Raw genomic sequence first — 125,845 nt, forward strand, 5'->3', positions numbered from 1 at the left:
TCTACCTCCCTCCAGGAGCACAGCCTGCCTCATTGTGGTCTGCATCACTGGCTGCAGGGGAATCTCTGCTCTGGTGCTTGGAGCACCAATTCTCCTCCTTCTGCACTGACCTGGTGTCTGCAGGGCTGTTTATCTCTTATTCTCAGTTGTCTGTCACAGTTGCTGTGCAGCAGCTTTTAGTCTCTCTCACAGAGATGCTACCAATGTCACCGATGGGCTCCACTTTGGACAGCAGTCTGCCTTGGAGCCAGCTGAAACTGGCTAAATCCAACACAGGGGCAACTCCTTCTTCTTACAGTAGCCACCCCCTCAGATCTTGCTACATTAACCCAGTAAACTCTCTGGTTAGGCATGTACCCCTCAACAGTTTCTTCTTGTGATGACTGTCTTGAACTTCTCAATAAAAAGAACTAAGGGAGCTGTTTAGGGACCAGCCCATTTGTCTTTATCACAATGTGGGTGGTAATAGGACTGCGTAATCAATGTTAAAAATCAGGGGCAACTCTTACCTTGAGGGAATAGGAGTCCATCCCCATTATAACCCTTGAAAAACTTTTCTGATTTTTATTTTGCACAATGCAAGAGGTGCCTATGCTGGTCACAAGTAAGGCATCACAACACAGGGGAACAGGAAGGGCACTGCAACCTCAGTAGGGTGGATCCCCACCAGATAACAAACATTAGACCTACCATGTGTGTGGGCACACCCAACAACAGCTTCCCCCACCATCCCACTGTCTGCTAACTCCACTAGTGCTCCACTAGTGTTGGCCTCAACAAATGTAGATAGTGAAACCTTTCCTGCCAGGATTGCTTCTGTTCAGGTGTCCCCTATAGTGTGCAGTGACAGTCTGCAACCAGGGTGCAGAAAAATGTACACAGCAAATATTTCCTGGCTAATAAAGGCAGGTATTAGACAGCCAGGACTAGTACTCTGCTAGGCTAAGCACTGTTTCTTGGACTAGACTGAACCCTGATGTTGATGAGCTGCTGTTTTCCTATCTCTGCTTTTCATCTCAGGATTTTATCTTTTTTTTTGTGTCATCAGTTTTACTCTTCAGTGCTTGAACTCCTAACTCTTGATATCAGTAACTTCATTTAATCTGGGGTTTCAGGTTTTGTATCTATACCTTTTTGTATGGCTTTAACTTGCATACTTTTCACAGTTCAGAAATCATTTTGCCAGCACAACTGAGTTAAGTTCATACAGCCATGCGGCACCAAAACCAGCCATCACAGACACATCAACACAGGCAGCTGAGTCTCTGGGCCATTGACTCCTCATGCCGGTAAGGACCTGAGGGGCTAACTACAGCCTCTTGATGCCAATACCAGATTTTTCTTGAAGGTCTAACTCTTAGTGGCAGCTCCACTGAGGTTCCAGAAAACTCTTCTCGTGCTTCACTACCTTTCCTGTTAAAAGATTTTACCTGCTGTCTTGTCTAACTATTCCATACTTCTGTTTAAACCCATTAATACTTGACTTCTTTGCTTGAAGAACATGTTTCTCCTGTTTGCTGAAGTGTTATGCATGCAGGCTGCCAAGGGAGCAGCATCTAATTCATCAAAGGCATTTCTTGACGTATTTCCATTAGCACATTTTTCTGTACACTTACCAAATAGAAATTTTTTAGAAGCTGGGCCAAAAGTTAAGAAGCATTCTACATTGACTGTAGTTTCTTAAGAAAGCTGCAGATGGCTTTTGCTCAGCTGGAGACTATCCCCTTTAGCCAGGAGCTCAGCTTCCCACCTGCATTATGGTCTGGAAACAACCTTGGCATGGGGAGCAGACTACAGGATGAAGGGCTCTTCTGACTTATGTGGCAGTACAATGACTGTCTCTGATTTACGTTTCAGTGGGCTTTATGACAGAAGAACTTATTCTGTGTCCAGGCAATGGGAGTTAGTTTGACCTGAATATATTTAACCTCTCCCTAAAGTAAGGGACATGTCACTGTGAGATGATGATCAATCTACCAGTCAATGTAGACCCTTGCTCCAGACTTCTTACCTGAGACAAAACTTCAGTGGTTTGTGAGCTTTTCGAGGGAGGGATCTGAGCTGACCCCGATGGGTTGACTAAAGTATTGTGAGATTTCATTTTTGTATGGTTTGAGTTTGCATTTTCTGTGTTGTGTAAAGTGCAGCCTCCAGACCATTTCAGAGGAAAAGCTGTACCAAAAACTGCAGAAAGTATGGGTGTGACATCAGTAAGATTTTTGCATATTGGCATATAATTGCTACATCTTTGTGTATTGTTGGAGTTACTGCATGCTGACAGCAGAGTTCCATGAATACTGGAAATAATAAATGATATTCATAACTCTGCCAGGGAAAAAGAAGAGTTAGAATGATCAGAATACAAAATCTGTTTCGGTTAAAGGGAGAATGAACAGTTGATTCCCAAAACGTCTTTAGGGGTTATTCTGCTAAGATATACAGGCTCATTTGTCCTCTGGAATTTGGCTGATTTGGTACTGAAATTGCCTGCTTAGACTGGCTGTTGCACAAGATGGGACCTTTGATCTGATGGGTCCAGGTTTAGTGCTGATGCTTAGAAGGCTGCATAGAAGTCTTGAACAGTGCTCCCTAAAAATGTCTTTCTGACACTCAGTGGCCCATATGGTCTCCTGAATACCTGCTTGTGTGGGTCACTGTACACTGTGTTATGTTCACTCCTTGCTCTCCCAGAGTTGTTCTTTATTTTCTGTGGAACTCCTCTGCCCCTCCAGCCTTCTTTCCCTCAGAGAATTAATTTACCTGCTGGTGCAGACAGCTGGTTTCTCAGCAGCCTTCTTTTGAAAGCTTCAGTGAAGCAGATTCCTTCATTAAAACCTGTTCCTGCTGCTCCAGGGGAGTTTAGAGCTGTTCTCCTGGAACTGCTGCCCAACTAGACCAGGCAAAGCTGTCACTGTTTTCAGACAAAATCTGTTTCAAAGCACCCTCTGCCGGCTACGTGTCCTTTCTTTGTTCTCCCCAGCCATATGAGAAAGCCAGTAACCAGCCAGCAGATTTATTGCTTTATAATGATGCTAAAGTGGAATAAGTTGTGATAAATGGAAAACCTGTGCTACTGGTAAAAGATAACTGATTAATTGGAACTATGAGATATCATCTCTGATAGGCACTTAAGTTTACAACAGTAATTTGCATGTTCTGCTCTACTCAGTGGGAGGTGTCTCAAAATGAAGCTTTATATCTTGCTCCTACAGATAGGAATTGCACAAGCCAGTTAGAAAGAGTTCCCAGTAATATTTGGTACAAGCTACAGCAGAGAAATCAGTGCAAAGGACCCAGCCACAGAGAGCAAGCCACTTTTCTGCTTTCTTATTTTCCAGATGGTAGGTCTAATTTCTATATTACCATTTAACCATAAATAACTGAAGTGTTTTATAAGAAAGTTTATTTCAGTTCACTTAAATGCTTCTTTACCTCAGGAAAAAAAATAGATTAAAATAGTGGCTATGCTTATGTGCTAGACAAATAATTTTGGGGTCGACATAAAGATTTACCTTATAATGAAATGCATTTAGAAGTGGCTTTGCTATCAGTTTTCTGGCAGATGTTTTTACTAATTATTCAAATACAGAGAACAGTGCAATGGATTTTTCAGGGTTTAGTATATTTATGTACTTTCTTGTTTCAAAATACTTTGTAAGAATAATGTGTATATTAATTCTGTCCTTTCCATACTTTAACATTGATATTCCTAAATTTTACACTTACAGCTGTAACTAGTGTAGGCGTTAACAACTGTGAGTGCTGCTTCTGGAATACGTTCAGCATTACTGTTTCTATTTTGATAGCCTATTTTCAGTCACAATGGGTTTTCAGGTTTGATAATGAAAACAACTTTTAGGAGGTGAATGAATGAATTCTAAGTCTGTTAAGCTTTTTAAAGTAGAAATTGCACTAACATTTCCAAGTTTTGCTAATATGCAAGGTATAGTACTTTTATAATGTTTGCTTACTTACATAAGCAGTACTATAAACAGTTTGTTGCCAAATACGATTTCGGAAAGAAAATTACAAGTACGTTACTAACACAGCTGCTTTGGGAAAAGCAAGGAGTTAAGCCGTATAGGGGGTACCCAGTTCTTTCTTCTTCCTTAGATATTGGATCGTTAGGGGCTAGGTTTTGACATAATCAGGTATTATTCCAAATCTATATATTTGGATCTATGGATTTTTCCGCATCATACTGAAATTTTCCCCACAGAGGAAAGCTCATAACATGCAGTTATTCTGAGCTATAGTAAGAAAGAGGTATATATGGAAAATGTCTCCTTATCTTTTTTCCCCTGGATAGTAGCAATCTAAATTTATGGCATAGTGAGGATCCAAAAATCTGTTATCCGTGTTCTACTTCAGATAAATGTATTAAAACATAAGTTCCAAATAAACTTGCAAAAGCATAAATAAAACTCATAACTATTTCCAGAAATTATGGCCTTTGTCTCTCAGGGTTTAAAGATACAGGAACTTCTTCCTTGTGACTGTGGGATGTGAGGTGTTTTAATGCCTTTGTCTTGTGATTCACAATACCCTGATTATCTGAGCTAAGTACGACGGATGAGCGGATGCGTGGATGTTTTAATTTTGCTTTGCATAAAGTAATGGCACAAGCAGTAAGGCTCTAGTGAACCAGTCCTTCTCTTGCTATTTGCTGTCTAGAACTCCAGCCTCTGCCACACTTTTTATGGAGGTAATTTGGCAGTTTGCTGCTGGCTTTGGAATTTGAAAACAGAATCATGTTGTTCTTTTGATTGCCTGAACTCTCATATTTTCAGGGAACATTCCTCTTTAATTAGACCCCATATATTGCACGTATTCATACACGCAATCCCCAAAGTTTACCCAAACTGCTGCCAGTACACGGCAACTTAAAAACGCTGGAGAGAGTCCAGCGCAGGGCAACTAAGATGATTAAGGGAGTGGAGCATCTCGCTTATGAGGAAAGACTGAGGGAGCTGGGTCTCTATAGTTTGGAGAAGAGGAGATTAAGGGGTGACCTTATTAGTGTATATAAATATATAAAGGGGGAGTGTCACGAGGATGGAGCCAGGCTCTTCTCAGTGGCAAACAATGGTAGGACAAGGGGCAATGGGTACATACTGGAACACAAGAGGTTCCACTCAAACTTGAGAAGGAACTTCTTCTCAGTGAGGGTGACGGAACACTGGAACAGGCTGCCCAGGGAGGTTGTGGAGTCTCCTTCTCTGGAGACATTCAAAACCCACCTGGACACATTCCTGTGTAACCTTATCTAGGTGTTCCTGCTCTGGCAGCGGGATTGGACTAGATGATCTTTTGAGGTCCCTTCCAATCTCTAGCATACTGTGATACTGGGATACTGTGATAAAATCAATCAAGCCGTCATCAAAGTTAGATGGGGAGAATTTGTCCTTTATGACAACTATTTTGCACTGATTTGGTGCAGGCTGGTAGCCCAGTATGTGTAAGGTCTCTTGAAGGCAGAAAGCTAAATAAAAAACCTGGCAAGTACTCAGACAGGCAAATAAAAATTTCTTACTCCTGGATCATTCTGGCCCTTCTTAGAAGAGTTGATGAGGGCAAGTATTGGCTGTCTCCATTCCTGGACAAAGCTGTATCTCAGAAATGGAGAAAGCACAGCTCCTTGCAACTTTTTGTTAAACACCTATAAATAAAATATCAAATGAGAAAGAACCTCATTTCAGACCACCTCCAAATCTAGTCTATGAAACTTGTTTTCCTTTAAAAATCAATCGTTTTACTTTTTGTCATCTTGTTGAAGCATCTGCTTGCTTAAACAAAATAGCACTAAAAATAGTAGGAGAGTTGGCATAACTGCTGGTATATACCTTGTTAGGGGCAAATAAGTTTGTGAAAGAGAACTAATCACTTGAAGACAAAAGGCTGCCAGCATAGCAGGAATATTCTGAATATTTTTATGTCTATTTAATTACTCTAATTAAATTTTATTTATTATTCAGCTTAGAGTTCTTCACTTATCTGATTCTTAGGGTTTGTTTGGAGACTTCACTGTGGAGCCTCAGTTGATTAGAAGTATCTCATCTCAGTTGTATGAAGTAGCCCTGCTGCAGTTAATGTTTTGCGTATTATGTTTGCTTATGTAAATACACATACATGTGTTTTGGACGCTCTAGGCAGTCAGCATCTAATAGCACATTGTGCTGGTAGCCAGTATAAATATCTTTTGAAAGGATTCACCTTCCCTTGCTGCATCCTATAGTTTGGTCTATACCCTGCTGCAGTCCCGGACATGTCAGTCAGTCCTTCTCTGGAAAAAATGAGCCTTTCCAAAAGTATTTGGATGCCAAATAGTTGAAAGTCAGCTTGCAAAACTGTCCATCTGGCTGATCAGCGGGACCTTTTAGGAAAAAAAGATCTCCTCTGTGTAAACCAATGCTGATTAGCAAAGTCACAAGAATATGGAGGTGGCAGATTATTTCGCATGATCAATAATGGCTCTTGTGAGCTGCAAGTGAAAAGGTAATTTCAGTGAAAAAACCAAATGGGGCATAGGCTAACCAAAGGTGAGTTGAACCAATAAGACTAGGTACAGCAATAGGTAGTGAAAAATAGTAAAGCAGAGGGGAAATTAGTGCAGAGAATGAAGTGGTGATAGTTTAGAGCAAATCTATATAATGAGGCTCAGTGAAACCATGCCAAGGAAAATCAGTTCCCAGAAAGATTAGAGCTAGATGGAAGTGTTTAGATTTCACCCAGAGAGACAGAAACAGAACAGGTAGGTATCTCATGAATAGTGGAAGCGAGGTGCTCAGTAGAGTGTGCCAGAGAAACTTTCATCACTTGCTTTCGATGAGCTGCTCAAGAGACCAGGACACCATGTATCTGCAAAATGTTGCTCACATCAGCTGAACAGCAAACTGGTTTCCAAATACGTGCAAGGCATTTGCACTTCTCTTTTCTTTCTCAGGAGAACATGGAGCCATGAACCCCCGTATAATTTTTCAACTGTGATTAAAATAGACTTTAGATGGTGAATTAAGTCAATAGAATTGCTGGCAAATACAGTTCTGTTTAGATCCTGAACTGGATCCAGGCCTCAAATAAGTGGGATATGTGAAACTTGGTTCTGTATTCTTACCTGCCAATCTAGTTGCTCCCTGGTAGTGTCAGAAAAAAGTTCTAGGAACAAGCCTTCCACTCTAAAGAATGAACAAAGACAAGTGATCTGCTGCCTTGATACTGTGAATTTTGTTGTGTGCTGTTTTGCTCTATATCTTTCTTTGCTGAGGGCTTATCCTGTCCCTGTCACCCCCTGAACCCTCTTCTGGACGAGCTCATTCATGTCGTCTAGAGCAAAACTCCCGGTATTTGTTTAGGTGAAAAGTACCTTCCAAAAATCTGTTAAACTGGCTTAAGATTTCCTTAAAATTAAAGAAGTCAATAGGCTGCAATCTCTTGTATGTGGTGCTTTTCCCAGGTCTAATGAAAGCAAGCAGCACCTCATGCACATTGTTTCTGCAGCCTCCTGACTGGTCATTCACTTCCTGTAAAAGGCATCAGCCTTGCTGTGACATTAATGCTGGAATGATGTTATATATACATAAATACCTACATTGAAATTCTCATGTTTTTCTCTTCCAACACTAAGTTGTTTAAGAATACGCTTCTGGATGCTATTAAACCTTCTAAAAGAAGAAACTTTCTGTATCAGTACAAACCCAATTACATTTCTGAAAGCTCAAAATTGAGTTTGTTCTGAATTTCAGACTTCACAAAAATGTAGGTCTTGATACGGCCTTTCAAACTTTGTTTAGCCTGGAAATTTTAGGCACTGCAATATAAATGCTTTGCAGCAAGTGTGATGACAGTACTTACCTTGCCTGTAGGTTTCTTGTGTATTTTTCACTCCTCCTCATGTTTGCTGTCTGCAAGATAAATTATAATGAATTTCTAACTTGATTTCTCTTGAAAATTTATCTTCCATCTGTAGTACCATGAGACAACTTTCTCCTCCGTGATATTAGAACGCACCACTCTGTGATCTGAGGTAAAGGACAGAATTCAAGCAAAGGGTTTATTTAATGGTAAGTGGAATACTTACAGCTCCATACTATAGCTGGATTGTATGTCTGCTGTCTCCTGAAATACACCTAGGTTGCATCAATTTAATGTCCATAGACAAATAACCAGTTTCTTTAATAAAGGAGTTTGCTGGTGAGTGCCTGAGCTACACTGCAAGGTGTGAATTACAGCAGGCTAATACCAGTTAGACACAAATGAAAGCATCACTGAGCCATGAGAACTTCCCTACTGCTGTTACATGATAGCCGTATATGTCCTGTTACCTGCCTTTCCACTCCATTTTTTGAGTTCCCCTTCAGGTTAGCATTGCTGATGGCACTCACCTGGTTTTGTTCTTACTGCTGAACGCTTACCTAGAGAAGCTGTCACTGAAGATACCTTCACTTTCATAGATAGCCAAAAAGGTGTTGTGCCCCAGGCGGTTGATTGGATGTAAGCTTAATTCAAAGCCAGGATATGTATTTTCAAAGCCAGGATCGAACACTTTCTAAATCATGCTATAATTTTTATGCACTTGACTGAGAAGAGAATGCCAATGTACAATTAGCTTCCTTAAAAAAAAGCAACTAAGCAAAAAGAGTCTCCTGCCAGAGGCCCACCATGGCAGAGTAATTCCTCTACCCTCATTAAACTAAGTCATAACAGTAGTTTGAATGCAACATCAGCCAATGCATTGGTGATAGAAAGAAGATCATTATCTCAAAGCTGCAAAACCCCTGCTACACACTCAGTCTGTATAGATTCATCACATGATACACTTTATCACTGCACAATACCATTATCTGTTAGTAGATGTACATCAGTGCCATGGCAATAGCATAACTGATGCAGTCAGAGCATATTCTGAGATATCAGTGTTTTTCTTTTTGGTTTAGAAATATGATGGTGTATGTACATTTGACCTTCCTGTCTACCTTCTTCTTGGTTTCCATGACATCTGAAACATGTAAGTCACATTTAAAAATACTTTCTGATGAGGTTTATTCTGAATAAATGTGTAGGCCATTCCCAAATTTTTGTTTGTGTTTTTTGTTTGTTTGTTTGTTTGTTTTGTTTTTTTGTGTGTTTTTGTTGGTTTTTTTTTTTTTTTTTTTTTTAGTTAACTAGTTCACCTCAAGCCACAAGTCACAACTTAAAAGTTGGCTTTGTGCATTTTCTCTTTATACTACAATCTGCCAAGTGCTGTCCATTTCTTTGACATTAAATCTGGGTTCTACTTCTGCTTTTTGGCATCTCTGCAAAGATGCCTTTTGGAAAAGATTTGAGAGCAGCTGGTGTTCCAGGTCCCAGCTTGGCAAAATCTCCAAAAGCATGCTTAAATTGCTCTGAACTTAAGTTACATATATGTGTAAGCACCCTGCTGAACCAGGGACGTAACGGTGTTAAAAAGCTTGTTAAAAATGCTTTTCAATGTCCTTGGTTTGGGGGTGTTAATCCACAAGTACAAGGTAACATTTCCCTGCACGTGGGGGATATTCAAACCAGCAAGCTCTTTCTGACTCATCTGTATAATGCTGACCGGTGCCGACTAGTGAGCGTTACATTGCGCTCACATAGTTCTGATTTTCAGCTGAGCTGCTTATTTGTCTGAAAAATATTGTAAGATATGATCTCTAAGTATTTCCCCAAATTCTCAAGTTTACAATATGAATTGCGTTTATTAAAAGGCCAAATTCTGCTGAAGAATTTGCCAAGATAATTTTCCCTGATGTGATTGATTTTGGGTGAGGTCTCTCATTTTTTGTGTGCTCCGTTTCCTCCTTTATTTTAACCTGAAGAAAGCTGTATTTCCAATGTGTTCCTCCTTTATTTGTGCAATGCTGCCTTCCTTGACACACCTGATACATCCCACTGTCTTTGAAAGGCTCATGGGTGGAATGCTGTTACAATGGGGGTACTCATACCTGATGTGGCTAATTTAGATGACTGAATTAATAAGCGAGATGACATGTAACGCCAGTGGGGATGGACCACTTCTTTAGGAAGAACCAGAGCAGAAGCCAAGTGCTCACAATGTAGAGAGACTCGCTACCTAATTTGTCTGCCTATATGTCTAAAACCAGGCAGTGGCAATACTCCCACAAAGCATTATTTTTGACAGATATTCTCAATTTTGATTAGGTATTTGGTTACCTACTTTCATTGCCACACTCCTCTCTCTTCTGTAGTCCCTTTGTCAATCTCCATCTTTGTCCAGTCTTCATCCTTGCTTATATATTTCCTTTTCTCTTCTCCAAAATGTAATATAACTTTCAGTTATTCAGGTACCCAGGGATTTCAATATCTGTGAAAATTGTTTGATTCAAGTTTCTCTGGATCAGTTACAGAATTCAAAAGTAGAAATGTACTCAGTTAAAAAAAAAAGTAAATAAAATGTCTTGCAACTAGTTCTTCTTTTTTCTTATATGTGAGCATGTGTGGTTTGTTTTCCTAAGCTTCTTATTTGTCTCTTATTCCCTTCTGGCATCTTTTCACCTTCCCATCAGATGCTTCCTTTCAGTCTGTTACATTAGTTTCAATGTTTTCATATTTTCGTGAACTTCAGAGAGAAACTCTTCTGGATTTTGTGTGGGGTTTTTGGGGGGCTTTTTTTTATGAGTTTATTTATGGGCTTCCTCTTCCTACTTTTTTTTCTTTCATAAAAACTAAAAAAGAAGTTTATTGATTTCCCTTTTCTTTTTTTGTATTAAAAAGGCAGGACAAGAGCTCTTCTCTGTTGTATAAATATTTATCACATTGAAGTAAGGAAAGCTAACTTAATAGTAAAGCATTAAAGACAGTATTTTTCCTTTGTGTTTGAATTCCTGGATTTCAAGTAAAGATTTGTGTACAAAGTGCATTTCAAGAAATAACTATTTTTCAGTTAAAACCTCACGATTTTCACTGTATGTTTGGTTTGAATCCAGGATTTTATTTGCTTGTTTGCTTGTTTGAGTCCTGAACATTAATTGCTAAACAAACAAATGCAAACAAATTACCCCATAACTCAAGATAAATAAATTTTTTCTTCAAATATCACCTAGTGGGAATGTTTGCTGTATATCACCTTTGAAAGCCCAAGGAAGGTAGAGTGACATGACTGGCCTGTTGATCCAAGAATGCCAAGCTCCTCTCTGCTCAGTGGGGCTAGGGTTAGTTCTTCTGAGATATTTATCTTTTGTTCATTTGCAGTTGATGCAATGGAAGGTGAGGCTTTAGTTATAAAATGCCCTCGATGGAGTTCATCTGTGAAAGTCACCTGGTATCACACGGATACAAATGAAATGATTCCTGCAGAAGGAGAGGGATCACGAATATTTTCCTTAGAACGATTTCTTTGGTTTCTGCCAACTTCTAGAGAGGATTCTGGAAACTACACTTGTGTTATACTTTTGTAAGTACAACTTTGAAGAGTGAAAGGCATAAGACTAGAAAGAAACATACTTTTTTTTTTAGCAATACATCGTTATTATTATGGAAATGATGCAATTTTTTCATGGTATACAGCAATTCATGCGGCTCTTCATCCTGTAATTGCTATTTTTATCACCGGTCATTAAAATCAATCTGTGACGGAACTACAGTAATCATCCATAGTTTATAAAACAAGATTTACATTTGTTAAAAACATTTAATATGTTCCTTATAAAAATACTGCCATTGACATAACTTTATTCCACTTTTAAAGTTCAAATAATCGCACAAGGTCATTCAACATGAGTGTGCAGGTGCATCCATACAAGCAAGGAATATGTTTCCCAAGTCGGATTCGTTATCCAAATGACACTGGAAGAGGAAAAATTGTTTGTCCTACAATTGACAGTTATAAAAGTGCTACTATCATCCAGTGGTATAAGGTAAATAAAACCCTGACAGTGCCAGTTGTAGATCAGGTTACTGTGAGAAGCTATTTGCATCCAAATACAGAAATATTTATTTTCCAGGACTGTAAACCTCTTCATGGGCAGAGATACTTCAAGGGAGAAAAATACATTTATATTAAGGACCCAAGAAAGGAGGATGATGGTTATTATACTTGTCGATTTAGCTACACTCATAAAGGAAATGTGTTCAATGTATCAGCAACGAGGATTTTCATAAGTGGCGGTAAGGCAGTCATTTTGTAGCTTGCTAAGATAAAAAAGACTGAGAAGCTTTTTTTTTGTACATTAAAATTTTTCTGTTGTTTTATCTTCCCAAAAAAACTTCAGATCAGCTTTTTTAGGTGAATTTTTTGAATGGAGTTCCAAGTGGAGAAAGATGGGGATTAATTCAGACCTGGTCATATTCAGCTTTTCTGCTAAAAGTCTCTGATGATTCTGGTTACATACTGTGGTTGGAAGACCTGGCTGGTAGCACTCATTTCTGAATAAAGCGTCTCCTCAGAGGGAACCCACAAAGCTCTGCTTTCTATTTGTTCAAAGGGAGAAGAATTTGTAGCTAGTTAGGATCATCTGGTGATCACTGCACCACTGTGTTGATAGCCTACAACTCAATACCTTCTGGTCCATCTTGATTATCTAGCATTTATTTGATCGTGAGGCTGAAAAAAGTTTTAGGTTTATCTTGAATGAGACAAAATGAGCAAGATATATGTAGAGACAGAAAATGAGTGGAGCTCAGTGATTAACTATGTCATTGTTATTTTGAATGCTGCCAGCATGGCTAAATGTGTAGCCTTTGAGGTGCCTCTAGAATGCAGCCTCCTCAGGGAGGCTTTGTATTTAGATGGTGGTCAGGGGAAGAGCATGCAGCAATCAGCAGTTCCAGATTGCATCAACTCGCAAAACTTTAAAATGTGCCTTCAGTTCTTCAATCAGATCAGTAGAAAAATAGTCAGAAACGTGTTTTTGGGAGGGTTGGGGATGGCCCTTGAGTTTGGATTGTTTGCTTTGTTTGCTTTTTTAGTAGATAATATTTATTTGTAGATTGACATTAGACCTTTTTTTCTGTGGGTAGGCACACAGCCTGTGAGCAGAATGCAGATTTGGAAAGTAGGGACCTTGATTCCAGTTCTTCCTGCTGTGTCCAGATCTCAGTAGAGGAGTTTGCTTTGATTATTCTGGGCTGGACAGAAGATAGATTTGAGCTGAGACCTAGTACAGTAGTTTAGGAGGTGTCATGCCTTTCCTTCCTCTCTAACCTGTAACATCCTGTTGGTCTACATGAGACTTCCCTGCCTAACACCCAATTTTTCTTTGGATGTACTTTCACCAAAATGTCTCTAACTTGTCATCAATATTGTTGTGTCTGGGTTATAATGAAAATTTCTGGGTTTTATTTGGCATAAAGTCATCCAAATTTATAAAAGCCTCTGTTACCTCCAGGCAGATTACTTCATTTTAAAGTTAATCTATCTTTCTTTTGAAGTAACTGCAGAAAGAAAGAATTGCAACATGAAATCTGAGCTGAGTTTGTCATGTCTCTTCCAGTTTTTGCTAAATTCAAATTACTCAGTAATACCTTCTTTGAGTTTTTATCAACCCTGAAAATTAGTATCTGATGAGTGGAGCTGTTATGTTTTGATAATACTGGTTTATGATGTAAATTCCTGTTGCTTCGTAGATCCACACTGACCCAGAGGATCTTCTGCCTCCGAATGCTGGCAGCTAGCTAGGAAGTTACTGGCTTTCTCCTGACTTCTTTTCTTACCAGATCCAGCTAATGAAAATTAGAAACAGTTAGGATGGGTGAAGATAATTGCTTTTCTGACAGCCTGGGAAGCAGAGGGTTAAATGAGTTCTTGCATATTTTTTGAGGGAAATAGGGTTATCAGTGTCATATAGGTGCCTTGAGATGGAAAAGCTTAATGAGGGAAAGGATAACAAGCAATATGTTTGGAGTGGAATACATAAGACAGTATAAAGGGCAAGAAAAGAAAAAACACTCATCAAGGAAAAAAATCTGAAAGAGCTGAATGCCTGTTTCAAGCAGATGGATGTAGTTTGGACCTGTCCGTAACAATTATTACTTGGAACAGAAAATAAATATGTTAAATAAAAAGCAGTATCCTTTTAGAAGGTAATGATAAGGGATGCCCAATGTAATGGAAAGCAGCTGAATGCAGCAGTGGTGCACAGACAGCAGGGAGAGTCTTGGGAACAAGATGTGCTCAGCTGTCAAGTTACAGAGATGGGGAAGACGGGAACATGGGCGAGCAGCTGTGGGCTATAGGGTCTCCAGTTCAGATACTGAATAAAAGTGCATTTTAACTGTTTCATATCATGGATATGAGTAATTTCTCAAGTGTTGGAAAGAAACTTTATCTCTTTTAAAAACTGAAATAAGCAACCGAGAAAACACAAACCCATAACTGCATTTTCTTTTTTTCCCACTCAGCAGCTAAAGCAGCGCTTGAGAAACTGAAACTTTTCCTTGCTCTTTATGTACAAAGACAAAAATGAAATAAATTGGGAGAAAATACTCAAACTATTAACACATACAGACTCCTTTGAAATATTTGGTCAGAGGAATAAAACCAGGTGATCCCAACAGACATGAAATGCTGTTGTAGTGTTAGTTTGCAATTCTGCTTTGGGATCTTAAAACGTTAACTATACAAGTTATTATAATTCTCTTACAAAATAAGTTTTCACAACTAATATGTGCTTTTTTTCCCTCCTTAATTTCTAAAGCAAAACACTTCCCTCTATCTCCTAGAATTTTATTTCCAAAGGACAAAGATGTAATAGAAGTGGAGCTTGGTAAGTACAAACTTTAAATTATTTTTAAATTAACATTTGGTGATTGCCTAAAAGCATGGGGATTTTCAAGAACAATTAATGGTGGAGATTTTCCATAACATTTACCAGATTTAATTCACCCCAGGCACAGTGATGTGAAGTCAGATACAACTGTTGGGTTATTTAGGCATTAAGCAGCAATTTAGGGGATTTAAATAAATCATTCTACCCTCACTGGGACAGACTAGGATTACTCACACTGTCAATTAGCACATCTCAGCTGAAGGAGTGACAGCTTCCACCTACTTCAAAGGTGTCCTGGTTTCTCCGGTTGGAGAGCCCATGATGCAGAGCTTGATCCTTGACACCCTTTTACTTAGGACTGTAGATGTTCTTAGTGATTCATATTCACCCTGCATAACTTGCAGCATCAGAACAAGGTGCTTATGGTAGGAATGAGAGCTGTCTGGGGTTTTTGTATAGTTGATAGAGAAAGGTGGACCACTCCAGAAAGTGACTGAGCTCATCTGAAACATGAACAGGTATCCCAGGATGCCTGTCTCCCAGGGCAGGTGAGGTGAACAAGGGGCACTGAGAGAAGGGATAGCGATTACTACTCCACTGTTTCTGTCTTACAGCAAGACTTCTCTGGTAACAGTACTGCAGGGGCCTGCGGCCCTGTCAGAGGTGCCATGTACCATGGCTCAGAGACTTGCCATGTTGAATTGTATTGCTGTTCTTTTTTCCTCTTTCCAGTTGCTTGTCTCTCAGAATTTGATGATCTGTGCTTCAAGGACCAGCTTTCTCTAATAAGATGCTCAGACTCTAGTGCTCTATGGGCTTTGCCCATCCCTCTGGGCCAATAAGTAATCTGGCTCTGTTTGCATGGAGGAAATTCTCTTTACATTGAAAAGCCATTTGCTGTACTGGTTCTATGTTCTCCTATTTCCAAAAATGAAGATGTTTCTCCATGTTGCCTAATACCAATTGAGGATGTAAGTCATAAGATTTTAAATGTTATCTAAGCCCTGCTTAGATGCAGATTTACATGGAAATAATTTAAAGTCTTTTAATTATACCTTCTTCCAGTGCAAGAGTGACTCTTACTTTGGAATAAATATTTCCCAATGACAGATCCTTAATAAGTAATTTCCTGTTTTAGCCTTGCTTGGACTGGTTTACTTTACTTTCATCCATCTTGACAAAAATTCAAGATAAGCCTGCACAGAAGACTTATGCAATATGATATATACTTAAATTTAGTTATGTTATTTCCATGTAAATTTGTGTGTAAACCAGCATTTACTATCCATATTCCTCAACAGTTTATCACATGGGTTAAATGTCACAACTCTAAGTTGTCTTCATTGTAACAAATATAAATAATTCCTTTTGTAATCCTTGGTGTTGTCTTAGATAATTTGTTAAAAACCTAATTTCACCATTTCTTTCTGAGTCTGTTTTATGCATCATTTTGTAAGCAGTCATTCAAAAAATCGTCAAAATTGTTAAGACAAAACTTACAGGTGATATGAAGATTTGTAGAAAAAGATGTTATGAGGAAGATTACACTTGTTTTTCAAGGAATTTATACATTTCTCTGTATCTTGCTCAGGTGCTGCTTTGTCTCTGAAATGTCGGGCCTGCCTGGGAATTAAGAAACAGCCACTGGCTGTTGTCACATGGGATGTGGCTAACACCCCTTTGAAAGACTTACATGTTTCAAGATTCCATGAAAAATCTAATTCGTAAGTACACGTAACACAGAATAATCTTTCTTCTATGATTCTATGCAAACTGTGCCTAACCATCAAAGCCAACACTACCAGTTCATTTTCTTTCTAGTAGTTTTGAAGGACATGAGCAAGTATATTACAAAGAGGCCACTTTGCATATTACTGAAATAAAAAAGGAGGATCTGCAGGCAAATTTCACATGTGTAGCGCTGAATGAAATGCACAACGTTAGAGCCACAGTGACATTGCGACTCAAAGCACAATATGAAGGTAGGATTCTTTTATTTTGTTTTCTTACACTTTGCACTCTGTTTTAAATACGTTAGTGAATTTATTTAATTATTTGTTCCAGTTAGTAAGAAAGTTTCTGTTAATAGGAAGAAAACCCCGCCTGCTTCCTCCCTGCATACTCAAGCCAGGGGCAAAATTCTCATGGTTTCATTAGGTCACAAAAGCCCTTGGAGTAAATTCTGCTGGTGGGGAGTGTTGGGGGGTCAGGGGCATTACTCAGGTGGTGTCAGCAAGACATTAAATATGCAGAGCATCACCGTATCAGCCCTGTGAGAAGAATATCCTGTTTCTAGTATATTTCTGTTCAGTGACAAATTCCCCTTGCCTTGAAGGCAGGCAAATGCACTTAGATATCAAGCACACTGGAGTCTGCTCTACAAAATACTTGGCCTCTAGAGGAGCCCCTGCAGATAGCTGGGTGGAGAACTCATATGTCTTTTGGTAATCAGTGTTATGATACATTGTGAGGAGCAGAGATTCATCTTTTGAGAATCAAACTGTTGTTTCTAGTGTGGAACTGTAGCAGAAAACAGAAAATAACTAAAAACAAGAGACAGCTGTCAGTTTGCCAGTTTGCTTGCCTTCCCTCCCATCCAACATCCACTGTGGTGCCTTATTTTTTGAGTGAATAGTAAGCTATGTGATAACTTCTGTGAGGTCTGGCTTTATCTTCACCCTCTGACCACCACTGCTCATTGCATGCCACACAGAGGTGTAGGTAACTTTGAAGGCTTTCTCTTGGTTTTGTTTTTAAATTCATGGTTCTAGTAATTCCTGCCAGAGAAGGACATTCTACAGCAGTAAATGGTGTGACTGGGATAGTCTTTATCTCCTATGGGATTTTGTTGCTTTTGTTTGGTTCTTGCTTTGTTTTGTTTCTTTTACTAGGGATAGCCAGAGCCCTAAGCACTGTTGACAGCAACACTGAACACCACATTCTTACGTCAGAAAATGCTATTGTGTGGGTGAAAGCACACTAAATTTCACTCAGTAGTTTTCTCTCTTAACCCTTTGGATATGCTGAACCACCAAGGATCTTGAAAAGAAACACGAAGGTCTTTCACAGTTATTAGTTTTCTATAAGAGAATGGTGGGAAGAATATAATCAAGTGTATTGTCATCACAGGGCGTGCACAGTTTCATGTCGTGCACTACTTTTGACTATTCATAACTTCCTAAAGGATTATGGCTTCAAAGCATAACCATATTTCCTTGCCTAAATCAGAAGGGATGTGAGGGTATTATCAAGCAGGATAGCACCAATTCCCCACAGAGGAATGTGGCAGGAAATGTTTTGGTTGGATATTACTGAGTGCAAATGTAGCATCACTAAGAAAGTTGGAAGCACATCAGCTCTGCACTGAGGTATCTCAGCGTGGGAGCATACTTGCAATGGTAGAGAAGGAAACTGACTAACAGTTCTTGCACACTATAATTCAGGCAATAAAAATCCTTTATTGACCTCATATTACAAACTAGGTGAAGAAATGAGCATATTTTCTGTATTCATCAAGTGATGGACAAGGGTAGAGCAGCTGACATCATCTACCTGGACTTGTGCAAAGCGTTAGACACTGTCCCACACAACATCCTTGTCTCTAAATTGGAGAGACATCAATTTGATGGATGGACCACTCAGTGGATAAAGAACTGGCTGGATGGCCACACACAAAGAGTTGTGGTCAATGGCTCAATGTCCAGCTGGAGACCAGTAACGAGTGGTGTCCCTGGGGGATTGGTGTTGGGACTGGTCTTGTTTAACGTCTTTGTCGCTGACATGGACAGTGGGATTGAGTGCGCCCTCAGCAGGTTTGCCGATGACACCAAGCTGTGTGGTTCGGTTGATACGCTGGAGGGAAGGAATGCCATCCAGAGGGACCTTGACACACTTGTGAGGTGGGCTGATGCCAACCTCATGAAGTTTAACCATGACAAGTGCAAGGTCCTACACCTGGGTCAGAGCAATCCCAGGCACAGCTACAGGTTGGGCAGAGCAGCCCTGCGGAAAAGGACTTGGGGGGTTGGTCAATAAGAAACTTAACATGACCTGGCAGTGTGTGCTCGCAGCCCAGAAAGCCAACCGTATCCTGGGCTGCATCAAAGGAGTGAGACCAGCAGGTCGAAAGAGCCTGCCCCTTTGCTCTTGTGAGACCTCATTTGGAGCACTGTGTACAGTCCTGGTGTCCTCAACATAAAAAGGACATGGAACTGTTGGAACAAGTCCAGAGGAGGGCCACCAGGATGATCAGGGGACTGGAGCACCTCCCGTATGAATATCGGCTGAGAAAGTTGGGGCTGTTCAGCCTGGAGAAGAGAAGGCTGCGTGGAGACCTCATAGCAGCCTTCCAGTATCTGAAGGGGGGCTATAGGGATGCTGGGGATGGACTCTTCATTAGGGACTGTAGTGACAGGACAAGGGGTAATGGGTTAAAACTTACACAGGGGAAGTTTAGTTTGGATATAAGGAGGAAATTCTTTACTGTCAGGGTGGTAAGGCATTGGAATGGGTTGCCCAGGGAAACTGTGAATGCTCCATCCCTGGCAGTGCCCAAGATCAGGTTGGACAGAGCCTTGGGTGACATGGTTTAGTGTGAGGTGTCCCTGCTCATGGCAGGGTGGTTGGAACTAGATTCCAAGGTCCTTTCCAACCCTAGGTGTTCTATGATTCTATAACTCGTTGAATCTGTTTTCTGCTATAGACAAGTCTTACTTTGTTTTTTATCCATAGGTCTTCAGTAAATGTCCATGAAAGCTCATGGGTGCGACCTTCCCTTCACTGCTGCCTGTTTTGTGTGGATATCTGTCCCCTTCTCGTTGCTGCTGTTAAGATGCCTGCTTCTGCTCCTCAGTGCTGTTGGTGTAAGCAATGCTGCATCCAGAAATGGTTGTGCTCTGCTTTAGTTTTCTTCACTGACTCCTTGCACAGCTAAGTAATATTTATGCTGAAACAGTGACAGCTTGCCTCTGATTATAATAAAAATGCTGTAGGGTTTGCTTGTGCCTCTCATCTTGTAAATGTGCAATAAAAGTGTGTACTCCCCGTCTGTTTTGTGTTCTGTTTGTTTGTTTTTTAATGGGAAAAATGTGTTGGTTAGTTTTCATTTTTATTTTTAAATGTGATTGTTCCTTAGTGTTTCCCACAGCACAAATTGTGTCTGCTAGCTACTAACCTGTTAATGTTCTCTTTACACAAGTTCCCGCTCTGTATTCTGATTCTATTTTCAGGCATTCAGTATGTGTTACGTTATCATTATTTGTATATGCCTAGCACAGACCTATGATCAGAAATAAGAGATTAATAGGTGTGAAACTTACTACTCAGATTGGTCCATTCTGGGGGCCCTGGGCATTTAATGAACTAGATAAACAGTATCTAGCAGCAAAGGTGACAGATTAAGAGAGGAAGCAGAGATGCTGTAAGTAATTGGATTAGAGCTGCTCTGCTTTAGTAACTATTCAGTCTTACAGCAATAGTCTCTGTCTTCAGAAGCCAAAAAGCTGCTGAATTATTTGGCTCATCACATGGAAATTTTCTGTGGGAACCAGGAATTAAATCTATTTTTCTGAGTCACAATCAAATACTTTAAGTCCTAGTTCACTGTTAACAATATAATTATAATTAACCCTAACAATTGCTTTAATAACAATTGTAATCCACATAAGAAGAAAAAATATGCCAGAGAGGACTGATGAGAAAAGGAGGAGTTTCTTTTGCAGTCAAGAGTGGTGAGAGCTGGTTGTTTTTTTCTCTGTGGGAAAAAAAAACTCCATTAATACTTCCAGGAATGGATGTTATCAGCAAAGCTGCTTGGCATTTTGCAGGGAAAAAAAACTGTATTTTCCAGTTGTGTCATGTCCACTTGTGCACATGTGTGTGTGAAGAAAAGTACTGTACTGTGAAGAAAGTGTCTGCCCCATGTACCTTTTTACTTTTTAAATAGTAAAAAAAAAAAAAAACCCTCTAAGAGAAGGTGATCAACTCTTTAGAAGTAAGTACCTCAGTTATCAGGTGTAATGCAATTCAGTCAGCTCCTTTTGGTGTGATTTGGTGGTATCCAGGATATGCACACTATGACTTTCAGACACAGAGAAATCAGAAAAATTCCTTCTTTAAGAGAAGAATTTAATGAGGATTTGGCTATGAATTTTGATGGTCTCTGCAGCTATGCCTTTTGCCTCCATTACGAGGTGCTAATGTCCTTGTGTCTCTCAGCTGCTGTTGCTTCATTCAGAGGTTGCTTCTTGCCCTTTGCTGTCTTCTGACTCCTTCACCAACACTTGTTTATAAAAGCCTTCTTCATGTCTCATAATACCTCTTTACAGAAAATATAGGCTGTCTCATTTCCTTCAAATCTTTCAGTCCTGTATCACCCTTTTTCATTCCAGAGGCAGTGATCGTCCCAGATTTCACATTTCCTCAGTGTCACAAGACATGCACTCTTCTATGCTCTGAGATCATCTGTATATCGTGTGGTATGTCTCTGGTCACTGTAAGGCTGGGTAATTTGAGACAACTTTTAATTCCCTTTTCTTCCACCTTTCATACCAAAGATGCAGGTAGTCTTGCTGAACACCTGGCAAGAGACAGTGATTCTGCCTGGCAGGCTGCTCCCAGTTGTCCCCCACAGCTGCTTGGTATCTCTCATGATGGAAGATGCCACCTCTTAAGGCCAAGAAGACTAATTGGCCACACTGTTCATGCTAGGTCAGCTCATCGATAACCATGGGTCATCAAAGCTCACAAAAGTAGACCTGCTGGCAGAAGGAGGGAAGCTGTTAGCTCCTGAGAGAGAGGCAATGACAAGTAATTGGAGAAACACTGGAAGAATCAACTCCTTCTAGCAGAGCTGGGTCAGAAGAGAAACATCCATTCAGCATCCCCTTTAAGCAGTCTGGGGAATACATGGGCTGTCTGAATATTTTCCTTCCCTTTTTTATTAATATATAAACTACCACTGGCATATAGCTCTTCACCTTGATTCAAGACTGGTTAAATAACTAGAGACAGCTTTTCATGTGTCTGACCCACAAGCCTCATCTTATTTCTCCCTGAACATTCCTCAGTTCTCATTCACAGGGAAGTGTAAAATGCCCAGAGGACCACCAGTCTTTCTGGTGTGGACATTGTTCTCTTGAGAATGCCAGAAATTTCAGTCATTCAGAGCAGAGATAATGGTCAACTCAGAACACCAGCTCTGTTGTTCCTCAAAGACATTTAATGCCAAACCTAACCTTTTGACTCATCTTTGGCAGATGGATGTGGACAGCAATTCCTGACCCAAATCTCTGCCCTTACTGTCTGTAAGTGCATCCACCTTAGAAACCAGAGAAGTTACAAAATACTGCTGTTCTTCCGAAGTTTGTCAGGAAATCCTTCAAATGTCACTTTCTGACCTGTTTTCTCTGGCCTGTCCAATATTGTTTCTTGTCAGCTGATAGTTCTGTATTCCCAGTGCTCTTGAATATAAATAAATGGCATCAGAAGACAGTCTGCTCATGAACTGTCTGCCACTAAATGACACAACAAAGTCAAAAGGAACAACAAGATCTGTTCAACCTTGTTCAGGGCCTCCAAAAGTGGCTTCTGACCCTTGCCCCCGTTGTGCTGAAGATAGCTGATTTATTCCAGAGAAATGAGAGTCTGAGTCAGCCTTACTTTTCTTCCAGGAAGACCCCTGTGGGGCTATTGTCCGGCGCTTTACAAGCTGTATAAGCACAGGAAATTTATCACTTCTTTTCCAGCCTTGGTCTATCATTGCAAAAACATGCAAACTGTTTTAGGTTCATAATTACAGAAGTTGTTATTGGAACCTGTTTCTTCTCAAGCAGTTTTATAGATACTTACTCAATACAAATACCCAATAGTATTTGTAATGTCATGCAAGCACACTGTCAGCAAATGAAGCAATAAGAAATAGGGTCAATCTCTGATGCTTGGGTCGGCCTCACCAGATAATGAAAGTGGTTTCCTCCTTTTGTATCTGTGTGTGCTTATCGGCCAGGAAAACAGATAGAATAATAAGATTTGAAGGGCTCCACAAGGACAATGTTCCTTCATGGGCATCGTGTGACACCATTAAAACTACAAAATGGCCTAGCTTCACTGTGAAAGAAACTGGTTGATTTCTTGCCCACTTCAATCTTATTGGAAGGGGGTTTCCCCACGTCTAGTTCTGGTCGTATACTTCATCACATGCCTGATGTTTCTTTTTTTTTTCCCTTTAAATGGAAAAGAAAGAAACAAGAAAAGTGTGAAAATAATGTAAAATTTATCTTGCATCCTACCAGAAGAAAGGGAAAATGTACTTGTAAACTCCTTATTTACATACCTTTTCAGTGGGATTTCTTAGGCACTAGTATTTTTAGGTTGTTTCTGCTTTGAATTTGTATGTGGTCAGCATTCAAAGGAATATTTTTTTCCTCAGCTAAGATAAATCTGAATTTGCAGATACCTCAAATCTCATTGTAACACTGAAGGGATACATTCTTCTAGTGATATCCCAAGCCAGGGCACTGCATCTAACAATTATGCTTGCTATAGCATAGTAAAATCAAAAGACAGGTGGGCCCTTTATGCATACGTGTGCACAATCTGGGTGTTTTCATATTCATTGCTGTGGTGTCCAATGCTCTGGGGCTATATTTTTAATTCAAATAATTCCACTGATCTTAATCACAGAAAAGTCCCCAAAGCAGCTATGATATTGCACTACAGGATGAGGAGTTGTCATGCTGAGCAGGAATAATTAGGTAAAGAAGGCTGACTGCAAATGAAAAGCTTTTAATGGATCGAGTTGTCAGACAAAAAAATGTACATGGAACTGCTCTGAGTCTACACATTATACCAAGTGGAGTAAATCTATGTATCTTTCATTTACTTAGGAGCAGATTTCTGATATGAGACAATTGCCATTAATCTTCCCTCCAGGGGAATAATGAATCTTTTATTGTGTAATTGCTGTATAAAGCCTTTGATATTTTAATTTCACACTTGGCCATCTGCAATTCATAGTTTTCAATACTGAATCTTGGGTGGATTCAATACATCCAGGACATAGGCCAGAAGTACCTTCTTCAGCTTTTTTTGGCTGTAAGAGCCTGTGGATTAAGCTTCTGTCTTTCTGGTTTAGAGGGAGTACAAAAGGACTACTTCTACCTCCCATTGACTCTTACTACAGCAGAACTAGATACCATCTGGAGGATACACATATCTAGATTGACTTTGACTCTGTGAATCACAGAACAAGGGGAAAAATGGGCTGTCACAGAGATGCAGCTGTCTGGGTAGTGATAGAAACACAGCTGTCCCCTAGAAGAGTGATAACTGCAATCTTGTCCTAGACCAGCTGTGTGCATACGATAGCACAGAGCTGATGATTGCCACCCTTACAGAATCATAGAATCACAGAACGGTTTGAGTCAGAAGGGACTCCTAAAGGTCATCTAGGTCCAACAGCCTCTGCAATGAACAACTATGCCAGGTTCTTCAAAGCCCCTTCCAACCCGACCTTAAATGTTTCCTGGGATGGTGCATCTAGAACCTCTCTGAGCAATCTGTTCTGGTGTTTCATCACCCTCACTGTAAAAATTTTCTTCTTTATATCTAGTGTGAATCTATCCTTGACAAGTATTAATCTCTGAGGTACAAGTGGTCTAATTCAAGAGCTCTTCCATGAGGGAAGCTGAAACTGAAGTGGGTGGCTCCTTTCTTTCCCAAATTTCGTTAGTTGTCATTGCTATTTTATGCTCCTTGACTCTCTTCAAAGGAGAAAGCAGGGGAGAACATCATCTGCCTCCAACATAGTTTATCTTTGTGACCAGGATATGTTCTGTTTTCCTGCTTGTTTTGTGTACTTTATTCTTATCTTGCAGGTTTCATTATTTGCATAAGTTTCTCATTACCCTGTTTGTGCGACTATGTCAGAAGCCTCCACTTGTCCTTTCGTGGACACTTAGAATCGTCATGTGTAGGCTTAGATGCCTTATAAGAAGCTTGAACATTGTTGCTGGTCGTGTTATTAAGTTTTACAGCGTTACAAAATACTTAACATAATTTTCAGCTGTGATATTTAACATAGGTAGATCTGGATTCAACACAAGAAAGAATTATATACTGCTTAATATTCTTCTAGTTTATGTGTCTCTGTGTTTGCTATGCCAGCTGGGGAAGGAAAAAGCTATGTTGTCTCTCTTGTAAGCTACATAAAGCTGCAACAGAAGTAAGGATACGAGAGGCTGAGGCTCCAACCCATGGGTTAAGTTGTCTACTAATCTTAACAAGATTCCTCTTCTTTGCAGTGGGCCTTTCTAGCATCCTCTTGATCATAGGATCTCTAGTTCTGCTGGTTGCAATAGCAGTCTCCGTGATACTTTATCAGTCCTTCCGAGTTGATATCGTCCTACTGTATCGGGAGATATTTCAGCCCTACTCAGTCAAGGATGGTAAGCAAGAATTGAGCAAGAAAGTTTAAAAAGAGGAAAAAGGCAAATCATATGGAAATGGATTTGATAGTTGCTTACTAACTCATATGGCACCTAAGCTTGATCCCTTGCTTCCTCAAGCCTTCTGTAATCATTTAGATAAGAGGGGACATATCTAATCCTGGTAGGGCTTTACATTCCCTGGTTTCCTGGATTCTGCAGTGATGTACATAAAAGACACAGTCCTAATTTTATATTTTTTGAACAAACACGAAACATGCCATGAAACATAGAATGGCAGTGAAAATCCAATTTACAGTGTTATTAACTTATTACGTGCTCTCTAAAGCAAAAGAACCAGCCTCCTGGTGAAAGTGTTTTAGGCATGTATTAGTGCAACACAGCTTTTATAAACCAAAGTAAAAGGTACCAATATTGTGGAAGACACTTTTGGGAGGAATACATCCCAAGTTCCCATCATAGGCATGAAACCCAGAGACCTGGGTCTGGGTTCAGCTATCTAACTGTAAGCAGCTAGTGCTGTTGGAACGTCCGTAGGACTTGAGAGACCCAAACCCCTCTACAATGGCAGCTGAAGGGCAGGCAGTGCCTAATGACACTATGGTAAAGTTTTTAGGTGACCAAATCCAGCTCCTCAACAATAAATCCAACAGAGCTAACCAGGTACTGGGACCATGTGTCAGTGGTCTAAACATGGGCATCTGGAGTCATTTGGGATGGCCAAAAAACTGGACACATAACTCAGATATGCTAGAAGTTGCAGACTTCTGAAGCAGGGTCTGGAGATCAGGCAGGGTACCAGAGGAAGTCTCAAATGGCACTAGATGTCTATGTTTAGGCAACTCAGCTGGACCTCTGGCATTTAAATGAGAGCAATCTGAATCACTCTAGAATTCAGTAACTACAATGGACTCTCCACTTATTGTAGCAGGAATTTTGACATCTAGCTTTCATGCAGACACTTAGATTTACATTTTTTAACTCTGAAGCTTATTCCTACATCCTGAAGATGTTTGGATGGTAGATATCCACAGCTGATTTCTTTAAAGAGGAAACACAGTTTGAGAAATCAATAAATGAGTGGAAGAAAGATTTGACTTTGCACTTGCTTCTGACTGTAAGACTACCTCCTGAGTAATGGAGCTGTTCACTCAGAAGTATGATATGTCATGGGAATGAAGAATAATTTCAAGGTGAAAGAATTTAAGTGGAGTGTCTTGTCCTGAAAGACAAAGGCTGTCAACAGCCTATTGTAACTCAGGAATAACACATGTTGAGTTTCATCTTTATTTCATGCTCATTCACATCAATCAATCAATCAATCAATCAATCAATCACATTTTTACTTTGTATACTCTGGGATAAAGCCTTAATACAAAGGTCAGTTTCTCCAAAGTTACAAACAAGCAGGACATAACAACTAATGAAGGAAAACACCAAATGTGCGCTGTCGCTAATTTCCAAACATGCACTTGATGATACACATCATTCAGATTAGCAGGAATTTCTACCTAGATCTATTTTGAATATTGAGATTTTTACTTTTCTTCCAGCTTTTGCAATAGACAGCTCTAATTCATGCTAACACAATAGGCTTTTTTATTGTTTTGCCTTACAGATGGGAAGATTTATGATGCATATGTTATCTTCCCCAGAAACCATACCAATGAAGCTAATTTTGTGGAATATTTTGTTTACCAAATCATGCCTGATATTCTAGAAAATAAATGTGGATATAAACTGTGCATTTATGGGAGAGATATATATCCTGGAGAAGGTAAGATTTCAAATCAAGTAACACACTGAATGAATGACTTGTCAAGCCTGAGTAAATTGTGGTTCTAGTCCCTTTTAGGGGTATAGAAGGTCCCTTTATGTTCCTGAGCTTGCTGCTCATCTCAGCAGCTGTCTGCCTGCTCTTTCAGGCAGGGTGACACAGTGGCACTCTGTGCTTGCCTGTGGTCTAGGAAAACCAAGCTACAGGGCAGGGGCACAGATTGTTTATCATCTTCTTCGGTCACACAGGAAATGTGACCTCCAGTGTAACTCTTAAGCACACACCTGCTCTTTGGGTAGTGTAATGGCATAACCATTATCTGGGCAAAGCCACAGCCAAACTGTGAGTAGGTCTACAAGACACGGAAGAGGAGAAAACCACAAACTAAGTTGAGGAATTAACCTTGCTGTTACCACTCAGGCTTTTTCAACCTGTACAAGGGTGTTAGAGTAACAGGAAGTTCAGCTTCTGTTCACCAACATGACCTACTTTCTGTTGTTTTGTTTGTATTTTTGCTTTTTAAGCTCTTCTTCTAATGAATAACCTGTACTAGATTGAAGTGAGACAGAAATTATTTGTCCTTAAAAAGTAACAAAAATGAAGTGCCTAAACACAAAAGAGCTTGTAAAAGAAATTTCAGGGTCTTATCATTTTCTTGTACATTGTTAGATACAGCCAGTGCAATTGAGAAGAGGATACAGAAGAGCAGACGTCTGATCATTCTTCTAACACGGCAGCTGATTAATTATAAAGAACATGCTTATGATCAACACCTTGCTTTATACAATGCCCTCATTCTAAATGATACAAAAGTGATCCTGCTGGAAATGGAGACAATTGGGACTTCCAAGAAACTTCAGGAGTCTCTTAGGTTTATTATTAAGCAGCAAGGTACAGTCAAATGGAAAGAGCCACACAGTGTGCACCCACAGTCATCCAATTCTAAGTTCTGGAAACAGGTGAGGTACCATATGCCACTGATATGCAAGTCCTCATACTCAGCTAATGCCAGGTGAACAACCTATGAAAATCCACGAGGGACCACATGCCTGCAGCTTTTTTCCTTTCAGTAGGTATGTGTTTTCACAGTCTGGAAGTCTGGCTGTATTTTTGAACAGTTTTCAGTCCTTCAATTGAGTAATGATAAGGTAAACTGAGGGAATAGGTCTGGGAAACTGAGGGAAGTTTGTTATAGGTATGGGAGGTCTGTAAATAAATCATTCTAGTCTGTGTGCAGCATTTTGCATGTCACAGGAAAGCAAATGTACTTATACTCTTTCTATATCTAGTTGTACATACAACTGAAAATTAGTAATACCTTGCAGATTTGCTTTGCCTTTCTAATGCAGGATCAAACATAAAGGCCTTCTGTATTATTTGACTAGAAAGTAAAATGTGCATTATGCAACTAGAAAATATGATGTTATGCTTTTGTTATTTTTTTCCACCACATTCCTTTTTAATTCAATAGTAATACTCATACCATGAAATTATATTTTTCCTTAGTATTGATACCTCAGTAACGCCTCTTAAAGGCTCTTTTGAGACTGATGTGAATACAGCATTTTAAAAAATGCAGTGTTAAGGGAAATACACTGATATATATTTACACACATTTTATATATTTTTATATTCATATATCAAAATTAATCTCACGCAAAGCGGAAATTTTAAATCTTTCAGGTGCAACAGTGCTGTTACTGTTGTTATTGTCTCCAGATAGAAATAACATCCACCTTTTTTTTTTCCTGCTGCTTTGACCTTATGCCTAGTTATACTTTCTTCTGATAGGGAATACCCTGAGATGTAAAGGTCAGAGTCAAACTTCCTTCCACTTCAGGGGAGTATGAACAAAATGTCCTCTAGTACAGATATCCTTGCAAACCTTAATCCTTCTAGCTTCTTCAAATCAGGATTTTTCTAACTGTTAGAGAATGCTTTGTTTTGAGCTTCAGTCTTGTTACAGAACGGACTTTAAAAGTAAAAATCAGATGCAGAACACGTAGTGTTACCAAGTCCAGGCTTACGGAACAGGCAAGTCCTTTCCTTTTATTGCAAGTTTTTATTGAACATGGATCTTTAGACTAAGAATAACTATTTGGAGTATGAGAAATGTGTATGCAATATACCTATAGATTTATTTTTCAACATTAAATTTAAAGATCTACTTCAAACTACACAGATTTTCATAAGTTTTATTTTCAAGTGTTCATGCACACATTGCTTACTTCACTACAACTATAAAACATGTAATGTTGCATTTTGTTATCAGAAACTGTACTTTACCAGCAGTGAACAGTATGGCCTTGACAGGAATAAAAGGGGAGAATCCAGAGAATGGCAAAGAACCTTTACAGAAACCAGGGGTGAATGTTTGACTGTAATAATAACAAAAAAATTGCTGCAGGAGTCACTTCTTTTTTTATTCTTTGGTGGTTAGTAAGAATACCTGAGAGCAGCATTAAAATCAATGTCTTTTACAGCTGTTAGCACATTTGTACTGTTAAAGAGAAAGCACAAACAGAACTGTGGAATACTTTTACAATATCATTACATCATCAGCACTGTTTATACCACACCTGGAGTCCTGTGTCTAGTAATAAAATTGTAGAGTCATAGAATCAGCTAGGTTGGAAAAGACCTTTAAGATCATCAAGTCCAGCCTCTACCCCAGGACTGCCAAGCCCACCGCTAAACCATGTCACTAAGGGCCTTGTCTACACATTTTTTGAACACTTCCAGGGATGGTGATTCCACCACTTCCCTGGGAAGACTGTTTCAATGACTGACTACCCTTTCAGGGAAGAAATTTTTCCTAATAGCTGGTCTAAACCTCTTCTGGCACAGCTTGAAGCTGTTACTTCCTGAAAATTCAGTTCTTCAATTCTTCAGTTCTGGGGCCCTTAGCAGAAGAGAGACACTCCAACAAAGGGCCATGAAGTTGGTGAAAACACTGGAGCATCTCTTCTATGAAGAAAAGGTCAGAGAACTGTGACTCTTCAGTCTGCAGAGGACTCTCATCTGAAGGGAGGGTGGAAAGCAGACATAGCCATGCTCTTCTCAGTGATGCCCAGTGGCAGGTCCAGAGACAGTGGGCACAAACTGAAAAACAGAAGGTGCCCTCTGGTCATCAGAGTACACAACTTCACAGTGAGGGTGACCCAGCACTGGCACAGGTTGCCTAGGTAAGCTATGGTGTCTGCATCCTTGGAGATATTCAAAAGTCGCCTGAACACAGTTCTAGACAACTGGCTGTAGGTGGCCCTGCTTGAGAGGGCTGTGATGGTGCATTCCTCCCACCCTTCCCAGCCTGCTTGGGCCTATTCTACAATTTCAATAACTCATGTCAGGCCTCGGCCGTTGCGTAAGATCTTGGCAATGAAGCATCCCTTAATCGTATCAGGAACACTTTCAAGGCTAAGGTGAGGGCAGCACAACCCATACCAGGAACGCCTGAGTGGGAGGTGAGAGTGTGGGTAATCATTCCCCTGATAGCCTTGGAACATTCCTTATCGGAATGCTCCAAGTGGATTTACTGGTAACTAGAGCCAACCATCTCACAATCCTATAAACAGCAGTGCTAAGTAAGACTCTTTGAGCACTTTTGGATGGCAGAAGGCATCCAGATCATCCTGGCACCAGGGTCTTGCTTCGAGTGGGACACTCCCAGGGTGCACAGACCCTCAAGTTCATGAAAAGGGGACTGTTGGCTGATGATGGGACCTGGACTGATATCCCCACTAGTTGAAGCTCAACCCCCACCTGTTGAGAAACACCAAAAAGGTATTAGATGTGAGTATTTCACTAACTCTCTAGGAAATTTTTTCTAGGTATACTTCTATATATATACGTATATGTATCCTTGTGTGTGTGTGTTACCTTTATACGTCTGCCTATACGTAATTATGTATGTGTATTGACTTGAGCACCCTCTAACAAATATGGCATACTTGTTATTATCTTAAATGTACAATATTGTTATTATTGCTATGTTTATAGGTGATAGGTTAATCTAATATTTAAGTGCTGCTATGACTAAGTGCTGCTAAGTCCTTTAGACATAAACTGTTGACTGAGTCCTAGCCTAAAATTGAAACCAGCTGCATGTGGGCTCCTCTCTGAGAAGGAGTTTAGGAAGCAAGGGTCATTCAGTCTGCATTTTGTGACTCAACTAAGAGTGCCCCTTACATTTTCCTCCTTTACCCCTTTACATTCTGGCCTCTGTATAAATCACAGTTGATTCTAATTTGACTTTCCTTTATATGTATTACCCATGCAGTAAGTAACAGAGTAAACCTGCCATCAAACTTCATTGTGCTTCTGCAAATTTACATTAAAGCTTGTTTTGGCTTATACCTTTGACAGTGATTCTTTCGGAGACCTAAACCACTCCCTCCCATGACAAGAGGAGTTGGACCAGAGGTGCCTTCCAACTTCAGGCATTCTGTGATGCTGTGATATTTGACTTAAAATAAATCTAAATTTTCAAAAACATGTTTTCAAAGAAAATTGGTGATTTTTACAGCAGGCAATCTGCCTTAGTGAAATAAACAGTACAGTCTGCCTTGTGCAAAAAATCTCTTCTTACACTATAGAAAGCTCACAGAAGAATAAAATTGGATGCTTAAAGCTTAAACTGCACAGAAAAAAGTACTTTTGTTGCTGAATTAGAACTTAGAGATTTAATGCCCTTTAATTCTATCCTGTGCTTCCCTAGGTTTAGTACCTTAGGAGAGATTTCCGCCCACTTGCTAATAGAACAGAGTCATCGTGCCATCTAGTGGTAGCACAGGTAGTCAGAGATTCTGACTAACTAGAAACTGGTCTGACAGCATTAGAGCTAAACACAGTGACATTTTCAGGGTGTGCATAATGTTGTAATCTCCCGAAACCTTTTCCGACTTTTAAAGCATGATTTTAAAGCGTGATTAAAGTGTGTTTCTTAACTTTATACACATGATAGAATTTGTTGTATAGCAATTTATTCTTTAAAACTGTTTCCAGTCTTTATAGATCTCCTGCAAAGATTATGAAGATATAAAAGACTGCTATTTCAAAGTACATGAAGGAAAAGAAGGTGATTGGATTTACAAAAGGAATATTAATGCATATGCAGCTATGATGTGGACAATGGGAGAACACTGGGTGCTGCACACCTTGAAAAGGCCTTTGACATAGTCTATGTTGGTGAGATATAAATAAGTGGACAAAGACAAATAGAGAAACAGTGGGACCGAAATCCATGTGAGAACAACACATTTTTATCAGCATACAAACTTCAACTCACAGCAAATTACTAGTGGCATCCTGCAGGGACTGCTATTGGTACCACTACTGTTTAGCATGGTTACTAATGACCTTAGTGATGGACAGACTGCACAATCAACAGATTTTCAGAGAGAAAACTAAACTGGATAGGGATAGTTGACACACTGGAGCACAGGACTGGTGTTTTGGACAACAGGCTTAAGAAATGGACTGATAGGAAATTCACAAGGTTCAACCCATGGCACATGCAAAGTGCTGCATCTGAGATGGAATAAAGACATTCAACAACAATTGAATTGGCTAGAGATCAACCCAACACAAAGTACCTTTGCAGAAAGAAACAATGTCCTGGCTTACACAAAAGTGAGTATGGTTCAGCAGTGTCCTTGTGAGAAAGGTGACCAACTTCACCTTGCACCTTACTAGTGATAGTGTAGTTAAGGAAAGTAATTATTCTCCTATATGCAGCATTTGCAAGATCACCTCTGGAGTGATCACTATGTTGAGTTTTGGGCTCCCTGGAACAAGTGAGGCCCTGGCATACCGGAGTGAGTCCAGGGAAAGACCATCAAGAGCACAGGACATAGAGGGAGAGGACAGGATGTCCTGTTTCTGTCTACAAGAATCTAATGGAAAGACAGAAGGAATGTATGGAGCCAAGCTCTTCTCAAAGGAGCAACAGAGAGATGGGACAAAAGAACAGCTGGCACAAATTAGAACATGGGAAATTTACATTACATATTAGGAGGAAAAAAAATTCACCATATGCATAGTCAAATGCTGAAACATGTGCCCAGAGAGGCTGTGGAATCTACATCCTTGGTGTTTCAGTCTCAGAAGTATATATCCTAAGCAGGGGCTGGACCTGATGACTTCCAACCTGAATAACCTGAATTATTCTACAGTGCTACAGTGTGGAGGAAAATCTGAAAATACACAACTTGCATATTTTAAAACTTCTGAAGAAACATACAAGTCTCTCACAGACAAGGTAACAGTCCGTAACCTACTTCTGGCCATCAGATTATCCTGAGAAACCTATGGCACGTAATTTAACCTCTGCTAAGAATTAATATAATTAGCATACAGAGATGACAGAAGTAGCTGAAAAAGGGCTACCACCAGCTAGAAACAAACTGGCTTAGGCTGTGGTTACAGGAGTTGCATATGTTGCTCTTTTTGACAGAAATAGTTTCACAGTTTAGGTTTTCAGTTAGCACTGCTGTGAAACGTATGTTGGATGGAAAGGAGGATGTGAAAAATTGTGAGAATTAACTGGTCTTCCCTAGTTGATAGGTCGGGTGGTCAGAGCTTCATACAAAAATCTGTTTTCCAATCTTAGTGCAAACTTTCACTTTCATCATGGCATTTTCACAATGAAAATTTCAGCAGTAGTTATTTTTGGTCGAGTTACTTTTCTATTACGAGGATAGGACTTCTCCATTAAAACTGTGTCAATCTGAGGACTAAAAGGTGTAAACTTTATCCTCCTTTCATATATATTCACGTATTACAGAGCTAGCTATGGCAATAGCTGAAAGGACCAGTTGAACAGAGCACTTTCTACAATGCAGATGAAATTTCAGAAAATTGAGAGTATTTCAAAGGGATATGAAAGCAGATGAATGAAGCAAGAACGGCTCATGGAAAATATTGTTGTAAAAGTGTGAGTAATAAAAAAAGAAGATGTTTCCAAACTGCCACTATCAAGACTTAGCCTGTCAAGGTAAAAAGCTGATGACATTTTACCATTTTATTTAGAAGTATACTGAATTGTTGCACAGTACATGTTGAATAAACCATTCACGTGACTAAGCAGCTGCAGGCACGCATCTACTCAGGTACAGTACTTAAATAGGAAATAACAGCTGTCAAAAATACCTGATGGAAGTATATCAACATCTGGCTGAAAAGCAGGGTCAGCTACAGGCATGAGCACTTATTTACAAGTGAATAAAAAAGGTGAATAAAAACCCCACCTCCTTTTGCAGTAATGGAGCTACAAAATATTTCATGTCCTGAAAGCTTGCATTAATCTTCCCCCAAAGGGAATACTAGCACAGAAAAAGTAGGACTGAAATTTCCTGCAGCTTGTATTTTGTAGTGTTTTGGAGGGTTGTTTATTTCTTTTATTATCGGTCTTGTTGTTGTTATTACTACTATTATTATTTTCTTTTGAGGTCTTTGCAGAATATCAGCCTTGCGGAATACGGTGTTTTTCTTTGCACATCCTCAAAACATCCAGTGAGGAGGGGTGAGGGGGATGGGGAAGCTGTAGCAGAGAGAAAAGGTGCTATATTTAGCTTAATATATAGGTTCCTAAACCTCCATCCTACCTCCCTCACACTTGTAAAAGAGCCCTGCTGTGGGCACTAAGCAGAAAAAGCGGAGGAAGAGGCTTTTCAACCAAAGATAAACGAAGACATCACCCACCCTACGCCTTTGCTTTCGCCGGAAGGCTGTGAGAGGGAGACACTGTCTCCTAAAGAAAGGAGCTGATCCTTCCTCCCGTTGCTTGCGGGGGGCACCCCTGTGAGCACACCACGACCGGCAGACACACCGGCACCCTCGGTAAGACCGGTATTACTTTAACCTGCCTTCTTCCGCTGGCCCCGCAGCCCGCCGCACGAAGGGTCGACGCAGCGCAGAGCGCCAGGGCAGGGGAGGAGAAGGCACAAAGCGGGTGGGGGAAGGCACGGGCTGCTGCTTCTTCCCTGTCTCGGAGGAGCCGGTCGCCTGCCTCTGGTCAGGGCATCTCTGTGGGTGTCTGTGCGTGTGTTTCCGTTCCTCTCCCTGCCCCGCAAGACCCACGCCTCTGCCCCCCTCTGTCAGAGCCCTCGGGAACAGCTGCTTGTCCCCAAGCCTGCCTGTCCTCAACCCTGCATGTCCCTAACCCTGCCTGTCTTCAACATTGTTCGTCCCCAACCCTGCTGGTCCCCAACCCTAGCTGTCCTCAAGCCTGCCTATTCCAAACCCTGCCTGTCCCCAACCTTACATGTCCCCAACCCTGCCTGTCCTCAACCCTGCATGTCCCCACCCTTGCTTGTCCTCAACCCTGCCTGTCCCCAGCCTTGCATGTCCCAAACCCTGCCTGTCCTCAACACTGCTTGGCTCTTAACCTTGCCCATCCTCAACCCTGTCAGTCCTCAACACCGCCTGTCATCAACCTTGCCTGTTTTGCAACCCTGTCCCTCTCTCAACATTGCCTGTCACTCAACCCTGCACATCCCCAACCCTGCATGTCCCCAACCCTGCCTGTCCCCAACCCTGCCTTCTCTGATTTGCTTCCCCTGCCTGTGGTGCTGCGATGCCACATTGCCCTGGCACCTCTTTCCAACTTTCTCCCAGGCCCATGATACACTTCTTCCTTATTACAGAAATGTCATAAATAATTTAGCTCTGAAAAAGGCTTATTTCAGAGCGCAGCCGCTCACTGGCACTGCAAACTTCCCCTCCCTGGGCTGCCCTCAGCCCTTTCCCTGACATCTAGGTGGCTTTTGAGCTTGACAGGCTTCTGAAGTGCTATTGTAAATGGTAGCAGCAAAAGATGATGTCTAAAACATTTGTATATCAGCCCTCAAATACTTCATTTAGAAAAGTTAATATTTGTAATTTGCAATTACCTTTCTGCTAATGTTAGCAAAACTTAATTTCTCACATCTACCTTTTCTGTTTTCCTCCCAGCAGTCAACAGTTCACAAAGTGAGAAATTCCACTCTTTCAGGAGGTTTTTCAGACTGAGCTGTCTATGTATTGACTCATTTATTGAGAGAGAGTGTTCTCTGTTTTAGCAATGAAAGAGGTTCAGAAGAGTTATAAGTACACATTGTAAGTCTTCGGAGTTTGAAAAACCACCTCTTCATCTGCTTTCCACCTGGCAAGACTTGCATAGTAAGTAAATGGCTTCAGTTATGCTGTTTGGAATTAAGATAGATTAATTTTGCCAATAAATTGCAGTAATTGCTAGATCCTTTTGTGTTCTTTATGAATCCTATGCAATTTATGGCACTGTGTGGTGATGTTTGAAAACAAATTAAATTCCACAGGAAGGCATTCTTAAAGAGGTAAGATTTATGCTTTCCTCCACTGAAACTCATTCCCCACTATTGTCTCAGCATTTTTCCCATTGTGTATTTCTGTATTTCTTCACCAGGCAGAGAATCTTTGCCTTTACTTTAAAATAACGCTCAATTGCTTTCTGAAAACTAATAATCTTATTTGGTTTCTTGAAGAATCTCTTTACATTAGCTAACTTTCACCAAAAGCATATATCTTCTTCTCTCCTCACACCCCCACCCCCCTTTTTTTCCCCTCCTAGTGTTTCATTGAAGAGTACTGAAAACCATATGGCTCAAATGTAAATACTGTTATCCTAGGGTAGAGCAATTTCAGGCAAATTGATCAGGTTCAACAGCAATGTGAGCATAAGATTAAGCACCTGTACTTTGCTCCTTAATAGCAGCCACTAATCTGATGGCTGGTTATTAGTAAGCAGTTTGCATTTGCTGTGTTCTTTTATCCCCGTTAAAAGAATGGAGGGTTCTGCTCTGCATTTAGCAAAACTTCAGGTGTGCTGATGTGATGTGCCAACAAAGAATGGGACTTAGAATTAAAAATCTGGTAATAAATGATATTACCTTTAGGTAGTGGATCGTAGTTTCATGGTCAACTGTATTTCTTCTGAATGTGATGGGGTGAAAAATAAAAAGCAATTTCAAGAAATGAAAACAGAGAGAGGCCCTGATTTCCTTTTAAAGTGTAGCATTTTGAATCTCCTTGTGTAGAAGGGAACTGAAAGCAGATCTGATGGGTGTTCTGCATGACCCTTTAAAGTTGTTTGTTGCAGTATTCTGCATCCAACTTCTTCTAGCTGCTTTCTAAATCTGGGTCTGTCTACCAGTCATTTTGAAAAAAGGGATGTGAAACACTTCTTTCATCTCCTTACAATGATTTATGGGATGATGGCATACTTGTAAAGAACTGGAAAGAATGGTAAGAGAGAGAGAACAGCTACACAGCTTGGTGTCATTCTGGAATATTGCTGGAAATGCAGTAGCCTCTGTTATCCATCTGCTTTAGATCACAGGAAGCTTCTGAGTGAATCTCAGGGTGCTGTCTTAGAACAGTAAGTATTTCTCAAATTACAAGAGGTTTAGGTATTAAAACCAAAGAAACTGATGGCTAATGAGATTTCTTTTGACAGTTCTCTGTGAAATACATTTTGTGTGTGTCTTGTATGTCCATGCATGTCTGGGTCAGGGACTAAGCAAGGTTGTCTCAGATGCAGAGGTTGAACGGAGCGTATCAATGTGTTCATTTTGTAAGCAAGACTGAGGCAGAATCTTCAAACTGGCTCTGCCTTGGCTTGTGAGCTAACCTGCTGTTCTGAGGAATCTCAGAGCAGATACTCCATGCTGGTATTATTTAGTAGTGTTTTCCATTTACCTTTAAAAGCACAGTTGACTACGTAGGAAGCAACAGAATCTGAGCTTCTTCATTTCCACCGCATCAGTGTAAATGTTAGCTTTTTAAGCTGGTACTTCTTGATTCCATAGACAAAATTGTGAGGCATTTTAGATCCCATTGTTTTCCAACAGTTTCAGAATTAACCATCAAGATGTCTGATCTGTCAGCATTTTGTTGTTATCACTGAAAACAAGGAAAGTTTCTACTAGCTGTTTCTACAGGGTACAGTCTTGCAAAGTTTATGCTCAGTGAAGAAAAAAGCATTGTCCTATCCTGTAGGTGTCTTCTGGCTTGGGATCTAAATTTGAGTGCTTCTGCAAGATTGTCAGTTTAATCAGAAATGTGAAGTACATCTAGTGAACAAGAAAATGGAGGAAGAAAGCCCTGCAGTGCTTCTGAATTTGAAATCTAGATACATTGGGGGTTGGAACTAGATGATCTTCAGGTCGTTTCCAACCCTAACTATTCTGATTCTATAATTTTGTGATTACCTGATGTATGAAAATATCTCTTGTGATAAAAATGTGTAACTTTGGAAATGTGTTTTTGGAAAGGCCTCTTCAGTACCAGGCAATAGTTATCCTGCTCAGATGCCCAAAGGATTCTGTTTCACTGTACCTGTGATAAATTGTGGATCTGTTTTCCCTAGTCTTTCAGAACAAACAAGAACAATTCAGTTTCATTTCTCTGGAGAAGAAGTGAGAAATAAGAAAATGACTCCGATTTTTTTTTTAATGCTTATTTTTGAATCTGCCACTGGTAAGTATCAATCTTCATTTCAACAGTAGAACCTTCAGAATAGTTGCTGAATATGTGACATCTTCTTGACAGTTGCTTAGAGTGAGGTAAATATTATATTTTGCAGTGAAGAACAAAACCTTACAGATTTTGCAATTTCAGCCCAGCTCCAGAATTGGGAAATTTGGTCCCAAAACCCCCAAATTATGAAATTAAAAGATCAGAGAATCTACCTGGAGACACCTGATGATGTTGTGTGGGACCATGGCTTTCTAAAAAGCCACAGCAAGGAAGAGAATGAGTCTTTTTGTGCCATTCAGAAGTGTGGCTGCAATAGTGGCTAAACAGTAATAATCTCTGAGAACCTCAGGGCAAACAGAGACAGAAGGCTTATTTTATTTTGACTGTTGTGCCAGACCATAGTCCCTTTTCTGTATTTATATGGCTTCCGTATGCCAAGATACATTTGGGAAATTTGTTTGGAAAAGTAGACTTTGAGACTAAATTTTACACACATAAGCTCATTCCAAAGCAACTTCCTCAAATATACCTGAAGCTTTAAAGAAATCTAGCTATATAATGATTTAGTTTTAATTAAGAAAATAAAAACCTGCAAATGGCAATTAAAAGAATCTCTGCTTTTGTGGCAGTTGACCACTTCTGAATATTAGCTGTAACTGTCAAACGAAACCATATGTGAAGAATTTCTCCTTTCCCCTTCCATTTGTGGCAGCTGCCTGACTGTAGAGTGAGTCCAGATTCTTCTGGTTGTGCCCATTTGATTCTGAAACTGTTGGATCCATGTGAAAGAAACTTAGTGAAATGTCTTTTTTTTTTTTTTTTACCCTCCCTCTCCTTCTGGTTTTGCTTGTGTGACATAGAATGAAGACTTGGAAAACCAAGTTTCCCAGTAAGAACTGCTGGAATAAATAAATGCTGCAAAACCACTCTGCTGAAAGAAAGTCGCTTTATAAAAGTCCAGCAGTAACACAGCTGACTTTGAAGTCAGGCTAATGTAATTTCATGAAAGAAGTGCTTGGCTTTCTAATATATTTTTCTTCCCCCCTCTCTCTAAAGGGAAGCTGTGTCCCCTTCGTGCTTCCATTGATGTGCTAGAAGGGGAATATTTTTTCCTTTGTTATCTTGAGTCAGTGCGAGACCATTTTCAGGAAGGAGCATACACAATAAACTGGTACAAAGATAATGCTGGAAAGCAGGAACTGATAAAGGAGTCACACAGAATTGTTTCCCAAATGAATTTTCTGGAGTTTTGGCCAGTTGAACTCAGTGACTCTGGGAATTACTCTGTCATTCACAGGTAGGTGCACAAGCCAGTGGGTGAATATCTTGCCTTTGTACTTGTCTACGAAGAAGATGATTTCTTTGTCTTGCTTTGTATTGTTAGTGGCACCCATACAAAGGAGATACATTACCTGTACAATCACCATTCAGGCAGACCTATAATATTTACAAATAGCTGTAGGCAGTTGTAGCCTTTTAAAGGTTCTGTAAACCTTTTGATAAGGCAGGTAACATTTCTGCCGGGTTGTGATTAATTACCTAAGCAAAATGAGTGATAGGAAACCCTTCCGTCCACTGGCAAGTAAAAGGAAACGTTTCCTTGTCTTCTCCACCAGATTTGTGTTTCCTAATTCTGCAGAGTGGATCTCATGCTACGAGGCCTGCCAAGTGATTTAATTGCATAGTAAAGTAATAAACAAAGACTGGTATAGCTGAACTCTAGTTTCTGTGCAAACTTCTTCATACTTGGAGACATTCAAAGAACAGCTGAAATGCTTGGATTTGGTATCTTACTGCTGTAGAACATAGTGAGTCAGAAGAGAAATAAGGGTGGGCCTCAATTATTTGATGGTTAGCTTCATTAGAACATCATGAAAAACTAAAGGACTAAATCCTATTCAGATATTAGTGTGATGCCTAAAGAAACACACAGACTCAGTGGACTTAATTGGAGCTAACTTTTATGTCTACACCTAGAGCTAGGTAGGTAGGTACCCTTTATCATGAGGGAGAGAGTGTCCTTTCTGGGGCACAGATTATCTTGTCCTAAACAAAACATATAAAATAGGTCAGGTAAACTGCACTCAAAAAGGGTGGCTATTGTCCCACTGCTGAGTATGATTAGTAGCTCTAATTTAAATGTGTAAATGTGATGTTGAAGAATAGGTGAGAAGGACTTCACCCCCCCCCCTCCCCACCCGTGAATACCCATGCAAGAGCAGCATTGATGAAACAGTTTTGATAAGGTTTTTCGTGTTTATGACATCTCAGTTAACTGACTGAGAAAACAAATCACTACATTTTGATTTATACTGTCAGTTGCTATTATGAGTAATGAATATCTCAAGTGAGTAAGGAGAACAACGAGAACCTGGGTAGGCTGAAAAAGAGCTACAATGTGAAGACAGTGAGCAAAATAAGTAAGTATGTCTGATTGGGGAGCTTAAAAAGGAGAAAAACATAAACAATCCCAAACTTGGTCTAAATTAATCATGTAAATGATGTCATAATAGTTCCTCTGAATTTTGTAACAGTAAAAGGCATGTGTTTAAACTGATACACTTGTCAGGCTTGCTTCTCAATTTCAACTGCTTTGCTCCCTTAGCGCTTCTCATTCTTCTTTACTAGTTTCAGTTCCCCTGGGAATGATTCCTTTTTCTTTTCTTGGAGACAGAAAGATTCAAGCAAATTTATGAAGTGATGACTTAAACTGGAGGGAAGTGCTCTGTGCTCCTTTTGCTTTGTCAGAACTTGTACTTGTTCAGTAAAAAATGGGAGAGTTATGCATGAACTGTGAAATCTTACTCATAAACTTACAGCAGCATATGACTTTCTCTTAAGTCCTAACTTTGCAAAAGTTATGCCAACTTTGCCAAACTTAAGCCAGAAGTCCTCCAGCTTCTTTTTGCTTGGTAGTTATGTATTTGGACTTATTCAGTAATGAAATAACTCACAGCTATGTTCTGATTCTTTAGAGGAATATGTGAATAGAACACTGTAGATATCTGAATGACAATGTTCAGCTCCTAGATATTCAAAAGAGGCATTTTTGGAGCATATTCACCTGATCTGCAGATCTCTGATCTGTGCAGGCTGAAAGACAATGAGACCTTTCCAAAGTGCCTTGTTTTGCAGGCATGCTTGAATCCATAAATGATTCTGTCATTCATGAAACTTGCATAGTTTAGAAATATTTCCAAAATATTGGTGACTATCTGCACGCTATCAAAAAATGAGTAATGATGCTTTGTGAGCAGTAGCGGAGTTGCCCATCTTATTACTGTTTTAAATCTTAGCACTGCACAGGAGAGTAAGCCTGCAAAATCACTAGCTGATTCAAGGTCCTAAACCTCTTCTATGCTCACTTGTAACTATACATGATGACACAGATTCTTGCATCTTTTTTTCTGGTCAGTGTAACATGCATTGTCATATTTCATAGATGTAGCTGTATTGTCAAATGTTTTGTGATAGATGATTTGGTTTAGACAACTTCCTTTGTTATGGGAAACACATATTTGGGAGTGGAAAAGTAATAAAGAGGAATATAAATAATTAGGTCACTGTAGATGTACTTTCCACCTAACAGATGTATTAAAGAACTTATTTGTGTTTTGCTGTGTAATTCACTAAGATCCTAAAACTGATTTTGCTAAATTTTTTTTCATAGCAATGGAAAACAAAATCTCACAGTTCAGAAGTGGACTTTGAATGTACTTGAAAGAAACAAAAGCAGCTGTTTCAACAAAAATCATTTAACTACAGAAATTAAAAATGCTGGAACTGGTCATTCACTGAAATGCAGTGATTTGTCTGTCAGTGAAAATAACAGCATAACATGGTACAAGGTAATTACTGCAACTGTCATTCAAATAATTGGCTATAGAAACAAAACATCTGATTGCAGGAAAAGTCAATTACAAACAAATTTTTAGAAGCATCTATAAACCTTGGAAAGCTTTAAATTCACGGATTATTAGGGAAAAAAGAACATTCAGAAATAGGTACAAAAGCAAATTTTTCTCTGCTTTCAGATTTGTTAGAAAAATGTACCTGTAATTGGAAATTTTTAATAAACTCGTAGTTTGGAATGGTAAAAGATCTGATGCCCATGTCTGTCTGCTGATTTAGCTAGCAGCTGGTTTATCCAGCTGCTACTATGCTGATACAGATATTATACTGACACTAAATGAGGTGCCAAGATACTTGTTTTACAGTTGACATGTGCCTGTAAAGTAATTGCAAACTTTTCAATTTTGCTGTTTCTGAACACTTTTTAAAAAAAGGTGTAACAGATCCATTTCTGTTCATTTTAGGCATATCACTGAACTTCTCTCTACCAGTATTGACAGAGCATAGGTGATAGTTGTGCAAGCACCAGTAACTGTTGGGTACTGTGTTCAACCATTGAATGAAACACCCTGCCCCTATACTTTGCCTTATGCAGTGCTCCTCATTCCTCTCAGGTGTCCTGGCTGGAGTAACAGACCTGGTACACTCCATGTTGAATAAGTTTCAGGAAGAGACTTTGGCTGCTTAAGTACAGGCATTTGTTTTCTCTCAACCCTAAGCTGAGATAGAATGGATATACAGATGCCTTTTGTGTAAGAGAACAAAATATTGCTCAGTTTTCATAGGTATTTCACTTCGCATGTTCTATGAAACAATAAACCCCCCCAAAACCCAACTCAAGGAACCAGTTTATTTTGGGGGATAGGGAGGTTAACAAGTCTGAGTCCAGCTCTTGACATCCTCTGAGATGCTCACTTTCCCTGAGACATTTTACTTTAACCTGAAAGATCCTTCTAAGTCTAGACAGCTTTTGGCCACAAGCAGGTGACACCTGCAGAGCCAAGGAATCATTCTGAAGAAAATAGATGAGTGCATTTAAATTCCCAATTTTTATACCCAGACGCTTACTTAGAATTGCAGAGATCTGAACTTCTAATGGGTTAAATGTTCAAGTGTTGCATTTAAGTCAACATGTCTGAAAACTGGGCCCCCACCTCCTTTGGGTCAGATAAATGTCATTGAGATAGTGAAAGAGTGGTGATGACATAGTTTCAAAAACAATTTTTAACTTCTTTAAGGTTTTGAATATATGTTTACTACAGAATAATATTTTCTGTCTTTATTGGTGCAGGACTGTAAGAACTATGAAAACGAAACAGAGCGGGAACTGGATTTTGAAACCTTAACAGTACAGCACTCAGGGATATATACCTGTAAAATTTTAATCAGCCATGAAGGAAAGATATACCACAGCACAAATACAATTAAGCTGGTAGTAGAAGAAGGTAAAAAAGTTTTCTAAAATTTGGAAGCATGCTTTTTGGTTCTTTCTACTATGGAGATTTTTAATTACATTTCTTATTTGATAAATAAATACCTCGGTGATCAAATCTGGTTTGAAATATTCACAATAATTTCAAAAATAAAAAGGCAGAACTTTGTGTGACAGCACCAGTTGGAAAATTTATTTAGTATGTTTTCCCTGCTTTTTTTTTTTTTATTTTATTTCAAAATTAGCTGCTGTAAGTCAGTCATACAAACTTCCTAAGAGTTTTGGGGAAGAGCATTTCAAACCACTGTAAGTTGTGCACTGTATAAAATACATGCATTCGAGAAAAATTCAACAGGACATGCTGTGTTTTAAACTACACAATAATGCCAGAGTCCAGATAGTATTCTTTGAATTAAATGGAATGTATGCAATTAGTTTTAGAAATATGTAATTTTCACTGTGGTAGAATGTAAATAAGCTATTACTTCAATGCAATACTTTGTATTTTAGATGCACCAGAGACTGTAACTTTGGAGATAGTTGGACGCCATGAAGAAATTGAAACAGAAATAGGTATGAAATCAGTACAAGAATCTTTGTGATAACTACTGCACATATATGCTTTTTTCCTGATCTCCTTATGGTTGATGGCCTGGTTAAGTGTAATAAAATCAAGAACTGTTTGATTCTCCTAGATCTGATCCATCCTTACATTTGGTTATGTTTTTGTTTTGCCGAATGTATTCCATGATTGATATACAAGTACACTAAATGTGCTCTTTTATAGAGGTAGAAGCTGATGTTTCTGCTGTGACCAGTAAGAGAAAGTGGTGCTGATGATAAATCATCTCTCCATGAATTTCTTTTGTAGATAGCTAACCCCACAGAGTAACATGTGAAAGACGTACAGTTTGTTCAGTGAACACCAATAATGAGTAATTCCCTTACTACCTATCTTAGTTGAGGAGATGTTATTCTGCAGGGAAATGGGTAGTGTGAGGGCTGACAGTCCTGGTAATGTGAGCATAAAGATCTGTCACTGCTTCAAAGAATAGATCATATTGTCAAAAGCCAAGACCTTAACTGTGCTTTTGGCTGGAAGTAGGTTAGATAACATGGTCTTCAGTCTTCACACAGTGTTGGGCAGGATCCAGGATTTTATAAGGCTGTAATTATATTTTAGAACATCTATAAAACATTCTGCAAAGGGCTATGAAGTCCAGAACAGAACACTGCTTATGGGATACATTGCCTGGAAAGCTGTCATTTCACTGCACTGTGAATGTGAATGCTCCGTCTGACTAGATGTTTTCACGTTGTGTTTTGTTTAGGTAAAGAAGAGATACTCAATTGCACAGGGTTCTTGGGTTATTATATGCCAGAAGACACCAGCCTCTACTGGTTAATTAATCAAGAGTTTCCAGAAAAATGCACAGGTATCCCTGAGACAGACCCTTCAGTATGTGAAGAAGAATTCAAAAAATTACAGTAGGTTTCCTGAGGATACTGCATTTTTGTTTGTGACAATGCCCTGTGCTTTGTGGAACTGCAAAGTCAGTAAGACCTCAGTCGGAGGTTACTTTAGAACCTTTTCCTCAAAATCTGCCTCTGGGCTGGTTGTAGGCTTCTCTACAGATAGTGTTGCTAACACCATTCCTTGTCGCAGGCTGGGAAACAAGTTCTATGTCACAAGGCTACTACAGATTAAAAAAGTAACAGAGGAGGACATGCGTCATAATTTCACCTGCATGTTGCAAGCTGATGAAACAACACAAACAAAAATAGTGAAACTGAAGAAAGGTACAGTATAATCTGTGAATAATACTTCTCATAAGTAATTACTAACTATGCCAGCCTTCTCAGTCCTGACGGCAGGGTACTGGTTTCATAACATCTTTCCAAGTGTCGGTGTGCTTATGAAGGGCCTGGCCTATCTAGTGCTGGACCTAACAGCCCCCTGGGTGATTCCTCCTGCTCTGAGACAGGGGCAGCAGGAGTTGCTGCTATGTCTCCTAGAACAGCTGCATGAGGGATCCATAGTTCGACTCTGGTGCTGTGGACACAGACAAGGAGGCTGAGCTATGCTCCAGCTGACAGATCCCTGGGTGGCACTTTGTTAGATCCCATGACAGAAAGTTCACTGTCCCTTCCTAATTATTAGATTAGTGGGATCGTGGGGGTTAACTAACCAAAGTTTGGTGCAGCCCAAAGTGTGTTATTTGGATCACTTTGCCTATTAAGCAGCTCTAAAATTCCCCCTCCCCCTTCCCTCCCCCTCCTGAAAGGTCAATCTTTTATATTCCTGATAATGCCTGAAATGTTCTGGACCATAGTTTCTCTCTTGTCAGGGACTCTATCCTTCTAGCTATGGAAAGCTGACATCTACCATATAGTACTACTTCACATTTATAGTCCAGACAGCCTGGAGATTTGTGGCAAATGGGAATTCCCCTTCCCTTCCATCTCTCTCAGACCTTTCCAAGCTGTACTGGGAGCAAATATGTGGAAATACACTAGTCAAAAGACGTTGCATTTTATAAACCAAATGAAAGTCTGACTACAGGAGCATGACTTCACAGTGCCTTCACAAAGACTTCACATATTTAAGGGTAAAAAATCTGTATTTTGAACTTAAAAGGCAAAGGTATCAGAATTATAATTATGGGCGAAAAAAATAGTGAAAGATACTAGAGACAGAAGGGGAAAAAAAAATTATCTACCTTGGTCTAAGGGATTAAAGGGATCATACGGACTGTTATTGATAGACAGAGACGCGGGTGAAAGGTAGGGAATAACAGGAAGTAATAACCTGAAAAACCTCATCATAAAAGGAGGTAACCACCAATTTGGGGTGCTTTATTGTAGTGTCAGTCTTGATCCCACATACAGTTCATTTATGTGTGTGGTGTGCATGTGAATGCATGCAAGGTTGTTCATCCAGTTTTTAGAGTAGTCCATGTTCTGTAGTTCTCCATCTCAGGACAAATGGCATGTATATGTGCTTGAAGTATTAACAGGAAAGTATTCATGCCAACATTGAGATTTTCTGGGTGTGATTTTAAGATGCCATCAGTACCAAATAGAGTAATCTTGTAATCTTGTCATATAATGCCTTTTGTTAAGGCTGTAATTTCCTGGGTATCTGTTTTACAGGGAACACCCGAGATCTGCCTGTGCACGTTTTTACAACAGGAATGGTCCTTGCTGTACTATTTCCATGTGCTGCTGTAGCCGCAGTGTTTGTCTGTGTGATGTTTAGAGTCGACTTAGTTCTATTTTACAGGAACGTGTGCGGAAGAGATGACACTGCTAGAGGTATGAGCTGGCTAATGTTGACACTGGAGTAAGTGTATTGATTAGAACATAGTTTCTGGTAGGTTCTCTAAAACAATCATCTGAGGAACAGACAAAATAAACCCAGGAGTTTTGTGCCTAGAAGCAGCAAAGAATATGTAAAAGAGAACTTGATGGTCAGGTGCTAAAATAAGTTTGTTATACATCTGAGGCAGTAGCAGCAAATAAACACAGTGAAGAAGCTGCTCCTGGAGCAGGTAGTGGAAGGGATGTGGTTAAATGCAGTTCAAATGTGCTCTGTTCTGCCATATTCATCACAAAAGTTGATGAAGGTGGAGAAGTTTGCAACTATCTATCTGTAAAGAGGATCAGCACTCTAGAGTTGTCAGACAGGCAGATTGGCATAAATTTGTTTTAAATTGGTTAAAACGCTTCCTCGACTGTAGAGGCCACTGCAGTGTTTATATGTATAACATCACAATGTTTGTCACTAAGAGCACTTGAGAGCAGGAGGGCACACTATGAGTAATCTACCATGCAGCATTGCTGTGACCTTCAGTTAAGGAGCAAGTCCAAGAGTCACCAAGTTCTGTGCATAATTTTTCTGAAATTGGTGTGAAAAAATATTGCTGTATACATATACTTGCTTTTCTTAGCCCTCCTTATTCTCTAAATCAGCTTGAATATACTGTAGTGGTTGGGATGTCTGCCAGTATTATTTATGTGTCTGCTGATGTTAGCTATCACTGTTTATGCTGGTTTACCGGGAGGATCTACGAGAGCCTGCATTATGCCACCCTGGAGGAACTGGTTGTCTGATACTAGGCAATGGATTTCCTACTCCTAGAGCTTTTGCATGTGTAGGATTTCATGGACTTTAGTTTGTGCTCTGTCTTATGAAATATATGTATTAAAGTATCTAGGAAGGGAAGCAAAGTACTGTTTAAGTTGCAAAGCTGTGTGCACCTCTGTATCAATTCAGATAGTTTTCCATGGCAGAGCTGAATTAGATATCACTCAGCAGGGCAGACCTGGCCTTTGAACTGTTCCTGGATTTCATGTTTGTATATTACTGCTGAAAGCATGGCCAGACATTGTATACCTTCATAATTAAAATAATAAATTGATTTATTCTCTTTTGCCAGTACCCATTCTACAGAACTACTTGGTAGTTTTGCACAAAGAGTAAAATAAATGTGTGTGTCTTCAATGTCACTTAAATAACATTCTTGCCAGGTTACAGGCACAGTTTTGCTTCCCTTAATTTTTTCATCACACTTGTGACTTTAATTAGTTAAATTAATCTGATTTTTTAAAAAACTACCTTAATGTAGGAGGGGTATGTTATTTTCAAATGTTTGCCCAATGCAATTAGAATCTTTTGTATTAAATTTAAATTGATTCAGATTTTTTTGTCTGTTTGTTTCAAGACTGTTCAGGGTATCAAAGTAGTTTCTAGATGATTTGGTACTGAGACAATTACTTTGAAAACCAGAGTGGTGGATCAGATCCATGTTTCTAATGGTTCCTAACAAGACAACAATTGGTGATTTCTTTCCAGATGGAAAAGAATATGACGCATTTGTGTCTTACCTGAAAGACTGTGTTTCTCCTACTGAAGAAGAGAGAGAATTTGCTTTGAAGATATTGCCCATGATACTAGAAGAGAACTTTGGGTACAAGTTATGTATATTTGAGAGGGATGTATCCCCTGGAAGAGGTAAGTGCACTGAATATTCTTGTCATTAAATAGGCACATCATTTTCTCACAAAGGTGAAAGTGTGTAATTAGAAGGAATTATCTCAAATGTGTTGTGTGTTTTATATTTAATCTAGACTATGTGCATGCAGTGTTCACATGCACACATTTTACATGTTTTATAGATATTTTTATGAACTCATGTACACTTAGACACACACACATGCATATCTTTAATTACACAATACCAAGGTAAACAGATGAAGAAGCTAACATGTAGAAAGATAAGGTGAGAATACAGATGATGTCAGATGTTTCACAGTAGTAGTGCTCTTGCTCTGCTTTTGCTGAGAGCAGGTGCCTACAAATGGACTCTCATTTACTGCACAGAGCAGCTGCTGTCTCTGGTACTAGTTATTAGATAACTTGCATGTTTTTTACTCTGTCTTCAGTGTGGTGGTTGAAACCATTTTGTGAATGCAAAGGGTGTCATAACAAAATAGAAATGTGAACATGGAATTCTGTTTCTCTAAATGACCTATGGATGGACAGCCTTTTGCAGATGCTTGGAAAAAAGATACTAGGGGATTCAATTTAGTCCAAAGATCTCATTGAGGAATAGGATTTAATCGTTAAAAACACAGAAGGTCAGCCAGCTTTCTTCAGGCAGCATCTTGTCTCCTTCTACCAATTCCTGACATAGTTTTTTAACCTGAGAGGTACCACAGCTCTCCCAGTAAATGTTTTTTGCAGTTATTCTCTCCCCTTAAGTACTAAAAAAAAAAAAAAAAGAGGTTTCCTGAAGTGTTCAATCTGATTCTTTCAATAGTTTTAACTTACTTCCTTTTCTCTGGTCTGATCCATTATGAATATAGAAAACAGAGTATTTCCTTCTACTTACAGGACCTTTGGTGTGTTGCAGTACTCCTATTAGCCACTTTCTCCTCTCAATTTTCTCTTCAGGTTACTTCCACAGTTTGCTTTGCCTTTCCCTACAGGGCACATTTTCTGCATCTCTGGTCTCTGTAGACTGTGTCCCATGGTGATGAAGCAAGCACAGGAAGTTGTGCCTGAGAATTCAGTTTGGTTCTTGGTTGTTTAAAGGGTATCACTATTTGATTTCATTCATCACTTGTCATGACAAAAGTCATGGATCTGAAACACAATTGTAACTCATTCTGTCATCACATGCTAGTCTTCTCAACCTTGGATTGCTGGCAATAGATTTGGCTATTCTGTGATGTAAAGGAAGGAGAGGGAGGAGTAACTTGAGGGTTATACTGAATATTTAGAGAAAGGTGGTTGGTAGTGTCTTTCTGTGGAATAACTCCGATGGTATCTGTTACAAAAGAGCAAAGAGATGTCTTGTTGGAAGAAAATACATTCTGCTGTCACCTTGTATCCATCTGACTACCAACAGTGGTCTAGGATAGCTGGAGACTGAATGTGAGTTCTTTTGTCTGCTCCAGAGAACGAGCTTTGGCCACACCTGAGCTCATTTTCACAGGCTCTTAATCTATAATGCATATTCATCTTTCCATAGGGACAGAATGCTTACATGTCTTCTCTATAGGAGCATTATAAGGGAAGCAATTTTGGTACATGTTTGACTGTTAATGCATAAGTCAATTCAGTGCCTATCCTTTCAATTTAGTTTAATAATACGTTTATCTTTAATTTGCAGCGGTTGTTGATGATATCCATTCATTCATTGACAAAAGCCGAAGATTAATCATTATACTGAGCCAGAACTACATTTCTGACAGAGCCATATATGAACTTGAAAGCGGACTGCATAAAGCCCTAGTTGAAAGAAAAACTAAGATCATATTAATTGAGTATATGCCAATAAGTGACTACAGTTTCTTGCCAGAATCACTGTCTCTTTTACCATCAAAGGGGGTTGTGAAGTGGAAAAAGGATAAATCTCTTCCTGTGAATTCCAGATTTTGGAAGAACCTTCGGTACCTGATGCCAGCGAAACCTACTAAGAAAAACATCAAAGGTCACTGTAATAATCGTGACCTAGGCTCGCAAGGGGCTGAGCCACGGACTGAGGGCTGTGAGTTTAATGGAGTTCTATAACAGTTCTGGAGGCAGAAGACTGTGCATTTTGCTAACTACTTGAAAACACAAACTGCACACTTGCTTTGGAAAGACAGTGTTCAGAAGAGGCCAAGTCTGGGATCTGAGAAGAATGTAGAAATTGCTACAGTGGCCAAGATGCTAAATGTTATCCCAAAGAGTTTCCTTAACAATCTGCACAAGAAGCAGAAATTCCATTCTGCTTAGGACTTGCCACATGGCACAAAATACAATGCAGGACATTTTGATTTCACATTTTTCAGTAATGTAAAATGATATGAATTATACGTGCATACATTTTGAGTCCCCTTAATAAATGGATCTCTATTTGACACATATTATTATTTAGATGCTTTTCATTTTGTATTTTGGATTTTCCTAAGGACCTTGCTTGAAAGCAGATTCAAACAGCTCCTGCCCTATAGAGCTTTGCATATAGGCTTTGAGCAATGTCAAGCAGAAAAAATCAAACGAAAACAGAAAAAAGGAGGCTAGAAAGAGTTAGGTAGATTTGGTCCTGCTAGCAGTATTTGCTACAGAGTTGTATGTAGCCTGAAAAAGCCGAATGGGACTGATTTGGAGGAATGGTAAAGACTGTTTCCATTCTTCTGTTTCACTGAGAATACTGTAAATGCTCATTTTGGTAGGGAGAGGAGGCGGGTGAGCTACAGATAACAGTTTTTTGCTCATGGACACTGATATCTACATTACAACATGAGCTGCCTTTAGCTGAGGGATGTAGGGGATTTACATGACAATAAGCTCTTCAGTATGTACATATACTCCTAACCCTTTGGAACATTTGTATTTAGTATTGTTTTTTAAAACATACATAGTAATATCATTCAAAAACCATACTAATCCTCCGTTATTGTTAGTTGCCTGGCAGAATATACTAATCTGACATAAATTTGATTAAATGGATAAATCTGATAAAATGGAACCATATTTCCTTCTAGTATCAATGGGGAGAAATCAATAGAGAATCATTTTGGAAGATCTTCTGTCAGTTTTCTAGGAGACCATCAGGGTTCAGCCCATTCTCCTCATTGTCTTGCACTCAACTAAAGCTGCTTCTGAGGAGGCATTTCTTTGACACTGATACTTAATTCATGCAGCTGTAGTGGAGGGACTTTGTTACCTTCTCAGTGTACTTGAGAACACAGTTGGAGTGCTGGATGTGTGCAAAAGGTACACAGCTAATTTGTGAAGGATGGTCTAGAATTCTATGTGTCACATCCAGATATCAGTAGACTGTATAACCTAATACAAAATGGACAGAGGCTTGTGTTTAGATATTGTTCAGACACCTGCTGTGACAGCAGAATCAACACCACTGACTCAGTGTAGAGATAATCGAAATGGAAAATTTCTTACCCACTGGTGTTAACCATAGCTGGGCAGAGGAGGAGGTGACATGTAAATGTGTCAAGGCAAAAGAGTACCAGAATACTAAAAGATGTAACCTCCCAGCAATATAAGACTACACTACACACACACTGAGATGGTGCATTCCCCCTCCCTGTTCCTTGGGTGGCAAAATGCTTGAGTGAAAGTGAGATGGACAAGGTAAGACTGAATGTCCACAGGGGTGGGGAGGCACAATTTCCTGGAACTATAGCATCAAATATCAAATATGATATCTGTGTGTGAGTAGAGAAGGAGGAGAGAGAAAGGAAGCAGAGATGGTACTCTGGAACCATCCTTTACCCTTTCCTTTATAGACTTGCTCTAGCAGCAAAGGATAAACATGAACCCAGGAAGTGAGGCTGCTTTTTAGCATATACATGACTTTTGCAAAAGGGGAAAGGGTGAATTGGAGCAGAGGCTCAGCCAAATATTTGGTACTATTTGGTAAGATTTTCATGCAGTTGAAGTAACCAGCATGACATACCACTCAGTCTTTTGGCAGCATGGTTTTCAAAACTTTATGTGACGGGTGTTTCTGTTGTATTTCTAAAATCTGCTCTTAAAGTTGGACTGCTATACTTCTTTTTTTGAATGCAATAAGCCCATTACTTTGACAGTACAACAGTGGGGACTTACAATTAATGAGTAGACACATTTTGTTCCTTAAAATTTGTCTTTGGGAAAGAGCCATCTTTTCTGTCTGATAGTCTGAGCAGTGGCTTAAAGGCAGAATAGTTTGACTTTATCTGCGTTGCACTTTCTAATTCCTTCAAGGGAAGAGGAAAATACAGTGCTTCTTTTTCTAGGCAGAAAGGACACCTTCAAAAAGCTGAACTCTATAGTGAAATGTACAGATATACATTGGAGCCTTTTGTAATTCATAAACCAGATATATATTTGGTACTGGGGCAAAACACAAAGTATTTTAGGAGACAGACACCAAGTTTAATCATTAGTGGGCTTTGTTCTGGAAAAGGCAGAGAGCTAAGTACACTTTGGAAGCTGAGAATACAAATCATGTATCTCCAAATGCTCAGAACCCAACAGAATCAAGCATTAGTACTGGCCATTGCATAAAAGAATATGTACATAAGAAGAGGCAAGATTGAAATCTCCTGTTCTAGAGCAAAAAACCCATAGTTTAGGTTCTTATGGAAATAGACCCAATGTGCAGTAAGGAGAGAGAACTTCACACAAAAAGGAAGAAGTCCTACTGCTCCTTAAATGACTGGTGCAAACTGCTGAACCTGTATATTTTACAACCTATTTTTGTTGTATTTTGTTGTTGTATTGTTACTACAATATTTTTCAACCCCTATTGAAATAGGGAGAACTGGGTTCTGAGTTGATGACAAAGTGCTCTCAGATGCTTTTATGTAGTTTGAGTCACTGTACAGCCTGTCTTTTTTAGGGGAGTCACATCCATACAGGAAGCCTGCAAGAGGGGGTTGCACTGTGTGGGACAGTATATGCTCAATGCCCTGCTGCTTAGTGGGGCCAAGGGGGCAAGATACAAATAACCCACATCGATCAGGACTTCTCTTTCTGCCAAAGCTGTGGCTGAGGTAACCAACAAGGCTTAACTGGGAGGGCACAGATAGAAAGCAATAGTGTGGCACAGCCTCCTTATAATGCCAACTTTCAGTGGGTGTGGAAAGTAGCTGAGAGGCTCGGAGTAAGGAGAACTAGGCTCTTACAGTGGATATTACTCAGTATTGAACAGAATTGTGGTTCTTTTGTAGATATCAGATATTACACTTTTTTTTTGTTTGTTTGTTTTTAACCACCTAGTAACAGCATTCAGGCAAAAAAAAAAAAATAAACCCCAAAACACTTTTACCCTTCGTCCTCTTAAACGGAACAAATTAAAAAGTCCAATGCATTTCTTCACACAATGTAAATATAAGATTTTTAGAACCCAAAAGGCTTAGATTTTTTAACTAAGGGCAAAGTATTTTCCCTCGTTCTTTTTACAAGAAAGTCATCAGGAAATTTCGAACCTAACAGAACTAAACTGAGAAAGGAAGGGATGATGACAGTGAGGTAAAGGAAATTCCTGTAAAGGAAACAGACTCAACACAGTGAACAGCTAGAACTAACCACATTTCTTACCATATAGTGTAGGATGTGCAGGTAAGATTTTCAGATAATATTTTTATTTTAATTAAAGCTTTTATCTTCGGATTTTACCCTACCCCATCTACTTCGTAGGTGAGTTGATTTATTACCTTTGAATGTGCATTTTAAAGTAAATCAGTTTTAGTTGCTTGGTCAGACAAAAGGGTAAGGTCTAGTAAGTAGCTTCAGTAGGGCTAGGGTAATTTTTTTTCTTTATAGGTATGGTAAAGCTTTCTTCTGTGTGATTATTACTAATCTTACTCCTAGATTCAGATTACGTTTGGTTTTCTACTGTGGTAATTCCAATACAAGACACAGGAGTTGATAGCTCTGACGCTGAATGAAGTGATTTTCATCAGAACGGGAGTAGTAGATTGTAAGACTGTGGCATGCCACTCTTTACTAGGCTTCAGAGATATCATGAAACTTGGTGCAGCTCTCAAGAAGTTGATCTTGATTTCTTGTGCTTATATTTTATGTAAGTACACACAGAATGCTATGACATAGAGATTAATTGTTTTTTTGTGAGAGTCTGCTAAGAGTTTGAAGATATGCAAAATAATACAGTTTTTATTCTTCTCCTGTACTTTTTTTTCACCACAGGAAGTTGTGTTAAGGCCACATTAGTTTCCTTTGCATATGCGTTTCCAAATAAATGGCATCCTAATTCCCTACACTAAGGATACAGTAGTAAGGGTGGGTACATGACAGGAGAAGGTGGAGAGACTGTTGGTAATATGTTTCCCAGAGTAGAGTGCTTTCTTTTTCTTGCAGATACTAACCGAGATAAAATGAGTCACCGATTATATTGAGTTACTGGTTCATCTTCAGACCCTGTGTAGTGCACTGGATGGTCAGTTAAAGATTATCCTGCTTCAAGTACCGCACCTTTGGTAATTGCTGTCTGCTTCTGCTATGAATATGTCTTCTTGTCAAAACATATTTGCAAGACAACACTTCTTAATTTCATGCACTACTGTACTTCTTCAGCACTATAAAAATTCAAAGGTTACAGGGTTCTATAATAAAAGTGTCATCAGCAAGAAAATATTGGCAGTGGTACATTTTCCCATGGCTAGCAGAAGAACATTGAAAGTTATACAGATTGCTAACCAAACCTGTAACATTCATTAGCTAACCATCCCTTTTACACTTCTTCCACATTTGTGTTGACCTGTTGAGCTTGAAGAGAATATTGTTAGCATGGCAATAAACTGAAGAGCAGACAGATTATACATCACTGGCATTATCAAATGCATTGTGAATGGTCACTTGTTTTGCTACAGGTAGCCTGTGTGTCCCCAGACAAATGGGCAGCTGGGAAGTAAACGCTTCCACTGCCTATGTTGTGCCATATCAGGCACCTCTCAGGTAGCTTCTGATGGCTTAACAGGTTAAATGAATCACCAGAAAGGATTGCAGCTGTTATAGGAAAGGGCCTGGATCATTTGTCTGGGATCAAGGCAGTGGAAAGGACAAAGAAATAAATGAGACCTTCCACTTTTGACAATACTGACTGCCTGCATCAGCTCACTTGCAGCACTGAATTACACACAAGGCCCTTGGCTCCTGCTTGCTACCAACACCAGTATGTCTGTCCTGGTTTTGTCTGGGGTGGAGTTATTTTTTTTTCCTACTAGCTGGTATGCTCATGTGTTTTGGATTTAGTGGGAGAACGATGTTTTAGTTGTTGCTGTGTAGCACTTACCCTGATCAAGGACTTTTTGGTGTCCCATACTCTGCCAGTGACGAGGGGCAATAGAAGCTGGGAGGGAACAAAGACAGGACACCTGACCCAAACTAGCCAAAGGGGTATTCCATACCACAAAATGCCATACTCAGTGTATAAACTCTGGGAAGTTGATCAGGAGCCACAGGTTGCTGTTTGGGGATGAGCTGGACATCAGTCAGCGGGTGGGAAACAGTTGTATTGTGCATCAGTTGTCTTTATAGGGTTTTGTTTCTCTCTCTCTTTTTCCTATTATTATTATTTTTATAATTACAGCATTTTACTTTATTTCAATTATTAAACTGTTCTACCTCAAGCCACAGGTCTTACCTTCTTCTGATTCTGCTCCCCATCCCACTGGGGAAGGGAAGTGTAAGGCAGCAGCTGAGTGGTACTTATGTTGATGATTGGGTTTAGACCATGACAGTGTCTTTGCCACGTGGGCTGTTGGGTCATATAACTCATCCTTTGTTTTATACAGTATTAATGGGGTAGAGATGAAGCCCTGAGAGAGGTCTTTATAGTTGTCATAAACTCAGATTCAAGAGTAAGGTTCCATTGATCCTTTTACAGTGGATAAATCCTAAAGTTTAGGAGGGCCTCTGCCCAGTGCTGCTGGGAAACTGTCTCTTTGTTCAGACACATGTATTGGTCAGGAGTTTCAGGCTGATTTAGAAAGATGAATGGGGTGATGACAGTTGGCGGCAGCCAATCTGTTACAAACCACCAGGATGCACTAAGACAAGTGAGTTAACCTACTCTATGTGAACTCTGAGTGTAAAAATAGATCATTCCGTTCACTTGCAAGGAATAAAGATGTGCTGAAGAGAATGATGACTAAAGTGCTCCTCTCTGCATAGAACAGCTGCGTGAAAAAGCACAGAGTGAGAGATCTTTTCACGTCTTTTGCTACGTCTATGTGCGCTGGATGCTCTCTTGCTGCCTGCCTGTATGAGTGGTGTCTAATTTGCATGAGGTGACAACAGTCAAGGGACTAGCCTTTGCCCGACCTTTCTTTTTTTCCTCTGGGCTGACTCAGTGCCTCTTTGGCAGATGTGCAAGTGCAGAGTCCCTCTGTGGCCAAACATGCAAAGGAAAAAGCTCCTTGAGGTCTCAGTTGCATAACATTAACATTAGCAAAGCACATGGCCTTTACTCCTGAATCAGGCACTCCAGACATGTCAATCACAGGCACTGGGTATGTTCTTACTAAATATGCAAATTAAGCCATAGCTGTTGAATATGCATGATTGACAGCCTGCCTTCCCTCTAGCCCTGTGGTCAAGAAGGCTGTGGTACACAGATGAAACCTCCTAGTAGGAAAGACAAAACACTTAATGCAATAGTGTTTGGGGTTTCATCTTGTATAGGGTGCTGTAATGTAGGGGTCTGGGCGCAGCTGAGTGATTTCGGGTCCTGCTCCCACATCCCCTGGGTGTCCCTGGTCTCAGCTCAGAGATAGTATGCCACTGAGCTGATAGCTTATAGTGGTGTGGATGTTACCTTGTTGAGCAGGTCTCTGCTAGGGTCATTCAGGCAGTGCAACACAGGACTCATTGTGCAGAAGGGAGGTCTGATGCTGCACATACAGGTAAGTCATGGAGGAGGAGGGTTTTTTTAGGTTCCTCTGCAGACCCTAATGGACATCTTATGGTATATCCATTTTAGCTGGTAATAAAGCCTAATAGGAGCATGTCTCTTGGGTGAATGAGTTAGGACCAAAGACCTGGTGTCTATACAGTACATGCTTTTAGGGTTTTCCTTCTGCATAGCTCTGCTCCAGTCTCATGGACTCAATGCCAGCTGTAGCTGCAGAGTATCTTTAGATTTGATAATCCCAAAGGAATCCAGTTTACATATTCTGAGCCTGTTGGCCTTCAGGATAAAACATATCTCCATGGATTTTAGTGCCAGTTATGTCTTTCTCTGTCTATTGCTGATAGTTGTCATTAGCTAAAGACATATTTTGTTATTTGGTATCTTATCTATCATCTTAGAGGACAGGTTCCTCTTCTAACAGCAACATCTCCTGCAAGACCTGCATTTCCATTCCAGATGTGGAGCTCTGCATTGCCATAAGCTTGGAAATCCCTCTGTAAGCAATTCTATGCAAGATAGATATATTTAAAAAGGATGCTCATATTCTTGAATATCATCTATCCTGCATTTGTGTGAAATAGTATGAATAGGAAGAGTGCTGCAAACCCCATTTCAAAAGGCACAATATCTAGAAAATACTGTCTGTATGTTTTATAGAGCTACATAATAAGATATGTAACTGCCTATCTATGTTACTGGAGTATTACTTGGAAAAGAAAAAATTTGTCTTTCTCTTTTACAGAAAGCAACATGATTCTTACAGAAAATATCTCAGAATATCAACCAGAATTGGTGAAGAAAATCATGCTCACTTTGTGCTGGATCCTAGCATTGTTTGTCAATGGGGCAGAAGTTAGAGAGATTAACTTTTTAGGTAAGAGGCTTCTTTGGTGAGTTTTGGGGTTTGTGGCACTTTCTAACAGCTGAGAAAAGTTGATCTGCATTTTGACATGCCTTCATGACTTTTCCCTGTACCTGTTTATACTCATGTAAGACAAACAGCTGTTTCTAGCCTTTCTGTAAAGTTTTTAAGTGTTGGTAATACAATTTACTGTAAATAGGATTAAAAAATGAAAAGAAAATGGCAAACGTAAAGGAAAATTTCTGAGAACCGAATGGAGCAAATGAATTGCTTCTCTAACTCCTCGAAGTCTCCAGCAGCTGGTCCAAGCCCACACAATGTATTTGAAGGAGCTTGATTCAATTCAGTTCACAGAGAGAAACCAAAACAGAGAGTCTCCCAGGTGGGCAGGTGAGGAACTGAAGATTTCATGCTGTCACTTTTGCTGAAGTGAAATCCTACCATATTCTCAAGGGTTACCACAGCTTGACAGGCTGGAGGGGTTACACAGCAAAGTCAGTCAGCCTTCAGAGAATTTGGGTATGTGACCACAGCTTTCAGCATCCAAAAATCTGTTTAATTTTAGTGACAGTAGCTGAAACATACGAGGGGAAAGATTTGAAATCAGCATGACAATAATGATAGTCAACCTTACCCAAAAGAGGGAGTATGGTTCTCAGGCTCTGCTTCTTCAGGCTTATGTTAGTCCCTTCTCCATTAAGATGAGGAGGGCTAGAGAAGCTGCATCTGCTTTCCTACAGAGTTGAGGCTTAACAGATTGGCACCCATGTGAAAATCTTCGATTTGCTAAAAATCTTAAGCTATTTTTACATTAGGCTTTTAAAAAAGGCTTAATAAACCTTTGGAAACCTTTGGATGAACTTTTGAAATCACTGTCAAATTTCATGTTTAAGGAAATCAATTCTCTATTAGTCCAGCATCTGGTCACATAAAATTATTTAACAAAAAGGAAAGTCGTATTTTTGTAGTATTCCTAATTATATTTTTAAAACATGATGACTGTGTGATCTTTCAGGTGGTATTGATGTATTATTGTCCTGTTTTCAGGATGTTCCCATGTCGATCCTCAAATATGGTATCGTGCAATTAGTGGTGAGGAATTTGTTTTACAATGTGCTTTACCAGATAGAGATGCTACCCACATTTATAACAACTCACTTCCAAAACAACATAAGGTGAAATGGTTCTGGCAAAAAGACAAAGAGCCACTGAAGATTATCAAGGAAAGCTCTAATCCTGCTCTCCAAGGGGATGTACTTTGGTTTAAACCTGTAAGAGACAGCGATTCTGGAGTGTTCATCTGTATAATATGGTATGTAATGGAACAAAAGGCTTTTATATCTATACAAGAATAATTGTTTTCTTTTGCTTTATTTTGTGTATTAAATGTTTAACTTTTTTCCTGCATCACTCAGGGAAAAAATCCCATGTCTCAAAATTGTTTTGGAGGTTCATACAAAAAAGGTGGCAAAATGTTCAGGTTATGACACAAGCATGCTCTATCTTCTTGCTGGCAATGGGAATTCAATAACTTGTCCTGGAACAAAATGCTACAGCCATATAAAAAAGCCAGATGTAAAATGGTACAAGGTAAGAGTTACTGTCTTGAGCATTCAAAAAAGTTCAGTGGTTTAGTTAATGCTCATGTGCCATAGGTTTCTGAATTCTTGTTTGGCAGACAACGCAGCCTGAAAAGTTAAACCCCAAAGTAGAATCTTGAATTGTTATATATCAAGTTGGCATGTAAGAGTTTTGATGAAATTTGCCACACCCAGAATATCATTCCACGAAAGAGAAGCCTAGAAATGCTTTCTCTCCAGTGGATTTTTTTCAGGAATTTGATTAATGGAAAATTCTTAGTGGTCTTAGAGAATATGAATACACTGAGTTGAAAAATAGGAGTGCTTTTCAAAAATTAGTGAGTTTTGATCTTTTGAATAGAACAGTGTTGTCAATCTCAGATAATCCAAATCCATGAACATAAAAATATTTTCAAAAGAATTTATTTATAAAGAAAAAAAATCCATCAAAAAGGTGATTTTTTTGTTGTTCTTTAGTAATAGTTTAATTTAGATTAGGTTCATGATTTCACATTTTTCTCAAGAATCACAAATCTAAAATAATTTTTAAATGATAATCACATATTATAGACCAGAAATTTTTTTAGTATCACTGACAAATGTCCTCAGATTCCTAATAAATCTTTTTTTAGTGATTCAATGTAATGAGTTTGGCTTAGATTTACTGCCATGGTAACACTATCCAAATATCCTAAAATATAATTTAATAACAGCAACAACAACAACAAAAGACTTCTAATTCCTTGATATTATTTTTTTCTTCTTTTTTTTTTAGGATGGTCATCAGATAAAGCATAGGAAAACCAGAAAAAGCCTAAAGCTTAAGCATAATGAAATCTACTTGAATCCAACCTATGACAAAGATGCTGGAATATATGTGTGTGATTATGTTCTATATGACAACACTACCAAGTGGACAGTGAGAACAACAGTTACAGTAGAAGTCATCAGTGAGTAATAGAATAACTCAGAATAGAATACCTTAAGTAAATTCTGTTTTCTCTATTCTTTCCTACCCTATTAATGTCTTTTGTTCAGGCTCTTGTTCTGAAAATCCATAACCTGAATTTGCTACATGATCATTAAAATCCTCTTCCAGGCATTCTGAGGACATCTTGACTAGAACCTTCAGTTATAGAACCATAGAATGGTTTGGGTTGGAAAAGACCTTATGATCATCTAGTTCCAACCCCCTGACATGAGCAGGGGAACCTTCCACTAGACCACGTTGCTCAAAGCCCCATCCAACCTGGCCTATAACACTGCCAGGGATGGGGCATTCACAACTTCCCTGAGTAGCCTGTTCTAGTGCCTCACCACTCTCACAGTAAAGAATTTCCTCCTTATATCCAATCTAAATCTCCTCTGTTTAAGTTTGAACCCATTACCCTGTGTTCTATTACTACAGTCCCTGATGGAGAGTCCCTCTCAGGCATCCTTGTAAGCTGTTCAGTAACAACATATAGCATAAAATGCCATGGTTTTCAAGATCTAATTCCCCCTTGGATTTCTTGTAGTTCCTAACAGTGGAGACCAAGTCTACAAAAGGATTTAGATCTCTTTGATCTGGGAGTAGAATTCATGAAACTCCAGCTGGTGCCAATGAGTGTTAATCCAGAACGCTATGGCACTTTGATATGGCATGACTTTATATTCTCCTACAAATCATGGTAACCTCTTCCATAATATTTACTGTCCTCTCCTACCCTTCAGGTGAAGTGCAGGTATTACCTGAGAGCTGTTGGATAATGTCAACAAGGGAGCATGCTTGAAACTCAGGATCACAAAAGAGAGAGACTGTTTATATTGCCAGAAGAGAGATGTGGTTACTCTTTACTCCAGATGCCTGTGGTTGAGTGGTGGTTGAGACTTATTTCAATCACAGGTCCTAGAGGAAAGTACAGCTACTTTCTATAGTACAGCTACTTTCTATATCCTGAGCTGGATGAGCCCAGTACAGCTGTTTTTGTATAACAGTGTGGGACCCATTCTCAGCATCCTTGTTGAAAGTGTGTTACTGCAGAAGGGAGAACAAGATTTAGGGAGCAAAAAAAAGGTGTCAGGGGAGGCAACCTGGTTCTATGGTCTAGTGAGGACATCACTCCTCTGAAATTCCATGGTCTAGGGGAGTACGGCACTCCCCTGAAATAGCTGTTCCCTTTTTTGCAGATGTTTCATGCATTTGGTACCAAGAAGTCATGGGAAAAATATATACTCCCCACCAGAACAGGGTCTGGAAACCACACCTCACCATCTTTTGAGACATCTGTGTTCTGAGTTACAATGCTCTTTCACTCCTTTCTCTGGCTATATTCCTGAAATGTTTTCCAATTCGTTATGAAATAGATCTGCTTTTATTCTGATCACACTAAGCCTGAGCTAAGCACTGTGCTTCTCAGTTCTTTTCCCTCACTTCACAGCACAGCCAGAAAAACATTTGAAAGGAGTCAAATGCACACATAATTGACCTGAATCTTGCATATATTTCTCTTCTGTGGCTTGGTTTAAAAGAAAACCCGAAGTGTTATGTGGCACCATTTCCTGCAGGATGGGACTTTCCTAGAATATCAGAGCTGTGGGTTTTAGCACCTTCAGGTTGTTTTTCCGGAGGCTGGGTAGCTGCTTAGTAGCTTGTATGAACTGTGGGTGCCATTATCTGTGCCCTTTGACAGCCCTTGTTATGAAAAGAAAAAAAAAAAGAAAAGGTTATTTTAATGCCAGTATCTGTGCTGTGTGTGTGCTTAATTGAATGGGGATTGGCATGAAACTCCTTCAGGGGATTTTGCAAGGGGAGCCCCTAGTTTCTAAGTTCTAAATAGCCTTAAATGCAAGCTACAATGTCTCAGAGTAACTGAGATAGCAGGTCTTTAAGTAGGTATATAAGGTTTGTGGTCAAAACTCCCTTATCTGGGCGGTTTCAACAACTGTAGATCACCCTTTTGGATTTTGGTGTCTGAATTCCACCTAACTTTTCAAAAAGAAAATTCTGTAAGATATTTTCTCTGCTCTTCTGCGCTGATGATAGTATTGTAGTTATTAACAGTACTCCTGTTAATTGCAGCAAAAAACACTATCCATCCACCCAATTTCTTGTATCCCAATGGTGTGATGATCCTCGAAGCAGAGCTTGGTGAGTTTTGATTCCTTATCTGAAAGTGAAAGAAAATGTTTAAATGAGATATTAATAGATAATAAAGATCTTGATAAAGCAAAACAGCTTTGCCTTCTAGAAGTATGAGAATTTTATACAAAATGTGTTTTTTTTGCTTGGTATGTATCTTTGTGGATTTTAAAGGAAGAATCATATGTTATATAGATCCCAGGCTTTTTAAGAGAAAGATATTCTGGTAACCTACATGCATGATTTTCCTGCTTTAATTTGTTCCAGGAAAGCCACTTGAATTGGAATGCCGTGTACAGTTTGGGTTTGAAAGAGCTTCTCTGATGAGGGTAACATGGAAAAGAAACAGCAGAGAAAATACAAATGAGAAATTGAATCAGGAAACACGGTAGGAAAAAACCCCGGTAGTCTGATTACTACTAAAGTCAGCAGCTATAAAAATCCTTCTACAACTTTACTGAATACGTTTTACTGAAAGAAACTCAGAAGGCTCTGTTCTTCAATTTATTAATGTGTATGTAAATGAGCATGTGACAGGCACATGCACTTCACTTACAAAAGCACATAATGATGACCATAAAGTGAAGAACTCAAACTTTTTGCACAATTTTAACCCTTCTTCCTAAAGCTTTACCTTGCGAAGAGCTTCAGTGTTGAGTGGTGCTTGGTTACCTGTGTCTGTATCAGCTCTTTTCAACTGTTCCCTCTGTTGTACCTTGCCAGCAACTCACGTGTTCTGCCTTTTGAAGCTGCCTCTGAATGGGGAATCAATCAGATCAGTAAAACAGTACTGTGGACATTGAAAGGAGTTTGGGTGCCTCAGACATTGGGGTTAGGCAGTCTGAGGACTGAATCTCAGGGCACCAAATTTCAGGATTCTCCCCTGACAAGAATTAACCAGACCCTGTAGAAAAGCCACATGCAGGGGAAAGATTTTCTGTGGCCTGGGGACAACCCATATAGTCACTTTTGCAGTGTCCAACTTGGGCAAGAAACAGTGAAGACAACACCAGCAAGTGTGTCTCTCACTACACAGTCCTGAGTCATCTTCATGGGGAAAATTTTCTGTACACCATGAGAAGCTAAAGCCCTGCTGCCATTGTTAAAATTCGTTTATTAATAGGAGTCATATGAGAAAAAAGAAATTATGATATTACACACACACATGCACATATTCATAGTCATGTGGCAGATTAGAAATTTAATTTTTCTAATTTTTGAACATTTAACTTTGTAATGCTCTTCTTACCAGGTTTTTAGCTTTTTTGCATAAAATTTCTGTTCATTTTTTAAAAACCCCAATGACTAGAATATTCCCAACAGACTTTTGGTACAGGTTGAATTCTTGTCCATGCTCATGTACCTTGCGTTAGCAGAAGTAGGGAAATGGTAGACTGTCATTTTGCAGTGTCAAGATGTGAGGTGCCTTCAGGACCACCAGAGATGACTGTACTTGTGGCTTTCAAAGAGAAATGCTGAGACACAGAAACCCTGGGTTCTAGAGTTCTTGAAGACACACATCTGTTCCGTACAACCCTCACTCAGCCCCAAAGGGATTTCTTTGATACCTCTTCATTTCCCATACTTCTCTTCCTTATACTTTATTCTGTTTGCCTGTCTTGTTCTTGGGCTTTTTACCACAGTGCAAGAGGCTTTGCTGCTCAGTCTTTTTGCCCATCTAATTCTCTCTTGTGGTTCCTTTTGAAGTTTCATTTCCCTCCATTTCTACCCTGAGAATTTGTTTTACATCTTAGAAGACCACTACTCATACAGAAGTCAAATGGGGCTATATATTTAAAAAAAGGCAAGGGCTTAAGAATTTTGTTGAGTTAATGAATTAAGAATAAACCCTTCAGTCTGCATGCTATTGATGTTATTAGTATTTTCTTACAATGTAAAAAACAAATGGAACTTCCAAACCAGAATATCACATCATTGTTAAAAGTTCAAGATGAGTGTTAGGAAGTTGCAAACTCCTCTTTGTGTTTAGGACATTTGAAGATGGTGTACGTGAGCAGCAAAGGTATCATGCAAATACATATTTTTCTCTCTTTAGTGTTTATCCAGAAGGTTTAAAGGGGCACACGCTTCTTCATGTTGCAAAACTGAAAGAAGTTACTGAAAGTGACTTCGAAAGCAACTTCACGTGCTTTGCTGAGAATTCAGTGGGGAATGCCACAGCTATGATCCAGCTGAAAAGAAAGCAGAGAGGTAAAACTATCAATGGATGACTCTTTGCCCTTGAAGACACATTTTGATTTGCTGCTACAAATTCATTTTGCATTAACACTTTAGCCAGCTGCAGAAATTTCTTGAAGCTGGATAAGAGAAGTTTGATTTGCCAGATGTCTAGAAAGGCACATTATGACAACTTAGAAAGACAGGGCTATATGGGGACTTATTGCAGGAAAGTGGGCCAAGTGCAAGCTGAAGAGTGACTGGAAGAAGAGGAGAGTAGCATTTCTCAACATTAATAGTCAGTCTACTAAACCAAATCAGAGCATCTGCTGAAAGCAATACTATTCCTTGATTTTCATAGGATATTTCTTGTTTGTTTTCCCAGTCCTTAGCATGCATGTTTCTGAGAAGTTACCATAACTGGTATGAATGTGGAAGCCTTTCAAGCAAAGACCGAAACTAGAATTAGTGTTAAACCATTGAAACATAATTCACAATGGAGATTCATCTTTGGAGTGGCACAGGAAGTCTCCAGCAGGGCACTGTGTGTGCTCTGATGTGACGACTCCAACTCAAGTGATGACTACTTTCAGCCTTGCTGAGTGTACCACAGACCATTTTCTATGCGCTTTCTATCACAGATTACCTTTTAATACCATCAAGGAGAGTGTATTTAAAAAAGTTCCCTGATGGTAGACTGGAACTCTGTTAAAGTTTGCAGCTAAATAGCTTCCTGACTTCTCTAAGGTCTGCCAGTGGCGTAAGAAAGAAGATTGTGAGGTGGTTTGCCCCCATTTTTGAACTGAATTTTTCATCTAGAGTGTCAATATTATTTTGGAAAGCCTGAGTTATGATAGACCCTTTTCTTTCTACAGTATTTCTCTTACATGTCCTGTGCAGTGCCATTTCTATTCTATTTGCATTACTTTTGTGCACTGCTGTTATTTACCAGCACTGGATTGAAATAGTGCTGATGTACCGAAGTTATCTGGTCCACAATGAAGCTACGGGAGGTAAGAAACATTGCATAATATTAATTTTATTCATACTTTCTACTGCCTTTTTCCGTGTGGGTTTATCCGGTGGGAATTAACTGTTTAATTAAATTCTCTTACTGAAGCTGCTCTCTTTGAGTCAATACAATACAAATGCTGCTAAAGCTAGCAAGATGACCAGTGGATTTAGATGGAAACAAAGCCAGGCAGTGGGGAGGAAGTATCTAACACCAACTGAAATGTCACAGTTAGCCTTTTACAAGATCTCTTATTTAACCAGGTTAGCATAGGTAGTTGAATTTTGGCAGTCCCTTTTCAGGGGATAATTGAGCATCCCCAACATTTGAACCTCATTCTCCAAAAGTGTTCAACTGAACCTGTGGATAAGAATCAAATATCGTTGCAGAACTAAGTGAAGAACTCCAAAGCCTATTGTATTTTTCACTTGAAGACTATAATTTCTTGGAACAATAAAGAAGAAAAATAAGATGATACAGGGCATCGACTGAGAAGTGTACATTTGGGAAATATTTATATTTCCTTTCTAAAAATTATGTTGACCATCTTGACATTTACATTAGTGATCAGCTTCTGATATTTCAAATCTTCACAGTAGCATCACTCCATCATCTCAGCTAAAATGGTCTCCAACATAGTACGCAGTATGAAAATGCATCAGAAATGACTGGACTGCTTTAAAGAACTTAACATATAATTTTCTTACATGAGTTGAAAGAAATCTGGAACATGTAACTAAGGAAATTTTTCTAAAAATGCTTGAATCTTGACGCAGATTGAGATAGAGGTGTCTTGGCCTGCTTTTGTGTTTGCATGTGCATATGTGCATTATACGTGAGTGTGAAATAACTGGATCTAGTTATCTATAAACACATACATAATGAGAGACAATTAACTGCCCTTTTTGAAAGTATTTTTGTGAGCCCTAAGGCAGCTGGCAAAAGTGATTTGGGAAATCACTGAAAATTTCCCCTCTATTCGGTAACAAATTGATTTAAGAACCTCTGGAAAGTCCCCTTAGAGATCACCCCATATGTCAGTAGGACAAAGAAAGACCTGCCAAGATTTGTGCATTGAAGTTGAAGACACAGCTGGGTTCCATTGTGGTGGCTTCTGTCCTTCTCCCTGACTCTCATGTACCACATGCACACAGTACCATTCACAATGTGGGTGCATGGAGTGTACAGACCAATTGTGACCACCCAGTTAGGAGATTAGCCATAAGATGTGTTCTCAGCTGTTGGATTATGTCCTACTTATATGTATAAATGGATTATGTCCTACTAAATGTATATATGGAAACTGAACATTAAGAAAGAAGCTGAATACTTCAGACAGATTTGCTAATGTATAGTGTTATTTATTTATTTTAGATGGCAAAGAATTTGATGCATTTGTGTCCTATGCAAAACTGGACTCTTCTGAAAGTGACTCAACTCTAATTAGTGAAGAGAAGTTTGCCCTGGAGCTTCTTCCAGATATGCTGGAAAATAAATATGGATACAAGTTATGCATTCTTGAAAGAGATATTCTTCCAGGAGGAGGTAAGGTCCCTGTGGATGGTAAAAAATCTTCAGTTCTTTATAAAATTGTTTTTCACGTTCCATAAAATATTATGCGCCAGATCAGCAAATGGTATATTTTGGTACAGGAATTTCTGCTCAAATCTCGTGTTGTTTTGATCTTTATGTCTGGCCCCTGTGCCTCAGGCATACATATGTTTAAGTGTGATCTCTGGGAGCTATTAGGCTGAGATGAAGCTTCTCATCTAAGAATTTCTTTGCAAGCAGACTCCATTCACTGAAAAGAAGACCACAAATATTTCAGTAATTACTTCCTGAGCTACTTTAGTCAGTAATTAGAAAGCCCTCAGTACCTGTCCCCGGGGAGGCAAAGACAAGTCCAAGTGCCCCTTGAGATGTTTAAGTAGCAACAAAGTGGGTTTACATGTCAGCTCTGTCCTCTACCTCCTGAGCAGCAAATTCAGTTCTCCAGGTTGCATAAGAACAACAGCAGCACCCTCTGATAGAAAAGACATGTATAGGGGTTATGTGATCTCTTAGCATCCCTATTTTTGGTTTCTTTATTTCTGGGTTTTAGCTGTCTATAAAGGAACTGATAAGGTATGAAGTCCATTATAGAATGCAGCAATGATTGTTGCCATTTCTTCTCCAGTATACACAGATGAAGTTGTTACAGCTATTAAACAAAGTAGACGAGTAATAATTATTTTGAGCCCAGCCTACATCAGTGGGCCGAGCATCTTTGAACTGCAGGCAGCGGTGAACTGTGCCTTGGAAGACAAAAAGATCAAACTGGTATTAATAAAGTTCCAGGCTTTCCAAGAGCCAGAGACTTTGCATCCGGTAGTGAAGAAAGCTCTTCGGATATTACCAGTCATTACCTGGAAGTCTTCTGTTTCTGCTGTTCCAAATAAGTTCTGGAAGTATATGCGTTACCACATGCCAGTGAAAACTACTGAGACATTGGAAAATTGGAGCTTAAAGGACTTTTGCCTAAGGTTATTCAGCCTGGTATATCGATAGCAGAAATTTCACAGGGGGGTAGTGGAAGCAGGCTCAGGAACGGTGACGTGACTGTTAAAGGGCCTTTTCTACACTGGCTGACCACTGTGGATTGTAGCTACTGTCAGCAATAGCTCACTCCAAAACAGTGAGGACTGCAGTGTGACAATACTGCAGCTCCACAGTAAAACTAAGTGGCACTGCACACAATTGTAAATGTGAACTGTCTTTCATAAATTATTTCTGTATTATTTTTATTGTATTTATTATATTTTGCTGTGATGTTGAGACATACATGTGAATGCTTTGTTATTTGCACTGTATTTCCTCTGGAATATTTTTATACTCATTTTCTAGAAAAATATTAAAAAGGGAACTCCAGAGAAAGCTTGAAGTTTAATTTTCCTATGCAGTCCAGTGGGACAAATCCAAGATCTTTAAACGATTTAAATCTTTAAACCTCTTCCTGTGGGAGCACCAAGAAAGTGCCATGGGAGACTGCTACAACCGGGTATGCCAAACGAGTTGAGAAAAGAAGGAGCACTGTATCAGGTCTGATCCCAGGCATCTCCACCATTCCTGCAATGAGAGGAAGCATTCCTACTAGTTGTGAAACCTTTCATACTTGCAGACATCTGCATATTGCTGATCCTGTCTGGTGCTGGTCATTCACGAGTCCCATTGAATCTCTTGGTATTATTGGTGCGTTGCAGTTGTAAATCAAAGTCCTCGTTGTCACAGCTGGTAGACTTCCAGGGACTTTGAAGTCTTTCTTTTCTAGTCCTCTGGCTGCTAACTCTCCAGGGTTCATATCACTTACTTTCAAGGCATCTTGGTGTCTGTAGCTAAGTCAAATGCAGTGGTTAGCGTTAAGAAAATCTCAGCAGGATAGGCACTGATTCGGTGTTCTGCTGACTTCATTTGGCCTTCAAGTTGAAAAATCATTGTTTTATAATGCTAATTGAATAGTTCACCTGCCAGATTTCTTGTTGGAAAGGGACTTCAAGAACTGCTGTTAACAGAACCAGTATACTGAAAAAAAACCACCCCAACTCTTCTGCAAGCAGCTTTTAATCAACACTACTATGTTCATACACTTTGTTAACCTAATGCTGAGCATGGTAATTTTTGTGGAGGAGAGAAGAGGCTGACCTTTTAAAGGAATATTCTGTACGGGTGAATGTCGAGTTCAGGGAGGATAAAGTAATTTTCCAGTAAATGCCTTGCTGGCATGAGTAAAACAAATGCCAAATACAAAACAACTCAAGATAGAGTTTTAGGCATGTGATGTAATTCAGACCTCGTTCTTTCTTTGTTGTTATGTGCTAAATTACTTTCATGAATTTAAGGGAGAGAGCACGTTTCTAAACAAGAAGGCAATTTGCGTGGTCCTCCACCAGATGTCCCTACCGTAAGCCCTGCAGAGCACATTTATTTACACGCCAAGCAGTTCTCTTCCCAGCTGAGAAAGGACCAGTGAGCAGTGCCAAGTGTGGTGGTATCTGAGGTGCCAGTTGCACTGGGGAGACAGACAGGGAGTGAGGGCAGAAGAGGAAGGAATGGAGTAGGCTCTCCTGCATGCAGAGGGTGCCACCATCTCACCCACCTGATCCTATTCACTTGAGCTGTATTTGCTACCTGATTTTTTTTTGACAGTGGGAAAAAGAAATCAGAATGGCTGGATAAATAACATAGTTAGAAAGGGCTTTTATTCCTTAACAGGGTGATGCTGTTGCTGAGGTTTATCTAGGTTGAAGGAACCTGCAGAACCGGTATCTTTATAGAAACTCTGGTCCGTCTGTAATACAAGGAACAGGACAGGCACATTAGGGCTTTTAAAACGACATCTAAAAGGCAAATGAAGCAGCCCTGAGGAAGAAGCAGCTGTGGATATGAACAGCGTGAAGCAACAGGAGTGAGTGTTGCATACCTTCATGCACCCACTCTATGCTGTATCTGTAATAAAACTGTCACAGAGGCAGACATGGGCTCTGCCACACTTGCACGTGCAAAGCTTTTGAACTGGTTGCTCTTGCTGTTGAGTCTGGTATGCTGTTCTGCTGCGGCTTATGTGGATGAGCCCAACCCGAGCAACAGTTTCTTGCCTCACTATGAACCTGATCAGGCTGTTGGCTCTTCACAAGATACAAGGCTACATGTTTTCACAGTGGACTATGGCTATGTGCAAATTCCCTATGAAGTTACTCTTTGGATCCTCCTTGCCTCTCTTGCAAAAATAGGTAAGTAGAAAATGGGATCTTGGGTCATCCTACCTCAGCAAGAAGTTAAAAACATACCACGTAACCAAGTATCTTCCATGCACTTTGTAGCTCGTATTGTTTTTACAGCTTCTGTCCTCAAAAGAACAGGTGTGTTCATTACCATGGCAATGATAGAATTCTAGCTCTGAATGCTTCCAGATTACTTAGGTAAACATACGACCTCTAACCCTCCTGTCTCCTGGGTTGTCTATGTCAGTGAGCAGCAATGGAGCTGCCCTACACAGTGCTGTCCATCCCTTTTTCTAGTTTTTAAATGTCACAAGTTCCAGAATCTACACCATGCCACGGCTGTAGAAATCAGTAACACCAGCTGAGGCTTCAAGTGAATTGAATTTGGGGGAGAAAACTGGGGAGAATTCTTCCATTGTGTAAATAATAGGAAACTTTTCCCTTTGAGTCTTTGTTTTGCATGTTTGCTATTTATAGTTGCTCAGAAAGTAACATTGGAGGAGAGAGACTGAGAGTCTGAGTGTAGGTCATTAGAAATGTAGGGTAAGTGCCTTTTTAGTATATACCAATACATCTAGCTTCTATTAGAACTCCCCGTAGGTATCTGAATGAAGAAAGACAACTCATGGGGAGATAGGAACTGCGATGAACATAGTAAAAAATGGCTCACCATGTGTCATACATGTTTGCATGACTGGGTTCAAATTATTTGGACCATTCAGAATTAATGCAGCAACATCAAACAAATGAAGAAGATAGTACTAAGGTGAAGAGCTGCACACGTGATCTCCCTGTCCTTTTGATCTCTCCATGGGATTTTCAGATGTTACTATGGAACAGACTGTGAGGTGGGACCAATGATTTTCTGGAGGTGGCCTGAAAATAAACATTTTTCATGTCATAGTCACACAGTTGACACAGTCACACAGTTGACAAAAATTGTCACTGACCATGATTTGTCAGCTTTATAATAGCTGATGATCTCAATCCAGTTCCTATAAATAAATTATTCACTGCTAAAATAATAATAAAAACTTTCACAAGTCAAGTCTGCTGTTATGGTGTCAGCAGAATGTGACAATAGCAGTGAGCATATTGATCAATTTCTTTATTCATCATCCATAAAGGCACAGCACTTGCTGTATTATAATGTTCTTGGTTTGAGCAAGAAACAGATGTTATAGAAGAACTGTGTGACATCCCCCAGAGCAGGCCTGTTCCTTAGCCAGGGCTTTTCTAATAATATTATTTTCATTGAAAAATGTGGAGCTGCTGACTCAAAATCTATTTGGTAGGAAGAGTTAGTCTGAATAATCTGGCTACCTAGGGAAGAAGATTTCCAAACTGTTAAACTTTTCAGTGTTCTATTCAGTCATCATCTTCTTTCCAGATTTCAGGATTCCAGGGTGGGAAACATTTCTGAGACCTTGAAAGCCAAAACAATCCCCTTATCCTGTAAAACTGACAAAAGACTTGAATGAGATACTTTTAATTAGAAAAGTAGATGAGTGGAGTTATGATGTTAATATACTTTTCAGTATTTCAAATAATCTCCAAAATATATTATTTAAAATGTTATAAAAATATTTTTCTTTTTCTTTAGTGTTTAACATAGATAATTTAAGGGTTACAAAAGCGCAGTCATGGTATTAACTTCTGGAGTTATGGAATGAAGGTTGACCTAGCCTCAGGCATGGAGACACAGCCACTGGATTTAAAGGTTTATTAGTCTGCCTCATTCTCATTCTTGTAAATTCTGAATAATTCCTTAAATTTCTAATAAAAGAATCTCTCATTTGTAGTATGATTACACAGTTCCTGGTAAAGTAACTAGATGAGCCATTGCTAGACATTATCTTGGTATTGGTATCAGTATTTGTGTCAGATGGGAAGAATTATGCGAATGCAGTTGCACTAGTAGTGCATCAAGGTGGGCAGGAGATTCATACCCACAACATTTATACTGGTAAGTACGACCCTTTTTCTGTAAAACAGCTTGGCTACATCTATGCTTGTATATTACCAAGCACCCTGTTGGGAAGCTGTGTGTGACTGTCCATACCACATCAGTGCTGGCGTATTCCTTCTCAGCTATGACTCATGTTGACAAACCTCCCAGGCAGTGCCCAGGCAGACTTGTGGGCCGACATATGTTCCCACAAGCAGTTTGGATGTGACCACTATTTGCTGGAGTAGGGAAGAGAATTTGACTGTATGGATGCAGCCTGAACCTTTCTGCTTTGAAAATTCTTTGGCCTGATTCATTTGTTATAGTGTAGACTCAACCTTTATTCTAGTAAGGGAAAAAAAATAAAACCCTTAGGATGCATTATTTTCTCAGATATTTAATTGCTGTTGTTAGCTCTCTCAGCTCAGCTGAAATCATCAGTTTTCTTTCAGTAAACTAACCCATAGGGTTCTTTACACTATGTAGGAACAGCAGTTTTCCTAGAAATACAAGGTTAGTCATCTTGTACAATGCCTTATGTTACTGTGGCTTGATTACTGCTGCTTTGGGTATGTTATTGTTCATGAGTACTCAGCCCCTCTGTGGATAGCCTTGAGTCCATTTCATACTTCAGGGGAGTGCTGGAAGTGGAGGGAGCTCAGCAGATGATGGCATCTGGGCTTCTCCCTTGGACTTCTCCAGGTTCCTGGTCAGCACAAGTCCAGCAGGAGCTCTGCAGCCAGTGGCCCTCCACAGCACTGAGGGGGAAGCTGCCTTGGAATCTGAAGCCAGGGAGAGGGTGTCTTTGAGATGGAGGGACAACACTGTGCCTCAGAGGTAGCAGTTTGGCAGCAAGGACTCTTGAAGAATGCTTTCTTTCCAATTTGTGGAGTACAATTTCAAAGAAGTTTCTGCATTCTTAAAAGTAGAGCTTAGACTCAGTCACACTTGCTCAGAAGTTGAGAGTGGGGGAGCAGGTAGACAAGAGATTTATTGCCAAACTCTTCCTCTGCTTTAGAAGTACATGTCTGGGAATGTTTAATTTTGAAGGGAATGGTACTGCCTGTTTTTACATTCATAATATAAAGAACAATATCTGGCTGTCTGCCGACAAAGTATTTGAAGGCAGGCAAAACATCTGTCCGACATCAAGTTAATTTAAATTGGAATAATACCCTAATGTTTTATTCAAGGTTTCCACCTCTATCACCGATTACCCAGACTCATGCCTGAAAGCTGCATCCTGATTGTCATTGGAGCACTAGTAGGAGCGATCATTTTTGCTTCAGATCACAAATCTCCACCGGTGATGGACTCAAGTATTTACTTTTTGTATCTCCTTCCACCCATTATCCTAGAAGAGGGTTATTTCATGCCAACTCGCCCATTTTTTGAAAACTTTGGGTCCATCCTGTGGTGGTCTTTGCTGGGATCTCTGCTAAACTCATTTGGAATTGGCTTCTCCCTCTATGCGATCTGCCAAATAGAAGCCTTTGGCCTGACTGACCTGGACCTGCTGCAGAACCTGCTCTTTGGCAGCATGATTTCAGCTGTGGATCCTGTGGCAGCTCTGGTAGTTTTCGAAGAAGCCTCTGTTAATGAGCAGCTCTACATGATGATCTTTGGAGAATCATTGCTAAATGATGGAATCACTGTGGTGAGTTTCTTTCTACTCCTTGTCTTCCCTTCTTTAGGCTCTTGTGGCTTGTAGGGTTATTTGGCAAAGGACAAGAGCAGCTCTAAGTTGATCCTAGATACATTATTTATGTTGTGGATACTCTATTCCATCACACACAAATAATTTTAATGTATGCAAAGATTACATCTTATATTAACTCTTTAAAAAGCATATTGTGTTAGATCCGATAGGAGAGGGAAGCATAGACCACATCTTGCTTGTGCATTCACTTAAGTGAATAGATAAGCTAAGGCTGGTTTTGCTGGTAGGATCAGTGTAAAACCTAGAAAAAAATTCTTGTTATTGTGCAAGCAGGTAAATAGAATATTCTACTGCTTAAAGACATTGTACTGCTTAACATTCCGCAGCAGGGATAAAAACACAGGAGACCTCCTTGTCACACACCGTAGAGAAGCACTCTGCAAAAAAACCCAACCAAACCAGATGCGAACAACCTCTGGGTGCTGCATTCCTTCCTCCTGCTTCTCCTAGGAAATTCCCCAGAGACCTTAGACAGGAAATCCAGAAGCCACTAATAACTTTGCATAACCATGTTTCTATCAGTAAAAAATTAATATCTGAAAAATATTCACCTTTCTTGGATGCCTTAAGTGTCCAGAAACAGTGCTTCGGGAATAGAAGAGATTTTGTTTGTTGGGGCTTTGTTTGTTTGGTTGTTTTGGGTGTGTTTTGGGTTTTTTAATATGAAAAAAATGTTTTTTTCAGAACTTATCTTGTTAATACTTTTCTAAAAGTTTGCTAAAACTTGGAGCAACCTGAAATTCTACCTGCAAACTGCAACTGACAAAGTCACTTAGAAGACGTGTTTTTCAAGGAAGAGATTTCAAGCAGGAAATTCACTGCACAGAAACTAACAGGACTGTTAATGTGCTGCAAGTTAACTGCAGGTTAAGGAGTCTTGCTAGATAAGATCTTTACAGAATTTAATCACAGGAATCTAGAACATAAAAACTATTCAGATGCTGTTATACATGAGGTACAGTGCAACTTGGACTTTACAATCTGTACAGAGTTCACTGCTGAAAGGCTTCATGGGAGAAGTGCAGCTTATGAGCAATGCAAAAACGAAAAGGAATGAAGTCATTTCTTGCAAACCCTTCTTGGTAAATCAGAGATGTAGGGCTGATGTAGAACTAAGGAATAAATGTTACTTAACTTTACATGCAAACTGCTTGTGTATTACAGTTGTAACAAAATAATCCAAATGCATCTATTACTTTCACCTGCCTTCTTGGTTCCTTCACATGCAGACCTCAAAAAATAATACCTCTTCCTAACACTGGAAAAGGTTGTTTCGTCCTTTTTTTGACTGGCTTTCTACATTGCCTTCCCTTTGTTCCCAGCTGTTATTTATGATGTGGATCCAACTCATAGTATTTACATGAGCTTTCAGTCAGCATCCTGCTACAGCATAAATATGTAGTGACAGAAAGCCTTTAAGAACACTGGTTTGTAGGCATTCCTCAGCAACACTAGATAAGTCAGCAAAAGAGATGAAAGGGCTGTACAGAAGGAGTACTGGCTACACCACTGTGACTTCCATGTGCCCCACATCCTCTCATCTTTGGGGCTCTTCTCACAGCTGCTGTGTTGCAATCAGTTTGTCAGCTCTTGCTGATGCATCTGTGCATCACCCACATCTCATCCATTTTCAGTACATTCAGATCTTCAGAATCTCTACCTAGCTTCATGTTTGAGGATACTGAAGTAACTGCCATCTGTATGGAGTCCAGTAGGTGTATTTCTCCTCTCTGATACCCCTCTTGCTTTTTAAAGGCTTTAAAACTGTGTATCTCAGGTGTCTCAGTTCCTCCCTTTTTTCTCTTAACAGTTTCCTTCAAGTTAACTCTATGTGTTTAAAAAGATAATATCACCAAGATATATTAAGCATACATACTTTTTATGTTGTTTAAATACAAATATCCCCTGATTCTCTCCAGTCTGCTTATCAGCTTGAACATAGTTTTTTTTTCCCCAGTAGGAAAAGCTGGTATGAAATTTCTGAACTTGTGTATTATTAGAGGCAACAACAGCTCCTTCTCCTACATTTAGTTCAATATCCTGGTATATTTTTTTTTTTTTTCAAAATTACAGGCTGCGGAATGCAAATCATGACTTAGGAGTTACGCATTTGACTTAAGGGACGGGGACAAAAGTTCATAATTTACCTTTTTTACCCATTTGTACCTTTTCCTATTCTCCTCAGTAGGGCTATGTCTATGTGTGGAACAAAAAGGCTCTAGGTCCTGTTAATTTCTTCTTGTTCCAGTTGCTTCTAAGCTGACAGCATCAGCAAAGCGCAGACAGCAACAGGACCCAGGACTGGTCCTAGCATGTGTCATATGCTAGTGCAGTTTCAAAGCCCTGTTCAAAACAGTGGTGATGTTAAATCCAGTGCAGATTTCATTCAAACCTGACCACAGCTGGAGGACGTGATTTTGCTGGGAAGTGTTTCAGGCATCGGAAACTGTGTTCCCACATGTACACAGACCATTTCTGTCTCAACAGGAGCTGAACACCTGTGTGCATGAGGAAACAGAATATTTCCCCTTACTACTTCATCTCTGAGGCCTGATTTTAGAAACGCTGAGAACACCTATGCCTCATACTGTAGTCAAAATGAAGTGGCAGTAACCATTTTTTCCTAATGGTGCCCTCTCTTCTTTGTATGCAGTAGCAGAGCAGTTAAAGAAATCTACTGTGTGATGGAGATGCAAGTAAAATAAATTTATTTATTTGAGGAGATTTGAATTTACTCTTGGATGTTCCTGAGAAAGGCTTTGACCACTGGGATATATGGGTGCTAGGAAGGAGGATGAAGATATTCTCTTCTCTGGTTGTTGAAGCTGACCCACTGTGTTCAGAGTAAAAGTGAATACATGTGGTCAGGAAGAGTTATCAGGATGGAAAGAAAGAGTTATCAAGGCTGCTTGTGTTGGCGGTTAAGACGGCTGCTTTTTTTCCAGAGCTTCTGATGTGGATGGTATGTGCAATGTATGTATCATATAGACTGCCAGAGCAGGGACCTGTCCCTGGGGAGGTCCCCTGTGGGCGACAGTGTCACGCTGTCTCTTCCTCTCGCTAGCTCAAACAGCCACCCAGTGGTATACCACTACATGGTAATGTCCCCTCCAAAAAAAACAATGCCTGATGTTCTCACAGTTGTTAAATGAGGCCAGCTATCGATACATCCCTTCACTGGGTGAACAAAGGCATCCTAAGCTGATTCAGGCTTTCCTACCATGTAAAAATTATAATACTCAATTTATTGGCATAAACACCACAGTGTCTAATCTGCTCTAGTGAGAACCCACCTGGGATACTGCATCCAGCTCTGGAGTCCTCAGTACAGGAAAGACATGGACCTTTTGGAGAGGGTTCAGAGGAGGGCCACAAAAATTATCAGAGGGATGGATCACCTCTCCTATATAGACAGTCTCATTTTTCTTCTCAGCCGAGAGAAGAAAAGGCTCCGGGTAAACCTAATTGCAGCCTTTCAGTACTTAACAGGGCCTATAAAGAAAGATGGTGAGAGACTTTTTAGCAGGACCTGTTGTGACAGGACAATGGATGATGGTTTCAAACTAAAAGACGAGAGATTCAGGCTGGATGTGATGAAGAAATATTTTACAATGAGAGTGGTAAAACACTGGCACGGGTTGCCCAGAGAGGTGGTGGATGCACCATCCCTGGAGACTTTCAGGGCCAGGTTGCATGTGGTTCTGGGTAACCTGATCTAGCTGAAGATGCCCCTGCTCATTGCAGGGCAGGTTGGACTAGACGACCTATGAAGGTGCCTTCCAACCCAAACTATTCCACGATTCTATGATTCTAAATGGATCTTTATTTGTATGATGCAGTTCAGGACGTTGTATAGAACAGTTTACTCAAAAAAAAAAGTTATTAAAAAGTGAAAATTATGTCAACCAATTATATCATATAAACACTTTAGGAACCAGAAAAAGGGAGAAAAAATTACTAAGTAATTTCCTGAGGATAATTTGCTTTACACATAAGTCAGAATAGATTCATGCCTTGGTATTTTTTCTAAAGAATCACAAGTCTTAGGAAAATGTTGAAGTCTGCAAGAAAGGGAGGACAGAGAGAAAACAGGCTTTGTAATTAAAACCTGTATGGTAAGTACAGTAAGGGGGTACTTACTGTAGAGAAATGAACCCTCTTTTCCTTATCTGTCACTGAAGAGTCCTATTTTATACATAGCTATCAGTAAAAAGCAGTTCTGGATATTTTCTCCTTTGAAACGTTATGTTGTGCTTTGTCAGTTCCTCAGAAATCTTAGCAATGAGAACAGGTTGTGTGACAGCTCAAGGTCATATGTTCCCAGCAGCAATTTAAGGTTAGATAGTAGCTGGGGAATAATTATTATCCTGATGAGCCTGACCCTTCTACCTGCAAATATCTGCTTTAATCTTCTTAATAGTCTTCCTTTATTAACTATATGAAGAAGGAAGACCAAAGAAAATCAGATAAGGCAAATTGTTTTGGTCTATTTTGCATTTTTGAGCTAATGTTTTGGTGCAACAACTTTGAAGAGGTGGTGTCTTTAAATATCCCCTGAATTCTCTTGGAAACTGAAAGGTGACTTTTATGTGTTACACACTCCCTGTAAACAGATCTGACAGGACTTAATATTAACCAACTGTCAGCAACCTCTAAGACATTTTTGTTGCTATAACACCTATTATTGTGGAAACTTTCTATTATTTTCTAGAAGATGGATGAAAGTAGAATATACTGAAGATTTTTCATCACAAATTTCTGCTGAAAAGGAATTATTGGTAATGCCAAACTTATCTGATCTAAATTAAATCACCTTTACAGGCCAAATTATACAATGTAGGAAATTAATTCTTTCTTTTAATCTGACATTCTTTTTATTTTTGTAATTTCAAGGTTTCTAGTCAAAATATATGTGTGAAGGGTCTTTAGGCCATTTAAAGTGCTTTTGATCCCCACTTCGCAATAAAGACAGAGTTCCTGTATTGTGAAGATAGAGAGGCTGTATCTATCTAGCTAGAGTCAATATGAAACTGAGGCTTCCATATTTCCCTTGCTTTGCCTTGCCTTCCCTCTACTGCTTCTTTCCCAATTCTCAGGGATTCATGATTTTTATGTGTCAAATACTACTGAAAAACATTTAACATTCCCCAGTCTATCTAATGAAGTGTGTCCACTCTACAGATCATATAGACAATCTAAATGGGATTTAAATCAAAAGTGTGATTCTTAGTCACTGCCCTGCCCCATCTTGAATCAGAAAGAGAGCATGGACGGTAGAGCCTGAGGTTGATAGGTACCCACCTGGCCTTTAGATATCTGCTACAAAAACCAGTTGTTAAGTTTACTTTCAGAAAACAAACAAAACAAAGAGTATTCTTTTGTTACTTGAATTGCATTTAATCCCCCAGAGTTTTACTCTTGTTACGTAACCATCTACCCTTCCTGGTTTTGCTATTTTTTGAAATGGTTAACAGACCCTCAATTCTGGGACTTGTTAAGGAAAGCTGAGGTTTCAACTGTTACTTTGCTGATCCATTTAAAGCAATTTCGGGTTCACACACACACAGAGCTATGAGGTGAGTAAGCCTGCCAAGTTCAGCAAGAAACCTGACTGTTGTCTCCTTATTTTCACTTGTAGGTTTTATATAACATCTTCATTGCCTTCACCCAGATGCACAGGTATGAAGAAATAGAATCCATCGATGTCTTTGCTGGCTTCGCTCGTTTCTTCGTGGTGGGGCTAGGTGGCATGTTGTTTGGCATTGTCTTTGGATTTGTTTCGGCGTTCATGACTCGATTCACCCATAACGTTTCTGCTATTGAACCCCTGCTGGTCTTCATGTTCAGCTACCTGGCATACTTGTCTGCTGAAACCCTTTACATCTCAGGCATTTTGGCGTGAGTATCTCTGATGGCTTTTCAGATGGCCTCTGGAGGGAAGTATTATTACTTTGAGGAGGTGGTTTGCATGAGGTTGGTACAATACAGGCATTTTCAATCTCTGTTCCAGAGATCTGCAGTGGAAGGCTTCTAAAAGATCTGTAAAATGCAATGCTAACTAGGAAATGCAAACCTACAGTCAGCATAAGTATAGATGTACTACTGAGGAGTGTATATCTGCTCTGAAACTTGTTAGATTTTTGCCTATTGGAAAAAAACCCTCAAACTGTGGGTGAAGTGACTAGTGCTGCCACCGTCTGTCTGCTGCCTCTGGTAAGATCAGCAGAATGAGAGAACCATTTGCTAATAGGTCAGAGTATCTGTATTTATTTCTAAGCAGCATCACCATCAGATTGCAAGAGAGATGAAAAGTCATGAGTATGCAAACATAATGAAGAATGTCTGCTTTTGTGCATAGCTGTGAACATCAGCTCTAACAGACTTTACTGGAATTACTTTACATTTGTACAGCAGCATTGGAACTGACACTGGAAAAAACCAGACAGCCAAGAACATGAAGTATATATGCATACATACAGTTATGCATATGGATATTGGTGATCATATTTTAATGTGATCAGGATAGCTTGATGGTGCTGTTATGCTAGCAACTGCTTCCCACAGCGAGAAAGCTGAAAGGCCTATTGACCATAGTAAATGAGAAGATTCTGAAGGAAAGAGGGCAGCATCAGGAAAGGAGTCAGAAGAGAAAGGAAGGAAGAGGGGTGAAAGTGAGAGACTTTACAAGAAAGCTGCTGGGAGGTGAATTTCAAACATAATACTGATTTTCAAACAAATAATGAATAATGAATTTCAAACAAAGAGCTCCTCAGCTGGGTAAAGAAATGGGAACCTGATGGTAATAAATTCTCTAGCTGGTGTTGGCTGCTGCGGGCTCAGTGCCTAGCTGTTGAGCGGCATCAGCCTTGAATGCCCTGTGTTAGCTCTGAGCTTGCATGCTAGGTCTTGCAGGCACTGGTGATCCAGAAAGGAGTCCCCTTTACTGAGGACAAACCAATTTAAACCTAACAAATACAAGTGTGTGGCTGCTGATGTTCAGACGATTGCATTTACTCACCTTCACTTGTCAAACCCTGATTTCGTGGAACCATAGAATCATAGAATACTTCAGATTGGAAGGGACCTTTGAAGGTTGTCTAGTCCAGGGGCATTGACCAGGGTATCTTCAACTAGATCAGGCTGATCAGAGCTCCATCAATACTGACCTTGAATGTTTCCACAGATGGGGCATCTACAGCCTTTCTGGGAAACATGCTCCTGTGTTTCACCACCTTCACTGTAAAAGATTTCTTCCTTATATCTGGTCTAAATCTACTCAAATCTTTTAGTTTAAAACCATTACCCCTTGTCCTGTTGCTACAGGGCATATTAAAATGTTTGACCCCATCTTTTTCATAAGCACCCTTTAAATGTTGAAAAGGCTGCAATAAGTTCTCCTCAGAGACTCCTCCAGAATGAACAACCCCAATTTGTTGAGCTTCAGAGTAGAACTGGTTTTGTAAAAACAGCCTTTGTAGATGGCCCTGGGAAGCAGTATTTGAATATTTAGCCATATTAAATAAGTAGTTAGACAGGATGCATGTTTTCCTGAGCAATTAGATAAAGAAGGTGACTCTTGTACTGTGTTTTGTATATCCAACACATTTGCTCTGATTGAGGTAACTAACAACTTCAATTGAGCAGGGTTAGACCTAGCATGTAGTGAGCACTCATACCATATGGACCCTTTCCTACCTGCACTGCCCAAAGTACTGCTTCCCTGCCTATTCTTTACACTAGACTACGTGGGTCTTTATTTCTTTTGCTTCATATTTTCATTAGAATGCTGAAATTATTAGTAATAAAAGAATGTTAATATAATAGATTATTCTTACTGCTTCATTAAGGAAATTATTGCCTGTTTTAGGGATGGGAACTTATTGTCACCCTTCTGAATTATTGAGGAAATCATTAATTTTTCACTTGGGTCATGAAAGTCTATTATGCATGTGCCTCTGAAAGTCAACAGTATTAAACATTAATTCCTAATGGCCTTGTGTTAGAGTGTCCTTGGACCTGCTAAATGTCTCAGCTTCATGAAAATACCCTTGAGATTTCTTCAGTGGAAATTAAATGAGCAGAAGCTGGACGAAGGGTTACTTAATAAACAGTCAGCATTCTCTGAATTCACAAGTTTGGAAAAATATAATCAGAAGAAGCCCCCAAAGACTAAAATACTATCAGTAGAAACTAGATAGATGATGGACTATGTTACTAGCATAGCACTCAAACTATTTATTACCTATGACTATGGAAAATAAAGGGGGAAAGAGGAAACCTCCTTTAGTAGGGCTGCCTAAGTACTACTGCTCCAGGTGATTAATACTAGCAATTGTGTCAGGTGGCTGCTCATGCCTCTGAAGCAGACTCTAGTCTTCATTAACAGTGAAGAGGTGAAAAACATCCATATGCTTCCTTAGCACATTCCCCACACCCTGAATAAATAAGAGAAGGGAAGGACAGATCTATAGGGTAACTGAATTTCCCCTTGCTGTATACAGTGGGCTGCTGTGGGTTGAGTCACTGAAGCTTATCCTAGCCCTGCTGATCTTGCCAGCTAGTTGGCAGGGAGCAGCTGGGAGCATAAGAACTATTACGATGTCTTACCACCATCAGCCACCTCAAAGAACAAAATCACTGAGAGGCTGGTTATATACCTCTAAACACAGGCTAGTATAAAACTGACTTGCCCTTTGTTTGAGACTCAAATATTTGGTTCTTGGTGGCTTGTGCATTAAGCATTCAGGATATAATGGACTTTGAACTGAAACATGATACCCTGGCTTCCTTGCCTGCAAGGCTGACTGGTTTGTTTCCTTTTTCCTATATGCAAAATGGATTTGTAAAGTTGAATGAAGATGCTCTTCTATCTAATGAAATAGCTAACGTTACTGAAGAAATAAAAAGCTTCTTGATATTAGGAAGGTCAGGGACTGGTAACAGAAAGTGCAGATATGAAAGCTGAGGTTGTTCTTAAATGAAAGAAAAAGCCAGGTTGTGGCTGATCTTGATGTTTTCCCTGGTACAGGATGACATCATGTGCAGTGACAATGAAAAAATACGTGGAGGAGAACGTTTCCCAGAATTCCTATACTACAATAAAATATTTCATGAAGATGCTGAGCAGTGTCAGCGAGACCCTGATTTTTGTATTCATGGGAGTGTCTACAGTGGGGAAAAACCATGAGTGGAACTGGGCCTTCATTTGCTTCACCCTGCTCTTCTGCCTCATTTGGCGGACACTGAGTAAGTCAGCTTTTGCAGGCAACCTTCTGTGCACCTCTGAGAGAAACCCTTTGATGCAAAGGTATGTTAGGGAAGTCTGTGCAGACTGGCATAACCAGTTTAATAGCAAATTTGCTAGGCTTATTTTACTGGGAAGTTAATTTCACAAATCTACACATGAAAAATAGGGGAATGGGGGGAAACCCAAACAAATAGGGGTCTATTTCAGATGTGTTGCCTATGAATTATGCCATCCTTTTTGAACCTGAAGGCTTTATTCTGCATGGTCTTAAGTTACAGATGCTGCAAGAGGAAACAAACACATGTACGCTTGGAGAAGTGATGAATTATAACATCCCTTACTCAGCCACTGTTATTTGTCACTTTAATTAAAAATAGGAGTGAACAATGCTTTCGGAATGAAAGGTGTAAAGATGTTTTGTAAGTAGTACACATGAGAAGGCCAAAAATGCAATTCTGCAGGCAACCTTATTTCCAACATTTTTTAACTTCTGAGTACCTCAACTGGCCATCTTAGTTTTGGATCGGGTTTTTTTGTTTTGTTTTGTTTTGTTTTTGTTTTGTTTTTGTTGTTATTTTGTTTTGTCTTGAGTTGCGCTTCCCCACCCCTGTATTTTTTTTCAGAGCAATTTATATTTTTAAAGAAAATGAGAAATCCAAATATTCCATCAGGTGGCCTTGGAGGACATATTCTGAGCACTGACATTTAAGCATCTACCTTGGGTAACTAAGCTAGTAGGTTATTTCCCCCCTGTTTCATTTCTAATCAAAGAAGGCCCCTCTGAGGTCTCCTGTGGGGCAGAAATCCATATTGGTCACCTGCCACCATCTCCTCCAGCCTTCAGGCCTTGTCTATATTTCCTTTACATACAGGCTTTACCTCTGGGCATTGGTCCTGCAACATCTGCTGCAGTACTGAGGAGGAATAAGACCTGCAGGTGACTTGTCAGGGCCAGCTGTATGCTGAAGGAAAAGCAAAAAGGGTTGAAAGGAAAAGGCAAAGGATGTTTGATGGAAAGTGGTTGATGAATTAGCTGAAGGATATGCTTTGTCTTTCCTACCATGCACAAAGAAGGAAGAAATAGCTGAAGACTGAGGGCAGCCTTAGCTGCAGTAACTATGAGACTGTGGATGCTAAGATCCGGAGAGGAGTGATCAAGCCAACAAACAGCAGAATTACAACCCTGGACTTCAAAAAGCAGATTTTGGCCAGTTGAAGTGGTTGATAATGTGGTTGATAACATGAGCTCAAAATACTGGTCTAGCTGGTCACTAATGGCATCCCTCAGAGCTCACTACAGAGACCAATATTGTTTTAATGTCTTCATTAATGACCTGGATAATGGAAGGGAGTGCACACTGAGAAAGTTGGTGGCTGGCACCAAACTGCAAAGAGCAGTCAATATTCTGGATGGTTTCCATTCAAAGGGACCTGGGAAGGCTGGAAAAATAGGCTGACAGAAGCTCATTGCATTCAAGAGCACGTACAAGGACTTACGTGTGGCTTGCAATAACTTCATGCACTAGTTTAGGGTTGGAGTCTAGTAAGCAGCCCTACAGAAAAGGACCTGGCCTGGTAGGTAACAGGTTGGACGCAAGTCAGAATTATGTTCTTGTGACAAAGAAGACAAACAGTGTTCTGGGCTACATCAGCAAGTGTGTAGCCAGCAGGTCTAGGGGAGTGTTTCTTCCCATCTCTTCAGCACTGGTGGAAATGTGTGTTTCCAGAGCAGTTTCTCCAGTTCTGGGTTCCCCAGTATAGGAAGGACACAGAGGTTCTGGATCAAGTTCAGCAGAGGTCACCAACCTAGTCAGAGCCTGGAGCACTGGATATACAGATTGAGTCTGAGTGCTGAGTCTATGCAGCCTGAGGGAGATATAGCACAGAAGAGACATTACATTCTACAAGTGCCCAGTCAGAGGAGAAAGACGATGGAGACAGACACTTCTCAGAGGTGAAAAGCAACAGGACAAGAAGGAACAGACACAAGCTGGAACATGTAAATTCAGGATAGACAGTAGGAACCCATTTCTTAACATGAGGCTGAACCAGTATTGCAGCAGTGGCCCAGCTCTCTATTTCTGAAAGCATTCAAGACTTGACTGAAACTTTGAACAACCTGATCTGATTAGCTCTGCCTTGATAAGGACTTTGACTAGATGACCTTCAAAGGTCCTTTCCAGCCTATAGTACTCTAACATTTGGGGCCAGATAAGTGTTGGCATCAAACACCTGAGGTTAAGGTGCTCTTGCTTGAATCTCTCAGGTGTCTTATCCCTTCAGACAAAAATAATACCAGAGCAGAAAAAAGACATTGATTCAAAACCCATGCACATTTCAAGACCTTTGACTTTTAAGCCTTGGAACCCTGTAGGAAGGCATTTAACGCAAGGGAGAAGAAAGAGGAAACCTGTGAGGGTTCAAGTACATGTGTCTGATCAGCTCTATTATATAGCGATAACACAAGTACTCGGTGATAAAGGCAATATAATTCCTGTGGGCTGACAGCAAAAGAAAAATAACTAAGTATTTTCTTGCTAATCCTGGACCAAGCGTGGCCTCTAGGTTTTTAAAGGCTTACTTTCAGAGTCCATACTGGAACATCCATACAACCGAGACAGAAAAATGCTCTCCTGATGCAAAAGCTATTTTGCTGCTGTATGTCCATCCTGCTCTCAGACAGCAAGGGGAGTGCTAGAGCTTTCCAGAGGATGGTTGAAATATTTTCTGCTAAATTTATTTGCTAAAATGATTACATGAATTTGCCTGAAGCTTGAGTAAAGAGAATTGTCCTGAGTGTGATACTTTACATACGTAGTTTCAATTTGAGTAGCTGATCTCTAACATAGCTATAAGTAGCCAAAAAGGTCTTATATAGAGCAGTATCCAGCAACCTGCACAACAGGGTACTGCTACTGGCCTTACATATAATAGTGCAATGAGTTTAATAAAATAATAAATAATACCAGTAATTATTAGCATTTTTCAGCTTTTACTTCAGAAATTTAAGTCTCCACACAAAACAGGAAACGTTTCTTATGGGAGATGAAGATTAAATCAAGCAGATTGCTGAATATACTCTGTAAAGAAAAGCAGCAGTCCTTACACAGCCACAGGCTCTCTGATTAATGTAACTTTCATTACAAAAGAAATTAAGTTTGAGAAATAAACACGAAATTAGAGACACAATAAGATAGAGGATTAAAAATTAAAATTTTATTACTCTTTACCTTTCAAGCCCTGTCCGCAGGACTTGTTGGTAAAGCACTGCTCAAACACTTTGGGCAGACACTGTGCAGAAAGCAGGAAATACTGAAAGGGAAGGCACAGAAAAAGCTCTCATCCAGTGGATTGTCTTATCTCCAGAACACTTCAGAAAAGAAATGTGCATCATAAATATAGAAAGTAAATATTTTCCCCTAATCTCACTTTAAACTGCATAAATGAATATAAATCGCAAAGCAGGTAGTAACCATGGTCTTTTCGAGGAGATTTTTTAATGCAAACCAGACAGTTAGTCAAAGAGAAGACACAAGAACCCAAAACTGAAAAGACTGCCAACAGCTTAGTGAGCCAAGATGTTGTTTTGCTTCAAGTATTTTCCTTTTCACCTTGGTTAATAATAGTTTGTTGTTTGTTTGTTGTTTTTTTTTACCTTCCTAGGTGTATTTGCTCTCTTCTACATCAGCAACAAGTTCCGAACATATCCCTTCACTTTCAAAGACCAACTCATTATTTCCTACAGTGGCCTTCGAGGAGCCAGCAGCTTCTCTCTTGCATTCTTACTTCCAGTGAATCTCTTCCCAAGAAAAAAATTGTTCATTACCGCTACTCTTGTAGTTATATATTTCACTGTGTTCATCCAAGTAAGTGTATTGCTTAATGGATTGCTTTCATGTAATAGAGGGGACTGAAAGCTTCATAGTGAAGATTGCATTGAATTTCCTCTTAAATCGTGTTTTATGGCCAGATTTAGAACTGCAATGTATAATTACCCTTTCAGGGCTTTCTAGTTATTATTAAACACCTTTTTGAGAAAGTTGGCATTGAAGACCTGTGTCTTTTAAAACATTAAAGGAAAGGAGCATTTTGTGTCCAAAATCTCTTATGTTCACTGCAGGTGTGCTTCCTAATGCTTCCAAGTAGAGAAGCATTTTAACTTTACATTTCAGCACAGAATCATTCTCTGTTAGTGGTGTACCTCACACTGAACAGAAAACAGTATGTCTGTTCTATGAAGGATTTTTAATTTTTTACTTTTATCTTCATTCATCTTGGTGACCAAATGAGAACATTTAAAAATCCTTTGTAAAAGAATATTAGAGAAAAATGAAGTGAATAATTATGATTTCTAAGAATAGCTGTCTACTTCAGATGTTTGGGCTGTTCCACTTGGCTTACACTGCTATATCTGGAAGAACTGGATCTTCTGGAAGTCTTGCATCTCATGTTCTGTATTTTCCTGTACCAAAATCTCAGCTAATCTAGGGTGCCAATGGGGCACTATGCACTTGTGGGTAGATTCCACCAGAATGTTTCTGAAAAAAAAATAAAATAGTTTCTGTTTCCCCTTTTAAAATGCTATTCAGTAGCAGTGCAGCAAAGAATTGGAAAGAGCTGAAAATAATTTTGAAGTTAAAAAAACACACCCAAAGTATTTAATTCTCAACATGCTGAAGTAAGAGATTTCAAGATTGTAAGAACCTCACAAAGACTGTGTTTTCTTTCAAGTGAGTGCTGTTTTGAGGGTTGGCAAGGAGTTAAAACTTGTCAATAAATACAATCTTGATTACAAAAACACTGGTGCATAATTTTTTTAAAGTTTTTAAGTTTTAAACCTCTTTTGTAGCTCTCCATACAATTAATATGACTAATAACACAGCTTCCTTAATTGATTAAAGTGAAATATTTTTGCTTTCCTTCTGTTTTTTTTTTTTTGTCCTAAAGGGTAATTAACGTTTCGACTCATTGTTCCAAATGCAGGGAGTCACAATTGGACCATTGGTCAGGTATCTAGATGTGAAAAAGACCAACAAAAAGGAGTCTATCAATGAAGAGATTCATGTGCGAGTAAGTCTTTTATATCAGTAGCTAGTATCCTAAAAAGAAGAGAAAGGGTATTCTAAAAGAGCTGGACAGATGAAGGCATTTGGTAGCATTGGCATTTGGTGAATTTGGAGACCGAATGCTTTTATCAATATTTGGAGGAAAACTGTAGGCATAATTTTCTAAACTATATTTCATTCATATTCATAGTAACTATCATATTATAATATTATACCACAACTGTCATGGTGTAGCAGGACCCTTACTTCTTGACACTTGTGACCATGACAGAAACATGAAGGCCACATTTACAAAATGCACTCATCATCCTTCCAAGCTAGATTTGTCAAACACCTTCTTGTCATCTTTTGACTGTTTCTGGGTACACACTGACCCCTTAAAAGTCTTGAATCAAGTTTTATTGAACTGAAATGAGTTGAACCATTGGTCTGCAAATTTAGTTTCAAGTTATTCTCAGTAATGGTCTTTTCCCCTCTCAAACATTTACTTTAGCTCCCTGATTAACATTATAAAAAAATTACAGAAAGCTGCTTAATCTCACTTAACAGTAAGTAAAATATGTGTACACGGTTTCATTTTCACAATAGGGAATATATTTGGAATCAACAGAAACACTGTGCCTTAAAATTATACACATGCGGAGACATTAGAATTAGAGCATCCCAACTGGTTTGAATTTAAAGTACATTTAATTCTTATTATTTCAACCCTTATGCTTAACCTTGAAATGAATTTATGTTTAAAAGCACCCTTTGTAACAATATGTATGCAAGCATTCACTGTATTTCTGTCTGTTTCTGTAATGCTAAAAACACACAAAAGATGACTGAAAATCCTGGTAGTTATCTGTGATGAACTTGTGAGTCTCATGACAATTTTCAAAAGCCTTAGAGGATTTGTCAGCCAAGGCAAAGTTAAGGTGTGTGGTACCTGGCCCTGTGCCCCTCTCAGGGAGATCACACATGCGAAAGGGAAACTGGATTGACAGAACCAAGAATTTAGGTTTTGGTCTCAGTAAACACACAGGACCAGGCAATTTGAACGCTCAGTATCATCTTCCTTTACTTGGGCCTGTATGTTGCTGGGTGATGGTGAGATGACAGCAGACTGACAGACTTGCCTCCACCAAAATATTGCCCCTGCAGCCAAGCAAAGGAGCTTCCACAATGGTATCTTTGCCTTGATTTCTAGAGAAATGTAGATGCTTTCAGGATTAACTCACACCCTCCTATAAAAAAAATCTCAAATCCTGTCGACAGCTACATATTTGTGGTAACATTATTTTACCGTAATGGCCACTTAATTTTTTTTCCATGTTTGTTTCTCTAGTTGATGGATCATTTGAAGGCTGGTATTGAAGACATATGTGGACACTGGAGTCATTATCAGCTGAGAGATAAGTGAGCATCTCTTATTGCAGCCTACTGTAATAAAACAACATAGCTATCATGTAAAATACAATAGGTTAATAGAAAAAGAAATCAATCTTGTGCCCCATTAAAGCTAAAATAGCGTGAAAATACTGGGGACATGTGCAATATCTCTTTTTAAAAAGCGAACTCCTGAATGACCATTATCTCTTGGGAGTGCAGTCCTCACATATTGCCTGCTAAATTACTTCTGCACCAATAAGCAGAAAATAAGCCTTCTGAAAGAAAAGCATAGCATGGGAACTCATGCTGCACACATCAGCCTGTGCACATAGCTTTGGCATAAATCTTAGAACCATGGCAATGCTCCTTTAGGTCTGGATTTAGAACAGAAGCTACATAAGGTGTCAGTGCCTCTCTGACTTTTGCTGTAAGCTTCTGCAGCAAATATAATCCTGTCTTAGGGAGTACAGATTCAGTAACAGTTACCTGTCCTTACAAGCCTTCACATTCAGTAATATGTAAAATAAGAGCTCTGAAGGGAATGGTTAAACTTAGATAACCGGTAGCATAAGCAGATACTCTCAAGCTAGTCTTAACTCAGAAACACAGGACCTGCCTTGTATTTTCTAGGAACAGGATGAAGTGATTTTGCAAAGCCTGGCACTGTTCAGAAGTGATAGGCCTGCCATTCTGAGCTGCTGTTCCCTTTACCAGGGAACTTAAGGGAGCACTGTGAACATGTTGGCCATCACTGTAGCACGTGAAAGGAAGTGTGTGAAACACTAATCTTCCTTTCCCACAGACATCTTATTATGATGTTGTGGGCTAAAAGTTATCCCTAGTTATCCTAGTTATGCCTAGACTTCTGTGCTGGATTCCTCTGTCTCACCTTTCAGCACTGGACCCCAGTATCACCAGAGGGGTCTGTTGGGATTCCTTTCATGACTGGGTCTCTCCCTGTGGAAGTCAAGACTTAAGAGTGGGAAGAAGGTGGCTGGTTTGTATCTGGTTCTTGTCCTGGTGAGGAGTAAACACGTAATATGCTAGGGCACATACCTGGAACCAGAAAATAAAATGTTCTTTTGTCTCTCACAGTACAGATTGAACTTTAGGCCACCTGCTGGGATCACACCATTGCCTGTGCAGTCAATAAGATAAACAAATCCTAGTTGGAACAGTAATTCCATTGGAATAGCTGCATTTACTCACATTTGTGAGAAAATGTTATCCCCTTATCTCACATCTACCCAACAGCTACGAAAAGAGTATTTTGTCTAAGCTAGACATAAGAACAGAATTTCAGTTCAGGGACAGATTCAGAAAAGCACAGTGTATGTGAAGGCATTTAATGGAAGATGATTGTATTAAATGGTAATCCCCTACATGTTTCTACTCAACTTTAAAGAGGGTTAGCATATGTATGTCAGAATTCATTACTTAAGGGATGACATTCCAGGAGGCTTTCTGCAACAGAAAAACATGAAGAAGAACAGATACCCCAGTGGAAACATTTGTGTACCTATTTCTGCTATTATGTATAAAAACTAGCTTTTGTTAAGAAAAAAAATGTATAAACTCTCTAGTATTTTTCCTAGCATTGTGGACCACATTACCTTGCTGTGGTAAACTGTAGCTTTGAAAGAAACATATAAGAAGATCCGCTGTTGTTCTATTAAATGCCTGCCTGAAAGCACATACCTGTTCCAAAGCCACACACAACATATTCACATTCAAATTTTGCCCCACATTACTGATATTTTACAGTCTGCAGTATGCAAGCACATAGTATTTTGTGGGCCATTCAATCTCTCTGTTATTCAGAATACAAAGAACTGTATTTTCTCTGCTGTAATTGTCAGGATACAAAATTATCAGCAACATAATGGACCCAAACTACTGTAACTGCTGGGCCATTTAAAGACTCATTGGTGGCTGGCTGAATAGGCCAGGATTGCTGTAAGAGCAGCTGCTGCTGTTATGCCCTACTAGAATACAACATTTGTACAAAAGCAAGGAGACTGTCCATATTCTTTTCCAACAAATGTGGCGGTGTTACATGCAAACATGGACCCAGCCTCTTTTTGCTCTGATTGCAGCTTGTTTCTTTTCTTTTGTCTGGTGGGCTTTGCAATCTCTGTGGACCAGCAGAACATGCCAAATGCCCCTCTAAAGGTCTCCACTCACTAGGCCTTTAGGAGTCCACAGGTGCCTCCAATTTGAATTCAGTTTCTATCACTGAATTATGTATGTGTGCATTTGAATGAAGGTCAGCTTGTGCCTCAAAATAAAAACCCCACATTTCTTTTTTTTTTTTTAACTCTTTGATCTTAACATCTATCTCTTTTGCAGATTTAAGAAGATTGATAATAAGTATTTGAAGAAAATCTTAATTCGGGAACACCAGCCCAAATCCAGCATTGTGTCGTTGTACAAAAAGATGGAGATAAAACTGGCCATTGAGATGGCTGAGAGTAGCATGAAACTTTCAGAAACACCTGCAGCTTCTTCACAGTGAGTACTGACTTCCTGACTCCTTTTTAGTGTAGGTGCAGGAAGGACAGGGACAAAAATGAGGAAATACCCAAGGGATTTTATGACTTAAATAGAAATACATGGGGGGGGAAATACAGTTATGAAAAGAGAAGTTGCTGGTTTGTGCTGGCAATTTGGTGCTCATCATATTTGCACTTTGGTTTTTTATTTGCAGAGTGAAAATTAAAACCAGGGATATTTTTTCTGTTTCTCTTTAATGATAGGCAGTTCTGAAGAGGAATCATTAGTCAGGTACAGAAGCTGCTCTGGCTGCTTTACATCACAGCAGTGGTTCAAGGTGGCTGTACTTGTCACCAAGCTGGCCAGTGGGTTTTGCTCATCAGTGACAGGTGATGAGAGACCTGCAGGAGAGCTTGGAGCCAGATCCCAACTGTATTATCTCTATCACAGATTTTTATTAAAAGCATATTGCCTTGTAACATTTGCAATCATTGCTACTTCAGTTTGCAGTCTTTCAAACTGTCTTGTCCTGTTTTGGTACTTCCTTGCAAAATTCGTCCAATTAAATCCTGAGAACAGCCCTGCAGAGAAAGACTTGGGGGTACCAGTGGATTAAAACCTGGACATGTACCCAGCAACATAAGCTCGCAGCCCATAAAGTCAGCCATACATATCCTAGGCTGCATCAAAAGCAGCATGATCAGTAGGTCAAGGTAGGTGATTCTGCCCCTCTACTCTGCTCTGATGAGACCCCACCTAGATTACTGTGTTCAGCTCTGGGGCACCCAGTACAGGAGAGACATGGACTTGTTAGAGAGCATCCATAAAAGTGATCAGAGAAATGGAGCACCTCTCCTATGAGGAAAGGCTGAGAGAGTTGGGGTTGTTCAGCCTGGTAAAGAGAAGGCTCCGGGGAGACCTGACTGTGGCCTCCCAATACCTAAAGCAAGCTTATAAGAAAGATGGGAACAGAGATTTAATAGGCCATGTAGCTATAGGACAAGAGGTAATAGTTCTAAACTCAAGGAGGGTAGATTTAGACTAGATATAAGGAAGAAATTTTTTTTGAGGGTGGTGAAACACTAGAGCATGTTGCCTAGAGATTTGGTAGATGCACCACCCTTGGAAACATTCAAGGTCAGGCTGGATGGGGTTCTGAGCAACCTGATCTAGTTGAAGTTGTCCCTGCAGATTAAAACTTGGCATCTAACAGACGTTCTTTGCTGAACAGTTGATATTAAAAAGATTGCTTGTCTGTCAGGCTCCTTTCTGTCTGCTGTATTCCCTTAACTGTTCTGAGCCAAGACAAAATGTGCATGTTTGGTAGACAATTTATGGCAATCAAATCATATTTCTCTTATTTTCTTGAGTGAAAGAGAAAATAAGACAAAAGGCTTCAGTATAGTTCAACAATTCTCTCCTGAGCTGAGAATTTAGATTGAAAAATATTCTATGATAAACAGCTGATAATGATGGTCTAATTTTTGCTGTCTCTACTCTGGCTGCAATTGAATTTTACTGTGCATCAACCTCTGATGCACAGGTTTTCCTACTGAGACAGCCTTTTTAAAAATGAAGTGTCAACTTTAAAAAGACAAGTGCAGACTGTGGCACAGAAACATGATTCTTGGAGGCTGTGAGAGTGTTCTAGGGGAATATATGTTTTCCCAGCTCTGTTCATTGGTAGGTTTGAGCACTGGAAGAGACACGGTAGTGAGCTAGTTGTTGGATCTTTGGTCTGAGCAAATGCAGCAGTTCTTTTCATTCTCCTGACCCATTCAGTGAACCTGCTTAAGACTAAAAGGTTTGTAAATGCATTTGTAAATTGCTTGATAGTTATCAATGAAACAGCTTGTACCTAAAGTCTCTGACTTCAGTGAGGATACAAAAATCTGTCTGTAAGCAAGTGGAGATTTGAAATAAAATTCCAATGTATAGCTTGTAAAACAATATTTGAAGTGCCAGAGTAGTGCTCTCTGGCACTCTCTCGCACAGAGTAGTACTCCCTCACTAGCACTTTTGATCAGTTCTGCAACCTTTAGGCACAGGAGGGGAAATGCTCTATAACAATCAAAGTGGATCTCCATCTCTGTGAATCAGAATTATTCTCAGAAATTGCATTCATGCTGGTGTAATTCCTGCAGGCGGAGAAGGTGTCCGATATGCAGTGTTTCCAGTGGCGAAATTTACCCATGGACTGTGCAACAAAGAATTCACATTTGAACGAAAATAGAGCATTTTGTTGCAGTGTTTTGTAGAATATAAGCCTTAGAAATAAAGATAGAAATTGCAAAAGCGGTGCTGAGCAGATATTATCAAAACTGTATGGCTGTTTCTTGGAGGAAATATGCCCATTACACAGAGAGATGGATTGATGCTTAGCTTACTTACTGTTGGCTTCATATTGCTGCAATACTGACTTTGACAAGAGTAAATCTTACAATGCATCAATACAGCTCAGGTCAAAATCAAGTGTCATGTTGTCATTTGTGGTGATGCAGCTCTGCAAGGACTGTGCCCTATGAACCGTACTTCCTTCACAGGACTAGTGAAGATTGGTGGAGACTTCACAAAGTTCAAGATTTTAGATATAACACATACCAAATAATCTTACAAGGTTTGTGGAAGGCATTTTGTTTCCTCCATGAGTCAGCTGTCTACAGATATAAAGAAGAGATACTGCCATGGTACTCATTACAGAAAGATGGTTTTCATGGCGTACAATAATTTCTTTATTTTCTTCACAAATACATTTCCTGCATGGTGTTTTGTCGTAACATGCTGGAAGTTTCACTAAGAACAAAGAAGTTGTTTCAATAAGGATTGCTTAGTGGGTTTGGGGCTTTTTTTTTTTTTTTGTTATCTTTAAATTCATTGTATATTGCAAAATGCAAAAGAAATCTGTTCCTTGCACCTGTGCATTGTAGGTTAGTATTAAATTCCATTAAAATAGTGCATGTTTTCAATTTATGCTTCAGAACAATACAGACTATCTTCCTACCGTTTGTTCTCTTGCTATCCCAGCTCAGCTGGAATTCAGGGAATTTTATTTATTCTATTTAAGTTACCTTAAAAACAAAATTATGAGCCTTTAAATGACAGAACTGGTCACTTCTGTGCTGGCATATGGAGGGTCAGGTATGTAACTAGAAAAGTAAAGAGATGATCTGATGTCTTCCTAGCAGAGTTCTGCTTATCCCCTACTTACTTAGCTGCTTTCCCCCATCTATTCCCAACTGTAAGGTATACAGACCCTATGCAGATTTTCACTGAAGTGCGGATCAGAGAGACAGTTAATCTGTATGACGTCAAAGCTGCTTGCATCAACTATGTCAGTTCAATTTGCATTACACTAATGAGCAAAGCCTGCATTTTATAGACAACTTCTCACTGACAGGCTAGATTGCCATTAGTCCCCAGGAGGCTGGGTCTGTGTTCGCTTTCCCAGGTGTACCTCACATTTCTCTGTTATCCAAAGAGACTGGTTTCCGTGCTGTGGAAAGTAGCATACATGGACTGTCCCACAGCCTGCAACACACCAGACCCGATATGTTATAAAGGTGCATTACACCTAAGCCTGGAAACTTGGTGGTATCCTTGGATCCTCTCAGTGTTATTCCTGAGAGCTGAAAGCAAGTGAAAACCCACACAACAACCAACCACCCAGCTGGCCTGGAACTGGGTGGTGGTGCTGGGCTTTCTTCCCTGCTGGTAAATACCCAACTTTGTTGTGCTATTGAGAATTGATAAATATCAATTAAACATTTGTTGGGAAGGATTCATTAGGGCCAGGATAAGTTTTCTGGTCAAATCCAGAAACTGAGTCCTATTCACTCACTTTGGCTTGTCAATAGCACAAAAACAGTGGTAATCTTGTTAAACTAGTGGCAATTTCAAATCCCAACCTTTTTCCTATGTTTCCAGCATAAACTCATTTTAGCTTGAATGCATCTTCCTTTGTTTTAACTTTTGTTAAAAGTTTTTGATTTATTGTAGAGAGCAAAAAGTAAACGCACACAAAGCTTTGACAATACAGTACATTGATGATAATCCATCCTTTAATTGCACAGTTACAGATGACACTCTAAGGACATCCCTTAGCTGAGAACAAAGATTTGAAATTTCATTAAAAATAATAAGTCAAGAAAGCAAATGGAGAAGGGAAAAATAAAAATAAAAACAAAACACAGAAACAAGAGGAACACTGATTCATTCTGAATGGTCACTATCTAATTCCCTTTGTTTTCTTGGGAATTGAGCTGTATCCTACTCTCACACATATCAACCTATTTAGCAGAACCAGTTAACATTTCACAGTAGCCCTCCTCCATTGTTTTGCTAGTGAAAGAGCCGGGCAGCTACAAGTGACTTGAGCTTCTTGTCACAGTTTGTTAAAAATACAAAGATGACTATCTTTCAGGTAGTTCTTTCTTTTTAAATGGAGAGCCAGGCTCAGTAGCAAGGAAACCCTACATGTTCTCCTCACCACAGGGTGGGTGTCTTGTGCTCTTAGTTCTAAAGGATCTACTGCGCTTTCTCAAATGAGTTAAAACCATTAGGTCTGCAGGGCCCAGACTGCTAGACCGTGCTGAAGAATGTATTCAGACAGAGGAGGAAACTTGCAGTGCTTCCTGAATGCACTGCTGGTTGTTGCCCAATCTGATCCTTAAATACAAACTTCCTCACAAAGCTTTGAGGGGAAAAAAAAAAAAAAAGAGTTTCTACTAGCAGCTGTATGAAGGTTTAGGGCCCATTCTGACTACCCAGTATATTGATAAAACCCAGGAAAGAGTAAAATATGACATTTTTATTAATATTTGAATGATTTTGTGGTGTCACTGGTCACAAAGAGGCTGAAGAGTCTTGTGTTCTGGTACTAAAAATAGATCATGAATCATTTCATGGGAATAGTATTTAATCAACTCATTAATGTAATATTTAAACTTCTCTTTTATTTACAGGAACGGTAGAAATCGCCGTGTGCATAGGCTCTCCCACGCAGAGATGAAGTCCATGAGAGACGTCTTGGCACATAACCTATACCAAGTGCGACAAAGGGTGTGTAAACGACCTGGTATCGCTCACTGTTTGCAGACTGAAAGCACTTGTTTGCCCTCCCCATATCACAGCCATGGCAGGTGGTAGCACCAGGACCAGCCTTGGTGTCAACGCTGGTGGGAGATGTGAGCCTAGTGCCCTGAGGTGCTCCGACCCTAGAGCCGCCCAGGGAAAGGAAGGAGGGGAAGAAGCCCTGGCTTGAGGCACATTCCTGGGTATAGAGAGAAAGTGAGTTTTCTCCATCAGCTTTTCACCCTGGCAACAACATGGAAAGCCAGGAAAATCTGTGACTGGGCTGTAGAGGTCAGGCTTTCCTCACTACACAGCTACCCGTGATTCGGGAACCACCATCTCCAGGCTGCCAAATGCTCTGTCCCCATGGCATGCACGGCCTGTGCACTGGATGGCTAGGCTGGATCAGTGCTGGGCAACCAGCTACTGATGCTGATCATCCAGCTACCTGGTACGTGGGGACGAGTGCAGGCTTTTGTGGGGGGTGGTGGGCTGTGGGGTAGCCAGCAGCAGTGAAGATCCACCCTGTGGAGGTGATGGACCAGCAGTGGTAAATACTGCATAGCTCAAAGACAGCTGAAAGGCTGGTAAATCCTCTGTCTGTATGGGACCAACAGCTTAACCTCGCCACAGGAGAAGAAAGGGGAAAAATAAATAACTATTCCACCTCTTCTGGAACTTTACTTTACACATTTGGGTTCCTTCCCCCATAAAATGAGGGTGATAATAACTCAGCAGGGATTTGTTTTCCAGAAATTTGTACTGCCTCTGATGCAGCCAAGTGAATATTGAGTTACTGAGAGATATTGAGATACTGGACCAGGTCAAGAGAAGGGCAACGAAGTTGATGAAGGGTCTGGAGCACAAGTCTTACGAGGAGCTGCTGAGGGAACTGGGGTTATTTAGTCTGGAGAAGAGAAGGCTCAGGGGGGACCTTATCGCTCTACAGCTACCTGAATGAAGGATGTAGGGATGCAGAGGTCAGTCTCTTCTACCTCATAACAAGTGCTAGGACAAGAGGTAATAACCTCAAGCTGTGCCAGGGGAGGTTTAGATTGGTTATTAGGAAAAATTTCTTCACAGAGAGGGTGATGAAGCACTGGAACAGGCTGCCCAGGGAAGTGGTGGAGTCACTGTCCCTGGAAGTGTTCAAAAAATGTGTAGATGAGGCCTTTAGTGGTATAGTTTAGTGGTGGACTTGGCAGTCCTGGGGTAATGTTGGACTTGATGATCTTGAAGGTCTTTTCCAGCCTTGTTGGTTCTATATCTACTTAATCCAATACTGAGCCCAGAATAGAGAACTGAGTATTCACCTACAGCAATGAGTGGTACAAGATATTTTACATTAACCTCAAAATTATGCAGATAAACACCTCTAACTCGTGTAACACATATTTAAGAGGAAATTCTATGCCCTGCTCTTTTAAGTGTGCTATTATTAATATGATATTCATTCTTAATATAGTTTGATTTGCCACAGCTTATTATCTTTACGATATTAATTTCTTATCTTACCAGCAATAATTTGCATATATAGCATCTCTTAGATTACTTAAATGAAATCTCTCGAAAATAAATTATAGCAATAACTATTTGCACCAGTCACTTCCTATGTGGTATTGAGAACTGTGTGCTTTTGGATATGAATGATAGGAATGAAAACAATACTACTTTCAGTACTTCACTTTCAACTCTGAAGGCCTGATAATGTCTGGCTCACCAGACCAATTTTACAAGGAGCTTTGCAGGTGTGACAGAGAGCAGATTCTGCTTTTTAAGAAGGCTTAATTTTTCTCTTTAAGACAGATAAATATTTCCCTCATTTCACCTGATGGATGCAATAAATCAAAAAGCTTGTCCTAAAACATACTGTGTTTTAGGGTGATATTAAGGTGTAGTTTGTCCAGGTATGGAAAGGAAACTCAGTCTGTGTATCTTATTCTGGAGATGTACTCTTCTTAACTTAGTCTTTTGCTCCTGGGCACATCTGCAACTTACTGCTGGCCCAGTAATATTCGTACTAAGGCTCAAAGGCTAGTTAATCATCTATCTCTCTCTTGGGACCTGTCTCAGATCTGTAGCTCCCAACTGTGTAACAAGGAAAAGGATGACAAAGGGAGAACAAGCCCAGAGATGTTACTAACCTTGTGTGGGTAGGTATATGTTTCTAGTGCACTTCAAACAGTCAAGAGCCTATGAGAGATGGCATCAAAATGCAGTCCTTGAAGTCTAAGACATACAGCTGTTCTTGTGTTTCCTCCTATCTTGATCTCCAGCAGTGAATTTGGTACGAGGTTATGGCCTCACGATCAACCAGACTGCACAAGGTTTTTAACATTGGAAGAACAAAGAAAATCAGCTGGGTGCATTTTCTGTTTCAGGCACCAGCATACAATCGACACAACCTGCCTACCAGTGCAAACGAGAAACAAGCCCAAGAAATCCTCATCCGTCGGCAGCACAGCCTGAGGCAGAGTTGCAGGAAAGGAAACAGCTTACCTTGGGGTAGACCGGTACCTGTTACATGTACTATTGTTTATGTGAAAAATGCCTCTGCTTCTCTGTAAATAAGGAAACAGACAACCTTTTTATATGCTTTTTTGTAATAATTAAAATGGATACTTTCCCCAGTGTCCTTAGCATGGTGACAGCAATATTTTAATGTACTACCTCTATACATTGGTAAGAGATCAGCTACTATGGCTGTCAGTAGTAAAATAATGTAATTTGCATTGTTTTGATATGTGCAAAACAGTATAATCACAAAAAGCCAGATGCAAAGCCCTTGACACCTTGCACTGACTGTTGGCTCTTGATCAGTGAGATTTGTCTGACCAAAGGTAGTCATTGGAGAGCATACACATTTAAAGCTGAGTTGATCACAGTGAGGGAAGAGAAATAAGTTCTTACTGGGTGTATTGATTTTATTTAAAGTTGTCGCATAAAATAGGAAAGGTGAATCTTAGAAGAACATATTTCTCTCTGCTGACTGCAAAAAAAAAAAAAAAACAAACCCATAGGGCTATTATATTAGACACTGACATTTTTCACTGGTGTTGACATTCAGTTCAACCGTTGGAGCCAAGCATTGTTCTTATTCATTCCTCTCTAAATTGGGCTTTAAAAGTGCAGAGGCACAAAAGAAAAAGCATATAGCCATCCCTCTTTACCTTCTCACCAAAGAGGTGCAAATGGCAGACACAGTCACAGGCACTGAACACATTTCTGTTTCATACGCAGGTTAACACCACAGAAGTACGCTACCTCTCCTTGCCTCAGGGCCCCAGACAGCGCACAAGACAAAAAGCCAGGCATGTTACTTTTACAGGTAATGACAATGCTTTACTCTGTATCCTACTCCAGCAGTGAAAGAAACTCGGCCAGTTGCTCAGTGGATTTAGCGGTACCAAATAAGGACTCCCAGGGAAGTCCCTGGCCTCTTTAAATGAGCTACACCCTTTTCTCCTTTCTTTTTGATCTGTGTTGTTTACATGGTCATTACTGCAACAGTTTCTATCTCATCCCAGCACCACCCAGGTTTCTCTTCCCTGTGGCAGGCTCCTGGATCCCCTGTTCTCCCCTTACATCACACACAGGGACTACCTCATTGTGGTTGGTATAGATTATGTGGTTGTTTTACTCTGCCCATGGGGCTGATCACCCCCCCCCCCCCCCGTGATGGATTCAGGCACAGTCTCAGGCTCTTTCCTCTGACTGGAGTATTGGGGGCTCTTCATCTCCATGTGGAGATGAGCCTCTAATCACATAACCTAACAAAAACTCCTGGCAGAGTCTGTCCCAAAGTACCTAGTTTCTTCTCCCCCTTTCCCAGCTTATTCTCTATGAACATTTCTGTAGTAATACTGGAATTAAGGGATAAAGTTATCAGCCAGTCTCATATGTACAGAGTAAAATGCAGACCCAGCCTCAGCTGCACTCTCAAGTAAGGAGACAGAAGTTAGGGATGGAGCAACACCGAACTGTCTAAGGAAACACAGCAAAACAATGTCACAGAAAATACAGAATTTAAGACACTTGAATGTTCATCATTGTCTCCATCTGTAATCTCCCTGACTCCTTCCTGAATTTACTTGTGTGAACCTGAAAGGCATTTGTGTTCCTCAGAAATACTCCTTTTCATTTCTAGCAAAGTTAGCTTTAGAGATTGAAACCATATGTTTAATCGTTGTCTTTATATAAAAAACTTGGACAACAAAGTTTGTTTCCTGCAGGTGCAAACCTGTTTTTTTCTTCCCTTTCTGTTTTACTACGAAAGATTAAAACAGGAGATCTGTGAAGGCAACCATCTTCCTGGGGCTGGGCACTCACACGTGGTGGCAGCAGAACAGAAACTCAGAGGATCCGTTCAGAGGGGAAAATAAAATTACTCATGGGGATTTTTTTTCTTTTTTCCTTTTTTATACAACTGATTGTTTTCAGTTCTGTTTGTCAGGACGCCATGGTGGGGGATATGTGCCTTTCTAAAAGATTCAAATTGTTCTACAGAGCAGCCTGAGACCTAAAAGCATTTCAGACATTTTCAAGGGACCAAATCCTTCTGTACCAGACAGGAATATTATTTCAGTGGGGAAAGAGCTAAATCCTGAAATAGTGAATGAAAGTACTTTTTTTATTAATAGCTAGGCCTGAATTTGAGGCATACCTTATGATCTATCCAAATAGATCATACCTAAAGAGGCTTCTTGCTTTGGCTTCTGGCCCCATCCAAAGTCAGTTGTGTAGCATTCACCTAACTTTAAATTGTCTTCAGCAGGAGGAAGCCACCCCAAACTCCTTTCATAAACTGTGTTACGATGAAATAAGCTGCACTTAGAGACTGGGAAAATAAATGTAAGGAATGTAGGAAATTAGAATGACAACCTCATATATGTATATATGCATCTACAGAGACAAATGCTACCTCTTCTCTCTATGCCTGGTAGCCCTCCTGGAGCAAGCATCCTCTAGAGAGCTTGGTTTAGCTCTTAATTTATAGCTTGTGCAAAAAGTTTAGTAACTACAATGTGAGAAATAACCACAAATAGATCCTTAAACCACATATCAACTCCTTCTGCTACTCATACAAATGAATTATTTCTTTGACAATGTGTATCATTCTTGGCAGCAGTAACGTTCGCAAAGGGCTAAGTATAAAGGGCTAAAGCCCTTCAAATCTGAGACAACTTATCCTGTTTTACTGCTTATGGTGTGGTATGCCCACATGGCCTAAGAGAAGCAGGTTCTGCTGTTAAACCAGTCTGTTCCCCTGTTTTGTAGAGGTATGTACTGGTGCATGCATTCTTACTTTGCGATAACTGTGAAGTAAACATTCATTTAAAACAATGTAATAGTTATTAAACTGCAATAACTTAACAACTTTTGAGTTTGTGACTAAGGCCATACATGTGTGCTTTAACTGCAGCAGTGTATAGCTTAATTTTATTATTAATAGACTTTGTGTTTATTTCCCAACGCCTCCTAACTTGTTAGAAGCTGTTTCTTAAATTAACTACAAGTGTCTTTATGAAGAGTGAAAATGCTCTATGAACTCAACAGAATGAGCAAGCCAGTTATTGGCCTACGGCAGGCAAATTTTTATTGTGTATTTGTGGCAAAGCAAGCTGGTAGGAGCAGGTCTGACACACCCAATGTAATCAAAGCACCCTAGAGTCATACTCCTGGTTTCAGGTGAAACTGTTTTCTTACCAGTTGTTAATCACAGATAACTGGTAAACCTGATTTTTGATGCCACTGTAGTTGTCTCTATCACTTTTTTTCTCTTTTGCTGTGGGTTTCAAAATGCTTTTCAACCATGGTACCAGGTATACTTGTGAAACTTGTGGAAAATTGAAAGCTACATAAAAGCACTCTTGCCCTGCAAAGGCATTGAGCAGCTCTGTCAGGCATTAAAAGACAGCTGAATGTGCTTACTTGTTGGGGTTTCAGGGTAGAGGCAAGATCAATAAAATCTTTTGAACATCAGCTTTGGGATAAAAATAAAATTTAGGATTATTCTTAGTTCTCTATATAATAATTATTTAAAATACTGCAGATCCAGGGTTTAAAACCATAATGCTGTATGGTATTGCATATCCTTTAACTGTCCTTGCCAATACCATGGTGTTTCTCTATTATCCTCTTCAAAATATGAATTATTTGGCTATTTTCCTTCAGATCACCACAGAAGTGGCTCTGATGCTGCATTCCCAGTAATGTCCAGACCCCAGCCCCGACTACGACCACTTGAAGCAAAGCACCACCAGGAAGAGCTGATTCCAATGGCACACTTGGATAGACGAGCACGCCCATCCAATCCATCAGGTCGAAGAGGAAATTCAATCAGGCAGCATCGTTTCACCAGAGCAGAAAATCTAGCTCTAATGCCAAAGTCTCAGTTCACTGTGGGAGAAGTAAAGGGATATGAGTCAGAAGAAGAGACAGTTAAAATGGCACCAGCCAAGCCATTAGACATATGAGGAGCACAGAAGAGCAATGTTTGCATCTCTAGGGCCCTCTGTGCACTGCTCCAGAGAAAATAACAAAGCTCTTATATGAACCAAACCACAATTTTCCTTCTGGGACTACTGCACTTGTTCTCATATCACTTTCAAATGCTGTATCAAGGTACTTAGTGGCTCAGAGAAGACTCAAATTCTTACATGTTTCTGCCAAGCTTTCTTTCCAACAAAACACTGCAGGAAAGAGGAACGTGACCTTTGTAGGGGTTTGGACAGGGATTTAAATGACGATAGTTGGGCACATGCGATGCTATAGGTGGAAGCTAATGTTGCCTTTCTCTGTTCTGCACTATGGCCTGCATCCAGAAGAAAGAAACACTGAAGGACATACTTGGCACATGAGTTCCAAGATTGGTAACTTCAACTTGCTTAAAGCTTTTGACCTCAGAGTAGCTGAGATTTTCCAGGAAAAAGTTAAAAAACAGAAATGCATTTCTAGGCACCTAAATGTCATGGAAGATGTCTAAAGAAATACTTGAGTAAAAAGGATTTCTAGTGAACATTTTCAGCACCACCAGAGGAAAAAAATAAAACACTTTTTTCCCCTTTTTCTCATGTTTGCAGCTTTTGTGTTTAGCGGGCCATAAAGGATGCACTGAAATTGTACAAAGCTTTATGAGACTTAAGTTCTGTTTGCATTTCCTTATTGTGACAGAGATATGATACAACTTCCTTTTATGAAAGCAATTATTACAAGAGGGTAAGATTTGGCTTTTGTACCAACACTGAATAAGCAATGAAATACAGTTCTGTACCTGAAAATCAACAAATAAACCCAGCTTCACCAAAAGAGGAAGTACCTTTTGCCAGATCTCAATCCTATAGCAAGTTATGTTGACACTTTATAAATCTGTATGAAAACATTATTTTAAGAAAAAGAGTTATCATACAAAATCATTGCAATGTGAGTCACCCACTTGCTGCATGAAATTTAATGAGGCCAAAATTAGTGCCTGTGTGATGTGGTCCTTAGGGAATAGAGCTGATGCAGGTGCATGGAGTGAGGTGATGGAGGTGTGGGACCTGCTGCTGCACTACAGAGTCAGGAGGGGGTGGGATCTTCAAAACTGCCAGCTGGGTGATGTGGACTGGAGGCAGTCCCTGGAGACAGCAGTGAAAGGCAAGTGGAAATCTGAGAGGAAGGGGAAGAAGGGATAGTATCTTATCTTCAAAGGGAGCTCAGGAGAGAGATTGAACAGAGGAATTACCGTCAGCTGCAAATTCAGCATTTCCTCTTTAAGAAGATTTAATCAGCAGGTTGTGTGGGGGAGCTGGACAGATACAAACTGTGTGAAATAAGGAAGGTTAATTGGATATCTGGAGTGGCATGGAAAGGGACTAGACATACATGATGGAAAAGAAGACTGTGCAATTTGGTCAGGGTGTATTTGGCAGGCATGCTTAAAATTGACTCCTAGATTCTTTATTAAATATTATAAAAGTCATGGAGCATTCATATACTCACCCACTGTAAGTAAGGAGCAAAGCATTCAATTCCTAATGATCATTTATACTAGAACTAAAGAAAAATAACTAGGTCTTGCTAAAATACAAATAAATATGCAAGTACAAAAAACACATACCAGTGCGTAGGCGGAGTCAAATCTACCTCTTGGTTTGTTCCTAATCTTTTCTTTGATGAAATCAGTGAGTGAGGTTTTCAGAGAGTGTAAAGCCATAGAGCATCTAGAAGTTAATAGAGCTCTCACAGCTTTTGTAGTGTGGTCCCCAAACTTGTAAAGTCTATTTTTAGTTTTATTTCCTAGCAATTAGAAAACAGGAGTGGAAGAAAATTTCCTTCTATGCAATTAGTTGCTGCTAATGGTTTTGCTGGTCATCAGCCAAGAAGAAATGCTGCAGATGCCTGTATAAAATATGTTCCAAAATATAAAGTTTCACTGTTTGTTTGTTTTCATGGGTATTTCATACTTGTAGACAAAAGAGTTCTTACAGAAGCACACTGCTTATATTTTAGATAGCAATAGCTACAATAATGGTTCACTACAAGTAACTTACTCATGCCTAGAAGGTGGAGAATTATTACTTGAAATCCAGAAAGAAAATAGGAACGTGGGTAATTAAGTCTGTTTCCTTGGGATGGGGGGATAGGGCAGGACAGGTGAGTTTCAGGAAGGAATAATAATGAATAGCCTGTACCTTCAACAGCAGAGATAATAGGAGATACACTTGACAAGAACTTGCTAACTAATGAGAAAAATAAGACAATAATAAGAACAGTTATAATGAGAAAATATTTTAACAGTAAAAGCAACAATGGTCAAACAGTATTTTCAGAGTTATCAGGGTCCACAGTATATTGTGAGCAACCGACAATACCTTCATATTTATTGCACGTTGTGATTAACTGTTAGATCCTGTTGTTCTTGCTGCAGCTGTTACTCTTCAACTAATATTCCAGACAAGTAGGAACTTGTAGTTAAAGGAAAATCTCTTTCTCAGAGATCTTATCATGAAGGATGCAGCAGTGAGAGGAGTGCCAGCAATCAGGACACAATAGCAGCTACTGTAGGGAGTGCCCAAACTGTGACCTCCAGAAATACCAGTTAACAGATTGCACTGAAAGACTGCATTGCTATGCTTCCTCCTTCAGGGGGAATGGTGCCCACTGGGAATGTCTGCAACTGCATAGTCAGGGAAACAACACGATGGCTGCATAGTAAAGCAGGACAGGGATGGATGCTATGAAGGACCTAAAAGCAGTTTGTGAGTTGCACTATGGGAGGATATCAGTGAAGGAGTGCAGAAGCAGGGGGGATAGCTTACCTCAGAGCATGACTCAAAACTCAAGTCGGTGGAACAGTTCACAAAGCCAGAGAGGAGAAGCTGTAACAGGTGGAAAAGAGCAAATGCCCTGGCAAGAGCTCTAGATGGACTGATTTACTGCTGTGTGTGTGGGCAAGAAAGTAGGCCAACTTAAAAGACTTAAAAGTAAGTTCAGATGTGTTCAGAGCAGTTAAGGAAAGTTGTATGAGATTCAGAAAAGTAGGCTAGAGTTTCAGGCTGGAGAAGCTGGTAGAGAAGTAACGACCATGTTCAGTGTAAGAAGGGTGGTTTAATCCATATTTAAGAGACAGGTAGTCAGAGAAAGAGGACCAGTGATATCTGCAGGGGAAATAACCAGATTGCCAGAAAAACATGACTTTTAAGAAAGAGAAGATGGAAACAATTGTGAAATAATTCTTATTTTTTTTGCAAGTATGTTGGTTTGTGGACTGACACTTCCAAGGCTTTTCCTGAAGTCATTAGACCCTGAAAACTCATGTTTTATTGTCATGTATAAATGAAAACCACTATTTAAAAGCCTGTGGGAGACTCTGGAAAACGTAATAAATATTTCCAACCTTCCTTTCCTTATAGAAACTTTTTCTAAATTTCTACCTACGTCTATGGATAAACCACAAACGTTAAAAGTGGAAAACCAGATTACCTTATCTTTATATTTTGTTTGCTTTTTAGGTAGGACAATTGCGTTTCTTGTTTTGCCAAACTCACTGTACTTAAGAACCTTAAAATTAGAGGTGTAAGGTAACATGAGTAACGTTCTGATTCAGTTAAGAGGACTGGAAATCTATTGAGCTAAGCTGCTTAATTTATTTCCTTTTGTGAATCTGCCTCAATGTTAATCACAGTGAAACTCCTTTTGCTTTCCCACTTTGGTTTTGTAGGTGTGAAATTTCAAAAGTTAATATCAGTTCTTGTTTGTTTCTAGTCCACCCTTCCTCTTGGAAAAAAATCAAGTTTCTACTGTGTTTCAAGCTCTGATTTTCAGATTTCTTTCTTTGGCAGGGCAGACTGCAGCCACACCAATACTAAACGGCTGGTCAGAAGACTCTCAAACAGAACATTACCTCTGACTTTTTTACTGCCCTTGCAAGGAGCAAGCTAGGAAAAAAGAAGTAGCTGCCAAGAATAGCTGCAGTGAGCTGGGGGCACGAGTATTAGTCATTTCCAATGCTTTTATACATGCAGACACAGACAGCTGCTCAGTGCTTTATTTTTTATCTTATACTGCTAAATTGAAAATTATCATGAAACCAGATTGAAGTTACACTGTTTGTTTGCTGTTTTTTGCTGGCATGTATGTTAAGTATTAATTTAGACTCATGGCCTAACACCATTTGTTTCTTGTATCTACTGTATTAGCAGCAGTGATAAGAGGTGAAAACAGTGAGTAATGAACAAATGTCAAAATAAAAGGGCTCTTTCTTTTTAAGATACCTTGAAATAAAACAGAAAGCCATCTAGCTAGCTTTATATATGCGTTTAGTGAAGGGTAAATTCCCGTTACAGAAGCTTGGGTGAGAAAACGATAAATGGAAGCCAGCTGTGGAAATAGCTTCAATATTACATGAAGGTAAATGACCATTGTTGTGGTCAAAACTTTAACGTCCAAGTGGATACCAGTGATGAGAGGTGTTCCTCAGGGGTCAGTGTTTGGGTCAGCAGTGTTTAACATTGTTTAAAATCTTTGTTGGTGACATGGACAGTGGGATTGAGTGCGCCCTCAGCAAGTTTGCTGATGACACCAAGCTGTGTGGTTCAGTTGATATGCTGGAGGGAAGGAATGCCATCCAGAGGGACCTTGACATGCTTGTGAGGTGGGCCAATGTGAATCCCATGAAGCTCAACAAGGACAAGTGCAAGGTTTTGCAGAGGGGTCAGAACAATCCCAAGCACCAGCATAGGCTAGGCAGAGAAAGGATTGAGAGCAGCCCTGAGAAGAAGGACTTTGGGGTGTTGGTTGATGAGAAGCTCAACATGACTCAGCAGTGTGCACTTGCAGCCCAGAAAGCCAACCGTATCCTGGGCTGCACCAACAGGAGCATGGCCAGCAGGTCAAAGGAGGTGATCCTGCCCCTCTGCTCTTCACTTATGACACCCTACCTGCAGTACTGTATTCAGCTCTAGGTCCCCAATATAAGAAGGAAGTAGACCTGTTGGAGCAGGTCCAGAGGAGGGCCATGCGATGATCAGAGTGCTGAAGCACTTCTCCTATGGAGACAGGCTGAGAGAGTTGTGCTTGTTCAGCCTGGAGAAGAGAAGACTTAGAGGGAGACCTTAGAGCAGCCTTCCAATACCTAAAAGGGGGCCTACAGGAAATCTGGATATGGACTTTTTACAACAACATGTAGGGATAGGACAAGGGGTAATGGGTTTAAACTGAAAGAGGGTGGATTTAAGTTAGACATTAGGAAAAAGTTCTTTACTGTGAGGGTGATGAGGCACTGGCACAGGTTGCCCAACGAAGCTGTGGCTGCCCCATCCCTGGCAGTGTTCAAAGCCAGGTTGTACAGAACTTTGAGCAACTTTAGTGGAAGGTGTCCTTGCCTGTGGCAGGGGGTAGGAACTAGATGATCCTTAAGGTTGCTTCCAACCCAAGCCATTCTATGAATATATGAATATTAGTAATACTTGCAGTGATGCACAGTGTCTTCCAGGTGCTGTGTGAACACAAGTAACAGACAATTCAGAGTCAGGGCATCCTGTGAGTTATGCCAGTGCTAAATCCCCATGTGAAAGGTGGGGAAACTTGCACAAAGCAAATGAGGTGTGTGTAAACATAACACAGGAACAGTGCCAGGAACTGAACATGAGACCCTGGTCCCTTGACCCCAAGTCTACCTTTACTTCCCTTAGGCTTTCTTGTGGCTGAAACCTTACAGAAAGGAATAAAAGAACAGACTGAAACTATTCATTCAGCTCTCACCACACAAACAGGAACAATACAGACAGATATTAGATTCTTTCTGTACTGCTTCAAGCTAGGCATAATGACCTGCTCTTTACAAACACTCCTAAAAGACATCATAAAATTTTGCTGTATCTATGTGTAAAATATATGTAAGGTAAAAAAGATGGAATTCTTCACTCATTTTTCCCCAACACATTCACTGTTGTTCCTTTCAAAAACCAACATAATCTTCTGCATGTTTTGTATAATTACATAAACTTGGTAACATTGAAAGGGCATGTAAGAAGTGAATATACTATAACAGATACACTTTTTCCTTGGAGGCTAGAATCAAAAAACTTGTGTAAGTTGCTGCTCCTACTGCATTTTCATCCAGTGAGGAAGGGAGGATGTAGGTGTTTAGCACAGGTGTTAGACCTAAGACAAATCTCTTCAGGCTAAAGAAACTCAGGGCTAAGTCATGCACAGGTGCCTCAAGACATCTGAGTTGCCAGATTTGGCACAGGAGCCGAAGAAGCACACTGCTCCCTGGGTTAGTAGCCAGAGGCCAGGGAGGCCCCATGGGCACCTTCATGGCAGCTGGACTGCACCCCTGGGGCTGGTGTTGGTGGGGAGCTACAAAAGGCAGCCAATGGCACTTAGGGCATAAACCAGTTGAACATATGTGAATGGCTGTCTTGCAGGGATCTGATGAACAGCTCTGCCTCCACTGACTCCAGTGGGAGCTCAGCCACCTACCCCACATGCAAACACATTCATGGTGAATATCTAAATGCAGCTTACTGAGTCTGAAGTGGAATTCCACAGTCCTGACTCTTCAAGCAATTTTGGCATGTATGAATGAAAAGCATCTTTCCAAAGACAGGCATTATGACTACTTTAGCTTTGAGTTTAATCTTTTCCTTCTTAAGAAATTAAGCCATTTGGACATGTACACATAAAAAGGTAATATATGTACTTTTTTAATAATGTCTGTGTACAACTCCTATACTCTATTTCTGAAGACTTTCTGTCTGCAAGCATATTTGGCTCAATCTTCTGTAATGGGATTAGCAATAGAAATTTGCAAGGCTTACATTACTGGTGGATCAAATGGACCCTTTGTCTTGAATTCCTCCTGATGATAAATATCCCAAAATCTTTCCCCATTATTTTCATAAGTATGCAAACATGGATTCAAATGGAAGCGATGAGTGCTGACAAATTTGTTAATCAAGTCTTAGGAATTTGAAGGAGCTCTTTCAGGAGCTTTTTACTTATTTTCTCTAATGCAAAAATGCCTGGTACTGGTTTACCAAGAGCTGCAGAGCTGATAAAATAGCTGGTGCCAAGACCAGATTTACAGGTCTTGTCCTCATATTATGAAAATAAAGATAGATGTAGCAACAAAGCTCAAAATATCACTATAAACAAGTTTGTATGAATTAGGTTAAGTTCCAAAGCTCCAAAGAGCTATCAGTGTTATTATTGTTGTTGTTTTTTGTTGTTGCTGTTCATTTGTTTGGTTGGTTTTTCTCAGCCTCCTCCTATGTGTAGATTTTCCTGTATCAGTCTCTAATGGTTAAATTAAAACCGTGCTCGATGAGAGCATTAGTGCTGCCTTATCTGATGGAAAAGTCGTACTTTCGGCGAAGAGGAAAAGAGCTGCAGTGACCTCTGTTGATGGAATTAAGTAGCGTATTTTAAAAGCCAGAAAGGAAAGGTGTCACGTTAAAATCCTCTGGTAGGAGGATTTGAGTGCTAGGATCAAAAGTAAACCATGCTAAGAGGGAGCGGCTTTCAGGCTGCATATGAAAAAGACTATTTCTCAACTCCCACTGCAGACAGGATCCTTATCAGGATAGGTGCCTTTTGAGAATTTTTTGTAGACAGTTTGTTCCTTTTTCCACTGTGGAATTAAAAACCATTGGCATGAAGACAGAGGACATAACATACTAGGGAAGATGTGGTTTTCTGTAGTGCTATGCTGCATTCCAGGAGTTTATATCAACAAAAGAAAACATCGTGCCTGTATGCATTATGTGATCTCAACTAGGGACCGGTTCCCGATGCCACCCTGACACACAGTGTTCTTGAAGTTTTGAGGCAAAGGAGCTTTCCAGTTGACAGGCTGCCTGTGGCAGAGAGAGGTATCTAGGAACTGTCATGCCTTTACGACCAAGAATTTGGAACATGTTTTTGTGGGCTAGTACTGATCCAGGAAAATAATTAAACACATAAATACCCAGGATCTAGATCTTAATGCCTAACTTCAGGGTTGAGAATAGTCTCAGTAAAGCCAAGCATTTAGGGATTGATCCTGTATGATCAAAGTTATTGAAATCAATAAGAAAACTTCCATTAAGAGCTGAGTAGCTTGTGGAAATGAGGGTATTTATGTCCTTTCTTTTTTTCAGGCTAGTGCCTTTGCTAAGGACTACACAGTATTCAAGAAAGGCATAAAAGAGGGTCAGGGCTTTGTACAGTTAAAGTCATTTTATGCTTCCCAGCTACCCAGTAAACAATTGGCACCCACACTGTTAGGCTTTTCTAGGAGCCACAGCAGTAGAAGCTGGTATGTTTCTCCTTCTGTGTCTGGTGTTATGGCAGGTCTGACCATGATCACAAAGCTGGAAGTTTTTCCAGGTCAGGTATTTTAATTTATTAATGCTTCCACCAGAGCCTGAGAAGTTTTACTTTCAGTATGCTTGCCAGAACCACTGCTATCCCTCTGATCCTAAAACATCCTTCTCACAAGAGACAAGTAGATAGGGGTAATGACATTTTGCTAGTATCTACTATGGTATCATTGTTCAGGCTTTGCAAAAAATAATTTCTGCAAATGTAAGGAGGGAAAAAACCTAAGTTAACTCTCTTTTTAATAAAAAGTATGAAAAGCTGTATATAAAGCCATAACTTATTTTGATATAGATAAAATCAGAAAAAGAAATAATAAATCAGTGCGCTGTGGTATTATTAACTAGATGTTAAAGGTATACTTGCTCTTCTAAGAATATCAAAATACACAAAATGTAAAGTATTAAAATCAGTCCTGGTTTACATGCTACTGATGCAGTAAATATTATGGCATCTTACACAAATTTCACAATGAAGCCAGACATTATAGGTACCTGTTTGAGAACTTCATGCTCTCAGGCATGAAGGAGGTATTGATGTATCTTCCATATATAATTAATGATCCTGGCAAAGACCTTCACTGACTTCTCGGAAACCATGTCTGTTTCTTTTCACTCTTCATGAGTCTGACAATTTTTTGTGGAAGGTGGTCAAGATAGACTGTACAGTTGGGTGGTAGTTCGGATCAAAGACTTCTTTGCCTTAGTATATTTAGTATCCTACAAAGACTTCTACATGTTAAAGGACTTCAGTTACCCACTCACTTTTCTGAAGATAACCCAAGAAAAAGCTCTATTCCTGGGAGAATTTAAACATTAAGTAAATTAATTCTATGTTAGAATATCAGATAGAACCATTCTATGTAAAGAATAATAATTTTCTTCCAAGCTTACCATGTGATAGGATTATTATTTTTTTTTTAGGTTGCTTGACATAATTCTAAAATGAGCATTTGTAAATAATGTTTATAGCTACAACTTTTGCACTGAGGGCTGAAATCACCCATGCTCTGATATCTGTGCAAAAGCTGAGCTCCAGTTCCACATAGCCTTGCTACCTCAGGTATGGTTTAGGTAGCAGGTTGTGACTCAAAAGGAATCAAAATATCTATTGCCATTTTTCTACTATGCATTTCTATTACCCAGCATTCAGGCTTTATAATTAAGTTCTTTTTCAGTTTTATCTTATAGTGCATTTATGAACAAGTTTCTGAGTGGTTATTTATATACCAGTCTTCAAAAGCCAGCTCTTTTGGCTTATCTTATAGAAGAGAAAGGAAAAAGTCAGCAGTCATCTGTTTTTACATCTGCAATAGTATCTTTTTTCATACAATTATAACTGTTTGACAGGAATTTGCTCAAAGTTAAAGAATATCTTTGGATGGAGATTAAAAATGGAAAATTACATCTTCAGAGATGTACTTTTCTTTAAATTACTAGTATGTGAAAACTGTTTTGGAACTTTAATTGCTGCTACAGTCTAACTACAAAATAAACTTTGCAATAAACCCTGGCTGATCCTTATCTATAACCAAAAATCTCCACACTGGCAAGAGTATAATATAGGGTGAAATCATATTTGGATTTGGAATTTTTTTGCAACTGAGTTCAACAAGGCAGGACCTTCTCTTTCAAACAGCCCCAAACTTCTCCTCCTCTGTGTACGTAGAGATTATCTGGATCCTGCAGTAATTGCTGGTTGGCTCAATTGTTTGACTTTTTACAGCGAGGAGACTTACATACTTTCTGGTTTTGGCCTCACACAGAAGGATTTGGGCATGATCTCTCAGGGTAAACTGGACAGTCCAAACCAGCGTTTGAGTGACCTTCTGAGTTAGAAGCCAGCTTCTCTGGTCAGTGCCAGCTCTGAATGATAACAATTATGCCTGTTTCCAGAAACTGCATCTGAACCTGCCATTCTTTTGACCATTGTGATTTTGGCAATTTGCATCTTTCTGCCCATCGTCTTCTAGCATGCTGCAGGTGGGACAAACCTGAAGCTCAATACCAGGAGAGAACGCTTTGTCCAAAGCTCACAGAATAGCAACCACTGCAAAGTTGGTAGGTAAACCCCTTTCTCATCACAGAATCACAGAATGGTTGAGAAAGGATCTCTGAAGGTCATCTAGTTCAACCCCTCATCTACAGCTCCTTTCCCTTCATGTGATGAGTCTTTTGCACACAGCTACAAGTCTCTTAGCAATGTCCAAAACTCATATTCTATCTCAGCACTGTAAGAAAAACTCATGAAGAGGTATATGCAGTGAACAATGATGGAGGAGGCACCTAGCTCAGCTTTGACTGTGATTTTAGTATCAGCTGCAGGACAAGCGAGGGGTTGGAATACATCAAATCTGGCTTCAGTTGTGTGTGCCAGCCTATCAATCTGGGGCTTCTTTTATGCTCAGTTGTAAGAGGCAGAGCATCTACAGGCAGTGATTTATGGGCCTCTACTGGGAAGCAACAAGCAGGCCCTTTTGAAGTGCCTGCTGCTTTCCAAGAGACCTAAATATAGCCCGGGGTGCCATTGCTAAAGGACAGATGAGCAACCCTGAAAATAAAATAATGACAAACTTTTACTGAGGAGTTGAAGGGGTTTTAAGAGATTTTGGTCTTGCTGTGAGCAGCATCTGTACACAGTTTATGTGATGCTAGGGTTGAACCTGTGCACAGTTCTGATACCTGTTACTGTTGTTTTGTACCCAGACACTTGCCTTAGTTCTAAAAAGGCAATTTATATAACAGCTGTATCATCATCATCTCTATCATGAGCCCTGTGCCCATGTTCATCTAAGAAGCCCAGCTATTTTGCTCAAGAACATATCTGCCCACATGTGCATTGTCCAGCCAGGGCTGGACTACATGTAGGATCAAAAATTTTTTAGTCCTTCACTGCTGAACTTCCTGCAGCTTCAAGTTATGAAGCATTTGACTTCTACAGTAGAAAACACCAGTCAGACTGATTCCTCTCTGTGGTTTTTCAGGTAACTAGCTGCTCTGGTTTATTTCAAAAACTGTGGGATTGGTTTTGCTGCCATTACAGGAGTGGCACCAACATGCTGGTCTAGCTGAGATGAGAACCAAACTGCTTATGTGACAAACTTACTTCACCACAAGACAAGAGGATGTTGATTGCACAGGCCAGATATGCAGCCTCTGCTCCTCTCCTCAGAACTGTCATAATTACTTTCCCCCATTTTCCAAGGTACCTGCAAATGGAAAAGGGGATTTACTTGTTTCTGTGTATCATGAGGTCACAACCCCTTTTGCCAATTCTGTTATAAATTTTGCTAATTCTGTTTTTTGGCAGTACCTTCCTTCCTCAGGAAGCATAGATGGAGTATCATGCAGGAGTTGTTAAAAAATATACCGTAGTTACTGACTATGAGCATCATTGCTCCGCCTTTATTTCCATGATGTAATGTTCCAAGAAAGTCTGTTACACAAGAAAGCAATCAGAAGCAGGTTAAAATACAAGGAAATGGGTACAATCATCTCAGTAAAGTAACGCTACCCTGACAATTCTGTGAATTGATTTGTTTGTTGTAGGCATCAGAAGGCACTTCACATTCCTCTGCACTTTCCTGCTATGCTTATTGAAATGGTTTTCTTCAGAGTCTTTTTGTTTGGTTGGTTGGGGTTTTTTTACCCTGTGTAGCCTTTTCTTGGATTAAAAAGTATTCTCACATTTTGGTCCCCATATATCATTGTGAGATAAAATCCTACTACTTTTTATTATAACTTGTAAATGGGATTAATTTGGGAACTCTAAAATTTAAGTATCTAGCTGAAATGCTTTAAAAACAAAGGAGCAGATTCCAGTTGCAATATCTGCATGAATTAGGAAAGAAAGAAACAATTTAAAATATAGGACTGTTGATCACAGCTAATTATATTGAGGATTTATAAAACAGAAATAAAATTATATGCACATATGTGTGTGTGCATGTAAATGTATAGATATAAATATTAACTATCTATATATCAAAAAGGAAAAGGGGCTGGCATTAGATCATGCAGAAGCAGTAAATTTGTTCTGTACTAAACTGTTAGTATTCCAGTATGATCAAACCTAGAATACAGGGATATACAGAGGGTACGGGAGTCAAAGTGATATTGATGATCACCAAAGGATTGTGAGGACTGTGACCACTGAAGAGTTCCATCAGATCTTTCCAGTGGTGTAAGTTACATGTCTTGCATTTTAAAAGTTTAGCAAATGTTAAAATTAACTGAAGCCATTTCACTGAGTCAAAGAAAATTTACCATCTTTCTCACGATGGCAGTGTTTCCAGTTCTTTTCTACAGCAGTCAGCAGCCATGTTAACAAAAGTTTCCAGTCATCTGGAAGTATTCCAATGAAGAGTCCACATTTTCAATTCCTGAAAGCTCCTGTATCCATCTTTCCAACTTAAAATGCCATTAAAAGTCTTTGAAAAGTTTCATAATGTTAGTAATTAATCCTATGAATTTTCATTTTTTTATTTGGAAAATTCTGGTAATAAAAATATTTTATATTTTTCTCTACACTTGTTTGTAACGTTAAATGAGGCATGGAGTTCAACCATATCATCTCTGGGATCAAGAGAAAGGTCTTTCTATAAGACAAAGGATTTTGATGCTTGGTTGCTGCTCGCTCTAACAACTGTGACACTGAGTGTTTTAGACTGAGGCTCTGTTAACCCCATGTACTGATGCATTCCACTTAGGAAGTGATAAAAACCAGAGTGTACATTAGGGAGGGGTTTCTCTGCAGCTGAATATCCTTTATCTCCAGAGGAGCAGAGTTTAACAGCCATAGTCCTTTTGACTCTATGCGTATGATGCCTACAGGTAATCTCAAACCAAAGACTTTCTTTCCTCTCACAGCCTCACTGACTGTATTCTCCCAAACACACTTTGCCTTTATACAGCACCGCAGAGGGTAGACTTTCCTGTGATAATTCTTCTTGAATGAATCAGTGGTTTTCATTAGTTTCTTACCTGATTGTTCTGTGTTAAGTTTCCCAAGGACAGGATTATGTGAAGAGGTGAGAAAGGTTTTGCACATGACTTTGGAACAACAATGAACGGGGCTAATTTTTTATTGAAAACAAGCCATATATAATGTTCTGTAGAAAATTTAAAGCCAAACTTCCACCAAGTCAAGTGGAAAACCTGTGTTCATACCAGCTAATGGTTATAAAGCCAAGCAGCTGAGATCAACAGTTAAAGACTTTGCAAGTGTTTAATAACATTCTGCAATGAAAATATAATGACATAAGAGATGCAAGCAATGGCTAATCAACCTCAGGGATTAGGCTGGATAAAGAAAAATAAGAAATAGGAAAACTGGGGAAAGATATGCAAAACATAAACTCAAGCCACTGAAAAGAAGTAAGATATCATTAACTCTTGAAATATGTATTCCTGAACCCTTACAGAAAGTTATACATAGGGTATAGAAAATATCACCTACTCTCTTTTTTTTTTTCCTTCTAGATAACAAATGCTCACAATTCAAGCCTGTGAACACAGAATACAGGTGTAAATTAATTCTTTGGCTGACCACTGCAGCAATTCAGAAACTACCTTTCAGAGCAACTCAAACAGCAAAACACCCTCTTTGTACTGGGGCTGCTTCTGCTTCAGCTGTCAGGAACAATTCCCTGGCTTCAGCAGGATACATATAGCATCACTGAAGAAAGAATGTCAGCTCTGAGAATTGTGGAGGATCTAACGTAGTTTTTGATGCCATTGCTAAAGGATGGTTACTCTTGGCTCAGTGACAACTAGCACTGATCAGCTCTGACTGAACAAGCACAAGGGTGTGTATGTTCATATTTTGCAGGTGGGTTCTTGATGCAAAGTGAGAGACAAGAGGATGTCAGAAATAAAGGGCAGGTCAGAAAGGGGCCATGGGGTGAACAGCTCCCTGTATTACTCAAACACCACAACAATACCAGATCCTGGTTATAAGCTGACCTGCATCACTGACTACAGAATCATGTTCTGTAAGGCACCCCAGTAGACATTTCCAGACTTTCCTGAAGATCAGAATCCTCTTAGAAAAGCCCTTATTAAGGGCCCAAATCTAACCTGCTGTGCTTATACAAACCAGATCATGTCGGTGAAGGGGTAAACAGATTTTCAGCTATGTTTATGAGCTGAGTGCAGGCACTGGGAAGAAATCTCTTGGACCAGATCATGGTAGGAAAGCCTGAGGATAAGGCAGTTGGTTTGATTCAAGGCAGAGTGCAGCCTGGGCACAGTTTTTGCTTGCTCCAGACCTGCTTGTAAAACATTGTAACATTTATTTTTAAATGAAATTTTCTTCAGGAAAAATACTAAACTAAAAAAAAACACAACCCCTCACCGCTTTGAAAGCAGCATTTGTTTAACATGCTTGTGCTACTAATCTACTGACAAGGAGCAAGTAGGAAATGTAGCTTAGCAGGAGGCCTCCCAGGACTCTAGGACTGGATCAGCCTTTACTTTGCCCTTTGCAAACAGAGGTTACACCTCTATGCTTTAAAGGTTGCCAAAGTTTTAAATATAGGCTATACCACTAAAGGAACCACTTCAATCACCAACTCCAACGTTGAACTCCTGGGAAAGCATTTAAAACTACGTTTATAAACCTATCAAACTCTGTTTTCAAAGGAAAATACTCATTGTTGGTTATGATGCCACTGTAAAGCTGAAACTGGAGTCATTCTTTTAGTCATTAACTTCTATTCCCCCTGAAGTTAAACATTTAAATTAGTATTTCTGTATTCATGGCAGTGACAAGTGCTAGGCTTGAGAACAGTGGCTGAGTTTGACAGCCAGCTTGGGGACACAGCCTTAGAAATCATTCAACGATGAAGTGTCCTGGTGTAGAATGAGCTAAAGAGGGAATTTACAGTTTAAATATTAAACATGTTGCTTAGCTATTAAACAATTAGATTGTTCAGTCCTTATGGGGAGACCAGTATGTCATCTCTGGTTCTGGGTTTCCAGCAAATGTACCCAACAATGTCATTTTACAGCGATGCTCAGATCACCTGGAATACAAGTAATGGAAGAAAAGAAAAACAGCACAACCCCTCTCCAGGCAGCTCTTCTCAATTTTGCCTGTCTTAAAAACAGCAGAATTGCACTTTACTTTCAAGTAATGGAAAAAATTAACTTCATGGGTTATTAGCTTTTCTGGGTTATAAGTGATCCTGTGGAGCTAGAAACATCACTTAACCCTCCTGCAGTAGCTGATGGCAGGTCCCTTTTTTGTTCTTTGGGATGATATTTAATGCTGGTGCCCTGCAGCACTTCAAAAACACCTCAGTTACTTGGTATGAGGCACAAAATGTTCTCCCAGAGCTTTGTACCTGAACCTGCTAGAGATGCTTACTCATGGCGAGCAGAAGTGCCTGTGCACACACTGCCTTAGGGAGAAGTCTTTGGGAGAGTGTTCACATGGGTGCAATTACTCTGATACCCAGATTAGCTCTGGCTCTGGGGAAGTGGTTGCCCATAATCCATGGAGGCAGCAGCATATTGCTCCTTCAGGGCTTCATGCAGGGCAGCAGCTTCTACATGCAGCCTCAGGAGACCTCCCTCAAAAAAACAGAATTCATCACCCTGAATTCAGTGCTGGCTGTCTCCACTCTGCACCACAAACTTACACTTAGCTTCACTGCTGCTTCATTCATGGGGCTGCTTTTGAAGGTTAAAACCATAGCTATGCTCCTTTGTGCTTCACACCCTGTAGCCATGCAGCCTGCTGCTCCTGCCATTCGTCGAGCTGTGGGAGATTAGGCAGCTGCCAGTACTTGTGCCCTTTCTCAATCCTTTCCAATTTAAAACCTGTGCAGACATCATAACAAGACATAACACTTAACATCATAAGAGCCTTGAAACAACTTACCAAAGTTCAGACCTGCACAACTAAATTGCTGCCATTAAAGTGCCCATGTGAGGAAGGCATAATGCCTCTGGTGGACCTGTTTTATGGGGATGGTTGCCAAGCAGCCCTGGAGAAGGCTTTGGAAAAACACATCCTCAATGGACTATTGATTTCATAAATCACTAGATAGCTGAGATATTCTTTCACTAATTAATGTATTTGGAGACAGAGTTATGCAGTGAAGGCCATAATGACATAACACCCAGAAAAAGAGTCTAACCCCTAGCAGCAGAGAGATCATGAGAAACGTTTGTTAACGTAATGTAGCTGAGTTATCAACTACCCTCTCAAAGAAAGCAATTCTCAGTCAAGTGAGTTTTTATTTTATAACCCTTAAATCTTCACTGAAGCTATTTCTAAATAAGTAAAAAAGATCTATGTTGCCTCTTCGATGTCTGTTCTCCATTAACAATTTGAGCATCCTGGCTGCAGGTAGCACAAGCACAGGTTTTCCTTGTGTTATTGTGATTCCTGTGCAGCTGCAGATGTCAAGAAGGACTCCCTTTTCACCCGAGGTAACCTGAAAGCTTTCTTCTTTGTTCTAATGGAAACACTAGAATTTTTAACAAATTTATTTTAGTAACACACTAATGTATTCCAGCAAGATGATCCATGTTTATGTCTCCTGTACTATACTTGGGGGAAAGTTGGATGAAATTTTTGTCTGTTTTAGAGAGGTGGCTAGGAGGAAGGGTGAAATGTATACTTTTCTTCCGAACCAGGAACAGAGATTTTACAATGGAGATTTTTCCCTGGACTGTGTCAGGGAAAATGTAAGACATATGAAAACTAAATGCTCCTCTGCACAGAGTTAATTTCCATAAAAAAAAAATCAGTAGAATATAACATTTTTTTATCTGCTGAAAAAATCTATCAAACTAAAACAGCAATGAAAATTATGGAAATTTTTTTATTAATATAGTTAACATTTTTCCCCCAAGCATTTGGGGTTTTTCATCATATTTACTAGAGAACAGTTATAAAATTGCCTGTTAGGAAGTGTAGGAAATCCAGTTATTGAAATACTCAAGAGTAACATTTTCCAGAAATGTTTCCTTCATATCAAAGAGAGGTCAGAAAATTAAATACAAAAACATGACCTTATGATTTTTAGGGAATCCCTAAAAAATGGAGCTAAATTTATGATACAATGAAAATTCAGATTTATTCCAATCAGCTTTTTTTTTTTTTTTTTTACATTGCAAAAGCAGACTTTTGATAATAGCAATAAAAATAGGTCTTACGGATAAAGATGGAGATTATAAATCCATATATACATAGATAAAATATAGATAAATATTATTTAGATAAAGCTGGATTAATAATAACAGATGATGTACAACTCTGTAACCCAAATGACATCCCAATGCTTACTACAGCAAAATTAAATTGTCTTTACACCTGTATGAACCACCTGAGCTACTGCAAACCTGTGTGGTACGAGGGCTGGTGGTTTCTTTCCCACACACTACACTGTGGGTAGCCTGAGCAGTTCCTTGCTCGGGTAGTAATTTCCAGGAGTAATCAATAAATGGATTAAAAAGTAAATGAACTGAATTATGTGAGTTACCATCTTAATGTATGAAATAGCATGCACTTTGTCACGTGAAATGCTGTTAGCACTGTATCTGGTGTAACAGATGATGCCTGTGAGCAGAATGAAAGAGATGAAACTACAACCTGGTGCAGATGGCACAGCACAGCGCAGGCAATGAGGCATTGGTGGGGGCACTGTGGGCAGGTCCTCTATGGATCAGTTGTAATCAAGCAAGTGCGGCGTACGTGCTTTCTGTTTGTGCTATCATTGAAATGGTGCGGAGTGACCCGACAGAAAATTGTTCTGAAGTGGGAGCAGATGCATTGAGCTGTCAGGGGCAGAGCCATGACGAGACACCATGGCGCCAGGGACACACCTTCACATCTCCTCAGTCACTCTCCCTGGATGAAAGGACCCCCTCTCTCCCTCCCCTCCCCAGGCAGCTTTGACACTGAGGAATATATTTCTCCTTATGGCAACATCCCTGGTCACGGCCTCAGCAGGAGCTGCTGCTTGTGCAGATACCAGCAGGGCTGGGCACAGTGCAAGGGGTGCTGGAGAGAAGTGAAGCTGTTGCTGCTGTCTCATACAGCCTGGGTGAAGCAGAGATAAAGGGAATATCATACCTTGCTCTGCTGTCTCAGGCAAATGTCTGCCCAGATTTAAAGACTTTCCACCCTTCTGAAACCCTTCAGCATCTGTGGGATCAGCTGCACAGGGCTGGAGGCAATGAAAACCAGTACAGGCTGCAAATATGGAGAGAAACTCCACAAGACTTTCGGCACATTAAACTGTACTGAGCTTCACTGCATTCATTTCAACAAGCTCCAAAGTCAAATACGGTCCACTTCCCAGCTGAATCATGCTATCCTGTAAAGGCAATTCCTATTCAAAAGTTTGATATTCTCATCTATCCACTCCATCCATAAATAGATTATTTTGGTATCAACTCAAGTAATTAATCTCAACTCCAGATTTCTTCAGTTTCACAGTTTTTTGGGGTCTGTGTCAGTGTATTATTTTCCTTTTTATTACTGGCATGGAAGTTACCAGCCTCAGGATTAATGATGTCTTTTTGTCTTCCCCCCCGCGTCCCCTTCTTATTTTCATACTATTATTAAAAAAGAAAAAGTTAGCTTAGTTCCATGACCCACAGCAGTGTCAGAGATAATAGGATTTCCATTGCATGTGCCCTTTTAAAAGGTTTGGAGAGGAGAAAAGTAAGAGGACAAATAATGGCAAATATGTGGATGGTGCCCCAGCAAAGGATGCATATTCCTCTGTCTGGCAGAAACTCTGTGACTATAAAGGCATGACCTGGGTGCCAAAGCATTGCTCTGTCTCTGCCAGTATGCAGCAGCCAGGCTCTGTCATCCCTCACTGCCTACAATGAAAAGGACAGCCATGAAGAACATTTTCCATGAGAAGGGACCTTCCTCCACTTTTGCTCGCCTCAGCACTTTCTCACCCAAAGTCTTCCTTCCCCTATCGTGGCAAACTGAAAATCCCGAACCAGTTCACAGTTTCCAGAGGGTGCTCAGGCAGCTAGTAGGGCTCTGAGATGGTGGTCCAGTTCCCTGCTCTACAACCTATTTTTGCAGCGACTATTAATGAGGATATGAATCCCAGCACAGAGAGGGATTATGAGGTGATATCAGAGAAAAAGGTCAATGGCCCAGTATATGAATAACAATATTTACAAGAACCTCAGCCATCTTTCTCTTGCTGATGCTTTTTCATTGGCATTATTGAAGATAATTCTCAGCCCAGTGCAATATCCTGCAGGCAGATAACTAGAGAGGATCTATAAACACTGCTCTTAGGAGAACAGGTATTGACACTTTGATAACTGTATTTTTCAAAATGGCTTTTTTTCATCTGCAGGAAAATCATAAAATGAGACATGCAAGTACAATTACAGATCTTATGATTTTAGGCTGATTTACATTTATGAGTTACATTCTGATTTGCATGTGAGAGATAATGCTGTGTCCTTCATGGAAGGCTTATACCTCTCTTCTTATGGATGGGCTTTTGATCAGGACCAGGAGATTCAGGAAAGAAAGAACATTTTCTTTTTGTATTTTCTTTCCATATGAAGGAAATATCCTCAGAATTTGCAATATTTATCGGTTTCTTTTATTTCAGAGAATCAAATATAACAAACAAAATGACCTGTGAAGCTATCACATGCAGGTAGAGGGTTAGATGGTGTAGACACTGGTTTGATATTCAAATGTGTTTTTCTGGCTGACTTGTAGATAAAATAAAGAAAAACCTTTTATTACTGTCATGTTTTAAAATTTGTCCTTAAAACTATAGGCTTAGTGCCCTATTTCAGGCTTGGGAGAGAGGGGGAGAGGTAAATGACAGCTATAGATGTTCATCTACTTGGTTCTGAGCTTTAATTTTAACTCCCTACAGAAACTGTATCCACTGGTTACTTTTTGCCATTTGGGGAAAAAAGGAGAGCTCCTATTACCTGCTTTAGGTTTATTTGAAGTCAAGAAAGACATGCTTTGCTATAGAGGCATGCAGAATGATGTGCTATAAAGGTTTTATGAGTTTGAGCTTTGGAATACTGTCTTACTCATGAGTAGCGAGGTCATGAGTAAATTGTGGGTGATATTCCATTCTTTCAGGAAATACACAAAGCTGGTGCTCAGCAGTATCTGATGGAAACAGAACCCAGAGCCTTCAGGAACAGGATTCTGCCAATCATATGTTCAATATTGGCAACACACACCCACCCACACATGTAAATACAATATTAGTAATATATTTATATATGCACACAGGAGAATATATGTGTGAACACACATACGTTTATGCAGTGTGCTATTTTAACTCTGAATTAACAGAATGTAAATCTTGTAATTAACACAAACAGGATTGTGCCTATCACGTGTTTGATAGGGGCAATATATGGGTAACATATATGCATATACTATATATTATGTAATACTATATTACATAATATAGGATGTATTATGTATCATCTATTATACAGTACATAAGATACTAAGTGTGGGTAAAGCCCTTCCCAAATCTTCATTTGCAAAGTCAAGCCATCATCATATAAGATACTCTATAGCATGTATATACATATATATAAACCTATGTACATGTATGTATACAGTTAGTTCTTTTCACTCTCAAAATTAACAGAATTTAACTTGTTTAGCTGCAAACATTAACTCTGTATATTTATACATTAAATATCTATACTTAACATTAACTAATTAGTGGAAACAAAGTATTGTCTTTCATATATTTGGTAGCAGCACTTTTCCTGTATTTGGTAATGCAACATCTACATCTATATCTGCATCTACATACATATGTCTATACATGTGTAAAAGTATGTAAAACTTCTTTATTAAAATCTTTATTAAAATACATCTACAGATCTATATGTATAATATACACACAT

General features: G+C 39.7%; 4 protein-coding genes and 1 long non-coding RNA gene across 12 annotated transcripts; all 5 read left to right on the forward strand.

Annotated features, from left to right (window-relative positions):
- The first annotated feature begins 1,146 nt into the window (after window positions 1-1,146).
- IL1RL1 (interleukin 1 receptor like 1) lies at window positions 1,147-28,382 on the forward strand. Of its 3 annotated transcripts, XM_061377569.1 has the most exons (13): window positions 1,147-1,289; window positions 3,213-3,341; window positions 7,967-8,060; window positions 8,934-9,004; window positions 11,230-11,431; window positions 11,726-11,894; window positions 11,982-12,144; window positions 14,673-14,741; window positions 16,336-16,468; window positions 16,569-16,726; window positions 25,046-25,189; window positions 26,808-26,966; window positions 27,636-28,382. In XM_061377569.1, the coding sequence occupies exons 4-13, from the start codon at window positions 8,938-8,940 to the stop codon at window positions 27,980-27,982; spliced, it is 1,611 nt and encodes a 536-aa protein (XP_061233553.1). In that variant the 5' UTR covers window positions 1,147-1,289; window positions 3,213-3,341; window positions 7,967-8,060; window positions 8,934-8,937; the 3' UTR covers window positions 27,983-28,382. The 3 variants fall into 3 exon arrangements, with proteins under 3 accessions (XP_061233553.1, XP_061233554.1, XP_061233555.1); XM_061377570.1 differs by lacking the exon at window positions 25,046-25,189 and having other exon boundaries at window positions 1,148-1,289; XM_061377571.1 differs by lacking the exons at window positions 25,046-25,189; window positions 26,808-26,966; window positions 27,636-28,382 and adding an exon at window positions 19,476-19,791 and having other exon boundaries at window positions 1,151-1,289.
- Window positions 28,383-32,973: 4,591 nt separating this feature from the next.
- LOC133225361 (uncharacterized) lies at window positions 32,974-36,318 on the forward strand. The gene is made up of 3 exons (XR_009729121.1): window positions 32,974-33,225; window positions 34,550-34,805; window positions 35,919-36,318. It is a non-coding gene; the product is annotated as an uncharacterized LOC133225361 (long non-coding RNA).
- Window positions 36,319-37,039: 721 nt separating this feature from the next.
- On the forward strand, window positions 37,040-51,159 carry IL18R1 (interleukin 18 receptor 1). The gene is made up of 11 exons (XM_061377579.1): window positions 37,040-37,359; window positions 38,350-38,459; window positions 39,516-39,756; window positions 42,130-42,307; window positions 43,603-43,756; window positions 44,254-44,316; window positions 45,075-45,231; window positions 45,410-45,543; window positions 46,897-47,058; window positions 48,599-48,757; window positions 50,421-51,159. Exons 2-11 carry the CDS (start codon window positions 38,414-38,416, stop codon window positions 50,819-50,821), a joined length of 1,695 nt encoding a protein of 564 aa, XP_061233563.1. The 5' UTR covers window positions 37,040-37,359; window positions 38,350-38,413; the 3' UTR covers window positions 50,822-51,159.
- An 860-nt stretch (window positions 51,160-52,019) lies between these two features.
- IL18RAP (interleukin 18 receptor accessory protein) lies at window positions 52,020-69,324 on the forward strand. Of its 3 annotated transcripts, none has more exons than XM_061377597.1 (11): window positions 52,020-52,390; window positions 58,420-58,551; window positions 59,587-59,851; window positions 59,955-60,129; window positions 60,895-61,069; window positions 63,163-63,249; window positions 63,508-63,628; window positions 65,297-65,451; window positions 66,294-66,431; window positions 67,805-67,975; window positions 68,607-69,324. In XM_061377597.1, the coding sequence occupies exons 2-11, from the start codon at window positions 58,428-58,430 to the stop codon at window positions 68,975-68,977; spliced, it is 1,782 nt and encodes a 593-aa protein (XP_061233581.1). In that variant the 5' UTR covers window positions 52,020-52,390; window positions 58,420-58,427; the 3' UTR covers window positions 68,978-69,324. The 3 variants fall into 3 exon arrangements, with proteins under 3 accessions (XP_061233581.1, XP_061233583.1, XP_061233582.1); XM_061377599.1 differs by having other exon boundaries at window positions 63,181-63,249; XM_061377598.1 differs by lacking the exon at window positions 52,020-52,390 and adding an exon at window positions 54,193-54,364.
- An 854-nt stretch (window positions 69,325-70,178) lies between these two features.
- Window positions 70,179-105,168, forward strand: SLC9A4 (solute carrier family 9 member A4). 4 transcript variants are annotated; one of them, XM_061377628.1, is made up of 12 exons: window positions 70,179-71,196; window positions 74,329-74,792; window positions 80,494-80,753; window positions 83,884-84,101; window positions 87,766-87,968; window positions 89,086-89,172; window positions 90,499-90,569; window positions 92,892-93,053; window positions 97,997-98,097; window positions 100,487-100,610; window positions 101,346-101,433; window positions 104,280-104,464. In XM_061377628.1, exons 1-12 carry the CDS (start codon window positions 70,941-70,943, stop codon window positions 104,316-104,318), a joined length of 2,073 nt encoding a protein of 690 aa, XP_061233612.1. In that variant the 5' UTR covers window positions 70,179-70,940; the 3' UTR covers window positions 104,319-104,464. The 4 variants fall into 4 exon arrangements, 2 of the variants coding, with proteins under 2 accessions (XP_061233612.1, XP_061233611.1); XR_009729116.1 differs by having other exon boundaries at window positions 70,180-71,196; window positions 100,487-100,618; window positions 104,280-104,330; XR_009729117.1 differs by having other exon boundaries at window positions 70,181-71,196; window positions 97,997-98,093; window positions 104,280-104,300.
- Window positions 105,169-125,845: the final 20,677 nt, after the last annotated feature.

Source organism: Neopsephotus bourkii, unplaced genomic scaffold (genome assembly GCF_033783945.1).
Source record: "Neopsephotus bourkii isolate Nb327-2 ecotype Australia unplaced genomic scaffold, CSIRO-AGI_Nbou_v1 NB_1760, whole genome shotgun sequence".
Lineage (NCBI taxonomy): Eukaryota > Metazoa > Chordata > Aves > Psittaciformes > Psittacidae > Neopsephotus > Neopsephotus bourkii.

Coding starts and splice junctions, on each gene's coding strand:
- IL1RL1 (XM_061377569.1), top strand. CDS start 8,938: ATGATGGTGTATGTACATTTGACCTTCCTGTCTACCTTCTTCTTGGTT. Junction 11,432..11,725: donor TACACTTGTGTTATACTTTT/GTAAGTACAACT, acceptor CCACTTTTAAAG/TTCAAATAATCGCACAAGGT. Junction 26,967..27,635: donor AGATATATATCCTGGAGAAG/GTAAGATTTCAA, acceptor GTACATTGTTAG/ATACAGCCAGTGCAATTGAG.
- IL18R1 (XM_061377579.1), top strand. CDS start 38,414: ATGACTCCGATTTTTTTTTTAATGCTTATTTTTGAATCTGCCACTG. Junction 42,308..43,602: donor ACAGCATAACATGGTACAAG/GTAATTACTGCA, acceptor TTATTGGTGCAG/GACTGTAAGAACTATGAAAA. Junction 43,757..44,253: donor TAAGCTGGTAGTAGAAGAAG/GTAAAAAAGTTT, acceptor TTTGTATTTTAG/ATGCACCAGAGACTGTAACT.
- IL18RAP (XM_061377597.1), top strand. CDS start 58,428: ATGATTCTTACAGAAAATATCTCAGAATATCAACCAGAATTGGTGAAG. Junction 63,250..63,507: donor GATCCTCGAAGCAGAGCTTG/GTGAGTTTTGAT, acceptor AATTTGTTCCAG/GAAAGCCACTTGAATTGGAA. Junction 63,629..65,296: donor AAATTGAATCAGGAAACACG/GTAGGAAAAAAC, acceptor TTCTCTCTTTAG/TGTTTATCCAGAAGGTTTAA.
- SLC9A4 (XM_061377627.1), top strand. CDS start 70,941: ATGGGCTCTGCCACACTTGCACGTGCAAAGCTTTTGAACTGGTTGCTC. Junction 80,754..83,883: donor TACATCTCAGGCATTTTGGC/GTGAGTATCTCT, acceptor TCCCTGGTACAG/GATGACATCATGTGCAGTGA. Junction 98,094..100,486: donor TATACCAAGTGCGACAAAGG/GTGTGTAAACGA, acceptor TTTCTGTTTCAG/GCACCAGCATACAATCGACA.